The 141,708-nt window shown below is 39.6% G+C and overlaps 7 protein-coding genes across 28 annotated transcripts in view; 2 read left to right on the forward strand and 5 right to left on the reverse strand.

Annotated features, from left to right (window-relative positions):
• The window catches only part of cntn1b (contactin 1b), a 13,883-nt gene extending 5,478 nt beyond the window's left edge, over nt 1–8,405 (reverse strand). The window contains exons 1-8 of the mRNA XM_026147829.2: nt 8,247–8,405; nt 3,419–3,551; nt 3,272–3,307; nt 3,047–3,173; nt 2,781–2,962; nt 1,593–1,688; nt 1,260–1,472; nt 1,077–1,176 (exon numbers count right to left, since the gene is read on the reverse strand). Coding sequence (XP_026003614.1) covers nt 1,077–1,176; nt 1,260–1,472; nt 1,593–1,688; nt 2,781–2,962; nt 3,047–3,173; nt 3,272–3,307; nt 3,419–3,473 — 809 coding nt within the window. The 5' untranslated portion in view covers nt 3,474–3,551; nt 8,247–8,405. The remainder of the gene's footprint in view (nt 1–1,076; nt 1,177–1,259; nt 1,473–1,592; nt 1,689–2,780; nt 2,963–3,046; nt 3,174–3,271; nt 3,308–3,418; nt 3,552–8,246) is intronic.
• A 3,693-nt stretch (nt 8,406–12,098) lies between these two features.
• Nucleotides 12,099–77,420, reverse strand: nrcama (neuronal cell adhesion molecule a). 19 transcript variants are annotated; one of them, XM_080291490.1, is made up of 33 exons: nt 76,213–77,411; nt 49,022–49,071; nt 33,462–33,642; nt 32,981–32,998; nt 32,598–32,703; nt 32,262–32,455; nt 32,008–32,130; nt 31,652–31,822; nt 30,822–30,878; nt 29,943–30,054; nt 29,627–29,811; nt 29,240–29,371; nt 28,963–29,106; nt 28,728–28,839; nt 28,469–28,635; nt 28,213–28,360; nt 28,008–28,132; nt 25,981–26,010; nt 24,485–24,586; nt 24,138–24,335; nt 23,981–24,051; nt 23,659–23,884; nt 23,248–23,363; nt 21,908–22,115; nt 21,423–21,545; nt 21,122–21,298; nt 20,899–20,931; nt 20,308–20,373; nt 18,964–19,086; nt 18,668–18,823; nt 16,994–17,125; nt 16,824–16,902; nt 12,099–15,469 (listed from the first exon to the last, which is right to left on the reverse strand). In XM_080291490.1, exons 3-33 carry the CDS (start codon nt 33,553–33,555, stop codon nt 15,235–15,237), a joined length of 3,963 nt encoding a protein of 1,320 aa, XP_080147616.1. In that variant the 5' UTR covers nt 33,556–33,642; nt 49,022–49,071; nt 76,213–77,411; the 3' UTR covers nt 12,099–15,234. The 19 variants fall into 19 exon arrangements, with proteins under 19 accessions (XP_080147616.1, XP_026002186.1, XP_080147618.1 ...); XM_026146401.2 differs by having other exon boundaries at nt 33,462–33,647; XM_080291498.1 differs by lacking the exon at nt 12,099–15,469 and adding an exon at nt 15,477–16,321 and having other exon boundaries at nt 33,462–33,647; nt 76,213–77,420.
• A 5,650-nt stretch (nt 77,421–83,070) lies between these two features.
• On the reverse strand, nt 83,071–92,835 carry pnpla8 (patatin-like phospholipase domain containing 8). Of its 2 annotated transcripts, none has more exons than XM_026146939.2 (10): nt 92,717–92,835; nt 90,360–91,383; nt 89,181–89,330; nt 88,932–89,083; nt 88,656–88,750; nt 88,371–88,542; nt 88,135–88,192; nt 87,770–87,964; nt 84,446–84,641; nt 83,071–84,309 (listed from the first exon to the last, which is right to left on the reverse strand). In XM_026146939.2, exons 2-10 carry the CDS (start codon nt 91,239–91,241, stop codon nt 84,035–84,037), a joined length of 2,175 nt encoding a protein of 724 aa, XP_026002724.2. In that variant the 5' UTR covers nt 91,242–91,383; nt 92,717–92,835; the 3' UTR covers nt 83,071–84,034. The 2 variants fall into 2 exon arrangements, with proteins under 2 accessions (XP_026002724.2, XP_080147537.1); XM_080291411.1 differs by having other exon boundaries at nt 90,360–91,379; nt 92,665–92,805.
• Nucleotides 92,836–97,649: 4,814 nt separating this feature from the next.
• LOC113008961 (THAP domain-containing protein 5) lies at nt 97,650–99,422 on the reverse strand. The gene is made up of 3 exons (XM_026146942.2): nt 99,198–99,422; nt 98,806–98,992; nt 97,650–98,457 (listed from the first exon to the last, which is right to left on the reverse strand). The coding sequence occupies exons 1-3, from the start codon at nt 99,281–99,283 to the stop codon at nt 97,753–97,755; spliced, it is 978 nt and encodes a 325-aa protein (XP_026002727.1). The 5' UTR covers nt 99,284–99,422; the 3' UTR covers nt 97,650–97,752.
• Nucleotides 99,423–99,913: 491 nt separating this feature from the next.
• On the forward strand, nt 99,914–102,420 carry LOC113008962 (dnaJ homolog subfamily B member 9). Of its 2 annotated transcripts, none has more exons than XM_026146943.2 (3): nt 99,914–100,054; nt 100,344–100,585; nt 100,876–102,420. In XM_026146943.2, exons 2-3 carry the CDS (start codon nt 100,369–100,371, stop codon nt 101,343–101,345), a joined length of 687 nt encoding a protein of 228 aa, XP_026002728.1. In that variant the 5' UTR covers nt 99,914–100,054; nt 100,344–100,368; the 3' UTR covers nt 101,346–102,420. The 2 variants fall into 2 exon arrangements, with proteins under 2 accessions (XP_026002728.1, XP_026002729.1); XM_026146944.2 differs by lacking the exon at nt 99,914–100,054 and adding an exon at nt 100,129–100,254.
• A 6,112-nt stretch (nt 102,421–108,532) lies between these two features.
• Nucleotides 108,533–112,626, forward strand: akr1b1.1 (aldo-keto reductase family 1, member B1 (aldose reductase), tandem duplicate 1). Its single transcript, XM_026147091.2, has 10 exons — nt 108,533–108,689; nt 109,159–109,326; nt 109,738–109,854; nt 110,852–110,929; nt 111,030–111,152; nt 111,268–111,374; nt 111,488–111,569; nt 111,948–112,031; nt 112,298–112,380; nt 112,500–112,626. Exons 1-10 carry the CDS (start codon nt 108,624–108,626, stop codon nt 112,540–112,542), a joined length of 951 nt encoding a protein of 316 aa, XP_026002876.1. The 5' UTR covers nt 108,533–108,623; the 3' UTR covers nt 112,543–112,626.
• A 1,840-nt stretch (nt 112,627–114,466) lies between these two features.
• LOC113009224 (aldo-keto reductase family 1 member B1-like) lies at nt 114,467–120,015 on the reverse strand. Of its 2 annotated transcripts, XM_026147418.2 has the most exons (10): nt 119,846–120,014; nt 118,680–118,847; nt 118,452–118,568; nt 118,282–118,359; nt 117,293–117,415; nt 116,467–116,573; nt 116,076–116,157; nt 115,824–115,907; nt 115,648–115,730; nt 114,467–115,539 (listed from the first exon to the last, which is right to left on the reverse strand). In XM_026147418.2, the coding sequence occupies exons 1-10, from the start codon at nt 119,909–119,911 to the stop codon at nt 115,497–115,499; spliced, it is 951 nt and encodes a 316-aa protein (XP_026003203.2). In that variant the 5' UTR covers nt 119,912–120,014; the 3' UTR covers nt 114,467–115,496. The 2 variants fall into 2 exon arrangements, with proteins under 2 accessions (XP_026003203.2, XP_080147631.1); XM_080291505.1 differs by lacking the exon at nt 118,680–118,847 and having other exon boundaries at nt 119,846–120,015.
• Nucleotides 120,016–141,708: the final 21,693 nt, after the last annotated feature.

Consider the following 141,708-nt stretch of genomic DNA (forward strand, 5'->3'; position numbering starts at 1 on the left):
TTAATCTGCATTCGTTTTACTTAAATCGCTTTGGAAAACACTATCTAATGTCTAAAGTCCTGGTTATGGTTAGGTTTAAGGTAGTGCTGTCAGCATTAATCTTGTTAAAATGACGTTAACACCATAACCGCATTAATGCAACAAATCTCCTTTAGTGAGTTAACGCGGATCTCCCCGCGTGTGGAGCTGGACTGCGCTAACGCATTAATGAGCTAACCGCGCTGATGCATCGACGCCGTGCTGACAGCACTAGTTTAGGAATAAAGTTAGGGTTAGGGCTGGAATACATGGCTGGGACGTGTATTACCCTGGGAGAGTCATTCTACTGGATTTTATCCATAACCCAGGCGTAGCATAAGAACGCAGAAGGAACACCTCAGGACTTGACAAAATCATCACTGTATTACACCTCGGGAGTGAGAACAGGCTGAATTTGAACATAAGAATGTGAATTGAGTTTGTAATTTGCCAATACAGTTTTTAGTTTTACACAGGTTTTTGACAGATCACTCGAATAGTTTTATTTTCTTGTTTTTATGACAGTTAGTCGAATAAATTGGTTAGGCACTGTACATGAATGCAAACTTAAGAATAATTTAAACGATATAACACAAGATATTCAAAAGATATAACGTTCCTATTTGGAACACGTAAGTATACAACCCCTTTAGTTACAGACTGTTTCCAGGTTTTCTTGAGTTTGAAACAGGACTATGGTTTTTAAATATGGATTTTGACTCAGTCATTTAACAATCCAAACATTTTTTTCTTTTTGAGCCATTCTTCTTTGCATTTTTCTGCATGTGATTGTATTTCTATTGAAAGTCCAGTTTCTGTAAATGACTTACAAATGACTGCAAAAAGTTGTTTTTACGTGGCATCTGCTCGCATTTATACCAATTAATTATCAGTAAAAGGGAATCAAATGTGTGCTCTTGTTACCTTGCCTAGTTTTTTAAAAAAAAGTCAACTATTTCCATTATTGTTTCCACATAAACTCTTTCCTATGGTATTTGAATGCATCAGTGTTATGCAATGCTTGCATGTGTACATGAATTATACTAAGAAAAACTTACTTTCCAAGAGCAAAGCATTCTAATGTAATATTAGAGGCCAGCATGGCAGTCGTATCTGGGAACTTCACCCTGATGTCTGCTGGGTATTTTCTCTCCTCACCTAAGAGAAAAGGCTTCATTATATATACAATAATAAAGCATGCAAAAATCCTTTTCCGGTATCGTTGCAGCACGGTGACTAACCATCGTCAGGGGGTAAGGGGATGAGAGGGATGAATTTGGAGAAAACACTCTTTCCTAAGACGGGACTAGAAACAAAGCAAGAGTAGTTTCCCGCATCCTGAGCTTCCACCTTGGCAATGTAGAGGTTCCCAGTCTTCTGGGAGACAAACCTACGACGGTCTGTGTTCAGGAACACTGGGAACTCATTGTAGATCCAGCGGTAGGTAACCTCCTCTGAAAGGGAACAGAAAGAGGGAGAGATGCATAGGCCACGTTTTCTTGTTTGCACCTCTGAAATCTACACACTGTTTGAATGATGAATTTTAGGTGTAATTCTTGAAGACATGTACATACGTGGCCAGGCTTTTGGAGGTACACACAACAGAACTGCTCCCTGTCCTTCTTTGACATAAACTGGCTCTCTCTCTTCATCAGGAAACTCACCCAGAACTACACAGAAAGTACACGGGGGTCAAAGTTCAGCCACTGCAAAACTGCTCAAAGGTGTGAATAAGCTTTAGTCATTAAGGAGCTCAATGAGTCAACACAGTGTTTGATAAGTATTATGATTCAAAGAGCATTCCCTCAAAGATGAAAACTTGCTGTGTTGCTTTCTAGATTTTAGTCTGTGTTGTCCTCTCTTCTGTAAATGGTACTTACATAGTGCCTTTCTACGTAGTTAAACGTTCAATTTGCTTTTCCTACAAGACTCTATCACGCAATCACACACACATTTGTACCGCTCTTGTACTGGTAGATTTACTGGTAGCTTTTATTTGTTCGATTGGTAGAAGACCCGTTCTACCACCTGAGCCTCAGCCTTAGTGATTTGGAACTGCCATACCTGGCTTAGGTTTTTTCCATTTGATCTCCACTTAGTCTTTATCTGTATGCCAGTCTGAGGACGTTACAGTTGAAATTAATACATAAATATCAACACTAAAATAATCTGGACCAGTCAAGGAACTCAATCGTCACAACCTTAATGAGTTGGAGATAATGTGAGCAGACACGCTGTCGAACCTGAAGCTAAAGCCAAGAACATATTCAGCTCAAGATGTCAACACTGAACTTAAGCAGGAATGCCGTGCTTGGTGGTATTCACTTTCAAATACATTTTTAACTTTATTTCTTTGACTTTTTGCTTTTAATTTAGTTCAGTTTCAGTTTAGTTTAAAAAGCAACTTTGGTCTTTATTAGTTTTTATTGTATGGAAGGCATACGTCAGAGGCAAGACTTAGGAAAGTCAATACAGTTAATAGAATAAAAACACACAACTTGACTCACATTCTTGTAGGCATCCAAAATGTCAATAAATATGACCATCAAAGCCTTAAAAGACAAGTTTTAATAACAACTCTTTACTAAATTAACAAACACAAAAACTAAGAATCTTTCCTGTATATTTTTTGAGTTAGTTTTATTTCGCTTTTTCAAATGTCTAGTTTAAAGTTTTATTTGAGTGACCTAAAATGTTTTGGTTTTTTTTACATATAATTTTAGTTTTTAGTTCAGTTTTAACTATATTAACATTATACTCACATCCAAACTTGACTCTGGCCTCTTTGCTGATAACGGTGCCGTAAATATTCCTGGCCACACAGACGTACGTCCCAGCATGTTTCTTCTGGATTGGATTGGTGATTACCAAATTCCCCCCCACCAGGCTGTAGTGTTCATCCGGCTGCTCCTTGAGCTTGATTTCCCAGTTATCCCGACGCCACCTAGCAGCAATTCAAATGTGACATCCTGTAATGTAATTTAATGTATTTCTTATTTAGGAAAACTATCATGCACCGGCTTGTAACCTGTATGTAGCTGGGGGGTTAGCACGTGCTCTGCAGTTCATGGAGATTCTCCCATCAGGTGAGTCTTCGATGTAAACCACATCCACAGGCTCCTCTTCAAATATGGGGCCGTAACCAGTAGCATCCTCTGATACAGAACAAATTAGTTAGTTCATACATATTAGATCAAAAATAATCCTGAATTAGCTCTTTTAGAGTCCTTTTATTATGACAAAACCAACTCACCACCATATATTCTGGGCTCACCAAACAAAACTGCCACTAGAAGAGTAGAAACATTAAACATTAAAGGCTGCACAATAATATCTTTTTTCCCCTCAACATCATTTTGAGAGAGCATGTGTTATTTTTAGGCATCATTAGTTTTCTTACCTGTGAGCGAAGGGAAGGAGGAGAGAGCCAGCAGCAATAAAGCAGTGGAAGCCATGGCAGTCAGCAGACTGACTCAGAGGGATGGAGGTGGATGGAGAGAAAAGTCGATGGACAGGACATGAACCGGGGAGGGCTGAAAGAGAGAGAGGAAGGAGAGCTTTTCCTTTAGGATCTATGTCATCATTTGTTTCATTATTCAGTGCAATTTATTTTATTTCTTCAAAACACTTATGTCACTCAAAACAGGCTAATGACACTACATGCTATTTACTGGACTTTGCAGACCAGAAGCAGTCAGTGCAGAGCAAGCTGGAATCCTCCCTGTGAATATAAATGATTCAGGATGTCAGTGACTCAGCAGTACAATGCAGTGTGAGCTGGGTGGGTGCACAACCACAAGAAAGTGCACCTGCACAAACACACATACCTGCACTGTCTGAGTGCATGCTCAAACACTGAAACCCCACAACTGCCTGCATATGAACAAAACACATTGTAGCTCAGCATTACTTAAGGGCTCCCGCAGTGCCATGAAACATGCTTACGCATCACTCCTACAGGATGAAATGACAGTACTGCTGCTGTGTGTTGGTGTGTGTGTTTGCAACAGCAGAAAACTATGTCAAACATGACAGTGTGAAAAACAGAAGGAATGACTCACAGAGGCATGGATATGTTAAGTATGACCTTGGATTGGTTAACAGGATGGGTTAAGCTGGAAATTGGATATCTCTGTGTAAAGTTTTAAAATCTCTTGTGGAGAACACATTTTATATCATTATCTCATAAAGAAATTGAGGAATCCCTTTATGATTGTCTGTTTTTCCCCTGTCTTGGCAGTGTTTGCTACTTTGCAGCTGTGCTGGGGACCAAGTGGCAACCAGTAAATGCAGTTCCAGGACTGGCCACTTGAGGCTGACTCCAAGAGCCAATTAGTTACCATAACCAGGGGTGCACATAAGTGGTCCGCAGGTGCACATTCGCACCAGATAAGAAGTTGCAACGCACGTTTGCGTACATATAAAAGGCACTGTTTTTGTCCGCTAGAGTGGGATTTTCACGGCATATTCTGCACCACATCTCTGTGCATTCATCATTTGTTTGAAGCCAGCTCACCTCCTGCAACCACTTTTCCGAGAATACGCGCTTCTTTTGCGGTTCGGACTCCTTCGGACATTTCTTTGGAAGTGGAGGAACACCAGAGTAATTGCTTAAAGTAGCTTATTTCTTCAACATCTTTAAGAGTTCTAAACAAATGTCTGTCCTCTTCCAGAAAATCTTATGTACGCAAATGTGCGTTGCAGCTTCTTATCTGGTGCGCGTCTTTTATTTTGACAGCGAATGTGCACCTGCGGACCACTTATGTGCACTCCTGACCATAACTCCCATTTTAAAATACTGTTATTTACAACAGAAATACACAGGTTTACAGCCCTGTGCAGATAGGTTCTTTTTTAGTATTAATGGGTAATTTATCTCTTCATAACAACTGTAGGGGTAGAGATTAATATAACCCATTTAAGGTTTACAGCTTTGCACATGCTAGCTATCTATTTGATCTCACCATCGCTAATTAGGGTCACTGAATTTCTATCAGTTATCTAAAAGATAATATATTCTGTTTTGTTCTTCCAATAAGTCTATTTTTTGTCATCAACTTTACCATTTTATTTGTGTGTTATTTAGCATTATTGTAGCACCCATTCAGTCTATGGATGCTCCTAGCTAAATAAGCTTACTCGCCCTCAATTGTTACCTTTAACTACGATCAATTCATGCTCCAAAAAAGCAAGATGGCAACAACAGTAAGTTAAAGTTAAGGTTTTAAATCAGCAAAGCCACATCTACAACCTAGTATATAGATAGAATTTGGTTTTAATAAGCAAACAAGCCATCTCAGAGGTCATTTTAGTTATACTGTTTTATGGAAGGCTGCTTTAGTTAGCACCCTTTGTGTAAGCCCACTGATAGCTAACTAAAGGCTTCTTCCCCTTTGTGATTTCAGTTTACTGTAAATATAGATGGAAATATGGAAAAAAATTTGCATAAGAATGACAACTAAAATCTTTAGTTGTATTTTAAGCAACTCTGTTATAAACTGTAAGCTGACCTTGTTGTTGCTTATATGACATTTACATTTCAGGTTTCAATATTTAACCTCCTAGGACCTTTCGTCCACATATGTGGACATCACATTTTGGGTTATTTAGACCAAAATACTCAATTCTGCTCTACAAGGGCCTGATATCCACTTACAAGGACATTATACTGCTACTGTTCTATCGAAATTTTAAATGAATATACTCATATGTGGCTCTCATTTTTCTTAAAAACCAAAATGAGATTAAAAAAAAAATCTGCTAATTGGTAAATGGCCTGTATTTATATAGCGCTTTTACTAGTCCCTAAGGACCCCAAAGCGCTTTACATATCCAGTCATCCACCCATTCACACACTGGTGATGGCAAGCTACATTGTAGCCACAGCCACCCTGGGGCACACTGACAGAGGCGAGGCTGCCGGACACTGGCGCCACCGGGCCCTCTGACCACCACCAGTAGGCAACGGGTGAAGTGTCTTGCCCAAGGACACAACGACTGAGACTGTCCAAGCCGGGGCTCGAACCGGCAACCTTCCGATTACAAGGCGAACGCCCAACTCTTGAGCCACGATCGCCCCCCGATCTTTGTTTTTACATTCATCAGGTCCCAATATGCCCAAATATGAAAGAGAAATTGAAAATGCATGCTGTGGAAGAGTTCGGGTCTCAGGAGGTTAAAAAAGGAATGAAGGAAAAGCCTGACTCTGTAATTGTGACGAATCTTGTGGGATTAGTGGGTGTAAATGCTACATTTTGGCAGCTTCTCATTTTTGTATTAGTGTTGCAAAGTGCACTGGTTCGGCACAGAATAGACAACTACTACAGCTATGTATGCAAGTTACTTCACTTTACATAGCCAAATACTATTTATAAATTTCCTTGAAGTCTCTGCTGACTTGTTGAGGATACAAGAGCTGCAGATTTCTCTTTTGTGTCTGCTGCTGGTTCAAAATGCATCGGAAATCTTTCAATTTGCTCTAAACCATCATCAACTCAGGCTTACAATGGATAATCTTCATACACTGTCACATGGAATGAGGCCGTATTAAACTGAACATATTAAACATTACATTTATATAGTTAAAGGCATATACTGTATGCACGAAAACTAAAATTAACATGCACTTCACTTTAGTAATGCAAACTTTAAAAGGCAAATTGAAGCTGAATGGTAAAAAAAATGTGGCAAAAAATAGACCTAGAAAGGGCCAAACAGCCATCATTCTCAGTTAGCAGCATCTGTCTCAAACAAGCAGAAAGAGGGAGTGAGAGAGCAGAGGCATACACCCAGTAGCTTATCCACATGCAGAGACTGCAGCAGTGACTTCTCAAAGGCCCTCATGATGACTCAGCACTAATGTCACCATAGCTGCACAGCTATGTGTCTGTGCATCTTGTCCTAAGATGAAAGTACACCTCTTGCATCTAGATATGGGTACACAGATCTGTACACAGGCTACATTGAAAGTGTGCAAACACATTCAGAAATCACTTTTATATATAGCACTTTCATACAGCTTTGCAGATTAAAGTTGCAATCTGTCATAATGGAAATTCTGATCAATTCATCTGAGTTTGTTTTCATGCGATTCCCAGCTGGCAATAATCCTACCACCATCCTCTTTGGACAGACCAGAAAAAAATTTAGGTCAGCACACGTATTAAGCCTCAAGTCTCTCTCGGGGGCTGACTGGATAACCATGTTTGCATGTGGCTTTTGTGGCTGCCAGAAATCACATTCATAGTAATGTTAGAATTCAGCAACAGGGCACTCGAGTAATGCTGCTTTAATCTTGAGTTTGCTGGGTTACTTATGCACGGGCATTTGGATCACAAGTGATGTAAATGACAGAATAAAGACACACGAGGCTGAATAAGGAATAATCTGAATCTTGCAGCCAAATCCATTTGGTGAAGGACTTTTCAGCATCTGAAAGGAGGCGTTACACTCGTCACATCTTTTACAATCTGTTAAATCCCAGCAGACAAGGGGAAAAGAGAGAAAGTGTAGGGGAGGGACACAATCCTGCGATGTGAGCAAACACATTTGAAGTTACCTTGGTTATACTGACTCCTACAGCTACTTCCATTTCTTTCACACTATGCAACAAATACACTGAACACTACAGTGCAGGCCGTTTGCGGCACTAATCTGGCTGACTGTTAAGTTCATATTCAAAGGGTATGCAGGATGTGGCTCTATAGCAATACACATTTAATTTAACAATAATTCAGAATTAATGTTTTAAGAGGATAGATGTTCCAGCGCATATATACAGCAGTTTGGGCCAATAAGGGAGTAGCCCTGTCTAATACTTTCCCAAGCAGATGCCATAATGGATCCACTGCACTCTGCGCCCTTGACGCATCCAGTATGAGACACTTTCACCTTGAGTCTCCTCCCTGCATCCACTGATGCACTTTTTTAAAAAGCATGTGCTGCAGTCGATTCACTCTGAACTAAACCTGCAGAGTGAAATGCAAAGCCAGACAGCGCTGACTTTGTCGCAGTCTTCAGTCTTTTAAAGTAACTGCGCAGTTCCTTACATCACTTCACCCCTATGACGATTGAGAGGCACCGGTAATTCACTGCTCTGCATTGCGGTACTCCAGAGCCGGTCCATTTCCACACTCCAGCTCTCAAAGCACCCCCGGTTTATTCTCACATCTCCGGACACGAAGAGACAATTGTGTCATGCACGCGCTCGTCTGCGGTGTCGTTCTTACCTTTTGAGGCGGAATGAGAAATTTCAGCGCACTGTCTTCATGGCACACCTGGACCCGAACCGCAACGTGCCACAGAGCCCACCCCGCCGGAGCGTCCCGTTCAGATGAACTTTTCTATTGGATGAGAGAGGCTGAGTGGCAGGTCATGGTTAGCGGGGAGGAGGCGGCTGCGATTGGCTTTCGAGAGAGGGAGGATGAGGATGGGAGGGATGCGAGCATCATGCTTGTGCGCATCCCAGACGAGGGAAATAAAGTCACAGTGGGGAAAAAAGATAATTGGTTAAGTCATAATAAGTATTAAAAATAAATCAATAAAATTAAAGGAGGAAATATATTAAGGCGAGTTATTGAATTGCTGTCATCTGATTGAAAATAAAGTACAAGTACAAGGGCAGGCTATAACTTGGCACTCCAACGCACTAAAGATTTCGCAGGAATCTGGAAATTTATTATAATACAAAGGGATTTGGGAAATTTGAAAAAAGACATAAAGGAAAGCTTCCTATAGCTGATGCGGCCATGTGCTGTGCATCTTAAATGACCTGCAGATTAATTATTAATGGTGGATTGCAGACCAGGCGAGGTACAAGGATTCCTTACAATACAATAAAATAAGTTGTGGTTCCAGGGTGGGGGCAAGATTTTATTTTATTTTATTTTTTTGCGGGGGGGTCATCCTAAACTTAGTAAACATAATTAATCCTACAGTTTTAGGTTTTGTTTTTTTACCTATCCTACAAGTTTTGTACTTTTTTTAAGTAAAAGTGCAAAACTATTAAAGTAAACTACTTAAAGTATCTCAAGTAAGTTCTTACTCTATGACTAGCTAATTTTACAATGAAAAGAAGTGATTTAGTTACACATTTTTGTTGATAATCTGTCTTTAATACAAATGTAGAAGTAGAAAGGAGCACAACAGAAAAACTGAAGTATATCAGATGTTTGTATCAGTACTGCAGTTACTGCACTTTTACACACTGAGGGTCCTCCAGACAGTCCTCCTCACAGGATTTACAGGATGAGACTTATGGGAGAAAATGATTTGACACTTAGAGTCCCCCGAGAGCAGCAGTGCCCAGCCTTCTACCGTTCTACCTTTAAAACCCGCCTTCCAGCCAAATGGCTGGTAGGCTTTTAGCTAGGCTTTAGCTTCAGCCAAGTGGAAGCTAAATTGGCTAGTCATTCATATGTAAATTAGGTTGTTACCTGAGAATTCTGGAGGGGAGTGGGGGTGTGTGAATGAGGGGGTGGGGGAGCTGCTAAAAGCTGTGAACTTCCTTTTGTGTTCGTCTTAATGCATTCTCAATCATCCAGGGAAATAAATCTCCAAAAGTCACCAACTTGGAGTGGTTAGTTTCCTGAGCCACAAGGAAACTTGGAGTGTTTCAGTTTGCCATCTTAGGGAGAAATCAACACACATGGGTGTAGGTCCTTTGTTGCTGAGATTTATTGATAAAAACAGTACAAAAACCCAACCATTTGTACACATATTTACAAATAATAATAAAAAGTGAGTGAGTACATTTCAACATTTTCAGCAATCACTCACAATCCTGGCACTGCCATGGTATCTGTAGTCTGCATTTACCACATGTGTATCTGTAGCAGTGAACACATCGCACAGTGGCATGATTGTTCTTGCATTTGTGTTTGACCTGACACATGGCTCTTTTTCCAGGGCTAGGTGTGGAGGGTTGTGTCCAAAGCAACTGTTCTTTTCTTGCCTTCTTGCCTTCTTGCCTTCTTCCCAGCTTCCCAACACTACCAAAAGGAAGCCAAACACTGTCACCCTTTACAACAAAACAAAGTGTGGCGTGGATGTGATGGACCAGATGGTTCGGGAGTACACTGTCTGCAGAGGAACACGGCGCTGGCCAGTTGCCGTGTTTTACAACATGATTGACTGCTACAGATACACATGTGGTAAATGCAGACTACAGATACCATGGCAGTGCCAGGATTGTGAGTGATTGCTGAAAATGTTGAAATGTACTCACTCACTTTTTATTATTATTTGTAAATATGTGTACAAATGGTTGGTTTTTTGTACTGTTTTATATTATATATATATATATATATATATATATATATATATATATATATATATATATATATATATATATATATATATATATATATATATATAATACACACACACACACACACACACACACACACACACACACACATATATATATAAATACAGAGACAATATAAATAAAATATACGAAGGGGATAAATAGAATAAATAGGAATAAAAATAAAAATACAAGTGAATTGCACATTTCAAGTATTGAGTCTATTGCACTGTTGACTATTTACAAAAGTATTGCACAAAAGGTATTGCACAGTGAGGTGAAGAGGCACTACAGCTTAGTTGTTCCCCCCTCCTTTGTCCTCCTGTTTCCCCTCCCTCTCCCCTCCAGGGAGGAGTTAAACAGTCTGATGGCGTGTGGGACAAAGGAGTTTTTAAGTCTGTTAGTTCTTGTCTTTGGGAGAAGCAACCTGTCACTGAACAGACTCTTCTGGTTGTTAATGGCCGTGTGCAGAGGATGTCTGGCATTGTTCATAATGTCCATCAGTTTCTTTAATGTCCTTTTCTCTGCCACTGTCACCAGAGTGTCCAGCTTCATGCCGACCACAGAGCTAGCCCTCCTGATCAGTTTCTCCAGCCTGGATGAGTCCTTCTTTGCTGTGCTGCTCTCCCAATGTGTGTTGATTTCTCCCTAAGATGGCAAACTGAAACACTCCAAGTTTCCTTGTGGCTCAGGAAACTAACCACTCCAAGTTGGTGACTTTTGGAGATTTATTTCCCTGGATGATTGAGAATGCATTAAGACGAACACAAAAGGAAGTTCACAGCTTTTAGCAGCTCTCCCACCCCCTCATTCACACCCCCCCACTCCCCTCCAGAATTCTCAGGTAACAACCTAATTTACATATGAATGACTAGCCAATTTAGCTTCCACTTGGCTGAAGCTAAAGCCTAGCTAAACACCTACCAGCCATTTGGCTGGAAGGCGAGTTTTAAAGGTAGAAAAGCCAAATGGCTGCTCTCGGGGGACTCTAAGTGTTGATCCACAGTGTGATTAAAGAATAACTAACACATTAGCCTAAATATAAATATGTTGTCTAGTCCACTGCATGCACTTACAGTGTTTAACAAATTTATCAGACCACCTGTCTTAAAAGCAAGAAAACACAAATATTTTTGATTACAAGTACAAGTGAATAACTGTAGTTTGGCATCATAATCAAACAATAATATAGTGTTTTACATTTTTTTTTTAAAATAAATAAAAGAGCACATTTGAAAAGCCATGGGTGATGACAATAATTATATTTTAGCATTAAAAATATAATTCAGATTAAAGCGCTTGCACATACTGGTGAATCAAAAATTATTCTGGTGATTAATAATACTGTCAATTTAGGCTGTGGGATAAACCTTACACTGGATGAAGGTCTAATAAAATTGTTAATGTGTGTTGTCATCATTTGTATACATTTTTTCAAATTTGGATTTCCAGTCTTTTTTGCCTTAATACTGTGTATGCCTATATGCTGGGTTTTGAATTTTGTAGTCATCTTCTCTGATAGCTGTCATATTTACACGGATTTCCTTTTCAATGGAAACCAGTGTTACAGAGGAATTTGAATAAAGCACACACACACACCACACATGCGGTGCCCCAGATGTATGTTAATCTTGTGAGGATTAACTTTCAGTTGTTAATCTCTGCTGGTCATTAGCTGGAGAAAAGACAAATCATGCACTAGGTGGCGCCACACACACGCACATACACACTTTATGTTTTACCCCTTGTACAAAGTCAAAGAAAAACATACGAGTTGTGGAATCCTGAAACCAACATTTATTTCATTTTTTTAAACTTCATTTAAAATACAAAATATTTTGCAATATTATATCGTAGAGTAAACCATTTTGACAGCCTTTCATGCTTCCCGTGTAGCGTTAACATTAACCAGAATGTCATATCATATACTGTGTAGCCTACTGTATGTTAACCAGTAACTAGAACATCATTTCTGGTGTATTCACACTCCAATTTGCCAGTTCGGTTATAAATCCATGCTGACCATATTTCCATATGCTCCCAATTAATATTAATTGTGGGGTTTTTTGTCTTCTTTTTGGATGCACACGCTTTAAAAGGATATCATTTTTAACTGATGTCTAGTTTAGGACAATAGTTCTTGTGCAAGCTACATCCACCCACACGGTATTGTCCCAAAATAGATGCATGTGTTTATTTTAAATGATATAGCCTATTTAACTGTGTGCCTTTTTTTTTTAAATTTATTTGTAAAAAATACAGAAAATGTGCATGAACTGTCTAAAACAGAAACAATACAGGTGTCACAAGAGCTCAGTCACAAGTTAAATAATCTCCTTTGATACCTGATCGGCTAAACATTTGCAAAGTCACCTGACGGGTTAAAATATAAAATAACTTCACACCAAATGAAAAAGAATGATAACTGTAAATAGTCCCATCTCACACTGAACTGACTGAGGTCTAGCTCTCACCTTCGACCTCAACGTGCTCAATTCAAAGTATTATTTACAAAAATGCAACAGAAATATCTACACGTGGAAAGCTGACACGTTGCAACCTAAAAACTTGATGCAAGTTATGATAAACCCAACACATGGAAATGTTCTCTGAAAAAGAAAAGGAAAGGAAAGAAAGTTTTGCATGTCCTGTTGAGAGTGGGAGCAGACTGCTTGACGCACATTGGAATTATAGACTGGTACCAATGGAAACAGAAAGCAACGGCATACATTGGGCACGCTGTAACGCGGTAGCATGCATGTGGTGCACACGCTCACTCTCGTGCACCCGGACATTCACACTTAAGCTTCATTCATTTTACAGTAATATAAAACTCACTGCGCTCAGACTGAGACGACATACAGCATAAGGGTTGAATGCATAAACCGAAGTCACCAGTGTGTTTTACCATTTGGAGTGAAACAAGCAATATTTTCACATGAACAGATACACCTGTTTTCACATTCAGTATCATTTTTATGACCGCGTCGTTTCTAAGCGCTACCAGCAAATGTAAGTCTATTCCAGATGTTGAGTCTGGTTCCCACTGGCGGTTACCTGGTGAGAAGGTTGGCAGTTGTTTAGTGCTCCCAACAGGTTGGGAGAAGTTTGAAATGTACACATGACACATTTTTCCCATTTTATTATCGAGTGTTCATAGCTGGATGGTATGATTATATGATGCGTATACACTGTGAGCTGATGGTAGCTGGATAATATGATTGTCAACAAGGGCATAGCAATCTATAGGTGGAAGCGATCCCTCACAACAAACGCCACTGTGTAACATCAAAATTGTTCAAATCAAGTCACGTTTATAGCACTGTGTAGGAACCCTGGACTCCAAAATGAAAGAGGCTATTTTTTTAAATAACTAGCCCACATACAATATTTAGTGGCATTACAGCTGATAAAATGGTCTTAGTTTTAATGTTCCCCTATGAACAACTTTATTATCAGCGAAATCCTGAAGCGCATTTTTTTGCGGTGTTGAACACTCGCGTAGCTTTTAAAGCTGTTATTAAGGTAAGGTCGGGTGGTATTCTGAATGCATCGCAGCTGTAGACTTCTTGAACTGCTCTGAGCTCTGGTCTGTCTCATGTATGTAACTATGAATCAGGTTGCCGTTCACTACAAAGGCACTAGAAACCGTGCTGAGAGCTTCTCAATCATTAACATCCAAACATCCAGACACCGCTGCACCATCTCTCAGTGAACCTTTCTCTAAATGCGACATATTTGCAGCACAGTACGCACAGCACATATGCAAGAAGGAATGCTATTGGAAGCAGTGCTGGGGTAGCGGTTAGCTCTGTCCACGTAAAACAGAGGCCTGCGCAGGGGCCACAACTCGAGGTGGAAGCACCTGGCAATGACACTGGATCAATCACCACTTAAGAGATCAGTGAGAAGAAGCGCAGGCTTGGGAAAAACACAAAAGACTGCAAAAAAGAAAAGAATGGGAGGCCGACTGCAGTTAAGTGTGGGAGGTCTGGCTAGCTGGCTGGTGTGATAAGTGGCTGAAAGCTGAGCTTATCTAATGTCTAGCCAGGTTTTTAATGACCGCAAATAGACATACCTGTCCTTAAAATATAGCTTTCTTCTTCTTCTACCACATATGTACAAAAAAGGTCAAAAACCTATGCTAGCTTCTACTTGGAGTCACACATTTCACAGCAGTCTCTGCAAAGACACTGCTGTCTTTTTTTCCCTCTATATATCATACGTGATTTGACACTTTCTGACTGATAAAAAAAAGGAAACAATAAAAGACATACCCAGCTGCTTGTAGGCGTGCATGGTATACAGTTTCAACACGCAGCTTACCTCTGCAACAACTGACACGAGTGTGGTAAAACGCTTATTAGGATCACAATTTACTCCATGCACATGTTTATGAATGGGATTGGATGCATTTTTTTTTGCCTGCCTTCTGGTTATGTACTGTAGCTTGATAAAATATATCTTTTTTGATATTTCATATCTTGTATATTTTGCAAAGGATATCAAATGGCACTAACACACTTAAAAGATTCGTGCTCAGTCTGAGTGGTAAAAACCCCTTCGGGTACATTCCTTTTGCTTTTCTGTATTGTTTGCTCTCTCCTTCCCTCATTTCACACCTTCTTTCAATGGTTATGGGTGATGTGGAGCCGGTCTTTGCCATGTTGAGTGCGTCTTGATGAGTGGAGGTCACAGTGTGACCGGGGCTGGCAGGTGTGGGGATGAGGTCGTGTCAGCAGTCTTGGTGACAGTTAGCCATGGCCACCGGAGTGAGAACCACCAAGGGGTTAAGGTAGGTGTCCACAACAACTGTCACCTTAGCAGCTGTCACCACAGAGATGGTCACATTTGCCAGGGTGACAAGGGAGTGGCTGAAGCAAGCGTTGCAGCCAGGCTGTGGCCCTTTGTTAGACAAATGAATTCATGGCGTTGACAGGCGACGGGGCCTCCGAGCTCTCGTTGCCTTCATGCGTGTCTTTTTCTTTCTTGCCGCTGTACTGGCCGATGAAGGAGCCGTCCTCGTTGAACTGCCCGTCCCCACCTTCACCATAATCCACCAGACTGTCGTCGCTCTCGTCACGCCGCACCGTCCCATTGGACGGCGTCCGGCTACCCTTCAGCGGCTTGTGGTCCTCAGTGTCACTGTAAGGAGTAGGAAGATGGCTGAGAAAGAACTCGTGCAGCTTGCAGAACGTCTTCTGCACTTCTCATAACCTTTTAGAAAGAAAACAGGCTCTTCAAGCACATAAGCAGTCTGGCTTTTCCACTGCACAAGCATAGCTTACCACAGTGACAATATCACTGCAACTTTATGCCATCTTTGGTACACATTTTGATGAAGCTCACTTCAAGTGTGCAAATACATCCACAAGTGATTACTTTTTTAAACTAAAAACTTAAAATGAGCAAAATCATGGGGTAAGTGATACATTACACGTTGTGGTACTGTTATTGTACAGTGGAGCAGCTCAGTTAAATATCATTTAGGGTGTTAGTGCTGTGGTGGTTCAAGTCCGGGTGCAGCGCTGCAAGAGGAGTTTGCAAATACGTGCCGTTCAAGTCCTTTGCAATGTACCTGCATCCGAATGCAATTTCTGAAACGCTTTCAGTCAATATGCTTTCGCTTTACATGCAGGAATCCAAAATGCAAACAGCATCATTTAAACCATTTTGTCACGCTCCACCTGTATTAACACATTGAGTTTTATTCAATACTATGGCAGCTACAGTGAGGATCATACAAGTACTTTAGCACTTAATGGAGATATTAAAGACATTATCATTATTAAAACAATAAAATGAAGGGAGCTAGAAGCAGTTAAAGCAGTAATATTAAATGGTAAATCTGGAGTGTTAATGCTGGTACTATAATGAGCATCATGACACAGTAGTCTCTGCCTTCATTTTCTCTTTAATCAGAAACTCAAGGAGGTTTTATAGGTTGCTTGAATTGCATGCTGCTTTTATCGCATCTTGTCTTACCTCTCCATCGACCTAAACCCCTCCCCCCGAAAAACAAAACAGAAAGATAAAAGTGGAAGGACACATGAAAAGCAATTCATGAGCCACGGTGAGTGTCTATTTTTTGTGAGCTTTTTTTGGAAACAGACAGCGCTTTCAGCTCTCCTAGTCGAAGCATGCAAGATCTCATTTGTTTTAAGAGCAGTTAGTATACAATTTAAGAGGTCAGAGATGAAACAACTTGTTAAAATTTACATATTGTATAATATGAAAAAGCTTCTTTTATATTAGATGGGCAATGTGCAGGTGAGTTGGTAAATGTAAGAGTCAAAGCAGAGTAGTTTGGATATCGCCTTGCCTCTGTGGAGTGTTTGGTAATCGAGTCTGGAGTGGGGAGTGTTTCTGCAGCCTGGTAAAATGTTCTACATATACAAACAGCCCAGTCAGGACACAATGGACCAACACAAAGAGAACGCTCATACACTGCTCTGGTCCTATTTTAACCATGCTTCTCTGACTGAAGAACGTCTCTCACCTGTACTCTCCAAATGTCCCATCATCCTCCTTCATGGGTTGGATCTCTGGGTCTTGGTGAGCGTCTTCTTTTTCTTTCACTGTCAGTTTCAACAGCAATTAATTTAAATTTCTGCGCATTCCCGACTACAGGCTTGGACTCATAATGCACACAGATAATGTGTGGTTTACCTGGATATTTGCCACCCTTGTTTCTCTTGATGAAACACACTATTAGAAGCACCAAGATGAGGAGAGCGATGGCACACATCAGTCCAATAAACCAGCCCTGGGTAGCGATGTCTACCTGCCGGCTGGCTACAGCTGGAGAAAGAAAGAAAGAGGAAAGAAAGAAAGAAAAACGGGTGGGGAGAAGTTCACAGAAATAAGATAAACATTAAGTGTCAGCTCAAAATGTACTTCTAGGCTCCTATAACAGTGAAACTGTCCTCTTCATGCTGAGCAACACTGAGATTAACAGAAGCTGTAAACACAGGATGGAACTGTGAAATGGGTTAATATGACGATTTATATGGAGGACCAAAACAGCCAAAATTTTAAAAAAAAGAATTGGGGAATAAATAAATGACTTTAAATAAATTATTATGACGCTTATGGTGATGTTCAATAAGGAAGATCTGTAATCACTACTGCTGTCAGTGCTCAAACTGCTAGCCTATTCTTTATATCACTTCCACTTTCCTACGGTGTCAAACTGACAACGCTGACATCATTACTCTAGTCCAATCATTTTCTTTCCCCACCCCACAGAACAGAGCCAATTGGCCTCTATTTTGCATACTTAAAATCTCAGCACTTTTCTTTCAATCTGCTTTCGTGCAATCCGTCTCATCCAAGCCTTCATCTTCATCTTCATCACCACCAGCATTTACACTACGGTGGGTCTTGTCCTAATTCTTATCACCGCTGAGATTCTGTCCTGCTATGACAGGTTATCAGAGTCTAATCACCAAGTAGCTTAATTGAATTCTGTATCTCAGTAAATCACATTCAGTTCTTCCAAATGATCTCTCCTTATCAAAATTGTCTTTAATGCATGAAAAAGAATGCAAAACAAAAATGCACACAATATTAATGCATTGATACATGCTCTTGCAACAATATTGTTTGGTCTGTGATGTTTTTTTCTGTTGCTGGGTGGTTGTCAGACAGCGTGACCATATAATCCACAAGCAGAGACCTTGTGGATCACAGTAAGATGTGTTTACTTCTGTATGTATTTACTTTTCTATAAATTTCCTGCTTCTGTCTACTTTCAATTGTATTAATTTCATATATACTTACCTTTCCATTTTCCTATTTATTTAGCCAGACTAAATTATTTCTGTTTTTCGATTACATTGTTGTTTTAGTATTGAAACTAGGTTGCTGTCGTTGTGTGCAAAGTGTGCACCGTAGAAGTCTAATTTTTTATGTTTCCAGATTACTGGAAAAATGAGGTGTTCAGTTAAACTGGATAAGTCGAAGAAGCTAAAAGTGCCTGAAAAAGGGCAAAGAAATATGGGTGTGGGGGGTATTATTTTGTTTTACAGAGTCACGTGTTTCTGTCTTTGTTAATTTTTTATTTCAGCAGTTCTGATCCTCAATGCATGTAGGCACTAACACAACAAAATTAAAAGAGTAATAATGGTAATAATGGGTAATAATGGGCATTGCGGTGGCGACTTTAAATGACATGCATTAGACCAGAGGCTACTGATGGCAACTTCTGACATGCTTGTACGCTAACTAACTACCGTACATTCATGTCTGAGTGTAACAAACTAAATCTGATGATGAAGGAAAAAAAAAGATGAAGCAGGCACTGAAAACAAAAACCATCTATGTCGAGGCATGCTGCCTCACCTGGCACCGTAACCAACATTTCGTCTGTGCTGTGGACTGTCGGGTCGGCTGCATCTTTAGCTATCACTTTCACCCTATAGGAAGTTCCCGGCTTTAAACCTTTTATTGTATGTGAGTGTGAACCGTTTGCAAACTCCTTTTTCCACTCCTCTTTACCTGGAATCGAGGCAGTGGAAAGGAATTAGATTCAGGAATCTGATACTGGGATAAATGCTAATTTTGAAAAATCAGATCTAGTCAGTTGTAAGCAAGTCAAGACATGCACTGATGCTTTGAAATACAAGAGAAAGCCTTACTGTTCTCAACAATATACTCCACATATACATTCTTATGGTGTCCAAAGTATTCCCAACTGATCACTGCACTGTCCTCTGATACAGAAGTGTTAACTGTGCCAAAAGCACGACCCACAGGAGGCGCTGGGCACCGAAGAGAGAGAGAAAATGTGTTTTTTGCTAATATAAAACATAAAAAGTACACATTTTTTGAAGACACCTACATTTTCAACTTACTAAATTACATTAATCTAGAATAAATCCAGTAAAACAAGTAAAATTATATCAATGTTTACATCTATGAACATCTCCAGAACAATTTGCCAGCGTGTATTAAACAGCTGGTGTCTTTGGTAGTTTTTTCCACCACATGTGGTAAAGTGGACCACAGGCAAGCTTTTAAAAAGGCCATTGTTGTTATGTTTTGGCTCAATATATAAAGTGAACATTTATCTTTGGAAACTTAAAGTTAAGTCTACAAAGTACTGTAGCTTTAACGTTACAAAATAAAATCAAGAAAAGAATTACAAAATAAGTAACAACGCTGTGCAATTCTAAGCTCCTGTTACATTATTAAAAACAGGTCAGGTTAGCTGCTACAAAAATGTCCATCTCAATAAAACACCAATCAGGTGGTTAATATTACTAGCAATATTTTCTGAGCTTTTTTTTAAATTACTTTTTTGTGACCTTGTGGCAGTTTTGCCTCTGTACACCACCACAGTGGATATTAAACCAATCATTCAAGATATGATTAAAGTTCAGAATTTCAATATTGTATTAACTGTTTAGGAATTACAGCTGTTTTCTGAGACGCAATTGACTCATAAGCAGTTTCATTGCCATGTGAGACCTGTTTTGCTCATTATTCTATGAGAAATTTAGCTAATGAAAAATCTGGACTTAGGTGCCAAAGTGCTGAACTTGCATTTGATATCTCTTCACTGGAGGTCTCAGTATGCGGACTGTCGATGCAAATAAAGGAGGCCATCAGTAGTCTGAAAAGCCAGTAAAACATTTCACTGAAGCTGAAGACTTTCTCAGAGGCAAGAAATCGATGACTAAGTCAGTCTGTATAAAAATTGCAGTTATTCCTAAACAGTAATTACAATACTTTTGTTAAACCCCATAAATTAAAACTGCATTTCAATAACATCTTGATTGTTTGATTTAAAATCCACTGTAGTGGTGCACAGAGGCAAAATGACAAAAATTGTATCAGTGATAAGCTAGTTCATTACCATCACGAAATCACATTTGAGTAAAGTCGCTAAGCTAAAATTACTAAGATGGATCATTTCTGCAGGACTGAGTTCATGGGGAGATAGTGGGGGAGGGAGTAAGGGACACAGGGAGTGCTTGTACCCTTGTGAAACGGGGAATGCAGAGACTGAGTGATGGGGGAAGTTGGGTGAGGGGGCTCTGTGGGGCCTGAAAGAACACGGAAAAGAGTGAGACAAAATACATAAGCATCACAACAAAGAGCATACAGTACTGACACGGAGAGTTAAAACGTGGCAACGCTTCTTAATACTGAAAGCTAAAATGAAGCACCTGATCCAGCTCTGTATCTACACAAAGAAAAATGAGCAACTCTGCAGCAAATAAATTTCTACTTTGTTTATAAAAACAGTCAGTTTATAGCATAAATGTTAGCGCTGGAATTCAAACCATCATGCAAAAGGAATCTGCTCATTTAAAGAAGAGACATACTAAAAGATGAAAGAAAATATCATTTTACAACATAGAAATCCTATATTTCACACCGTGTGACTGTGTAAAAACGACCTATTCTTACAGAACAGGACACAAGCATGGTTTCTCACAATTGTTGGATTACCTTAACATGCAGGGAAAAGTGCAATAAACATGACATCTATGCTAGGGCTGTTTTCGTTTCTAATATCTATTAATGTAATTAGCATGCAGATACTTCCAGTGGCAAACTTGGGTTACCTTTGCCTGCCTCTACAGTGGGCCGAGTACGAGCTTCAAGGAAGAGAGAAAGAGAAAGAGACAGAACCTCCTCAGGGTTGTCATTTTTACAGAATTCCTGACATCTGTCACTGCACTGTGGCTATGGTTAGGCTGCTTTAAAACGTTTTCTTCCTATTGAGCTTTTATTTGGTTCACCTTAAGTTAAATGCTTAAACTTCAAGTTCTTGGACACAGGACTCACTTGTATGCATGACTGTGAAAGCCTCCTCTGTGATGATGGGGCCAGAGCCCTCGTTTGTCTTTGCGCTTAAGTAAAACTTGTAGAGCATGCTGGAGTTCAGGTTACTCAGAGTAATGGTGGTCTCGTTGGCTAGAAAGGTCATGACCTGGACTGGTCCCAGTTCGCTGGTATTGTTGACTGCAGACACGGCAAGAAACAGCCAACAATTGGAAAATGCAAAGATGAAAGTTGAAAGGAAAAAGCAAAAATGCTGCATAATACTGTGGCGATACTTAAAGTTGAAGGGGACTGCAAATCCTACCTGGTTGGTATTTCAGAATGTATCCAGTGAGACGTCCATTGTTGTTAATTGGTGGGCCCCATTCCAGAGTGAGAGAGTCCAAACCAGGGTTGATTACACTGAGAAAAGAAGGAGGCCCTGGGACTGAAAACAAAACCAGAATTAACTCTGAGTCTGTTGGCTACATGAGCATTTGTAGGATACAAATATTTTATATTTGAAGGTCATATAATAGTGGCTAAGGAGTACATGAACCTGTATGACTGTTAAGGCTTTAATTGGATGTTGGTTCTGTGTGCCCTTGTATTTGGTAGGCTGTCTTACTAGTACAAACAGTGCTACTAGCAGCAGGTAAAATATATATTTTGTATTAATATGTACATTTAAGATATTGTAGTATAGCAACATTCAAAGTGTGGTGATCCATTTAAAATTTGGAGGAACTTGGCATCCTATTACAGTACAAGTTTTTTTTTATTCTTCTTTGGACCGAAAGACATACACACCTCCCTCAGGTGTCTCAAATGTCTTGCTTTGGCTAGAAGGCCCTTCTCCTTTGTTATTAAGGACTCTGATAGAGAGACTATAGACACTGTAAGGCTGGAGGCCTGGCAATCGTCCCTCACTTCGGTTTCCACTGAAAGTCAAAACTTGCATTTCCTGATCAGTCTCCTCTTCTGTCTCATGCAAACCATGCTTTCGCCTGTAGTATACCTGGAGAAAAACACACCAAGAGTTAAATGAATCATTGTGATGTTGTAACCAGGTTCCCCAACACAAAACAGGAGAATTAAAGTGATGCTCAGTAAAAAAAAAAAACAGAGAAAAGCTTTTTGGCTCTCCTTCAAAGCTCAAAGTAACTTTTTTCTTTCTTTTTCCTTACTTCCTATACTACACTCATTCAGACATACACTCACCAGTCACTTTGTTAGATACACCTTTTCAACTGCTTGTTAATGCAAATATCTAAGCAGCCAATCACATGCCAGCACCTTCGTAGGGTTAGCCATGTAGACATGGTCAAGATGACCTGCTGAAGTTCAAACCTAGCATCAGAATGGATGTTGGTGCCAGATGCTGCTAATCTGCTGGGATCAACTACTTCTTAGAATATACAAAAAATGATTTAAAAAAAAAAAAATCATATAGCAATAAAAGGAAAACAAGAAAATATCCAGTAAGCGGCAGTTCTCGGGGAAAAATGCCTGTTGATTCTAGAGGTCAAAGAAGAATAGCCAGACTGTTTTGGTTTTGCTTTGGTGGGAGAGCAACAAGAACTTAAAAATAACCACTTGTTACAACCAAGGTTTGCAGAAGACCATTTCTGAAAGCACAGCAGCAGAAGACCACAATTGGTGCCAGTCCTCTCAGCTAAAACAGAACCCTGAAGCTACAATTCACATGGTCTGACTAAAGTTGAACAACAGAAGATCGGAAAAATGTTGCCTGCCCTGATGAATCTTGTTTTCTGCTGAAACATTGAAATGTTGAGGTCAAAATTTGGTGTGAACAACATGAAAGCATGACTCCATCTTGGCTTGTATAAAAGGTTCAGGCTGTTAGAGGTGGTGTAGTGTTGTAGGGAAAATGTTCTTGGCATACTTTGAGCTGGTTGTGCAGCTGAAAAATGGGCAGCAGACGAATGTTTCCAGCACCTTGTTGAATCTATGCCACAAAAAAATTAAGGTACTTCTCAAGGGAAACTGGGACCCAACTACTCAAGAAGGACTATTTTCATAGTATCTATAGAGTTGGTTGTATTTATAAGTGACATTAATGTCATAAGATTGGGACATCTACTTTGACATCTCTGTGATGGAGGGGGAAATGTGGCATAAGACAATACCTTGTATCCCTGTAGTTTTCCTCTGACAGAGGGCGGTGATATGGGCTCCCAGTGTACTTCTGCCAGTGTGCTGTTATGAACCATGACCTGCACACTCTCTGGAGCAGACAAAGGCACTGCAAAACAGAGAATATGAAATATTAAGTTGAACCAGTTTGAAAACACTGTGGTGATGGATCGTGGTCTTGTAATAGTAAACACAGTAAGGTTTTATAGTATGTCACATAACTAGACTTATTTATGACTTGACCAATACTATAAAACAAAATGACAAGGGTTACAGCGCCTGTTATTGAAACCTTAAACAACAGATGCTCATTCTCAAACTTCCCAGTCTGCTTTATCTTTTTCTATCTTCCATAGTTCTGATCTAATACCGAAAAGAAACGTATTTCCACAGAATTCACTTACAGTCTTCTCCAGAGTATCCAAACGCCACTTCAGGTTCAGGCCCAACACCATAATCGTTGAAAGCTTGAACTTTGATTTCATAGGGCACATATGTTGGAGTTCCAGACACAACCCACTGGGATACATTGGCCACATTCTGTGCTGACCACTCCTTCTCAACATCCTTCTGTCTCCACTGCACTTTATATTCCAGACCGGGCCCATTGGACTGGAGTCCTGTGAGTGGCTACACAGAGAGTAATGTTAATTAGTACTTGCATATTTCATCTATACAATACATTTAGGCTCAAATCAATCTGAAATATAATTAAAACCATCTCACTGTCCAGGAGATGACCAAGTTGCCTGGCTCGGTTCCTACTCCCTGAACACCTGATGGGTTTTCATCAGGAGCTGAGAAAACCAAAGAATCCTGGTTCGGTCTGAACTTATTTTTGTGTTAAGATGATTAACATATTTCTATTTTCAGTGACTTTTACCTGCAGGGTTGGTCCTATATTGACGTGAGGACTGGCTCGGCTCACTATAGCCGACACGATTTTTAGCCAGCGCTCTGAAGGAGTAGTAAACGTATGGAGAGAGGTGCAGCTGTGCTGTGGTGCTAGTACCAGGAACCTCTGTCAGGTTTGTCCAAACTCCTGGCTGGTGGAGAAGATCCTCATACTGGATCAGAAATTCTGGAGAAGATAAAAGATTCAGATGTCACGAATGTTTTTAACAGCAGAAACTTTGTTTTCATTTGTACAGGTCATAATTACTGTAGGTTAAATCATGTCTGCCGATAGTACAATCTGAGCAAACTGCTCCAGCACTGAGAATTTCATACTCTCTATAGGACTGTTGTTTTCATCTCCTGGGGTCCAGGTGAGCTGGACACTCCTCTCTGTTTGGTCTGTCAGCTCCAGGTCAGTCGGAGGGTCAGGTTTCTCTGTGAATGCAATAAGAAATTTAGTACCTTGCTTCTGTTTCCATATAAAATTTGGCACCAATACAACACCTTTCCACAATTAAAAACATAACAGCAGTAAATGAAATGTACAGCAGGTATTTTGATGGGTAGCTAGTGAGGTTAACACCAACATTTGTTAGCCGGATTACATCATTAACTGTGTTTTTCTTATTTAAAAAACATGAATGTCAGTCAACAGTTTGTATGCACTCACACAGTCCTGAGGAGAGGTCCAAATATTGAAAACGTGGGTGCAAATGTACCCATCATTAACAGTGACGAAAAACTTTTAAAACGCTCACATGCATTCTATGCAAGTATGGTGGGATTTAAAGTTTATGGCAAGTTTTAAGACAAAATTGACCAGAAATAATCAGACTGCAGGGTCAAAAGGTTAATGGGTCAATCACAGTCAAATAGCCGAACGCTGCACATTATTGGCAAAAGTTAGGACTGTTATATCCAATTTTTTGTGACAGTTTTTGCAACTTTATCATTTTTTATGACAGGCACTTTTAAAATAATGCATTTTTATATAATTGAGTAAAACATGTCAAAATGTGTCTCATTTATGCAAATATGTATGTTGCATATAAGCTCTGTGAAAACAGCTTTTAATTAATGATCTTGACCAAAACCTGTGTGATCTTCATCACCAGGACTAGCTTTATATCATCAACACCAGCTCATCAAAAGTTACTAGCAAAAGCCTGCCCTATGGGTGGTTCTGTACACGGGCAACATATGCTGAATAAAATAAATAAATAAATAAAAATAATCAAGAACTGGGATTTTTAATAAATCTTTAAAAAACAAAAAAACAAACCAAATAGATGTTAAGCAGCGCTGTATGTGTGACAAAAGTTTTTGCAAAGTTTTGTTCAGACTGGCCCACCCGTTAAGCTATGATTGTTACAGTTTAATTACTTAATTAACTTGAAAATAGTATTATTTTGTAGAATTTTGTACAGTTTTAGCAGTTGACTGTGACCAACCTGACAACACTGATGATGATACTACTGCTAGTTAGCGAACAGCACCAGATTTGTTCAGGTGTTGCAGGTAAAACCTCACATTACATACGATGTGTCATCAGAATTTAGTGTTCGTGTGTGTTAAAATGATGTCTTCCATATTGTTAAACGCACTACACTTTGCAAAAGTACATAAAATGCAGTAGCTAGCATGACAGCAGCAGGTGAAACACTGCAAAGGCAACTTTAATTACTTGTGTGTTTGATTTGAGACAGCAGACTGCCAAAATTCAAGTAGTATAAAAGTAATGTACACCATGAAAGGAAGTAGCCAAAGGACACACACAATGAGTTAAGCTAATGGAAGCTACAAATTGCGACAATGTGGACATTGTTTACCGTAGACAATTGCAGGAGTAGGAGTCGCCTCTGACAGCGAAAAGCAGGAGCAAAGTGCAAGAAGAGGGTTAGAAGTTAGGGACAGACATTTAAGAAACAGCAGAAAGATCTCAATGGTAATGTTATTTTAGGAATGTAACTAAAGCTTGAGGAGTACAAACTAATGTTTCAGTGCAGTTATTCTGCAAAACAGAATAACTGCTACGATGCCTTCCAGTCAGGTTTTAGACAGAACCACAGCACTGAAACCGCTCTGACAAAAGTGTTTAATGACATATGTCTTAACACAGACAGTGGAAAAATGTCAGTCTTAGTTTTACTGGATCTCAGTGCAGCATTTGATACAGTTGACCACAACATATTACTCAAACGACTGGAGAACTGGGCAGGTCTTTCAGGAACTGTACTAAACTGGTTCAAAACATACTTAGAAAACAGGAAATACTTTGTATCAATAGGTAACTTCACATCTGAGCAGACTAGTATCACATGTGGAGTTCCCCAAGGTTCCATCTTGGGACCCCCTCTGTTTAACATTTACATGCTCCCACTGGCACAGATTATAAAGAACAACAAAATAAACTACCACAGCTATGCAGATGACACACAAATATATATCACAATGTCACCAAGAGACCGAGGCCCTGTACAGGCTCTTGGTAAATGCATTGAGGAAATTAATGACTGGTTGTGCCACAATTTTCTCCAACTAAACAAAAACAAAACTGAAGTAATAGTCTTTGGCGCCAAAGAAAAACGATTACAGGTCACCAGAGAACTTCAATCTATACATCTAAAAACCACAAACCAGGCGAGAAATCTGGGTGTAGTGATGGATGCAGACCTAAACTTAGAGAAACACATTAAGACAATAACAAAATCAGCTTACTATCACCTCAAAAATATTTCTAGGATAAAAGATCTGATGTCTCAACAGGACCTGGAAAAACTAGTCCATGCATTCATCTTTAGTAGGCTTGATTACTGTAACAGCATCTTTACAGGTCTACCTAAAAAATCAGTCAGACAACTACAGCTCATTCAGAACTCTGCTGCTCGAGTCCTCACTAAGACCAAAAAAGTGGACCACATCAGTCCAGCTCTGAGGTCTTTACACTGGCTGCCTGTCCGTCAGAGGATAGACTTTAAAGTTCTGATGCTGGTCTATAAAGCTCTGAATGGTTTAGGACCAAAATACATCAGTGACCTCCTGACCCAGTATGAACCTTCCAGATCCCTCAGGTCATCTGGATCCGGTCTTTTATCAGTTCCCAGAGTCAGAACCAGACACGGAGAAGCTGCATTCAGCTTTTATGCTCCTTATATCTGGAACAAACTCCCAGAAAGCCTCAGATCAGCTGAAACACTCAGTTTATTTAAATCCAGGTTGAAGACTCACCTATTCTCAGCTGCATTTGAATAAAGCACCAAATCCACACTTTTAAGCTTAAATTTCAAAACTTACATTAACTACTGATTTTATCTACTGTTCTGATTTTATCTGTTTTGATTTTACATACTGTTTTGTTTGTTTGTTTGTTTGTTTGTTTGTTTGTTTGTTTGTTTGTTTGTTAAGTGGGTTAGAGCTCTGGGTAGCTCCCCAGCTGGGTCTAGACTGGGTCTAGAGAGTATTTTAAATTCAGGGAATTTAAAATAGAAAGTAGCTCGTCCACAGAAGGACTGGTAGCTCCCCTTACGATAAGGGTTCAGATCGCGCGAACAGGTGTGAAATGTGTGTGTTTAGTTAGTTTGTTTGTTTGCTTGTTTTAATCAATTTTAAATCATACTTTTTATTTGTTTTTGTTTCTAATGTCTCTGTAAAGCACTTTGAATCACCTTGTTGTTGAATTGTGCTATACAAATAAATTTGCCTTGCCTTGCCTTGCAATTAAGGAACCAAAAGGGGTTATAATTGGGGGGGGGGGGGGGGGGGAAATCAAACAATAGAAGCAGGAAAGCAAAAAAGCCTCTGGATCTGTGTTAGAGCTAAATGATAACTACGTTAATAAATTAAGGTGAGAACGTACCGACAACAGTCAGCATGGCACTGGCTGAGTCCTGATCGAGGGTGGTGTTCATGATGCAAGTATAAGTCCCCTTATCATCATCAGTCACGTCTCTGATGGTCAGACTATCAGTGTCCACCTCGAACCTGAAAGTATTAACGAGAAATAACATCAGGTATTTCTACAGAGTCAACAGAATAAGTGCAGTCTCAATGGTTGGGCGTACCTCTCATCATCAGGCAACTCTCCTCTGTCTTTGAGCCAGGTCATGGTGGGGATTAGGGAAGGGTCATGCTTGACTTTACACTCAAAGACAGCGCTCATTCCTCTCTGCACCACCTTGTACTCTGGCTGCTTCAGGATACGAGTGGGCTCTGCAAAATGGATAACCATTATGTCACCGCTGATAACCTAATACCCACTGACAAAGAAGAATTGAACCACCAATGTCACTGTCTGAGTTCTGATTAGACTATACTGACCTTTAACCTCCAAAAAGACATGGTTCTCCTTGATCCCAAGGTTGTTTGTGGCAATGCAGGTGTACTTTCCGCTATTTAGCGGCTGGGCTACATTTATTTCCAGAGTACCATTCTCATGGATTACATATGGGTCAGTATTCTTAATGCTGATCTGACTGTCTTTGAACCTGCATAGAAATGGCAACCAAGGCAGCTCAAGTACAGTACAGTGCATCTTAGCTTTGAAATCTAATAATATTTCAAATGAGCTGACAGTTACCATGTGATGGTTGGAATAGGCGAGCCAAAGGAAGCACAGTGTAGTAATGCAGGGCTGTTGGTGATGACCTGGTACACTTGGTTAGGTGGAGTGAGGACCCTTGGTGGTTCAGCTTTAAAGGAAAAAAAGAGAAGATGCTTGGTAAAACTCATTAATATGGCCATTTTCCAAATCGTTTCTAACTAAAGATTTGTATGGGGCAGTTCTAATATGAAATAAATATGTTTTAACTCACCAAGAACACTGACAAAAGCATTCGCCAGGAGGTAGCCGAATTCATTGGAAGCATTACACTGGTAGACAGAGCTGGACCCTGACTGCACGTTGCTGAGAATCACAGTGTCGTCTTCCACCTTGCGGCTGGGGTCCTCAGGAGTGTCTAGCACAGGGCAAGATGATCTCTACATCATCATCTTTAATTGAAAATGAGCTGGAACTGAGAATTCAGTCCCCAGCTAATCAAGTTTACTATTTTGTCTGCTTTAAATTAGAAGTGATCTAATTTTTCTTACTCTCTATGGGAATTCCATTGACAAACCAGTCTATCCTTGGTTTGGGTTCTCCATTGACTCGACAAGTCAACACGCCAGTTTCATTAGGGGCGAGGATCAGGTTCCTGGGAATGCTGACCCAGAAAGGAGCCGCTGGGGATAATGAACAAGACTGAAAATGCTCAGTGAAATTCTTGACAAGCTATCACTATAAATCTTTCTTTAGCTTTCAACGTAATATAGGAGAGAAGACACTGGTTGTTTCTATAAATGGAAGATTCAAATGTGTATTTATCTGCTTGCATTAGAATGCATTTATGAATAAAAATTGGGGTTCAGAATAAAATATGGTAATACTGTAAAACAAATTTAAGGGCATCAGTAACATGACTGAGCTGATCTGCCTACCTTTGACAGTGACCTTGATGGTATGGTGTACAGTGCCCAAGTTATTTGTGGCTACGCAGCGGAAGTTGCCAGCATCATTTTCATTCACATCAGAAATCTTCAGTGTTTTCTTGAAGTTCTGGTAGGACACTCTGTTGCTTGGTAGCTCTCCTCCTTCTTTCTGCCACGAGATATCTGGAGTCGGCCTATCACAGAAGAAAAGAGATTACAGCAAACAACTCTTCCAGTCAGTTAGTTTTTCTTCTCTTTCAGACACTGCGGCACTAATTTGAGTAAACATAAACCCTTAGAGTAGTTACTGCATATGCCAACTTACAAGCCCTCAGCGATGCATTCTAGCTCCAGAGTCTGCCCTCTCAGAACCATCTTGGTGCTGGTGGTGCCGAGAGGCAGCATAAAACCAGGACGACGCTCGCCCTCTGGGCTGCCTGAACAGGTCAGAGCACAAGACCATATCAGCAACAGACCAAAACATTATACTTTAACACTGCTCTTCTTATAAAACAGAGCAGAAACCTCAGGGATGATTTACATTTTCAAAGGGCAAAGGAAGAGGAAAATGTAGTGTTGATGAAAAACTAATTGTGGATAGGAGAGATGGTTCAGTAGAATGTAAAAGAAAGTCTTTATTTACAGCATAAAGACAATACCAGAGCAAAGGGGATGTCTTTGAAAGACCTGAGCATTTGTTTAAGTAAACAACCCATGCATATAAATGCACAGCTGGACTGACTCCAGCCTTGGTCAAGAGAACAGTGCCAGCATGTTTTGATACAGGGTTCAAATACCAAAGGACCAGAATTTGCAGGAAAGGTCAGAAAATGGCAAATTATCCATATCAAGTTTCACAAGGTGGAGATGAACAATGTTACATAAAAAATAATGTTAACATAATAATGTTCTTTCATTTGTGACTATAGATAATTACTTAAAGGCCACAAACTGTCAGTAACAATTAATTGATAGAGTTGCATTTTACCTCGTATCACACTTTGTATCTTGTTTGTACTGATTAACGTTTAATTTGAATGAAGTAGGAGAAACCTGAGGAAGGGCAAGTGTTACTTACAGAGGAGGGGATTGAGGCCAAGTTAAAGGTGAGTGAGTGTGTAAGTCAGATATGGTTATGCAGGGCAGTAAAAACAGGGCCGGGTTCACACTGAAGGGGGCTGAATGGGTATAAACCAGCACTCACCACTATAGAAATCAGTGATATTGTATAAAGCAGCCAGAGTCTCATTCATTGTTTCCACTGTAATATAACAGAGAATCATAAGCATGCAAAACTAGGAAATGCAATGCATTTCCTAGTTTACATTGTAAAGCAAAGTATGTGTGTCACCCAAAGCCATAATTGAAAAAAACAACAACAACAACAAATAAATAAAATAAAATAAAAATAATTACACAATTATTATTAGTGAGACTGAGATAAGGACATTATAAAATCAAAGCCCTTACAGAGCTCAGGGGAGACAAACTTAAACTAACATTTATCTACAACAGTTTTGCAAGAGTGAAGTAAGGAAGTTGTAAAGTAAAAGGGTGTCTGACAAAGGAGAAAATACTAATATTCAGTTTACAATAAAAACTGAAAGTTTTCAAATGTGAAATGCTGGAAATGACTTGTGCAAGCTTAGACCAGACCTTTTTAGCTCCATAGTTATTTCTAGCTGCACAGCTTCATAGTTTAGGATTCCATTTGAGATGCTTTGCATGGTTTTAAAAACCCTTCAGTTCCTCTTCTATTTGAAACAAGTCGTTTTAGTTCCTTCCTATTAAAAAGCCTACGTTTTTCTGATTGGATGCCCCTAATCTGGCTTCCACAAACAGAAAGTGCTTGTAAACTTTGCCTTTTCATGTGAGATGACCATATAAGGAAATCTATGCTGAGCTGACTTAAGCTTGGCTCAGTAGAAAATATTGTGAGAAATTCAGAAAAAGGTACTTTTTTAATTTAAGTAATTGAGTTTTTGGCTTCTTTAAGGAGAAATCCATTGCTTATTTAAACCAGTTTTGACTTACTGTCCAGGACAGTGACTGAAATCGGCTGTTTCTGCTGGATGGTTTGTGTATGAGGAAAGCGAGCGTAACAAATGTAGTCACTCCTGGTGTCTTCTGGGAGAACATTGGAAAAGTACAAGTCTCCATTCAGGGCCTGGGACACTCGTTTATCCAGTGGTAGCTTCTGAAAGTCTGGGAGGGTGAGAGACAAGCAACTTAACAATGCAAAAAGCTTCCATTAGCTCACAAGATTGTTTTATCAACTACATTCAGAAATGAGATGGGTCAGAAAGGATTGACCCAATCTTTTGTTGGTGAAGGTGAAATTCTTTAGTCATTGCACCTTATATGTCTGCAAATATGTACACACGACTCACTATTATCCATCCAGAAGATGACAGGAGGGGGCAGCCCAGCAGGGGGTCGACATTGCAGCACAAGGGAGACCCCCTTCTGCACCATGATGGCCTCATTTCTCTCCTTTGACCATAAGGGGGACCCTGTGAGTCACAAACATCAACACCAAGAGGTTAATGCAGAGTGGATAATATTTATTTGTACTCAACTAGTCGTCACTTTTAAAGCCCAAGCTTTTAGAGCTTATGCATTTAAATACAAAGAGAAGACTTACTGGACTGCCTGATGACAATGCTGTCAGATACGGCAGTGCCATGCTCATTGTTAGCTATGCATTGGTAAGTTCCCTCATAAGCTTCAGCCCTTTCGCTGCTGATATCAATGACCAGAGTTCCTGAACCGGGCTTCATTAAAACTTTGGAGTCTTTCTCCACATCAAAGTGAGTCCCATTTCTTGTCCAGGAGAAGCTAGAACCAAGAAGTATAGAGCCATGAAGGAAACACATGGAGCAGAAGAAGATGTTATGGCACATTTATTCATGTGTCAGGCAAATTTGAATTACTAATTTGACACTAAATCATTCATTAGGCATTGCAGGGACTCTCTCACCTGGGATGAGGCTTCCCCTTGGCTTCACAGTGGATGACAATGTTCTCGCGTGGATCAAAGATGTAATCCTTTGGGGACTGTAATATTATAGTAGGGGGCTGTGGCACTGAAGAAACCCCAAAAGAAGCGTAGTTTAGATACACAGCACAACAAAACCCGAATGTGCTGAATAATGCTGAATGTGTTCAAACAGAGTTATGTACAAGCAGCATGCAACAAGCAGCGACAATCAAGACATTTATAGATGAAACACTCCATGCAGCTTACCATCACATCTACAAAGCACCACTTTTTACAGTTTTGAAATAAGTGCATGCACATCATTCGCCAAAATATTAAAAAACTCCACACCAGAAACCACACCAGTGTTTGGGGAAACTTACATCCTTCCAGTACTTTAGCTTTTTGTCCACCATGACATGCCACACCACAGTAATAGAATATTGAGGAAAGGTGTTAGTTTTTGCAAGGACTAAACAACAGGTTCAGGTGAAATAGATTCAGGTACTTTTAAGCATTTGACTGAGCCTGCACACTTTTTGAGGGGAGGATGTTTAGAAAGGCAGGTGCAATAAATGCTAGAAAAGTAGATGAAGACGTTCAACGGTTCAAACAGATTGTGTGATATCAAGATAAACAGAAATCCTTAAAATCTCATTGCAAAACACCATGCTGAAACATGCAAAGTTGAAATAGAATAGATAGAATAGAAATAGATTATTGCTACATTTTCATGAGGTAAAATATCTTCACTTTATCCCACAATATGAAAGTATTTCACTGAAATTCCATTAGTTTGAAAAGAATTATGCAAGCGTAACATCAAGTCTTACAATCACAGAGCATGTAAAGGGCAACGCTTACGATCAAGAGGCACTTCAAGTGCTGAAGTCATGTGACTTAGGAGTGTCAGCAGCACAGCTCCGAAGCCTGGCACCCACTTCCTATTCCTGTCCATGCTCAGGTGTGTCAGTGGCACGGTGCAAACCTTTTCCCCTAGGTCCAACAGAGGTGAAGGTTGTAGACAGCGTGAAGAAGTCTGAATCTGCACTACACAGAGGAATAAAAAATACTAAGAAAAACTTACTGAGATTTGTCTCAGCAATTTTAATGGCAAAAAAAGATTTCAGAATCAAAAAACAAGTGCACACGCACTATCCTCAGATGTATACAAATATGGTTAAATAATGTGAGTCCATCCATTCAAATGAACTACAGGTAAATAGAGCTGAATATTTACTCTGTACTACAATGGAAAGTTTACTTTAGTTTTTCTGTGAGGTTATTTCCAAAGTTGGGTATCTAGAGTCATGCTTGGCAAGTGACTCATAGTCATGCATAGGCTATCATTCGTTCAATGTAAAGACACTGGCAGGAGAAGTCCAAACAAACCGGATTCCCATCCTTGCAACTTAAACAACTTTAGCAGTGTGCATGCATCTGTCCTTCTTCATTTCGTTTACTTTCTCTTCTGATGAAAATGCCAGCGAGACAGACTGGCCCGGCACAATGAGCTTCCGAGTGTAGGTGCTGTCAGAATTAATCATCTGGGTGTTATATTCCAAAAAGCAGACACAGACTAATATGCTTGGGCAGTTTGTGTTGACTTATTTGGCGCTAGCTGCAGTCACATCTTATTGACCTCCAGACAAAATAGCCACTCAAACATAGCATGCGCACTGCTGAGATGTCCCTCCTACCACGTGCGTGCCTGTAAACATATGGCATGTGAGTGCACTGGGCTGGAACGATCGCAGCTCTGCTGCAGATATAGCCTCACACAGATTGGCACATGCATGCAAATACATATCACATTAGAAGCACCATCGTTGCCAGTGTGTCATATATATCAAGTTACACATGAAACATGAGCCTCGGCTACTGTTGCGTAGTTCTAAACAAATAGATGCAGATTGATGAGCCGTCACAAACACACAGAATTGTGTTGAAATTAATGGGCTGCTCTAAACTGGGCCATGGGGAACAGGACATTATGCAAAAACAAACATTTTTCCCCTTCATGTCCTATGCAGTGTGCATGAACTGAAATCATGATCCTGTTTTTCTTTCATGGAAAATTCCTTCGTGCTTTACTTTGAGTTCCATGTGGGGAATTGCGAGGTAGTCCAGAATAGATATGGCTATATGGAGCTGGAGCATAAAGGTTCTATTTAATTGAGTTCCGGATTTAACAGGTTTGTAGTCATGGCGTGAGAAAGCTTTGCAGAACTTTTAAAACCTTCTTATACCCCACACAATAATGTTTTGACTCCTGGCAAACAAATATCACCATTGGGATCATATGATTTCCCCCAAAAGGTTTCATGTGATAAAACAGTTGTGATCACAAAGACAAGTATATGGAATTCCAGAGTCACTTATATGGCTAATTCTTAACCAGATTAAAATGAGAAGAACACATGAGTTATATGTAATAAGGGATCCATGTCTCGTGCATCCTGACATGTTGATTATTCTTAACCAGCACATGCATCTCTGTATACACACTATTCTATGAGCAGTGCGCACAAACACATCAGTATATTATTTTGACAGAAGGGGGTTAAGGTCCTCAGAGGCATTTGAAGGTGAAATTTTCAGGCTCATTGCTTCAGGCTATCTCTACTCTGCGGGACAGGAAGCATGTCTGATGATATGAAAAAGTATGGTAATGACTCTGACACAAGTGTTGTGCACTATTGTGACAGGGCAGAGAGTGTGAGCTAATACAACCTCAGGACACAGCTAATTACGCTGACACGTCCTATTGGATATTCCTCTCACAAATTAGTCGAGAGGAGAGACACCAGGGAGAAAGAAGCACACAACAAAACCTTTGAAACTCATTGTGGAGAGAGGCAATATGATCATGCAAATGTAATGGGCTATCTTCAGATTAATTACGATCATAGTCCATGCAGCTATAACAGTAATGGCCTCCCACACAGTGTCACTAGCCATGCTGAGCTGTGCTGGACCTTGGAGCATTTTCCCACAGAGACACATTGAGCCTGAGTTCATTCAAAAGTGATTGAAGCTTTTAAGAAGTAGTTTGGTCTAAAAGGTAATGATTAAAAAAGAGAAAGGATGGCGCTGGAACGGCTGGCAGCCTTAACCCAATTTCCCTCGAGATGAATAAAGTATTATCAATCAATCAATCAATCACCAAGAATGAAGAGAATGTTCAACGTGGGTTTGAAATTAAGATACCTATAGCATGAGTGAAGACTGAAATACGCTAAATCATCCATTTTACCATCCTATTCCTCTCCTTTAATATGGAGAGACAAATTTTAAGAAACATTTTAAGCATAGCAGATTTAATTCACTAGGCATTCAATAGCACGCTCTTTAGATCTGTCATTAAGCTAGGCTACGGATTACGCTAGGCTACTGTTTTCTATGCTGAAGAATTGAAAGAGAATTCTTTAGCATAGAACAAAAAATAGCCTTAAACAATGACCCTTAAACCATGTAACCATTTGAGAAATGTGAGGAAACAAGATTCAGTTGCTTGCTAAATTGGTAAAAATGTATTTAACAAAAGTACCTTAGCTTACCGTAGCTTAATTAAGCTAACAACACAACACAACTAAATCAGCAAATGAAGCTCTGCAGTATACATGTAGTGTATAATTAAATATCAGCTGCCTTCAAATAAATTCTCAGTTTATTAATATGTTTTCTCACTTGATATTACCTAAAAAACAAATGAAACATCAGTTAATCAGTTTGTGCATTTGATTAGAATATTTAAAACAGTACTTTTTTATGGGAAAGCCCAGTTTGCATTGGCTCTAAGATTATTACACTTTAACTCTTCTACATATATAAGATGACAAAAGAGCATGTTAGTTAATAAATGAGTGTTACAAGCTTTACAACTGATTTTTACATGTGTAGAAAAATCAGCTTTTATATCTGACCTAAGTCACATCTCCAGAGTGAAGATTGCCTGCAGGGTAAAAAAAAAAAAGGTAGACAACACAGATGACATAGTGAAGCATAGACACAAACACACAGATGCGTAAAATTAGCTGCATGTACAAATGTCAGCATCTGCATATTTCTACTGCTAGAACTCACTTGGGTCTAACTGGCACAGTGCTTAGACATTGTAAATACAGAAACTTTAACTTGCGTGATCATGTACAACAAAACTGAACTCTCAATCTTTGCATGACAAGGACAAAAAGTCCTTCAAACCTATTTGTTGCACAGTCAACACCGAATGTGTTTATGACTCCTGTTGATTGAATTTGTCATAATTAAAGCCACGAGGCTGTACTGTGCAGCGTGGCGGAAGATATTTCTCTGGCAGGAGACTCATCCACACAAAGATGCTTATAAAAGTGTAATTACACACATACATGTAGAGAGCTGGACATTCTTCCTGAAACTAGATGGGAAAAAAATAGTTTCTCGTTGCTCATTTTTTCAGAGGCTCCAAACAAAAAAGCCAAAGATGATGAAAACAAAGAGGACTCAATGGAGGATGAGTGGGATGACTGGCTAGTAGGCAAGTCATCTCTCATCCTTCTTTTTTTCTCTTCTTACTGACTCAAAGGTCGAAGTCCACAGGTCAAAAAAGTCACCCTAAGGCTCTGCCTTTTCCTTCTTGGTCACTCTATCCTTTCCTCTTTTCTTTCAGCCTGATCGTCACTGTGTTCTCCAATTCTTTCTTAAACCAAGCCCACGAGCAAGATATAGTTTCACTATCTCATCGGTTTAGTTTTACTGTAGAATACTCGATATTTGAAGCATTTCAAGCAAAAGGTACTCCTTTTTTTCTTCAGAGTGAATGAAAAGAGTGTTCCGTGTATATAATAAAACAAAACACAGATCCTTGTATCCATGTACACAAAACACTGACCGTTAGCAACCTGAAAATAGTTTGATTTTGACAACTTTTTGCTTGCCTTCTTGCCAGAGTCAAGAGGACTGAAAGTGCTCTCACTATGAGCACACAGCTTCTTATCTCTGTGCTTTGGTAAACTACCCAGCTTTGAGAGTTAGCGTATTATTTAGCATAGAATTGAGAGCGAACCAGGGCGTGTCATGTGGTGCCTCTAACCAAAACTAAAGGGAATGTTACCAGTAGTGAGAACACACCTGATTCAGAGAACAAAAAACAAAAAAAAGATGATTCTGGACTTGGGAGAATCAAATAGTGGCCAAGCTAACTTATGAGGTATATTATATGATATCAAGTTCACTCCTTCAAGTTTACCCATTTGTACTGATTAGTGACATTCTCCCACTGAAAAACCACACTATAAGTATTTTATGTGGATTGTTATTTTAACTGTTAGGACAAATGACAAAGGATGTTGCATATGGAGCTGCTGGGCAGAAGGAAAAGAGGAAGACCACAGAAATGATTTATGAATGTGGTGAAGAAGGACATGCAGAGGTTTAGTGTGACAGAAGAAGTGTGATGGAACCACTGTGGCAACTCATAAAGGAGAAGAAGAAGATCCTCCGGGTGTAGTGATGTAAGAGTAAATATGCATTGGTGTTGTAATTATAATTTATAATAGTAATGGTAATTCTAAATTCCCCATAGGTGTGAATGTGAGTGCGAATGGTTGTTTGTCTCCATGTGTTATCTCTGCGACAGACAAGGATAAGTGGAAGAGACTGGATGGATGGATGGATGGATGGATGGAATGGTATCCGAAGGTAAATAAGTGTTTAACTAAGCAATTATTATATGTAAATCTAATAAAACAAGTAAAAATGGGAGAAAGTATAACCTACAAATGATCTCAAATGAAAGTTCAGTCTCCAGGTTGAGGGTTTGGTGTCACTCCTCTACCCCAACGGAAGTAGCAACAAATGACCTATATGAATACTTGCAACATACAGTTGGAGGACTTGCTGATTGATACTGAACTCCTGGTTACTTTCACTCAAATTACCCTCGACAAAAGAAGTCATCATAGCCAGAGTCAACATTTCATGATGTGAGGGCAGCTGACAGAAACCCAACAGTCTTCTTAGTTCGTAAACCCTGAAGCAACTTGCTAAGTTGGTCACTACGCAGCCCTCAGTCACACTGAGAGACACTGAGAGATGACAGCCCGACTAGAGAGATGAGCGAGGCAGAAAAGGGAAGCGGGAAGAGAATTAGAGGGAGGGACAGAAAACACAATCATCTGTAGTCGCATCAAATCATAGTGACAGAGATATTTGTGAACAATAGACTGAGTCAGACTGCTTTCAGCTAGACTGGACTAGACTGGATGCTCTCTCATCTGTACTGTAGCTCAGCACTCAGATAGTTCACTCTTTTTACATAGCTGACATCACAATAACATACGTTCAGTTTGTAGAGTAAAAGCCGCAGTTCACCATGTAATCAGAATGGACATCAGATACATTTTCTTTGATTTCTGCGTTTCTTCCAGTCAGTGAAAGCAGAGTTTATACTGTCATTTCAATGTGGGTACCCAGATGTACAATAATTATATGAGTGAAATCCTTTAGAAACATCAATGAACGTATAAAAAAATGATACTGAAATAATACCAGCAGCTGAAATATATTACTCCAAGTTCCAGAAAAGAAAAAGGAAGACAGAGACAGCTTCCTGTAACTAAATACAAAAACAGTGCAGGCTGATACCAAACAACTGCTTTTATGCTACCAGTGCCTGAGGATAGAACTTTACCTCAGTGGTTTGCAGTAGCTTCACAACTGATGCTGCATTCATTGATGAAAAGCAAGTGCTGGTGTCAGTCTATCAGGGAATAGTATCTTTTTAATTTATAATATAGGAAACATAATCCAGTGATACTGTTAGACTTTAACAACCTTTTTTTGTAACCTTTTAGCTACTAAAACATAAACAGCCTGTGAACCCAAATTTTTAGACCAAACAGTGACAAACAATAGAGGCTCTTCTGTCCCTGAGGTAAATGATACCATCTTAAAGAAAAAGATCAATGATCATTATCCTTGTAGCTCAGCTTTGGTCTCCATCAGCTCCTTCAGATAGATAAATCCTACAGACTATTCTACACTAACGCCAGAGGAAAGTTACGGTATTGGAAATAAGCCAGAGATGTAATGATACACCATGAAAGAGACACTTACCTATTAAGTCTTCTGAGTAAAGGGCTCGTGTTGAAAACACCAACCTACTCCTAGTGCTGTATCTGTCACTTTCATAATCTTATTGGCTGACTGCTCGACTCATGTTCTCTATTTCTCTCTCTCTCTAGCCGATCTATGACAATGAACTGCCTGTTCTTTGGGGCAAGGCCTCGACTGTGAGTGGAAGAAAAATAACTGGTAGCACTGCCTTACTAATCAGCTTTGATAGATGAGGTGCTATTCATGCACGCTCTCATATCTTTTTACAGAACCTAGAATTATTTACTTTACTTATCTATGCTTCACTGTAGTTCTCTTTGCTTGGACTGTAAGGTGAAGCAGTACTCGGTACTCGGTCCCGGTCATAATCCCATCCCATCACAAATGGGAAGCTATGCAATGCAATTGCAGGTTTTAATGAAGAAAAGCACAAAAATTCAAACTGGTACGGATTTGATGAAATACCTATGAGATAGGGGTGCAACGATACTCGTATCGATTTTGAACTGTTCGATACAGTGCTTTCGGTTTGGTAAGCATATGTATCGAACAATACAAAATTTTAAATTTATTTTATCAACTTTTCTTCTGACGATGCTGTCTGTGTTGAGAGCTCAGTGGATCTGCGTTCGACTACTCCACCTAGGCTGCACTGTCGAGTGCAGATCCACTGAGCGCAGTGGAGATTTGCTGTGTTGTGGCGTTAACGTCATTTCAGATAAACGCTGACAGCACTAGTGGGAACACAATGAATATGAGTGCACATTTACACCGACAGCATCCTAGTGCAAAGACAAGTGGAAGCAGACAAAAACAACAAGCACGCATGCTACAAATGATACAAACTTTACCCGAGTCATTTAGACAGCCGTTAGCACATGATTCTCCTTATGGGGACCTGATATGTTTAATATGCTGCTGAGAATATAGCCCAGAAGAAGCGTATAGTATAGCTTTTATTTTGGAAAGAGCCATTACTCTGTAATAAACTCTCTTTTCCAAAGATGAGTGATTTCTCAATCAGATAGATTTATTATTTTATCCCTTTGTTGTTTCAGCAACATTAAATTTAAAAACTGTACGTTTGAGTTAAAAAATATATTTATAATTTTAATAAATGACAAATTAAAAAAGCATGAACATTGTTTTGTATCGAAAAAATATCGAACCGTGACACCAAAGTATCGAACAGAACCAAACCGTGAATTTTGTGTATCGTTGCACCCCTACTATGAGATATTATTGATGTGTGTGTGCGTGTAAATTTTTTATAGGAAAGAAATCAGGAGGCTTGTTGTGGTGCGGAGAATCTGAGAGGGAGCAGTTTCCATCCAGGGGCAGTAGTTGCACAGGGATGAACCACTGGCATGGCCAATTTGACCTCAATCCTTTGTGCTGTGGTTGACCTCTTGCCAACCTAGGGCCTTATCCATTCTGCAAGCAGTGCAGGCCCATGCACTCTGAACCACATCTTGACTGCCTATTCCAAAGCACTGGAAGAAGGAAGCTAAAAGAAATGGCCAAATGGACATCCATAAAGTCAAAGCTAATAAATACCACCCCAACCTACCCACTCAAAGTTATTAGATCACAAAAGGAAGGAAACAGTTCCCAAGAAACTCTCCTGTTTTCTTCATGAGATCATCTTAAAACCAAAATGGCAGATGTGCAAGTGAAGAGGTACTATTCCTCATCTTCAGGTGAGGCGTACAGGTTAAGGGGTGAAATGCTGTTGACACTGCTGAAGGTTACCAACCAAGACTATCTTGAGTAGGCCACATCAGTGATTTCCTCACCTCACCTTGCGTAACATGCACTATTTTTAAGATGCACACAGTCGTATACTTGGAAGATAGGGAGTATACGTAAGTATACATATACATACATATATATAATTTTTATACTTTTAAGCAGTGAGCAGTTTGTCTGTTGCCAAAGAGCATTTCAGCAGGATTTACCCAGCTTTGTTTACCCTGATTTCACCATCAAAGCCTCATCATTTAACTGCTGACTATCTATGAGTCTATCTGCTATTTGGAAGTTGATGTAGAGGGAGCTTTCATTACACTAACACCACTTCTTTACAGTCAAAATACAGACCTGGCAGGCCCATTGTCCTCAATAGCCCCCAAACCGGATCACACGCAGATAACTAATCAAAGCAAACTATCTAATGCTCTTTTGCATGCGGACACACATACACACAGTGTGGGTCTTCCCTTTTAGGATCAGTTATTCTAGCACCATCCGCAGAATGCCCCAGCGCCTGCTTTTCTCTGAGGCTTTGTGAAGTGCTGATGGTCAGCATGCGCCACGCCATGTCCATTGTGCTTCCTGTTGTTTACTAAAGGGATAATGCTGAAATGGCAGGGGACAAGGTCACACCTCCAGAAATAAAAGATGTAGCCACAGTGCCACCCAGTATTGTTGTGATGACAGAAACTAATACACGTCGGTACAAGTAGACCTGGTTTTGATACTCAATATTAATTTGGAAATGGATTTATAATCAATTTTGCTTGGTCCAAGAAATGACGCAATTTATAAGGGATGGTGTCATCTGCATAACCATAAATGATACATATGCAGGCTGTGTGACTGTATGATCATTATATGGTCACATAGACACAGTTGTGTTTCCTTAAACCAAACACACATTTTGAAATATTTTCACTGAGTTTAATAATAATAATAATAGATTGCATTTATATAGCGACGCTCAAAGCGCTTTACAGTTCCACTATTCATTCACACACTGGTGGAGACAAGCTACAGTTGTAGCCAAAGCTGCCCCGGGGCAGACTGACAGCAGCGAAGCTGCCATATCGCACCATCGGCCCCTCTGGCCAACACCAGTAGGCGGTAGGTGAAGTGTCTTGTACAAAGACACAACAACCGAGACAGACAGAATAGGGGATCGAACTGGCAACCTTCCGGTCAGAAGATGAGCTTCCCAACCCCCTGAACCATGGTTGCCCCTGCAAGCTAAAGTCAAATAAAAGAAAAGGTAACACTCGAGTTACAAAACTAGTTGTATGTTTTTAGTCATAAACACGCACAACTAGATTTTTCCTTATTTGCCTCTGAGGTATCTGAATATTCATGTCATTGAAAGGCATGGCACACTGACTGATGGTCTTGGCTTTCTTTTTTTAGCTTTGTGCTGTTTAAAATTGTGATTTTTGTGCTAGTGTGCAGGAGCACGCAGGTGACATGAAGTGATCGAACTCATAGCAGCTATATATCTGAATGGGTTGGTGAGTGTCACCTGAGCCCCCCCGTATTTCATACTGGGATTATCACTGGTTGGTCGCTGTTTGCCTGAGGATTAAAACATCGTGCCTTACAAGCCTTTAAAGCTGTCGACAACAGGTCTATTTATGAATGAGCAGTCAAAGTGAAACTAGGCTTATGTAATGTCATTCTGTGCTGTTTTACTGGCCAGTTTGTACATCTGTCTTGCATAAAAGGGGACATAAGCTGTAAATCTGCTTGACCCCCCCACCCTGTAACCACTTTCAAATTCAACCCTGTTGAAGTAAATTCCCATGCATATCCAACCCCTCATAATCCCATGATATAAAAGCTTGACTGTAACAAAGCAAAAGAGTATCTTATTGTCTTTCCTTTTTTTTCCTATTGAGGGAAAGAGAAGAGCCCTGCCTTTGCAAGACGTGAATGCTAACAGCTTTGCTCCCGGCATATTTGTGTAAAAGAGTGAGAAAATAGCTAGGGAGGACTTTGAAGGTATCATTCACACTGCCTAACAAAGGAAACAAACTGCAACGTTCATTTTGTGACAAAAAGATTAATGGCACTAAGAATGGGATTGTTTTTAGATCGAAACATGAAAAAAAAACCCCCACATCAGACGATATTAGTTGTACCATCAAACCAAGTTTATATACTTAAACTATACAGGCTTTGTAAATGATAATTGCCTTAAAACAAGGACGGGGGGTTCTCATCCGTGCATAACTCATCAGAAGCTATTAACGATGGCTGTCATTAAAATTCGCTTCATCTGATGTCACATTTTACGGCTGTGATATCTGGAATATTGTGTGCATAGGGACATACTTGCTGCTGGCTGCCGGCAGCCTGGTTGGGTCTGTGCAGGCATCAGTTGCGAGTGTCTCGCCTGTCTAAGGTCATCTCGTCAAAAGCCATGGGCTCAGTCAGAGCCGGGGGCCGTGCTGGCTCAATCCATAAGTGATTTTTTTTGTGTTTGTGTGGGTGACAGGTGGTGTGAGGAAAACTCGATAACCCTGAAAAATATGTTGATATCAGGTAACAAAAGATTTTACAGCCTGTATAGCCATATTATTTTACTCGTTCATTCACTGCAATAAATGTCAGTTTGAGCTGCAATAATTTACAGAAAGATCTGCATGAAATGCAATGAATGCCTCATTTAATTGCTTTATTTTTAGTAATGAATATCCATCTTTTTTGCAGTTAATCCAAAACATTTCATCTAATCACTGTATTCTTATTCTAAAATGATCTTTCACAAAGCATTTACTATAATTGCCAAGGTCTTTGCCATCAATGATTAAGTTTGTAAAATGGGAAAGAAATCATCTGCACCATCTCTCAGCTATGAAATGAAAAGCAATGTTTTATTTAGCAAAATGAAGAGTAAACAGTGGTTCCGACTACACAGAAAACCATTAAAATCATGTATCTTAAAGTGTTTTAAAATAAAGATAAGTTGACACCAATTAAGGCACTGCACTACAGAGGCTTCTGCTTCAAGGTGGGGCTGTATAAAGTGTGAAAAAGTGTGTTTACTGAAAAGCAAAGACTAGACATTAAAAAAACAGACCCTAAAATCAATGGGTAGTCTCATTCTAATACAGTGCTACAATGTGACAGGGCATGAACCCAGCTGGGCTTGTAACCGAGCCAAGATTCATTGGTATTCCTCTGGGGTTACTGCTAGGTAAAAGATATCAATAGATGCACATGGCCTTGGTACGTGACTCTGACATGACTTACTGTGTGGGGTCCTATAATTTATTTTGTTTCCAGCATGTGGCTGTTTTTATCCTTTGGGGCAAGACTGTTACACCTTTAACTTATTCCCACATATGGCTCTTGCAGTGGTGACATAACAAAAATAGTCACATTGTCAAACCGATGGCAGGCTAACTGACAGTCCGATCGGGGCAGGAGGGGAGAATGAAATGATTAGGGAGAAAGAAGAAAGTGGGAAATTTTTAAGGCGGAACGGGCTGAAATGTTGACAGGATGGGACGGGGGAGGGGACTGATTGACAGTGTTATAGCTGCACAACAAGCTGGCATGCCCCTTTTTTTTCTCCTCCACCCATCTGTTCGCAAGGATTACTCATAGAGACGGGTGGACAGGAGGAGAGAGGAAGCTGGAGGAAGAGGGCAGGGAGGAGAGGAGATCCATCATCGCAACCTGCGATAACTGAATTCAAACCACTTTTCCATGACTTCTTTTCAGTTAAATAAACTGCTGCGATAATGACTCACTGTTAAAATTATGGCTCACTGCAATATAGTAGAGGGCTCTCATGGGACTATTGAGGTAACAATGATAGTGCCAGAAGGTGGAAACACTGTAGTGATGTGTTATGTAATTGCTGAGTGTGCTCTACTTACTAAGACTATTGCTCCCCAGAATGCTGTATAGCAGTGGCCTGTTGGCTGTGCCACTCACAAGCCATTATATTTGCTGCTCAGTATTTATTTATTTATTTTGTATTTATTTATTTTTTTCGTGTCTTGCAATGCAGATTTACGTTCCTAAGTGGACCTCAGTATTTGCTCAGTATTACAAAAGCAATCACATTCTTTCCAGCCTTCTAACATTTATACATTACTACTTGAGAATGACTGTAAAACTCCCTGCACTGTTAATCTGAATGTGTTAATTCGCATCAATGCACCACGCTCCTGTCTGTTTGTGTGTCCTCTGCATGTGCACTGGAGTGTGCTGATTATCAGGTGAGCAGCAGATGATGCCAGGACATGTGGCTGCTATTTATCCAGTCATAAACAATCCCCTGTGTTCAAACAGTTGCTGAGTAATTACACTAACCCGTGCTGGCCTTTTAGGCTGTGGATTTATGGGGACTTTGGCTGTTTTTATTATGTGACCTTAAGGATTTTCCATGTTTACACTTGAATCTGTTCCCAAAAAACCTTTTATAGCACGTGTCTGACCTGTGAATGTCTCAGATAACCATACTACTCTAAACAAAATCAAACTTAAATGATCTGTTATAATAATTTTCATGTCTTGCACTCGAGTAGCTTTACATGATTCACAGTTTCACAGTTCAAAACAATTGTCGAAAATAGGGCACTTCAGCTACTTTCACACTCCTTTTAAACCAGCTGTCTTCTGATTGGCTTCCCCATTGTAAACAAAAGGGTTGACCAGGGTTATGGGTGGTGCTGTGTCCCAGAGATAACCATATTAGGGATATCTACTCTTACTGACAGCATACAGAGCCAAGAGTAGAAAAAACAGTCTAAAACTGAGCGTTTCGAGCTTGAGCTTTTGGCCCATAGAGTTTACTCGCACATAGGCTAATGGGGTTGTCGTAGCTATTCAGAGGTTACAGCATCCACAAGGTTTATTCTAGTGTTCTAGGTTTTCTTACTTGTACTTGCTGAGTGTACAGGGAGTGCAGAATTATTAGGCAAATGAGTATTTTGTCCACATCATCCTCTTCATGCATGTTGTCTCACTCCAAGCTGTATAGGCTCGAAAGCCTACTACCAATTAAGCATATTAGGTGATGTGCATCGCTGTAATGAGAAGGGGTGTGGTCTAATGACATCAACACCCTATATCAGGTGTGCATAATTATTAGGCAATGTCCTTTCCTTTGGCAAAATGGGTCAAAAGAAGGACTTGACAGGCTCAGAAAAGTCAAAAATAGTGAGATATCTTGCAGAGGGATGCAGCAGTCTCAAAATTGAAAAGCTTCTGAAGCGTGATCATCGAACAATCAAGCGTTTCATTCAAAAAAGTCAACAGGGTCGCAAGAAGCGTGTGGAAAAACCAAGGCGCAAAATAACTGCCCATGAACTGAGAAAAGTCAAGCGTGCAGCTGCCAAGATGCCACTTGCCACCAGTTTGGCCATATTTCAGAGCTGCAACATCACTGGAGTGCCCAAAAGCACAAGGTGTGCAATACTCAGAGACATGGCCAAGGTAAGAAAGGCTGAAAGACGACCACCACTGAACAAGGCACACAAGCTGAAACGTCAAGACTGGGCCAAGAAATATCTCAAGACTGGTTTTTCTAAGGTTTTATGGACTGATGAAATGAGAGTGAGTCTTGATGGGCCAGATGGATGGGCCCGTGGCTGGATTGGTAAAGGGCAGAGAGCTCCAGTCCGACTCAGATGCCAGCAAGGTGGAGGTGGAGTACTGGTTTGGGCTGGTATCATCAAAGATGAGCTTGTGGGGCCTTTTCAGGTTGAGGATGGAGTCAAGCTCAACTCCCAGTCCTACTGCCAGTTTCTGGAAGACACCTTCTTCAAGCAGTGGTACAGGAAGAAGTCTGCATCCTTCAAGAAAAACATGATTTTCATGCAGGACAATGCTCCATCACACGCGTCCAAGTACTCCACAGCGTGGCTGGCAAGAAAGGGTATAAAAGAAGAAAAACTAATGACATGGCCTCCTTGTTCACCTGATCTGAACCCCATTGAGAACCTGTGGTCCATCATCAAATGTGAGATTTACAAGGAGGGAAAACAGTACACCTCTCTGAACAGTGTCTGGGAGGCTGTGGTTGCTGCTGCACGCAATGTTGATGGTGAACAGATCAAAACACTGACAGAATCCATGGATGGCAGGCTTTTGAGTGTCCTTGCAAAGAAAGGTGGCTATATTGGTCGCTGATTTGTTTTTGTTTTGTTTTTGAATGTCAGAAATGTATATTTGTGAATGTGGAGATGTTATATTGGTTTCACTGGTAAAAATAAATAATTGAAATGGGTATATATTTGTTTTTTGTTAAGTTGCCTAATAATTATGCACAGTAATAGTCACCTGCACACACAGATATCCCCCTAAAATAGCTAAAACTAAAAACAAACTAAAAACTACTTCCAAAAACATTCAGCTTTGATATTAATGAGTTTTTTGGGTTCATTGAGAACATGGTTGTTGTTCAATAATAAAATTATTTCTCAAAAATACAACTTGCCTAATAATTCTGCACTCCCTGTATACACTGCAGATACAAACAGGGCAGAGCCAAGACTGCAAAGGGTATCAGTCACTGCCAGCTGTGAGTCATGCTCAACACTCAGCACTTTTCATCTATGCTAACTGACCTTTTTATTTGAAGTACAGCCAGGGATTGAGCCGCTTATAAAGTTCATAAAATGATCTGTCATGTGTATGTACAAATTATATTTGTAGGTCTGTTAGAGTCATACATTCGAGTAATATATACGTCTGTCAGAAAGGAAAAAAATATGTATTTAGCGTATAATTGCAACCAAGTGGAGTTTATGGCTTTGCAAAAACTGCAGTAGCTCCTTGAAGTGATACTAACCGTAACACAATGGGAGCATATTACTAAGACGAAAATATAAAAAGAAATGCCAACTGAAAAAAAGCACTAGAACAGACATGCCATCAGCAAAAACTGGGGCTGGGGTATTCGAAGAAGAAGCTGGCTGACACATTCAGTAACATCATTGTGCACACGTAGCATGTAGCTGCAGTAGCATTACAAGTGAATAAGAGCAAAGCATAAGCACGTTTTATAGTCACTGAACCTGGGTGACTCTTCTTCTACTCTATAGGTAGAAGCATTATTCTCTCAGTTATACACATAGACAATTAGAATAACTGAGGAAATTTAAAATCAACATTTCAAAAGATGTTTCACAATTGTTAAGAAAATGATGTGAACAAGCAGCCACTTGCTCAACCTGTTCTCAGAGAAGAGTAACACAAACAGATTTTTGAATCACATTTACAGAAGAAGAATGGGTCAGCATCCCGAGAATGTCACATGTCACTCACATTGGAATAACCGGAACCAACCATCATTCAGACTCACAATTTCATCATATATATAGAACTCGTTCAGACTGCTGTCTCCTCTCATGCTGCCATATCATCAACTACATAATGACATAATCTTAGCTACCCATTAATGGCTTAAACCTCTCCCTATATAATGATTTTTTTACATCTCTATGCTACTTTTAAATTCAATAATATATCACTCATTAAAGAGAGAACAATGTAAATTGGCACATCGTGGAGAAAATGTAGTCAAGCAGTCAAAATATACTCAGAAGCAATCTCTGACTCACCTCCGAGGATTTATTCTCAGCTGCTGTTTGTCTTCAACGGATATTTCAACCTGAAAAAACAAGACGAAAATGACTATAAATAAGGAGTTTACCTCAGATTAGAAATACTATAAATAATTAACGTCTAAGCATTCATGGGGAATGACGCTGACTCCTTTGACATTATGTAGCAAGGGTGCTTTTACTGCATAATATTTGGCAAAGAAATTATAAGTCTATTTAAAGTCTATCACAGCTTCCATTTATGCCAACTCAGACCAGAAACCTAATCAGCATCATGTTAGAGGGAAGGATTTGGAGTTAAAAGACGTGTTCACTGCTCTCAAAAAAGACCTTGGATTTCAAAAAGACTCAGAAGCTTCAATTAACTAAATACACTTGGCAAACGCTTATTTAGACCTCTTTGATTCATTCATTGCACAAGGCCAGTGTTACCCACCAGCACTACATAAATACGTGGGCACCTCCACTTATCTCTCCAGGGAAAACCCAGTAAATGACTGCATATTGCTGAACACAAGGACCTCAATCAATAACCAAAATCTCTCCTGTCATTTTTATTACTTTTATCTCCAGTAGGGACACACGCACAATGAAAGGTTACCCACCACCATACACGCACTTGCACGCAGCGACCTCTGCTTCCCCCAAACGGGCGTCCCTTCGTGACCGTGAATGCATTATCATAATCTCCTGAGAGATACTCCATTCATCTCATATTAGCAAAACAAATGTGACAGACAAAGGACGGTGGCACATTTGGACGTGAAGCCATTAAAAGCTCAGATGGGAAAGATGGTGAGTCATGCAATAAAGCGAGGTTGAGCTGTTTGAATTTACTAGATGATGTAAAAAGATGAGAAAGGGTTCTTGATCTATTACTTAGATGCTATCACTTAGAGGAAGAACCTGGATGTTCCAGCCTAAGCCCAAAATGTGATCTGAAGGAAGTCAACAATAAAAAAAGGAAGGCAGTTTGTTGTTGTATAACCTCACCTTATAATTAAACAAACCCTGCATCGATTTCATCTTAATGAAGACGACTGAAAGTGCATTGATTTAAATGTGTCAGGATAAGCTGAATGAATTTTTCATTGTGAACTGATCTGATCCGATTTGAACTGAGCTGCATTGATCTTATCTCAGCTGAGTTGAAACAAATTGAACTGAGACAAAAGGGGGCACAGATCAGGGAAAGAGGAAGAAACAGTGTGAGATGTTAATGAATGGAGGCAGGAATGTAGCAAGACTTATAAAAAAAAGGCAGAGCGAGGACGATGAGGGGGAAAGAGTGCTTTAAGAGAAAGAGAAGAAGAACAAACATTAAAAAATGAAGAGAGAGCGGGAATCAGAAGCATCCATTTTTAATCGGCAAATCTAAAAGCGCTTCATCATCTTAGCGCAAGGAGGGGGATGGAGAGAGATACACATATAGTATAAAAGGAGAGGAGAGGAGAGCTGGGAGGTGCTACAAGAGCAAAGCTAGCAGAGCTGACCCCATGCTCTAGCAGGTTGCCATGGAGACAAAAAAGAGACATGCAGAGAAGAATAAAGAATACAGTTTCCCTTTCAAGAAAACACTTAAACATATGGGGATCAAACCAAACTATAGTAAAACTTTGGGGGTGCATGTAGGTTTGTGTTCAAACAGTCAACTTAGCATAAAGTAAATCTGGTTTCAATAGCTTCATAAATTGGGTGTAAAAATAATGATTATTTGTGAGACCTGGGTTAAGGAGATGGATGGATAGATGGATGGCTCCTTTCAGTGTGGAGCCAGCTGACATACATAGCCAAAACATAAGATCAACTTGGCTCAAACAGAAACACGATTGCTTGTAAAGGTAAAAAAAACAAACAAAAGAAAGAAAAAAATAGAAATAGAAAATTCAATAGAACATTAAATAAATCAGAATCTGTAATTTAGAATAATTTGTTAAAAGAGGTTTCAATATCACCTGTCAACAAGAAAAGAAAACCCCCCAAAAAGCAGAAACTAGAAGATCCTTGTCAGAGCAGCAGATGTACTAGTTAGAAATATTTGAACAGAATTAAGACAAAAAAGTTAAATTAACATCTCAATACATAAAACAGGGATTTCTAAATTTTCAAATGTTTAACCAGCTGCTTGCAGTCTTCCTTTTCCATCGTTTCCACCAAAATCCATAGCCAAAGAATATATAACCGCATCAGTAATTTCAATGCACCATTTGCTTTTCCTTTCACATGAATGAGCGATCCCACGATGCTGGGTTGAGTTTTTTGTTTTCTTAAACACATCACCAGCTGCTAACATCTCATCCTCGCATACCTTTGTAGCCTGGTTTTACTCAACAGAGTGATTTTACCTCAAGTGGTGTAACAAGTTTGTTGTTTCCACCTTTAGCAGTTTTCTTGAACATTTTGAAATGTACTGTGCTTTGTTTGAGGTTATTGACCAAATTCCCTTTTCCTTACTCCTGTAAGAAAAATCTGTATTTTTCACATTCACATTGTTGTTTATCTTTTAATTTCTGTGATTTGCCAAAATTTGTTTTCTCCAGGTGCTTCACTGACTTCATTTTAAACAAATGGGAATTATTTTAAAACCCAGGACAAGAGACAAGTTACCTCACACACAGAACAAAGTCTTAAGTAAACATTTTCACTTCACCTTGAGAAGAATTCATGAAGTAGAAACAGATCTGATCTCAAAGAAACTAAAATAACTCTGTGACAACAGTATGTATGTGAACTGTAAGCTCCGATGATGAAGGCCACTGTTTCTCTACGTATGTGCTTACACCAACTAAACTGTGATCACCATTCTGGATTATTAAAGTCATATATGTGCCAAGGCCTGGTGAAATACCGCTTTGATTTATTATCTAGCTCCTGTTTCAATTAGCCTTCTGAGTTTATGAATCCACCGGGAGCCAGTAAACTGGAAGCATCTAAATGTATCGGTGTGTGGATTTTTCATCCTGTGATAGAATAACTGACCCCAGGCATGAATAGAAATTGTGAGTGTGGGCTGTAATCCTTTAGGCCAAGAGGGCCAGAGCAATCAGCGATGGTGGCAGCTGCCTGAAAAGCACACTTAACACATGCCCTGACTGCCTGGCCTCTTCACTCCCTACCTTTAAAGTAGTGAAATATTGTGTCCAGACAAGTGTGTCATCAAGTCTTACTCGCTTGCATTTGATCTCCACACACCATCTGACTTGAAGCCAGAGTGGGAGCAGCAAATACAGGCTTTCGGTCCCACAACAACAATAAGAAAGAGTTGCAGGTATTTGCGACCATGTTTTGGTTTCATTGTGAAATGAGAAGAAAAAAAACACAACAAAAAACGAGTGCTTCCATTGGATGTAGCACCCGAACAGTGACAAATGTCTATCTATAGATGCTTTTTTTGTGCACTTTTTCAGACATACCATCTGTGCGTAATGACATTTTGCTGTGATTGTTTACTACCGTGATTGTGTCCATGCACATCAGTCTACATGTTCCTTTAGAGACAGAAAATGACAAATGACCTTATTAAGATGCTAGCCTGGTTGGGTTCAGTGGACCGATTCATAGTGTTGTATAGATGTATAGCTCCCTTGGGCAAAGAGAAATTAAAACTGTATTAGATTTTTTTTTTTTAAGCAAATCCCACCATTAATACAAGTACTGCAGTTTAAATGTTGAAGATACCACCAGTTCCTGTCAGGCTGAACCTCTTTCAGTTTACAGCTTATGCAGTCCAGACAGATGGAAATTATATAATGGTATTTCTTATGATCCGGCTACATTAAAAAAGGTCACAAGTCAGTGTCCGTTTGACCTTTCAGACTGCTTTTGAAGCCTCCCCCACAACAATTTAAACCCATACATTCCCTTGTAATGGTTGTGTGTGTGCTAGAGACACAGACTGAAAGGGAGGGTTGGTTACCATGACTGTTCTAAGGGGTTTTTAATTTTAACAGTCTGTGAGCATCCTTCAGATGACAGACAGCACACATAGTCCAGTCCCACACAGAAAAGGGCCGCCAAAGAGGAGCTGGTTTTAATCAGAGAGATTTATAACCTCCCGCAAGTTTATTTCTTCCTTCAGAGGTTAAAGAGGCAGTTCTCCAATCTGTGCTTTTCCCACTCGACACCGCACAGCGCACTCAATGGAGTCATCAAGAATGTCAAACATACACACAGAGACGGAGGAGAAAGAAAGATAAATCAAGATTAAAGAACAGCAGGAAGCAGCTTTTTAGTTTCATTGGCTGATTCTCTACTGAGCTTTCTGCAGCTGGGTGATGCATACTGTAAAAAAAGAAATCCAGGTATGAGCTCTCTGGGGATTGATCCAATCAACAAACTCATCTCAAAGTCCCAGCAGAAGGATGAAAGCACGAGTGAAGCAGGGAGGGAGTAGAAACGTGTTTGGAGCAGCAGAAGAAGAAACAGGCCGACTGTAGGGAAAGAAATGATGTGCAAGATGAGCCAATGAGCCAAAACTGGTGTAGATGAAATACTCTGACTCTGATTTAACAGTCAAGTCACAGTAAGAGGGTTGTGAGTGTCTGGATTCCTGCAGGCTTTATATGGAAATGCTCATTTGGGCTGTAAAACTTAATTTAACATAAACATGCACTCCTACCCCTAAAGCTTTAACATTTTACTTCCTTCACAGGCCACAGATCTATGCAATTAAGCACCTTGTTTGAGTTTACTATTCAGTGACACTCCACAAGAGATAACAGCTGCTCTATCAATCTGACAAGAATCTTATGATGTCCTAAATTAACTATTATTACAGATTTCAATAACAAACTTAGAACATGAAAGCAAAGACCACACTGCAAAAATCTTTATCTACAGGAGTTTTTAGACTGCAGGACTTTTTTCATAATCCATGTTATTGCTGAGGGATTTGCCTTTTTTGGTGTGAAACTGAAGAACTACATTTGTTGTGGTCTTTTATGGTCTAGCAGGCTAAGTGCTCTCCCAGCACGGTCGACACTTAAGTGCTTACACTAAGTGTTCTAACCAAGCGGCAACATCGGGGCTGAATGAAACCAACATGGTGGTTTGTTTATTTGTCACTTAAAACTGACTTCACATAAACTAATCTTTTCTGTTAAAAGGCCCAAACATAGCATAGATCAGAATATTTATGAAAAATAAATGTGGTTATAGCGTTGTACAAAATATAGTTTTCATCTCTCAATCGAAATTTCCTTTCATAACAACTTTTTATTTTTCAGCTACATATGTCTTATATAAGTTATGCATTATTTTTGATGGGCATGTCTGTGCTGACCACTGTTTGTCTACTACAGTAGGTGTCCATTCAACCAAACTGATCTGTCAATGAGCCGTAGGTTTGAGTACCAACTTAAATGGTAAATGGGCTGGTACTTATATAACACCTTTGTTCTCAAATTGAGACCAAAAAAGCACTTCCTAATAAAAGTCTCATTTGCACAGACTCACACATGGATGCATCGGGCTCAATTGAACATTCAGTAAGAATACTTCAACATGTAGATGGAAGAAGTCGATGGATCAATCTACCAACCTTGGTAGATGATCCACTGCCATTCCTAAAGTACCGTTTCACACTAAATCAGCTGGTTCCAAACCTCAGAGCACACCGGGGTTAGAGGAATAAAGACAGCGAGGGGATGTGTGGTCACTCCTGTGACATGTTGAAACCAAACAAACACGTGGGTCAATGGTGGCGGTGGCAAACCAAAAACTGATATGTCAGGTGTGGTTACACTTTTCAAAACTCAGTGCAGAAAATGCTTTCTTTAACATCTTTATTGCAGAATGTAAAGCTGGGTATGGCAACGCATCCAACCTGAAGAAAACCCTGGTAAAACCCAAAATACAACTAAAAGCTGAGTGTACTGGATTTGAAGCTAAATTCATTGACACGCATGCTAACTTCAGTCTACCTGTTCTCTAGCATAGATCAAGCTGAGCCCCTATCATAAACAAACATGTTATGTCAGATAGTATGTCTGAAACCTTAACATTTAACTCTAATCGGTAATCAAATACCATGTAAAATTATAACATATTATCACTGTAAGAGTCATGTCAACATCACAGACCTTTTTCAGGCAGTTTCCTTTGAAAGTACTAGTACCGGATTTTGTTACTTTTATATTTAAAACAAATTCCACACCAAATCCTTTTGTGCTGTTACTTTCTGGAGCATTTTGGATCTGCTGTTTCATTCATTGTATCAAAAATACTATTTAAGAAGTCAGTGCTCCGCTTTCTGGTCAGTAAAATTTTTGTATTATTTTATCCACGTCTGCACTAATTAGCAAGTATCTTTATCTGCGCATCTTGCTAACCAAGTTGGTTATATCCACTCCAAATACGGTTAGTTCACACTCAACAAATTGCAATATTAGAGCTTCAAAACAGCACTCCACACCCATCTTTTATATCTTTTACAGTATATGGGTCACACACATGTATAAATAACCTTAAACCACCATTTAAAAAAACTTGTGTAAACGTTAACAAAAGGCTGAAAATTTGAACAACAGCTCTTAATGTAGGGCTTAAAAAACACACAAACACAAGAGTACTGGGTTGACAGTGAAGTTGGGGCTATTAAGCCTGCATGCAACTAAAGAAATAGAACACCATTTTCACTGGCATACCAACAAATGACCAGCTTTAATCAATTCAGCATACATTAGAGCTAATATATAATGATATATTGAAGGTTATATAGTTCTTGGGGTAGGCCCCACTACACAAACACAGCCTTCATCACAAGTAAAGCAGCGCAGTAAAAGAGCTGCACATTTGTATTGAAAGAGACCTTTTAGTCACCCTTTCTGGTGAATGAGGCACAGGTCTAAACCAGTATTGGACATTGTGAGAACAATTTGGTTTCAAAATATCTTGAATATGCATTACAGTATGACTGCTATAAAAAACTAGGCCGCACAGAGCTTTAACTAGTGTCGCCATAGAGAGTGTCAAACAGAGTAGCATATGAAAACTTAACAGAGTAGGATGCAACACGTCAGAAACATGCTGAAAAAAGTCCATACAGCCAGAACCCCGGAGACCCTCTTAACGAAAGCAACAACACAAAAGGGATGTAAGGAAAAGCAAAGATGGAGACAGATGTAGAACTAAGCAATGAGAGTGAAAACGAGTGGAGGACACTGAGAAACAGAACGGTGGAAATGAGAGTGTGAGGAACAAAAGGCTTGTTTAAAAAAGGGTGAGCAAACAGCAGAGGTATATGGCCCTATAGGACGCCTTGGAGACATCTAATATTGACTGCACGTCTTCCACCTCACACAGAAAAAGGCAGAAGAAGAACAGATGAGGATTGAGGCCTCCTAATATTAGTAACAGAAGTGGAGAGGGATTTCTCTAAGTGATCTCATTAATTTAGAACTCCTCAAATACAAAAAAAAAAGTTCTCAGGCTTAAAGCTGTGATGAGGAAGTGAGAAGCTCATACAAAGGCTTTCTGTGTCAGCGAAGTGCAGATCTGCCTGGCAGTGTGCTGTAACCAAGAGATTAAAGCAAATGGGATATCACTTTTTCCCTTTGGTTTAAGACAGGCACCGCATGAAGACTGATGCTTGATTGTAGCTTTATCAGACTAAGAAGCACATTTCTCCCTCTCCTGTCAGTCTTACTCCAGACAAACGAACACCTTGGAGGAACAGCCATCCTGCACAGGAGACTCTAGCTCCTGTTTATTAGTGTGTTTATTAGGATGTGCTTACTGAAAGCACAGCAGGTGTGGTATTCATACATGTGCCCTAGCATTATGTTATGAATGATTTTTCTAGTTAAAAATAAAAATATTAAGCACCTATTTTTTAACCTATTCTTTTCCATTTATGTTACATAGTCAGTGTAATGAGGCAATGTTAAAAAGGATTATGTTCAGGGACTAAATACCCGTGGCTAAGTGCTTTAAAAGGCCACTTCAGGGATCTGAACAGTGACTAAATAAGATTTGAAAACACTCAATCAAGCTGTGGCTTAGCTATTAATTAATTGTTTATTTAAGATATCAGCCCAGCCTATATCTTATTGGAACGATAATGTCCTTTAAAAAGTCGATATGCCAGCCAGGCCTCATGAACGTTTGTGAAATACTCACAAAGAGAATTCTATGCGGATTTTTTTTGCATGTTTGTTTACAATTTTTACATTTTTTAATGCAATATAGAACATATTTTATGTTAGGTACATTTAAAAAGTATGTGACAGGCATTTTATTTTAAATGAACCTTCAATATTTTTGTAAAGGTAATCAACTCATATGTGGAGTTCCTCAGGGCTCCGTGCTGGAACCTATTCTGTTTTTAATATATATTTTTCCTTTAAGATAATACAGCAGTTTCCTGATGTAAAAAGATTTATCTTATCATCTTTTTGCTGACAACATTCAGCTAAACCATTCATTTAAGCCTTCTGAAGTTAATAAGCTCTCCGCTCTGATTGACTGTTTAACCAACATTAAACAATGGTTGAACAACAATTGCTTACAGCTAAACCCAGACAAAACAGAAACTTTGATTATTGCACCAGACAGCGCAATACCTGATATTAAACAGTGACTGGGTGATTTAGGTTCCTCACAGAAGCATAACCTTAGAAATCTAGGTGTTATTTTTGATGAAGCTTTTTCTTTGGAGGAACATTTAAATCAGATATTAAGAACCTGTTTTTCTCAATTGAGGAACATTTCAAAACTTAGATCCATCGTGTCAACAAGTGAACTTGAGATGATAATCCATGCTTTTATCTCTACAAGACTCGACTACTGTAACAGTCTGTTCACTTGTCTAAACAAGAAAGGGCTAGCTCATCTAAAGGTTGTTCAAAAGTCTGCAGTGAGGCTACTGACCCGTTTGAACAAGAGAGCTCACATGACCCCTGTTTTAAAGTCGCTACACTGGCTACCAATCAGATTTAGGTTTGTCTTTCTGTGAACCCCTCTTTCCGGGGAAAGCTCTAAAATGTGTACTTGAGCTCCATATCACTCTCACTGAACAAGAACAAAGCAGGGGGATATCTAAGCAGCAGCAGAGCTTTGCCATAAATGCATTAACATGTTTGTCTGTTTTTCTTCTGCATTTCGAAGTGCTATATTTGTTTATTGGCCATGGGGTCAAATAAATCTCAGTTGCCGCTCGCAAGGCTTTCAGTTCTGTGGCTCTCGGCTTTGTTAATGTGACAACGTTGTCTGGGATAACAAAGGAAGGCTAATGTGCAAATTTGCCTGACGCCTTCCTATTATCTGACAGCCATGAGTCATGCCCTCACCTGTGCAGAAAATTATGACGCTTGGTATAACTTATTTGGATGCTTTCATGGTTCAGTGATACAGTGATGCTGTTGTTTCCTTGCTGCAGTGTGCAGGACCACTGTTGCATGAACTGGACACAGATGATTCCATACAGTGCATACACTTGGCTCACACACACCGCAAACCTTCTTTATTTGGTTCCTACCTTTGCCTTGATTTTGATTAAACAAATTCTTAATCAAACAACATTGATCTAAAGTCAAATTCTAGCACACAAAATAAACCAGACAGCAAACATCAGTCTGAGACCTACAAACCTATCAAAGATTGGCAGGTTTGAAACAGGCTAATATCACACTTCTGCCATCATTTGGATAAAGCTGTTAAGGTATTTTGATACATTTGTGACACTGTAGATAATAGACTGTGTCTGTGTCCCAGTAGCCTCATTCTTTGACACCAATCTCAGTACTATTGGGGACTTGCTATATCTATCTTTTAACACCTTTCCATGGCTTATGGAGGAGATTTAAAGATTTCATGTGTTGTTTCTTTCACTTCTCCAAACCTCTTATCATTCCTCATAAGACTAGCAAAAACCTCGTTTTGGGCCAGGTCTACAAATCTGTCCATTCCAGCAAATCATCAGCACTGTGACTATAAAAGGCAGCTGTGCTGCTAAAAAAAGCAAATGGTCCAGTAAAATGGAAACATGGGCATAGCAGGAGTAATGACAAGTCACAAGCACGATTAACACCATTGTTGAACTGTGTCGAGCTAGGCATGGTTTAATAATATTCATGACTTGTATTCTCAGTATTCTATAGTGTAGTTTGTTTTTGTATTTCACCATGGCCACACATCACGGCTGACTGGTTAGGGTGACATTTTAGGGCTGTTAAATTAAGTAACTTCAGACTGAATACTATGCCACAAAAAAGTAGTTATATCAATAAAGTAGCAAATGGTTTACTGACATTTATGTAAAGATGCCAGTTTTTACATAGTGATGAATCCACGCAAGCAAAGTGCACTTAGTCTGTTAAGCATTTTAGCATCTTTGAGCACACTGCTTTGGATTTACATTGGAAAATTTGTGTGAAACAGTTGATGAAAACTTTAAAAAGTATTAGTACTATTTGAGCACAATTACTTAAATAATACTGCCACACTGCAGTAATTCAAATAACCCCTCATTACAACCAAGGTATGCAGAATACTATAATTTTATTGTAACAGTTTGGGCCTGTTAGTACCAACTGAACATCTTTTAAATATCATACTTTGCCAATAGACAGAATAAAACATGGACCTAGCTTCCTTGTCGGAAGAAAAGGAGCTATAGAAGTCTGTGTTGTCCTGTGAAAACACTTTCCTGATGAGTTTATGGGCTTAGTCACTTGTTTGGCCGAGATCAATAACACCAGGGAAAACTAGGACTACTGGACTTAGCAAAGTAGCAGACCCCAGCAGCATGCTGTCAGCACATCTCACATAACACACACACAAAGAAGCAGAGATTATTCAGTTCTGCCCACGGGGCTTCACTGCCTTGTTGGAGAGTGGAGCTGAGCCCATGGTAGGCGAGACAGCATGGACCCAGCTGTAAAAGAGAGGCTGTAGCTATCTCTATAGAATGACCCTAGTCAGCAGTTTAGTACTACTAAAAACAGATGCTGTCAGAACTAATGAGTGTAGCTCGCAGCATTGCAGCTCAGGGTTTACATTGGGACAGTCCACAACAGAATGCCTTCTATTAACTAGTTGTTTGTAATCCTGATATAATACTTTGTTCAAAAGAGAAATAACTAAAACAGTGTGTTGTGCAGGAAAGTCCTGCTTTCTCTTGCTCATTGCAATATGGTTGACAATGATAATAACAGCAGGAAAGATTTGGGCAATCAAAGACACACTGAGTTAACCCACTCTACTCAATGCAGTGTTAATGAGGTTGTGAAGGAAACATGGGGCAAAGTGTTCAGCTGCACTGATGCACTCCTGGTCCCTAACCCTAATCCCAGAATCAATACTCTTCATGTCTAGATGTGATTTGAATGCATCCGCAACTAGATGTCCTGATACTTATGGATTTGTGATGCCAGGTCCACATCATCAAACAGAAGGGTGTTAATGAAAATGTCTACATACTAGTATGTGATTATATTTTGAAGTATTAAAAACTAAAAACAAAACAAACATATTCTCAGACAGAGAATAGCAGAACCACTACCCTAATGTGAGCCTGTATCCAGCTACCATTTCACAGAGAGGCAAACAACAGTATATCGCCACCACTTCAAAATGTGCCTCTATAACATGGACGATTGCAAGTGCAAGTGACAAGAGGGGAAAAGCACTCAATAATTCATTATTCAGTTCAGTGTCTTTTAGCCTGGCTTTGATTCACCAAGAAGCAATGCTCCTAAGCAAGGAGATAAGATACATATTTGCATGTTTTTGCATTTCCTGGATGCTACAGTCATAGCTCCTAGGCTGTCTGCAGCATAAACCCCTATGTTGAAGTCAGGAACATTACAGGCTACATCATCATAAACCTGAGCCTACTAAAAACGCATGGCATGAGCTACTGCCTCTTCTCCTCAGAAGCTGCTCTCTGAGGCACAAAATAATTTTTATTTAGATATAACTGGAAATTGCACTTATGAAAATTCATGTCAAATGTGCACAGGAGGATCTGGTGACAGCCTCCAGGGATGGCAGAGGGCAGCCAATGGTTTTTTTGGGCTGTGTTAATTACCCTCTGCGCAGCCTTCCTGTTCTCAGTAGTGGGCCCTGAGTACCAACCACCCCTGAGCATGCTCTCCACTGAGGAGCGGTAGAAGGCCAGCAACAGCTTCTGATCCAGGTTATTCTTCCTCAGGACACAGAGGAAGTAGACCGTCTCTGATGTGCTGAGACACTATCCACTCAAAACACTTCATGACTACAGACATGAGGGCTATAGGTCTCATCAAGGCTGTCGTTTTGGTGATGGGAATGATAGTGGAGGCATTCATATAGGTGGAAACGGTGGAATAGCCTGGTGAGGATCCCTGCCAGTTGGTCTGCGCAGGCTTTAACCACAGCCCCAGCCTCTCACCATCCTCCTGACCTCATGTTTCTAGAAGAACCCTCTTTACTCAGGTTGAGTAAAGAGGGTGTTTAACTGCTCTGCGTTTGAGGCTGCTGTCAGGGGTTGGGGGGGCTCTGGCATTTGTAGTTGATTTGTAGTAGATGAGGGCCTGGTTGGCTCTCCTCACAGGGGTTGTTGTCTGTGAAGAAGCCTCTATCCTCGTCCTGATGACCTCCATGGCCTGTTTGATGCCCAGCCTCATGTTGGCTCTGGCAGTGCTGTACAGAGAACTGTCCCTCCGCCTGAAGGCTGCGTTACGAGTTCTAATCAGAGCCTGTACATCACTCTTCATCCAAGGATTTCGGTTAGGAAAAGCCCAGATGGTTTTGGTCACTGTCATATTATCTACACAGCACTAACTGTAGAAAAGTACAGACTGAGTGAAGGTCTCCAGTCTGTCAGATCAAAACAGTCCTGTAGCTGGAGGAGAGCATCATCTGGTCACGTTTTAATGACCTGGGTACTTGGAGGGGTTTGTTTCCTGAGGGGGGTGTAGGCAGGGATGAGGACCAGAGAGTGGTGTTCAGATTGTCCTAGGGCGGGAGCCATGTTGCTCTGTAGACCTGCTCGTTGTTACTGTACACATGGCCCAGTGTCCTGTAAAACATACCTTGTCCCCAGCAACAATATGAACATCCTCCGGGTGTGTGGTTGAGTGCTGAGTTAACGTTAGCATTGGGGGGGGGGGGGGGGGGGGGGGGGGGAATGTAAATAATGATAACTATGGCTACTGTCAGCTTGCGAGGTAGATAGAAGGGCCTGCATTGAATGACCAGGCCTTTAGGTCTGGTGAGCAGTGACTGTCTATAATTCTACTGTCATGGCACCAGTCCTGAAGCACATAAGCACAGAGCCAACAACCTCTTCCCTTACACGAGTCTTTGATGCAGCCCTGGCTGTGTAGGGTCCAGCACGGTAACTCCACTGAGCCATTGGGGATGTTTGGATGGAGCCATGATGGTGGTTTCTGTTGTTATCTTCACAGCTGGACGCGATAGCCAGCTCTGCATCCCTGCTTTTGGTCCCTCTCCCCCGCGCCATGTATATCAATTGCAGGTCCCAACAATAACCCACGGAGTGCCTGGTGGTCTTGCAATCGCAGGTGGGATCCTGTCCATCTCTAAGTGCTCTGTTTCAGAATTTTTTCCAACCTATCCCCTGTATGATATCATAGATAAGGGGCCTACCTATTTGAAGCCCCATCCACCTGCCGTTCAAATCTTTGGTTTGTGAAAGGCAGCCAATGAAAAGAAAGTTGGCTGAAAGGAAGCGGGAAAGGGGGGCTTGTTTCAGACAGATGAACTGAGGAGTTCCATAAAGACTCAGTATGAAATCAGTATGGGTTATTTTAATGGCTATATATATATATATATATATATATATATATATATATATATATATATATATATATATATATATATATATATGGTGTAGTGTATTTTTTTATATACACTATGTAAAAGACATTTCTCTCACTTTTTATGCCCAGAGGCAAAGACAAAGGTAAAGATGGAGGAGCACAGGCAATGCTGCAATATTTATGAAACACAGGATCCACAATGGTAGGAGCGTGATGTCACAAAGAGTGTTGTATCCTGTCTTTTAATCATAATGACCTACATCTTAATGTAAGGTACACACTCTTTTAGTCATGCCTTCTTTCAAATAACCAGCTTTGAAAGAAATTATAAACACTGGCAAATGGATAAGGGAATATAACAAAATCCATGAGTATGGTATTAAGGCCATAATAACACCACTGATATGGCACTAGTGGCTGCTATCATTGTTGACCGAAAAAGTGACGGTTAATGTGATCCAACCCTGACAGGACACTCCCTTGTCACCTGATAGCTTGTGTTACCTGCCTATATGAATGTGAACCCAGAGGAGCTTACCATGGGAAAAGTACATGATACCGGCTTTAGAAATGTAGCTGGTCTTCCACTTATTGAGGGTCCTTTTGTGGATTGACTATCTTGCAGCTGGTATATCACATAGCTGTAACGGATGCCTGGCTTGAAATAATATATAACAAAGCAACAGTGGTTTCCTGTGCCTTTGCATTTATCAGAACCTGGGGTCTTTTATGCTGTCATTTAATAGCTTAAAGGGGAAGAAGGTCTTTATGGTTAAATGCCCCACATGATATACAGCACACACACTTGGACTCTGCCAAAAGCCACATTCTACAACATTTCCATAAAAACTAGAAGCAAAGAAACAAACAAGTAAAAAAAAAAAAAACAGCCTGCAGCCAGTGAATAAAGGTTAAATAGGCTTTGTGAGTCACAGATCACAGCTGAAAGTGGAGGAGAGATGGAGTGGGTTGTGGGTCAATACCAGCAGTGTGCATACGGTGGGAAAACGCTTGGAAGGACACAAGGGGGAAAAGAATGCTCGGCAAACTGAGAAGTGCAGAGATGTATGCAGTCCCTCCAGTCATGGAAGTAGTTATAGTTTAAATAATGTGGATGCATTCAAATCCCATAATTCATAACGTTACTTTTCTTCTGTTGAGAGAATTACCAAAGGAAGATATGTAACAATATATGACGTATATCAGCTGTAGGAAAAAAGCTTTACATAACTTAAATTAAAATTATTATTTTTTCAACTTAAAAAATTCTGGTACATAGAGATGCACTGACAGACCGAGCAGAGAACGCAATCGGATGATTTCCAGTGTTCTTAGCCCAGACTGGTGATGATGTCGTAAGGCTTGTACAATGATACAACTAGCAGAGTGCACAGTCACAGAGAAATGTCGTTACCATGGAAGCTCCTCACTGTGAGAGAAGACACAGAGTTTGTAACAGCAAACCTAATCACCTTCACCCAGCTGAAAAGCAAAATTTTAAAGAAGTTAAGAGACACAAAGTGGCTAAGGCTAAAGCTACCCAGGGTTCACAGCCAGCCACAAGCCAGCAGCCTCGGTATTAGCAAACGATCAAAGCAGTTTCAAGGAAAATTATGGGAGTGATTGGAAAAGAGTAAAGGATTGATGTCCTGTTATCTGATGAAGTAAAAATTATACTGGAATATGGTGCAAGTCACTAACATGTTTAATATACAAATTTAATTTATATTGATATAAATCTGTTGCACCTTCTTTTATTTGGTATAATATGTCAGGTAAAGGTGGATGTACAGCAGCTCATTTTCATTTAATTTTTGTAGCTCTTTCCAGTACCACCAACACTATTATTTTGTTATAGGACAGGAAGTTTGCTTATAGATATATACTATAGTATATATAGTTAGCATATCATACAGTTTGCTTACGTGGAGGTAGCTTGTCTGATCTCAATCTTCCTGTGAGTATCTGCAGACTATATCTGCAGCAGAGGCCTCATGGTTATCTCTTTCCCACAGAAGAGAGATACAAAAGATCAAAAGACTGCAGAAGATCTAGTAGCTCACTTAGTAGGAAACTGCCTGATTGTAATCTGTTTAATCCTTTGATCAGTATCAGCCACTGAGATTCACAAAATTGCTTCTTGCTGAACAGATGAGCATTATCAGAAGCAACTAAGGCAGAATAAAGCAAAATATAAAATCAATACATTAGAGACATATTCTATTAAAGTGTTCTTCTCTTCTGTCTGTGAAGCTCCAATAAGATAAAGTGCTATGACAATAGCCAATGATGCATTTGTCAGCCAAGGTGAGTAACACAACCTGGCACTGAAAGGACAGTACAGAGTAACTGGCAGTCCCAAAACACACCAGCTCAGCAGCTATGAAGGTGAAGGAGACAGAGAGGTCAGAGCAGCTAGAGTCACAGTCTGCAGCCTTCTCGCTGATGGGAAATGCTACTGACGTATAAATGCAGTCACACAAATGCATAAAAATAATGCTGAGTAAGAAAAAAGGGACAAGACTTCTTCTTTTCCGGCAAGTCAGACTCTGCAGCCTGGTTTTCATCAAGTCAGCTAACAAAAAAAATATGCTGGAAGTACATTTAAATGGATTGGTGCACAAAAAAGCATTATCATAAAAGCATATTTTTAGGTAAAATTGTATATTTGTTGTAATTTTTCTAGCAATTGTAATAGAGTATGTAATTTTGCATTAGCAGATTAAATGCAACTTGGTACCTTATATGTGTTATTGTGGTGACAATGGAAGATCTGTGTTGGTTCAAACAGCATGGGGATTTCCAGTCTCTCCATAGTGCAGTTTAAGCATCTGAGCATATAACTCATCCGGTTCAAACAAATTTAAAGTTTGAATAAACAAGTATTAAAAGATATATATATATATATATATATATATATATATATATATATATATATATATATATATATATATATATATATATATATATATATATATATATATATATATATATATATATATATATTAACATGACAGATGCCTTTCTTTTTATCTCTTATCATCAAGGCCGACAAACTTGAGGGTCTTTAATAGGTTTATCAGTCTGCTGATGGATAGCTTTTCCACCCTGAGAACCGCTTGTCTTCTCGATCCTGCTCATCTGCTCACTGCACAGTTTATTTTTCTCCACAAAGCCATTCTTTGAGTGCAAGCCGAGGACTCTTACTGAGGGAGTGCTCAGAAGAGACTTTCTCCGAGGTCAGACAAGCAAGGTTGAGGACATATGCGGGCTCCATTGAACCGAAGCACTTCTACCACTCCTATACTGACGATTAGCAGACGCTCATTTCAGAGTAACTCCCACGAGCAACTGGGACCGGGCTCACTTTCTCCTGAGGAAACGACTCCAGTCTTCCATGCAGGTGTAGGCTACTCGGGCTGGTGTAGGTGTGGTAAGAGCACTGTCTGATTCAGGTCAGTGAACGGGCTTAAAAAGCAATGCATAATTACACACTCTGCAAATCAAGTATGAAAACTTTAGGATAAAATTCCTCCACTCCTACAGTGGGGCAAAAAAGTATTTAGTCAGCCACCGATTGTGCAAGTTCCCCCACCTAAAATGATGACAGAGGTCAGTAATTTGCACCAGAGGTACACTTCAACTGTGAGAGACAGAATGTGAAAAAAAAAATCCATGAATCCACATGGTAGGATTTGTAAAGAATTTATTCGTAAATCAGGGTGGAAAATAAGTATTTGGTCAATAACAAAAATACAACTCAATACTTTGTAACATAACCTTTGTTGGCAATAACAGAGGTCAAACGTTTACTATAGGTCTTTACCAGGTTTGCACACACAGTAGCTGGTATTTTGGCCCATTCCTCCATGCAGATCTTCTCGAGAGCAGCGATGTTTTGGGGCTGTCGCCGAGCAACACGGACTTTCAACTCCCGCCACAGATTTTCTATGGGGTTGAGGTCTGGAGACTGGCTAGGCCACTCCAGGACTTTCAAATGCTTCTTACGGAGCCACTCCTTTGTTGCCCGGGCGGTGTGTTTTGGATCATTGTCATGTTGGAAGACCCAGCCTCGTTTCATCTTCAAAGTTCTCACTGATGGAAGGAGGTTTTGGCTCAAAATCTCACGATACATGGTCCCATTCATTCTGTCCTTAACACGGATCAGTCGTCCTGTCCCCTTGGCAGAAAAACAGCCCCATAGCATGATGTTTCCACCCCCATGCTTCACAGTAGGTATGGTGTTCTTGGGATGCAACTCAGTATTCTTCTTCCTCCAAACACGACGAGTTGAGTTTATACCAAAAAGTTCTACTTTGGTTTCATCTGACCACATGACATTCTCCCAATCCTCTGCTGTATCAGCCATGTGCTCTCTGGCAAACTTCAGACGGGCCTGGACATGCACTGGCTTCAGCAGCAGAACACGTCTGGCACTGCGGGATTTGATTCCCTGCCGTTGTAGTGTGTTACTGATGGTGACCTTTGTTACTTTGGTCCCAGCTCTCTGCAGGTCATTCACCAGGTCCCCCCGTGTGGTTCTGGGATCTTTGCTCACCGTTCTCATGATCATTTTGACCCCACGGGATGAGATCTTGCGTGGAGCCCCAGATCGAGGGAGATTATCAGTGGTCTTGTATGTATTCCATTTTCTGATGATTGCTCCCACAGTTGATTTTTTCACACCAAGCTGCTTGCCTATTGTAGATTCACTCTTCCCAGTCTGGTGCAGGTCTACAATACTTTTCCTGGTGTCCTTCGAAAGCTCTTTGGTCTTGGCCATGGCGGAGTTTGGAGTCTGACTGTTTGATGCTGTGGACAGGTGTCTTTTATACAGATGATGAGTTCAAACAGGTGCCATTCATACAGGTAACGAGTGGGGGACAGAAAAGCTTCTTACAGAAGACGTTACAGGTCTGTGAGAGCCAGAGATTTTCCTTGTTTGAGGTGACCAAATACTTATTTTCCACCCTGATTTACGAATAAATTCTTTACAAATCCTACCATGTGGATTCATGGATTTTTTTTTCACATTCTGTCTCTCACAGTTGAAGTGTACCTCTGGTGCAAATTACTGACCTCTGTCATCATTTTAAGTGGGGGAACTTGCACAATCGGTGGCTGACTAAATACTTTTTGCCCCACTGTATATAAAGTGATGATGCAGTTATTTGCAGCTGCATATGTAGTGAAAAGCTGCCAGATTCAATTATACCCTATAAATACAGCCTTAATAGTCATTGTTAAGGCTGGTTGGTTCACAATTGTCATGTGATGCTGGTGCCTTGAACCAATTGGATGTCTGGTGCGATAAAAGAGGTTCTTTAATGGCTTCTTTGACTTAAATCCTTACTAATCATTTTAGAGCTGTGACAAAGATTCGGCTGCCTGGGGGTAATTTTATTTTTAAGCTGCCTATACAATGAATTAAGCTCACACCACCGGGATTTGAGCATGCTTCCTTTGTTTCCTTAACAGTATATTTTAAAAACTTCAGGGATAAGAGGAACTGGAAGAATTTGCAGTTTGTCAGAAGTGGAAATCTATGTGGTTTTAAGAGATCTGGAGACATCTGCTATGTTGTGAAGATAATCATATCTAAACAAACTGTGCATATGTCTCAGTATATGAAATCAAATCAGCCCTTCAGAAAAACATGTTGGACTTTTTTTTTTTTTTTTACACTCAGCAAGTGACATCTACCACCAGTCTGGCAACTCATCTGCTCTCACCCACTCTACCATCTGTTGCCCACCTGATCCCCACAAGCAACTCACCTGCAGTCTACAAGCAGGGTCACACTTACTGATTGCTTTCTATTCAAAAGGGCCTGAAATAATATTGAGGGGCAGATAGTTACAGTCATTATTGATTATCATTTAGCCTTGATTGTTGTGTTACTATATTAGTGGACACATGCAGGATTCAATATGTGTGTATACATGTGAGCCAGGAGTTCAAGATTGCTATGCCATGCATCCTTTTATTAATCTTAGTCTTGTTGTGTTCCTTCACTCTATTCTCCAGCATTGTGCCTTCCCATTTCTCTTTCCTTACCTTTCATTTCCTTTCATAATTCAATTAATAAATATTTTTAACTTTTTTTTTTTCAAATTCCACAAAAGGATTTCTAAGCTCTCTGCAATGTAGCTGTGGTTTTTTTTGCAGAGCGATATCAATTTAGGTTTTTTATGAACGATACCAATACTGATAATTGGTGATGTAAAAAATCTGATATATATAGAGATAGAGATATATGCTTTGCCTGACTCTGCTTGGATTTACTGGTTGTTGTCTTTGTGACATTCCAAACATGTATTGTCTTGTGGACAAAGTATGCAACATCCACCCTTATAACATGGTTGAATGGTGTTTCTCCTTGCTCTTCTTTACATTAAATTATTTACATTAAAAAACACCAACAAATTGGCAAATATTTAATATTAGCCAATAATATCAGCCTGCCCATAAATCAGTTAGGACAATATTGTTTTCTGTGTGTAACTCAGTACACAGTCCCTGCCACTTGGTTTGGATGTTGTCAGCCCAGTGAATAGACGTTATCTAGTATTATCAGTCTCATAGTGCCAGTAGGTGGCTGTCTCTGCATAATAAGACCTGGTTTCATTCTCTCAGGTAATCAAAAGTTAGCCATTGTTTTTCTATGGCAACAAAGTTCATAAAATTAGACTGCATATGTGGAAAAGGAGTAAATTAACCAACTCTCAAAGCTGTACATAAGTTCAAGACTTGTCTTTTGGACTTTAGTATTTTGTATTTTGATCTAACTCGCTGTTAGATCGTCGTTTTTTTCTGAATTAAAACCACTTGATTAAAGTTGGAAAAATATCACAGTTTGGTTTAAAATACAATTTTTGTACAACATAAAGAACATGCTTCAAACCTGCATGAGCAGCTTATCCATGGCATTCAACACTGGAGATTTAGAAGTTCTTTAAGAAAACCATGAGATGTCTCCTTCATAACCTGAATGTTTATCACTGAATGCAGTCTGCTGAGCAGTTAAAAATGCATTAAGCCTCTTGAGATATAACATTTCATTTTCAAAGGGGTCAAGTAGGTTTAGGAGGGGGGTGCCTACTGGTAGCTGCAAATAGACACCATTTTCATATGTCTAGCTTGAAGGACTGACTTGTTTAAATGAAAATCTGGTTCTAGCTCACTGTCTACCCTACGACAGTTGGAACGATGCAACTTATTGAGTTGATCACAAAACAAGACACAATCGAAGATATCAAGGCGAATCGAGATATCGCCCTGCCTTAGCTGGAGATTCAGTTTTTAATTTAAGCTCTAGCTTGGTGTTTATGTTAGCAAAGACATCAAATACTTGAATTTAGTCTTGCAGAAAATCAGATCTGCTTGACACAATACAGCTTATTTGCTGTAGTCCTCAAAGCCCCTCACTGAGCAAAACTGGGTCTCTTCCATCTTCCCGAAACAACATCATATTCCAAAAATGGAAAACACACACACACACACACACACTCAATTACAAAACCATCTGTCTTGTATAAAAAAAGGAGAGGAGAACACTAGCATCTGCTCTATCAGAGACCTTCCAGCAGAAGCTACGTGTCACCCTCCCGCCCTGGCTTTAACTTGTCCCCATTCTCTAATTCATCAATCTTCAACCACTGATGCTAATTTTCATGTGTTCCAATTCGTTAATGAAAACAGCCACCCAGACACATTCAGCCATGAGCCAAGCGGTACAGCAAAGATGAGGGGTGATGTTTATGTTCCCCCACCCCACCATCGCCGCAGGGTGCTATTAACCCACAGAGTACCGAAGGATCTATGATGTACTATGATGCTAATTGTGTTCATTCGGCTGCAGCTTCCACAGCACGAATGAGTAAATCTGGTATGAAGACAAAACCCCAAGATGCTCCTGTTGTGACTTCATTAGTATGTGCACCTGAATACTTTATTGTTCTTATATAGTACTGGCAAGAAAAAAAACAATCTCTGTAGACGAATTTAACAAAAGAAGCAATGTTTCCTTGTTGTTTCCAATTTCAATATATTAAACACCAATTCTGAAAGAAAAATGACATATCAAATACATACTGGAGGTAATAATGTACAAGCTCTCCTATGGGAGCCTCATAATAGTTAAAGTAGGATACTTGTATGTTTTTCCAGTTGAATTTAACAACTAATCAACAGAGAAGTTTATTTTTCAAAGTTTATGATTATAAAATGTAATTTTTACAATGTGTTTCTTTATTTTTACATGGAATAATTTGATCTGTTAGAACAAGAACAGGAATTCAAAGACATTTGAAATTAGGACACGGTAAATGTAATTGTTTTCAATGGGATTCTATTAAGTTTATGAAAAAAATTGCAAATGTATTAATAATGCTAACATATTATTTTGTCACTAATTAAATCACATTAACCTAAAAAATGGCAAAGTAAAAAAAAAATTAAATTAAATGTACTATATTAATTCATCATTACTATTAGTTGCACTTTGCTTTACAGGTTGGATCTCGTTTGCCTTCAATATTAATTCTTAATTGCACAAATTCAACAAGGTGCTGGAAACATTCCTCACACATTTTGGTCCATACTGACATGACAACATCCCACAGGCGCAGCAGATTTGTTGGCTGCACATCCACAGTATGCATCTCCTCCATCTCTCCAAAGGTGCTCTATTGGATTCATATCTGGTGAGTGTTGAGGCCATTTGAGTGCAGTGAGTTGATTTCGTTTTCAGGGCACCATTTTGCGATGATTTGAGCTTTGTGACATGGTGTGCTATCCTGCTGGAAGTCGCCATCAGAAGATGGTTGAAGGCTTCAGATAGAATGAACATGGTCAGCAACAACACTCGGGTAGGCTGTGTGTGTGAGGCTGTGCAAACCATGGCCTCAGATTCAGCTTCTTAGCTGACTTGAGTGGTACTAGTTGTGGTCTTCTGCTGCTATAGCCCACCTGCTTCAAGGTTTAACATGAGGTGCATTCATGCATTTTTTTCTCTTTTTCTGACCATTCTTTGTAAACCATAGAGTTGACTGTGTGGGGGAAATCGCAGTAAATAAGCAGTTTCTGCAATACTCAGAACAGCCAGTCTGCCACCAACACCTATGCTACTGTCAAAGTAAATTAAGTGACCTTTCTTCCCCATTCTGAATCCCAATTTGAACTTCAACAGGTCACATTTATCATGTCTACATACCTAAATATACTAAGCTGCCGCTGTGTGATTTCCTGTTTGGATAATTTAGTTAATGAGCAGTTGAACAGGTGTATCTAACAAAGTGGCCATTCGCTTCATGCGCATATATTCTTTCTTCATTAATTTTTCTGGTTTTAAAAGTTGACCTAATTATGCTTGTAATTCTTCCTTGAGGTTATTTTCCACTGTAATAACCTCAAGCTCTAATCACAGCTATACTATGGAAAAGAAAACCTTTTCAGAGAATGAAACTAATTTAAATCCTTGGTGTTATATAAGGAAGCTGACCTGAACCCTGATCCCCAATCAGTCTGAAAACAACATCATACCTGTCTCTGGTTTATAGATCGTTCGATCATTTAAGTCGACAGCGGTTAGAATGAGAATACACCGAAACCAAAACTTCGAGCTCCATCGCCTGACTTCTCGTCTAATGGGCTGTGGATAAATGGGAGAGCAGGAGAGTGATGGTGACAGTGCATCTGCCATGAGTAATGGCTCAGTGCTGGCACTGCTCTGACAGGCCGGGGAGTTTTCACAGGAGACTGGAGGTATGTCGTCTGATGTCTCATGGGGGAAAAGCTCACCAACAGCAGTCATGCCCACAGTGCCAACATGCAACACCTGCCATGCCATGGGATAACAATTATAGTACTACCGGTACTATTATAACACTATTTACAGCTGCAAGAACATTTAAACAAACCCGGTGTTCGCTACTTTTAAATAAGAAGATTATTTTAGGTAACATTTTTAAATAAAGAGAAAAGGACCTGAAGGAATTGTTGACTCGTCATATAAAAGCTGAGGTGATATGTAATAGCGGTACTGTTATATTCAAGTGTCTTGATGTAGTTCAGACTTTTCATTTCATTTTTCAAACCTGTGCTTTTCCTTGCTGTGACTTGTCAAAATGTTTTGAGTGAAAAGCTTTAATATAATTCGGTACCTGTCAGTTACAACTGTGTACAATCTTTTTTTTTTTCTCTATTAATTCTCACCTGTGTATTTTTTTCAGTGGCCTAACATGGGCTGGCTTTGGCAGGAGATCGTATAACTGCAGAGAGCTTCGTCACGTACGTTTTAGAAGAAATTAAAACCTTAAAGGCAGTTAAAGTTAGATATGTTTTCTTGCAGTCTTAGCTCTCGCTGTGTTTTCCTGGAGATTATAAAAGAACAGAGAGTTAAATGCTGACTGGAGCTTTCGAAATGTAGGTTAGCAGGTTGATATTAGCATTCTGGTGCCGCCTCGCACAGCACAATTATAGGCTTCCTGTTCACTGCAACAATTATTAAACCTGCAAATATTTTCTGTGCTCTAAAGTACTTTCCTATGCAGGGTCAATTTTTTCAGAATTTTTTCATAGGGGTGACCATATGGAGGCTACAAAAATATTGGGGTGGCACACCAAAAACAGAAGATCGTGAGGGATGTACAAAGTGACACAATACGAATGACAAAAACTGCATATGTAGTAATAAATAACAAGTTAATGTTTCAACTCATTGTAGGCTGTCTTCCTCTCGCTTGTGCTCATGTTTACTAAAATTATTACCATCTTTGGATAGTCATGCCAGGGGGCGCTAGCAAATTTTGGGTGTGGCCAGTGCCCCCCTTGGCCCCCCCTTGGTGGTGCCCCTGGGTCAGAGTGGGCGCACGGCATCAAGTCATATTGAATCACGCTGTAAATGTTAGTACCCCAAGGAAAACCCCCCACAAAACTCACACTTTAAATTCTGCAGTGACACACAGTGCCATTCTTATTGCCTCCAAAAAGATTCTACCCACTCATGGACTGTTTTGCAGCCAGGCGTGGAAGTCACTGGTGACTTTCTGCAGCATATAGAACAAGCATGTATGCATTTAATTAAACACTACGCAAAGAGCAGTGCTTGTTTGTTTGTTTTTCACTGCATAACAGGGACACTGGGCTCAGTTCCTTGAAATCACAATGAATAAGCAAATCAGGGTTGCAGTCATTTACATTACATTGCATTTACATTTGAGTCTATATTATGTAGCGGTGGAAATCCCACAACAGAACACTATCACAATAGTTCATTCATGATATGATATTTTATTTAATAAAATATCAACATTTGGTGATATCTGATATCAATCAGATATCAGTCTGCAATCGAATGGGATCACGTTAGCAATTTCATGCAATTTCTTCCTGATAATACAACAATTAACTGTGATAAATTGTCAAAAAATCCCATATTTTCTATCTACATATATTTCTTATCTACATTTCTGTCTATCATATCTACATAGACAGATATTCACATTTAACTGTTACAATTATGTCAAACTGCATCTGTTTGCAGAAATGTTGCCTCCTATCAAGCAACCTGTGCAATTACAACCAAAACTGGTACTTGTGACTGAACTATTAGCTTGCTCTGAATTAGGAGGCAGCAGTGGGACGGTTTTTCGGCTGAGCAGATTTAAAGTAAATTTGCTCAACTAACATTATCCCAGGATAGCGGTGCATGAGATGAGCCCTCTTGTTCATAATATTCACAGAGAAATCAAATTTATTTAAAAAAATACTGCTATTTGGTGTTCCTGTATCGATACACCGTCATGCAAAATACTGCGATACTATGCTATATCAACTTTTCTCCCACACTTGTGCTGTTATAGCAAATACGTTCTGTTTATTCAGCTCCACCTTCATCTCATCCACAGACACAGACCACACTGTAGCTTCAGAACAGTTTCCAGCACATTCACATCTGCAATCCCACACTGTAAGCAACTTGTCTGTTAAATTACAGTCAGAACTAGTAGAATTTAAACAATTATTTACTTTTCATCCTGCCTACATCTATATAACAGAAGAAATGTTCTGTATTGATTCTACGCTTTAATGTATAATACTGACAGCTGTTTGGATGCATTATACTATTTTTTTAGTATGCCCACCATAATCCCCACAGTAAAATCACACGTCGTCCCCAGTGTGCCCTAAACTCAGTTTCTTGTCTTTCTTGGACTGCGGCAGGACATCAGCTTTGTCACAACTCCCTGCTGTATTGCACATTTCCTTCCATGCAGATGATCACTACAGCATCTACACCATCATGGCCCATCGCTAATTAACCCTTAACACTGCATCACACCATTCTAACAAAGTGCAAACACACAAAGCACTCACATAACCATTGTAATACGTCTAGATGAATGGCAGAAACGCTCACATTCCTACTGATGTTGGAGTGCTGTCTAATCCTTCGGTGACTGCAGTATTCTTTATTTCTAAATGCACATTTTGCAGTATTCAGGTGCACTCACTGAGAATCATAGATTTCTACATTTTACAGCATTTTGTCTTAAACTGTCTACACTTTAACAAACTTCCAACTCACAAGTTCATTAGAACATGGCCAACATTTGCTCAGTAATATTCACTAATCATTAATGACAAAGGACTGCTAAATGCTACTATTACAATTATATGGCAAGGTGAACAACATTTTTTTAGCTGATGTAGTAATAATAATAAGATTGGGTTTAATATGACTGCTGATGTATATTTCAAGCAAATCTTGAAAAATATTAAAGGCTGTCCTCGTCTCTGTGCCTTTGTCCTCCAAACTCATGTATAATGGTTTCGTTTTATCGACTATAATCAGTCGAGCTCTTACCCTACATCTCAAAATCTCTGATATGAAATCAAGGGCGGCTTAAGCTTCCCTTTAAGTCAAAACACTTGAAATGACACCGGGAGGATGGAGGGGGGAGCTGAGCTACAGCTGGCAGCATCACCAGCAGACATCAAGTAATCCGCTCAGCGCTTTCACGGGCCTGCCCGCACCGGCCGGCAGCACCGACCCTGCTGCACCAGCAGCTTCATTCAACGCCAGGGCCCACCGACAAACCGCTTTCCCTCCCCTCCTGTGGCTTTGATGCTACTGCTCCTCAAGATGCAGTGCGGCTAGTGCACGCACTGCAACGTCTGCCTCATACTCGGCGGCATCCAAAATAATACCGGGCGTCCATATTGCTGTGTTACCGCAAACCTGGGCATCCTGGACCAGCCAGCATCACAGGGACATCGCGGCAGATGACAAGACTTGACACACTCGCTGCACCATTACCCTAACCCTTATGTCGTGGGGGGGATGAAAGAATAAAGACACCCCCCTCCTTCACACACCCCCACTCCATCTTTAAAGAACCAAAAGAGATGAGAAACACTCACCGTTTTCTACAACCCGACTGTTGTTTCCTCCACCCCGTCAGTGAAATGTGTGTTGATGCTGCTGAAAAGGCTGAGAGAGGCGCGCGTGTGTGCTGTGGGTAGGTGTGTGTGTTTCAGAGTCTGTGTCCGGCTGGTGCGTGTCCGCCCCCCCCCCCTCTCAGCCGCTGCTACAGCAAGCTGTGGTCCACACGGGTCCTCCGCTCTCCCCAGCAGCTCCCCTACCGCTGTCAAAACCAGCAGCGACAGAGATCGTCTACGCTCAGAGAGGATGACGCACTCCTCTCACAAAAAAGGGACCAAGCTTTAGCCCAACATTTGACTTTGTGCTTTAAACATTGTATAAACAAGGCCTACATGCCATGAAAACTTTTATGCCATTTACCCCAGCAGGAAAAGAAGCTCATCAGCATGTTTTCATCGTAATGGAGAAACAACAGTAAAAGCTAAGATTTCTGTCAAATAAGGTAACACAGACTCCCTATATGATTATATTTCTAAGGCAGGTAAATACTCTGTCAGGTACTTAATTAATATTATTAATCTATTGATTTTAGTCTAATATAAACTAGTAGTAATCTAAAACCTCACAAAAAGAAGACTATTTTCTTTTAAACCAGAGTGAGACTCCTTTGCTTTAATGTTTTCAGTCGTTACCAATGTGACGCAGATTAAAAAAAACAAAAACAACAACAAAAACAACAACAACAAAAAAAACACCCAACTACAGCGACCCCTCTTTAATGAGCGCAGCAGAGGGGCCTGCGGGCGAAGGTGCGTGAAACAAACAGTCCTGCCGGGATGTAAAGGCTTTATTTCTAAAACGTTGAAACCATTACTTTAGTAAATCATCATTAAGCTTTGTTTGCTTTATAGTTTTGGCTCTTGTTTTTAAAGACCTTACATTTGCAAGATTTAGATGTTGAGACATTGAGCAGTTTAGTCATTGGCACTTACGTTGGCTTTGCTGCCAGTGTTTTTCACTGGCACCTTCAAAAGTCTCCATTCAGTATAAAATTAACACAGTGTGCTGCTAATAGATGTTTCCCAATGTCACGTGCCTGGACTGGACAGATGGCCTATACAGATATGAACAAGGCCTTGCTGGTGTCAAACACTCCACTGCACATTACATTTTCATTACTGGCCCGCCATCCCACTACATATTTTAAACTGCAGATCCTTCTTCTCACATGACAGCTGTATGCGTGAACACTCCTCACCTATCCCACATAACTCAGGTCGTGTCATGTCAGGGACACAGGAAGTATGTCTTCTATAGACTGCAGCCATCAACACCAGTAATCTACAGACTCACTATCTCTCTCTCACTCACCATCACTACATACACTACTAAAAAAAAGGAACACTTTTCAATCAGAGTAAGCAGTTAAACTTATGGTATAATGAAGTGAACAGTTAAGTAGCAGGGGGGTGCTAATCAGTTTCAGTTGCTTTGCTGTTACTGAAAAAGGAGCAACAATGACACAACTCCTATAACAGAAATAGCTTTAGGCTACAGGTGGATGCCACTTTTATTTTTTTCACCAGCTTTGCATTTGTCTAGAGTAGGGGTGGGCAACTCCAGGCCTCAAGGCCCGGTGTCCTGCAGGTTTTAGATATATCCTTGATCAAACACAGCTGATTTAAATGGCTAAATTACCTCCTCAGCATATCTTGAAGTTCTCCAGAGGCCTGGTAATGAACTAATCATTTGATTCAGGTGGGTTGACCCAGGGTGAGATCTAAAACCTGCAGGACACCGGCCCTTGAGGCCTGGAGTTGTCCACCCCTGGTCTAGAGTCAGTGTCAGAATCAAAAACAGACTTCCTGAGGGTGGCTTGGGGGCCCGACGTCCTCTAGGACAGCAGCCCCCAACCTTTTTGCGCCACAGACCGGTTTATGTCCAACGATATTTTCAAGGCCTTTAAGGTGTCGCGGATAAATACAACAAAATAAAAGCTGTACCAGTACCAAAAAAGAAGATTTATTCATAACAAATGGGAAAAGACCCAGGGAAACCCATTTAACAATAAAAACTATTTTTTTAAAAAAAGATAAAAACCCTGAAAACTATACATTTCACACCTGAGCCTCAACTCGGGGACCGCTACTCTAGGACGCTGTGCTCACTACCCAGCACCGTGTGTTTTGCCATAGAATACCAGAATTAGCATGTCCAGACATGAAAGAGTCTGGAGAAGCCGTGGCAATAGTATGCACCTCAATCTGACCAGAAACTCAGTGATGCCCTGGTTCATATCTGGGATCGGGGATTCCTTGGGACACCATCTATTGCCAAACAAACTACTGAATACCATTTTGAGTTGCTGCAATGCAACTTTGCAATTTGATGGTTGGAGTCTCTTTTAATTAAGCCCTCTATACGTTGATCATTTTAATTTCTATCAAATGTTGTAGCATCCTTTTTGTTCCCAACACATTATCCAGTCCATATCAGTATAATATCCAGCATGAGGTTTTTCTCCCATAAAGATCTGATGTTTTTAGAGTGTTCCTTTAATTATTCTGAGAAGTGTATTTTCACCATTATATGTCAGCAAAAAGAAAAACAGTGAGCTTGGAGTTTGCAGCTGTGGCTTAATCATATGTAGCTTCCCACAGGGCAGGCTCAGATCATCAACACTGTTTAGGGGGAAAAAGGATATACGTACAGTTTGTCCACGATATGTGCATGAAGTAACACTCATCTGGGCCGAGGGACATTAGCCTTCACCACTGTGCAGAGTGCTGTAACGTGCAGTAATGGTGACAAGGCCTGAGGGAAGGCCACCACCAAAACAAACACAACTTAATGTGAGATGAAAAATATGCTGCTGTGTCTGTACATGTACGTTCAAACCTCAGAGAGAATGTTGTGCACCAGCTCATGGGTGTGACTGATATTATCCTTTTAAAGACGTGCAGACGTTGAAACGGTGGGCACAGACACTGATGTCTGACATTTCCACAGGGCAAGTAGGATGTTTGTGTGTGTGTGTGCGCAGGTGTGTCTCCATATTAACTGGCTGACAGAGACCTGCAGAGAGCAATGGCACTGTGCAAACTCAGTTTTCGCTCAGTGAAAGACATGGCGAGACAAGATTATTTATTTATTTAATTTTTTTAAGAGTGCGACATTACTGGCAGACACACCACTAAGTGGAAAAACACTCCTGCAGCAGTACTTTAACATATTTTCATGCATCAGAGGCTTTCTCTGTGTCCTGGAAAGCCATCGTATTCCTATCACCAAGCATCTTTTAAGGCCAAAATATGTCGGACTTGGAGTGGGGTCTACACCAGAGCTTCTCTGTGCCACTGTATGATTTAAAAACAGTTTATACAGGACAGGATATATTATGGCAAGACAGTGTATGTTTAACATTCACCAGATATATATTTCCACACTGTTAATGTTTACACTGAAGAGAAGCAGCTAGAGTCTTCTTCTCACTCATCAGTATGAGCTAGAGGTGGGCAAATATTGATAGTATCGATACTAATGCTGGTATTGGTATTGGATCGATACTTTGTTTCTTTCCTTTAGGTTCAGTATGTAGCCCACTGAATTGTGTTGCATAAATTATTTCTTTGGAAATGAAAAAATATACCTTTAATAACAGAAATTGATCTAAAGTGGTTTGGAGACAGGCTTCTTTACATTCCAGGCACATTTATATGATACTCTGAAAAACCCAGTTTTGAAATACATGTTTGTTTGTTTTGTTGTGTTAACTCATTATAGTGGAAAGTAAAAAAAATATCACAGTGATATAGTGGCCATTAAAATGTGTTCAGAATGTGAAAATTGGTGATTATTCATCTCATAAGTATTTTTCAGACTGCTCAGCCCTGCATAAGTTAAACATATCAGTGCTGGTATTGGTATCTGCAATACTGGGCCTGTATTAGCAAGATCCCAAGCACTACTGGCTGAAATGCAGCCCCAAACCATGATAGAGCCTCCACAGTGCTTTACAAATAGCTGCATATACTCACTATTGTACTTCTTTCCTTACCTCTCCCATATATACTGACAAAGATTTAAATAATATTTCATATTGGATTTTTCAGTTCAGTTCAGATGTAATTTGGGATAGCATGAATATGAACTTGTTCAGAGTACTCGGACTGCGTCAACCCAGGGAATCGTGAGAAGGAAATACACTTAAAAAAACTGAGTGAGTGCTGGGCCATTTTTTTTCTCCTTTCTTCCTTATTCATATTCATATGAGGGAATTCGAAACCTGTAACCCCTTTTCCCGTGGGTGCACTCACACAATTGGAACTACTTTAGACTGAGAGATTGCAATCTCGCATTTAGGGGGTGGCGGCTGTGAATCTCAATACAGAGTAGAGCCACGATAAAAGAGAAGTCAGTCACCTTGTAACAACATCTGGTCACATGCTACACTTTTGTTTGTATAAGAAGATGGCAGATCCTGGCAGACGTTGATCTGATAATCACATAAGCCAAGAGCGTGAACTTGAAAACAAGAGGAGAAACTTGGCACATGCTTCAAACACTGAGCAAAAAACAAAGAGACACATTTATTAAGTTCCAAATGACTTTCTATAGCAGTGAAATAAAGCAGGTCTGCTGTGTAACACATTTTTGCCAAAATCTGAGGCAATTTTAAGCAAACGTGGGCACACATACGTTGAGAATATTGTCAATGGGAACCAAAGCAGTTGCTAGGGAACACCAGGAACAGGAGGCGTAGAGACAGACAGCTCTTGCTATAGTGCGGTGGTATGAACTATTTATATAGACGCTTCATGTAAACAGTGCTTGGCGGACTTCACTCTACCCTGGCATTTTGGCCTTTAACACCGAAGAGAACAGAATGAAAATTGCGTGTGAGTGTTAATGTCACATTCACCTCATTTGTCTCTCTTGACCACCCTTGTCAAAGACACCCAAGTCTCTATATCTCCATCTCTATCTCCCCATCTATCTATCTGTAAATAAACATATGTAAGAACAACAAAGAGCAACAGCAATTATTTCAACATTTTTAATTTGCTACATAAACAGAAAACGTAGAAATGCAGCCAACCCTGACCCACTCTCTGTCTTAAAGCTTGAGATATAAATTGCAGCACCTTCAGCATGAAAGTTTTACTTCTTATACAAACTCACTGGCCAGTTTACCAGGAACTCATTGGACCCTTATTTGCCTTCAAAAGCGCCTTAATTATACAAACTGGGGCTGGAAATATTCCTCTGAGATTGTGGTGCATATTGACATGACAGCATCACACAGTTGCTGCAGATTTCCTGCACACAGTGCTGCTGTACAAAGGTGCTCTACTGGATTCAGACCAGGTAACTGTGGAGTTCATTTGAGTACAGTAAACTCATTTTCCTGTTGAAGAAACCGGTTTGAGATGATTTGAGATTTGTCACAAGGTGTGTTATCCTCCTGGAAGCAGCCATCAGAAGATTGATTACACTGTAGTCATTAAGGGGTGGACACGGTTAGAAAATACACAGGTAGGCTGTGGTGTTTAAATAATGCCAGTTGGTACTAAGGGGTAAATGCTCAGTTCAAACATTTTAGCATGCAACCTAACTGTACTGAGATCCTGCCATGTGATTGGCTGTTAGTTATTTGTGTTAGCAAGCTGTTGAACCGGTATGCCAAACAAAGTGGGCTGTGAGTGTATTCCACAGTAGTGAAGAGTGAATTCTCTGCCATCTATCAAGTTTTGGACAAATAACATAAAAACAAAAAGTCAGCGCTCTATCAATCATGTTAATATATCGAAAAGGGTGGAACTTTTACTTTGAAACAGTCAGGGAATTCCTGACTCGAAGAGTATTTTGAGCCATGTTTATCACAGACACTTTCAGCCACACTGGTAGCTGTACACACCCCTGCAGGATCTCTCACCCCGTTATCAGTGTTCACTTAATGAAAAAAATCACTCTAGAGCAAGGACGAGAGTAGGCAGCACGATCGTAAATCAGGATCTGACGTTTGGCTGAGGCCACGGTCAATCTCAAGCTGGTACTGAAGAGAGAAAAAAAATAAAAGGTCCATCAATCCGCACGTCAAACTGTGATGTTGACACACTGAATGCAGGAGTGAGACATCAATGCAGGGAAATACTTGCACTACTCTGATATCTGTAGCTTTTGAGTGTTTGCAGGTGCAGCTTTTAGTGGCATGCCGTTTATGTTGATGGGGTAACGGCAGCATGACTGGGAGGAATGATCCCGTGGAATTTCAAGTGACAATCAATGAGATCAAAACAACAAAGCAAAAACCCAATGCGCGCAACTGGAAAAAGAAAAGCAATTCATCATAAGACGACACTTGGCATTCTTCATTGACATGTCTTTTGTGTGGCGCGTTGTGATTTGTGTGTGTCCTTATTTTAAATGACACTGAGGCAGCAGAAACTGAACGCAGATATACATCACACACGCACACACAAACACAAAGAGAAACAAAATCACTTCTATTTGCTCTTTAGGTGTTTAGGAACTAAGGAGAGACATTTCTGCAGTTTTGAAAACAAAATGATTTTCCATTCTTGGATGGTATAGGATTTCAACGCAATCCTCAATACACTGGGTGTTCCTTTGTCTGTTGGTTTGTTTCCTAACACCCCAAATGTTATAAATGAGTGACAGGTAAAGATGCTAAAATAATACAGAAAATCAAAACTATCAGATGAGCCCACAGTGGCAACAGTGGGAAGGAAAAACTCCCCTCTAAACAACAAGAAACTTCTGGCAGAACCAGGGTCAGGTTTAATAATAACTAAGGATTAAATTCAAAGTAGTGTGTAAACACACAAAGACTGAGTGAGTGAAGAACACTTTGTGCAAGAAGGAAGAAGGAAGAGTGGTTTGACAGTATAATTTTATTATATCATTACATTTTGTTCATTTTTGGCATTCCACTAAGTAATGAAGGAAGGGGTCGGGGCAGGAAGGATTCTCACAATGTCAAGTCTATTTAGTTTATAAATTGTGCAGAAACAGAAATCAGGCTTGATTGAGGTTCAAGGTAAAAGCTTTATATTAACCATGGGGCCACAACTAGCTGCTTAAAGCGGGATAGACATGCTTTTTACCAGATTACAACATTTTCTTTTACTTTAGTATCAGTCTTCAAAGTAGCGGTATGTGCACACTTTTTTAAATTGTTAAATTCTAACACTTCATAATTACTTATGTCATAATTACCACAAAATGTATTTACATCATTCTCAACAGAGAGGCTAAGAATTACCCTTTAAAAAGTGCGTGAGGTGTTAACTTGTGTACAGTGTTACAGATAGGTAGTCACGCTCATGTTCTCACGGTGCAATCATGTATTAATTACATCTTTATGTATTCAAGTTACTGAAAAAGAAAACAAAGCTCACTTCCTTTACCCAATAACCATAGGTAAACTGTTGTGTATAACAGGTATCACATGCCCATCTTTGTGCGTCCCAAAAACCAGTAAACCAGCATTTTCTTACATTTTCCTCCTCCCTCAGTCATGTAAAGGTTTCCGCTGTAATGTCAAAACCTGCTCAGTTCTAATAGAACATTCCATCTCCACTATAGACACATCCTTCCCCACCAACAGCAAATTCTATTACACTTGTTAATTATTAAACATCAATATGACCAAAGGATCTTTTCTTTTAGTGTTAGGTAGCTGCGGTAAAACAGTGTAAACATTTGTAATTTAACTTCAAACTGTCTCCTAGTATGCATCTTTTCCACAACATTGATTCCATTGGGGGTCTATTTGCCTCCCTCTCTGTGTCTTTGTACCTTAAAAAAACAAACCCCTAGGGTCACACTGCTACCAGGCTAGAGCTTGGAGACGAAGGGGAAACCTTCGTACATGTCGGCCTTGAGCTTGGCCCACTCGGCCAGTCGCTGCATGGCGCTCTTCTCCTGGCCCAGGATGCTAGCCGCCTTCCTCAGCTTGGCCTCGTTGCGCTCGAGGTAGCGCTCGCCCTCGCTCTTGAGGAAGTTCAGCTTCTCTACACGGTTCTCATTCAACTGGATGTCCTCGCTCATGTAGGCGTTGAAACGGAAGTAGGTGTCCGAGGGCAGGAGAGCATCCAGCATGGTGTGTACTTCTGAAATAAGGATGGAGGGACATGTTTTTTGTTTTGTCCAATACTGGTTTTCATCACACCACCTCTAACCTTTCGTTTAGAAATAACTGCTTGTGGGATGTCAAACACTGATAAACAACATTTTGTGTGGTCCTACCCTCTGTATCTGTGGCACTGCTGATGACGTGAGCCAGTTTGGTCTTGAGGCTTGTGTAGGTTGTGCTATTCTTGCCCGCTGTCTCGTATCGCCCGGTGCCCAGAGACAGCACGCACTGCAGGGGTGTGTTTGGCCACAGACACTTACACTCATGAATGGCCAGAGCTGTGGGGTTGTTGATTAGGAGTCCTCCATCCTAGAGAGGAAGAAAGGCTGCCATGTTTTTATTGTGCAGAGAAAGATTTTTTGGTATGTGTCCTTTAGCTTAAATATATCTGTTGTGACAGCATGTTGAGGACAAATGAGGTGAAGTGGACAGGCTGTCCTGGAGCTACACAGCTTTGGGCGAGAGATGTGCTGTGCTGGAAAACGAAGTAAACAAGCCCGGAAAACAGTGGTTTTATCTGCCCTCAAAAATAAGTTGCATTTGGATCATTTGGACAGAAACTACCTACAGTACAAATGTAGCTTCACTGGTAAATCACAGTGCGTTTCAGGATTTTAATCTTACAACTTTCTTGTATTATCCCATTGCTTTTGCACTACCCATTTGGTGTGCATTTTTACTAAATAGTGTTAACAGATTCTTGACAGAATCATGAACAGAGAAAAAAAAAAGAAAAGAAAAAAGAATAATCCAGCTCAATGGCTGTCTGAACCGTTTTGCTGCTTCTGCTCTTTGTCAGCCTTTCACCAAGTTCAGTTCTGAATTTAATCCAAGCACTGAAGTTCTTTTGGCTGAGATTAAATAGTGTGAGAGTGTGGCACTCCATCTTGCCCCACAGAGAAGTGGGAAAAGGTTATTTCCACTCTTCTACAGGTGGTGGGGCAACAGAAAAGCAATGAAACTAATGCAGTAGTTTAGTTTGTAAGGATACAGAACCAGCATAAAAGACTTAGAAATCATTTTAGGATGCACATTTATATCAGACTCAAAGTGTCATCTGATGAGAGTTCCCTGTTTCACTCTTCAGAGTGACCGTAGGCTGTAACGGGTCAGTAGCACCAGGACAACAAACAAAAGCAGAAAGCTCCTGGTAACAAAAATCTTTTCTTCTGCTCTTCACTTATCCCACATTACATTAGACCACAGTAAATGTTGATCTTAATGGGTCTGCTCTGCTCTCAAGGCGTTCTTATGGTACAATAAAACATTAAAAGTGTCATTTTAAGCCTGATTGTGTGACTGTTAAGACAAAGGTGTAAGCAATTCATATATATTCGTATACTATAAGCTGCACTGCTGAGACAAACCACACAGATTCCTCTTGACTCTGACACTAAATGACATTCAGAACCCCTCTGATCTCAGTGACTGCAAGAAACTCCTTAGTAATGCTGTATGATGAAAACAATGGACTTGAATGTGTTCGTGTGTTTTTTTTAATCCCTTGCAGTGGCAGAACTCTCCTGAGAAATACCGCTGCAAGTGCTGAAAACTAGAGTAGGAGTGAGATCAGTGGGTGGCGAGGGTAGCTCAAAATGTTGATGAAACACTATTTGGCTCCAAGAGGAATTTGGAGAACAACGCACATAACTCTCTCAGTCTCTGTCTTTCCATCCCTGCTGTCAGCCCAGTGCATGGGAAACAGATACTTTTTGCAGAGGTGTAAGTGAGGAGAGAAATGTGCAAACAGAAACACACACACACACACACACACACACACACACACACACACACACACACACACACGCACGCACGCACACGCACACACACGCACACACACGCACACGCACACACACACACGTTATACATGCAAACAGAAATGTAACTGTAATTGTGCTGGATAGAAAGGGAGATTACAGCCATGTCATATTTGCCTTGTTAATAAATGGAGAGAAAGCAGCAGACAGCTTAGCTTTTGTTAACTAAAGATTAGAGCACTTTTCCTGGGATAGTGCCACAAAAGAAGCTCTCCGGGCAAAGAATGAGCAGGCCTTTGGTTCTAAACCAATAACGTCTACAAGTATCAAGGCTTATGTAGACCAGAGGTGTAGATTATGACCTGTTATTGGCAAAAAAAAAAAAAGGAAACACAAAAGGGGGGGTCTACAAGGACTACTGTATTAGAAAATGGCAGGGGAGAGAAGAAGGGACAAGGCTAATTTTGCTTAAGTAGGTTATCAAAATGAAGCTAAGCCTTGAGGAGAATTGCTGCCTGTAAGATCATCTAAAGATATCCTGCCCTAATAATACCACTTCAAAATAACACTTTAATATTAGTCTTTCTGGGCAACTTCCAGATTTATTAGAGTACAGCAAAATACCAGTGTGTTTTCTTAAATTGCAGCACATTTGAACTCTCAGGGCCACCGTCTAAGCCCCACCTAATACATTAAAAGCAATCAGTTTTTAAAATGAGAAAAAAAAAACAATACATCTGACAAGAATCCAAACTAGAACCTAAATGACATATTGGGCAATATTACGGGCTGACTGATGATCTCTGTAGAGTCTGCATGTTCTCACTTTGCTCGTATGGGTTCGCCTCCCACATGCTTGTCGGGTTGTCCCGGGTGTTACCCTTCCTTTCGCTCTGTGACAACTGGAATAGGCTCCACACAGACACGGTTCCTTTAAAATATTCTCTTTCATAGGGAATCAGAAACTTTTGCAATTTCCCTCGAGGAAGGCCTCTCGGGGTGTAAAAAGGAGGATACCATTGATGTTTAAGGTCACAGACCAGGTCTGAGGACTCTCTCTCTCTGTACCGCCACCCCATTCTGTTGACTTTCCCCTCTGTCCTTCAGGCTCTTGACAGCCAGAAAAGAGGAAGAGCCAATTATGGGGCTGTTCCAAGGTTGTGAGTTTGAAATAGTGGAACAAATCTGCACATATATCCTTGATGCACAAACACACACGATGCACTGCAGCTTAGTTTATGTGTAATAAAATGCTCTATATAAATAAAACTGCCACTGCTGTTGCACGCAGTGCCTGTGTCCTTGGCACTGGTCCCTTAAAAAAGCAGCATCGTGGCAGAAGCGCATTGGTAGATTTCCTGGAAAGCAAACCTCTTAGAGACGTGCACTTTCACATGCCAATCTCAATCCCTGTTACTTCCATAACACTGGCTTAATTCTAGGCTTAATTTGTGACAGATAATTATTTTTATGGTTTTGAAAATGTGAAGGTCAACTGAAACCAAGACACAATAACTAAATTAATATATTGCGATTTAGTTAGTGAAGTGGATAAGTAGTTAGCAGCATGAGTGGATGGACAGATGAGTTCAGTTCAGACTTAAATTTAAGTTAAAAATAAATAAACTGAATAAACTGAACAGTCAAACATCTCCCAGTTGTCTCACATTCATGTTGTACCTGATGAAGGTCTTTTCCCAGAACAAATTCCTGAAAGTAGCCCGGAGCGGCAGACGAGGCCCTGATAGCCTGCCACATCTTGTGTTTGCAGTCTCCAAGGTAGTGAGATCTCACTCCTGGCATGAGTCGATAGTTCCTGAACACATATGCCTTCAGAGGAAGACCTCTATTCACAATAGTGCTCACTGCTGACACCTAGTGGGCATGAAAAGAACTTTTTAATTTTGAAATCAGTTTCATGAAACCCTTCAAGTCCTAAGTCCTCTGCAGTATAAACAATGAGAAAAGAAAATGAAACTAAACAGGCACATTAGAAATATTAAGATGTTAAACAAAATCCCATGGGTGTGCACTCAAACACTTACTTTTGGGCAGTGGGGATCCCTGGCACTCTCGATCATACGTCCATCACCCATCCGTTCTCTAAAGAAAACACAAAATTACATACAAATACTCTAGACTATCCTGGTGTCTTTGAAGCTGAGGACTGAAGAGAGGAAAGAAAGAATGCAAAAAGTGTACAAAAAAAGAAGAAAAAGAAAGAAAAAACAGACCTTTTTTTTTTTTTTAAATAAGCAATGAAAGAGTGTTGCAGACTAACTTGAGGATGTTCTCCCACATTTCACTGTCATAGAAAGCATGACTCCAGCCCATCTTCATTGTTCCAACGATCACATTCTGTTTGAACACATCCGAGCCCAGCTCCCGGTACATCTTCTCGCACTCTTCCAGGGGGACCTGGAAAATCCCCAGCATGAAAGCCAGAATGGCACCTAATGGAAAGGAACAAGTGAGGACAGCTGACACCTAAAATCCTTTAATCGATTAGATAAATGATGGATTAAGCTTATAACAGACCGACAAGAGAGAGGTGGCAACACCATACCTGTGCTGACCCCGCAGATGTAATCAAAGAGCTGGTGGACTGGTTTCCCTGTGAGGTCCTGCAACTTATGGAGAGTCTGCAGGGCCAGCAATCCCCTGGAACAGTTTAACAATATATTTCAGTCTGTGTCCGCAACACTTTTACTTTAGACAGACTGATGTCTGCTGATCACCGTGTTTAAAAAGTTTGTTTCATTTACATTCATGTGCAGTAGATTTGTACTCTGTACTAGTTTAATATAATCTGGGTGTCTGTCTTTTTTTCCAAAAGCCGCACCTTGTTCCCCCTCCATCTATGGACAGGACTCTAATTCCTCTGCCTTTGACTGGTTCAGTGTAGCCAGTCAGGGCCAACGCTTCTCTCACAGCAGCCTGAAGAGGAAGATCTCTGGCCTGGCTCAGTCGTAGAAGGCAGGGCAGCACTTTCTCCTATCAGTCACAATAGTAAACACAGAAAATGAATGACTTTAATGACCATGTAACCCACATGTTACAAGAACAAGTTGAAATTACAAACAGCACTAACCTTGATGGCCACAACTCGAGTCTCTGGGAATTCCAGGAGATGGCTGCTAAGCTCCTCCACTCGAGCAGTGAGGAGTTTGACGTCGGTGACGGCCTGCAGCCCTTTCACCAGAGCTCTGGTCCTGTTGTCTACGCTCACCCTGGCTATTATCTAGGTGACAAACGCAGACAAAATAAAGCAAAGGTCAAAAATAATGTGGAAACTGTTTGGATATGTGTTAAATGACAATGACAAATAGTAGAGCTCATCATTTATAACATTTTTGGGGGATTATCAACCATCCCTTCCATGCCCAAAGACACGCTGCGCTACGTCATACATTTTTATATATCTGGGAGCTGAAGCAATAATTATGGGTAGTTCGACATGTGGAGGGGCAGCCTTTGTGGGTTTGAAATAAAAGGTTATTACATGCAGGAAAGGATGAGTTCATTCTACTCCCTTCACACAACGAGGTGATCTAATTGTAACCGGTATGAAAGGAGAACAGGAGGAGGAGAAGAGGAAGATCCAGTCACGTGACTATGAGAGATCTCTAGTTTGAGAAACAGTTGCCTCACGTGTCCTTAACTGCCAGCTTCATTAGACAGTAAAGGGAGCAGTACACACCGATGCATATTTCCCACATGGTGTAATCTTCATTTCTTAGAACTAGTGTTAATATAGATTTAGTTTTAGTCATAATCTTTTAGTCATAGTCTAAAAGGTCATAGCTTAGTCATTGGGATTCTTTTAGATTTAGTCTAATTTTAGTTCATACACAGTTCATAAAGCATTTTAATTTCCCTTGACATAAAATTAGAAATGTGACCATATACCTGCTCTTCTCTTCCTCACAAGTGTTGATGTTTTGTCCTGTTCTCAAAAAAAAAATTACGATGGACAAATCAAATGTGCACAAAGGAAAGTAAGAAGATTCCTTCTGATTGGATCACTTCCAAACTTAATTTTTCTACGTGACTTATTTAGTTCTGACAGGATCTCGTCTCTCCAGAATAATTCCATCTTATTTTAATTTACTGAAGAAAGTGTAAATACATTTCATCTATGTTTTTGGCATTAGCTTTTATTTAAATTTTTCATTGTACTGCTTCTCCTCTCCTGTTCTGTTTTGCTTGTGAATGCGAATCAAAGCTCTGAAGCATGGATCGGTCATTAGCATCACATTTAACACCTCACCTTTTCCCTTTGAGTTAGCAGCTCTTGCTTTGCTTTGTCGGCTTTCTCTTCCTCACTCTCCGTCTTTACTTCTTCCTTCTCTGGAGTGGCATCATCCACGGCAACATCTGAAGACGTGTCTGCCATTTTTTTGGAATCGCTTCTAAATTTGGGGACCAGTGGTGCGATGTAGCTGCCGACAAAAGCCTGAACACTGGGCCGAGGGTAGGACAGATAATGAGTGAAGCCTTTTCTAGGGGAGGCCGTCGCCACAGCTTTGCTTTCGGCAGAAGGAGCCTCTACTGGAGGACTAGGCGAAGAGGAAGAGGCAGGAATTTTAGCTGGCGCCTCAACACTTTTTCCTACTGGGGACAAAACAGGAATGTGGTCCCCCTTCTTCTGAGAGGAAAACTGAGGAACTGGTCCAGCAACATGATCGCCCCCTTCTATGTGCTGCTGCTGCCTGCTCTCTCCTTCTGTGCTGGGTCCGAAATAAGCGTCAATGTGGTTGGCCAGCGTTTTGTAGGTCTCATCCATGTTGGTAGACAGAGCTGCTGGCTGGAGCAGCTGCATAGTTTGTTTTGCCACATTAGAGGACGGGGCAGAAACACTTGCTGCTGAATCCAAAGTGGACATGGACTTCTTTGTGGAAACAAAGGGCTTCTCTGTAATCTGCTGCTGCTCCTTATCTGTCTCCTCACCTTCATCTTCTACTTTCATTGTAGTTTCAGGTAGTGAAGCCTTTGAGGCTACTGTCTCGGCTTTTACCCGAGACTTTTCTGCGTGGGTGCTCTCAGCTGTGCCACCGCCGCCCCCCGCCTTGAGCCGGGAGAACTTGGAGATGAAGTCTGTGCCACCTACTGCCTTGGTAACACTGTCAAGTGTGATCCTAATCCGTGACATACGTCTCCTGTTTCACTGGGGATGGCAGGAGAGAAATACTTTCCTCAAGCAAACAGATGAGGCGATAACTTCTGGCAAATTCAGCAGCATTCTGGGAGGCTTTCTGCCATGAGTTTATTGTTCGCTGCTTGCAACACACTACCTGTAAAGATAAAAACAGAGATAAAAAGGAAATTATATAAAGAGGAACACTTGTATATCAGCCGGAAACCCAGTGTCCTCATATGGAAACCTTAAATTTGGGCTTTTTTGCACTTAATAAAGTGTTTTAAACACTGTAAATCAGTGACTTTGTTTTATGCTAAAATATACCTTATAGGATGGATATGAGGAAATACTTTAAAAAAATGTTCTCAGTTCAAATATAGTGCTTTTCTTTTATTTATCAGTTCAAACTAATTCCGAACAGCTAGGTGAAATCAGAAAACAAACAAAAACATCCCAAACAGAAGCTCAGGGCGATATTGGTTAACTTGCTTGCCATTGTAAATTTGGCCAACAGAGGCCGCCGTCTGACCGGTAACTATAGAAACAGTCCAACAAACAATACAAATGACCGCAACTTTCATCAAGATACTGTTAAAAAGGGGGACAACAATGAACCTAACAACAGAGTCAGCTCAGCTTGTAAAAACCCTGCTGGACCGACACCACCGCACTGAGAAGGCTGAGATGGATGATATCCCATGGGCTGCCTGCAAGGACTTCACAGTGAATGTCGGGGAAAAGCAGATTGGGGCTTACATTAAAACGTGGGAGCTCCCCTCTTGCTGGTTGTACAGTGTGGACTTTGTCTGCTCAACCGAGGAGGAGCACCGGACCTTCCACCACTACCGGGCCCGATTCAGCACCCCAACACCGAGGAAGCCAATTCGGGGGACAGCTAGCGTCTACTTCGTCGTGGATGTATCGAAGGTTAAACCTCAAACTCTACCAGTGGAAGTCAGCTTCATAGTGGAGTCAAACAAACTGGTGCACACACCGGGGAGGACCAGGTTTAGAGAGAAGTGGCTGGTGGACGTTATAGAGAACAAGACTTTGCTCCAACGAATGGTAGACCTTTAAACCCAGCAGATAAAAATATCGCTCCTTAAGTTCCTGGGTGTTAGCTCTGAACTGTGAGGGTGCTTTTAAACTTCATTAGCACCCCACCACACATACTTCGAAACACAAAAAAGGCTAAATAACGACCATTATCTGTTCTCTGGGTCCGCTTTGTACAGTTTGTTTTGGCGCTAGGCGTTAGCAGAACCAATTCAAACGTATTAGTGACTAGAAAGCTTCTTATTTTATATAACACGCTTATGTGAAGGAATAAGCACCTGACCCATGATTTCTGAAAGCTAGCTTACTAAACAGACGTCTAAACGTAAACATGTGACCTCGCTGGTACCTGACAGCAATACTAGTGAACATAAAACACCTACCTTTCTAACACTATTGGTGATAGCAACATGAGCAGATCGTCTCCTCACCTTCTGGAACCCAGAGCTCCTGGAGTGTTTCATTAGTATGAGGATGGTACCTTAGAAAAAAATAAACAGGAAGAGGAGAGGAAGTTACGCATGTGGGCATAGTTCAGCGGACCGTTTCCCCTGCAGTGGTTTAGGTGTGCCACTAGAGGTCAGTAAAAACACATTAGGAATAAGGAGATAAGAGGAGCGTTGCAACATCAGTTAAAATCTTGAAATCCTTTGAGAGCCACAGGTTTTCATTTCTAAAATGACAACAAAGAGTAAGGGGGAAGTTCCTTTTCAACAAAACCCTCTTTACTGTGCTATGGTGGCAAAACACAACAAGAGTCATCTCTTTATATTGTAAGGTAAAGGCCCTGCAGTATTAGAGAAAAAAATCCAATAATCAAGCACTTTGCGAATGTGGAGGGAAGAACTCCATTTTAACAAGAAGAGACGTCTTCCTGACAGAATCAGGCTCAGGTAGGGTCTGTCATGCACAATTGGGAAGTGGGGGAAAGAGAAAAGAAGAAAGAAAAGAGGAAAGAAAAAGAGAGCACAGGGAAACAGGTTTGGGATCATTGTCTTGTTGAAAAAAGTCAGATACTTTCCAGGTGGTATTGCACGGTGGATCAAAATCTTTTGATGATCTTTACTTTTCTGTGTCCATTATTTCATTCATTTTGGTAAAACTAATGGAACACCCGTGTGTCTCTAAACTATGACATAGCCTCCACCATCTCTTCTGTACATACAGACAAAGATTTGAACCAAAAATGTCACATTTGTTGGGTTTTTATGTGTAGGATAGTGGATCAATAGCCTAGTAGTTAACAAATATATTTAACACATGACATATAACACTTTGGTACAAGACTGAGCACAATGTCAGGGTGGACTGCATCATTAAAGACACCTGGTATAAAAATCTATGGATCCATCTGCTGTGGCAACCCCATATGAAGCTTCTTGTGTAATTTGGCATACATCAGCCTTATGTCTCTGTTTCCCTTCATTAAGAATGGCTTCTTGACAGCCCCCCTGCCCTTTGACTGAGATATAAGTGATGTCTCTTTAAATGTCTCACAAGAAATTTCAAATAAACGGTTTTTTGTGTTCTTTAACAATTAATTCTTTTTCTACAGTTAATTTTTTTTTCACTTAATATGTTTGGTTCAGTCAATGTGATGAATCTCTGTTAAGTCATTAAGGTTGTGTTATCTCATGCTCTTATTAATGCTTGGTTTAAATTATCTTTCCAAATTGAGGTAATGTTACTGATCTGGTCACGACATGGCACTATTGCTCATTCCAATATGGATGGTTTCACAGTAAACACTTTTAGACTTATAACTTTTAGACTGAAGAACCCCTTCTGTTAAAACATAAGCAGGAAAAAAACTCTGTTCGCAGGATTTTTTGGGGGGTCTATTTGACAATAAGGCATCTATATTCATTAATTTTGGGGCAATAATCTACTGCTATTCTTATTCAATCTCACTTTTCTATTATCCTCAGTCTATATGTCAGCTGTTTTTTGATTATACCAGGGAAACTACCACCAAGCCATATGCATGACTACTTCAGTAGCTCTTAGTACAAGTCACTGCATCAAAACCTAACCTTTTTAAGACAAAGATACGTGGTATTTAGTACTTTTTTTCAGTAGCTTGAAGGTCATTTTGGCATACAGTAAACGGTTGTTTTAAGCAACAACAAATTTACAAGATGCCGTTTGAGTAGCAGGACAGCCAAAAAGCAATAGCTTATCCTATTTGTCTAGTTGTTGCTCATCTAAATCACAAATGCAAAAAGCCTGGACCTATGAGAGACGCTTATCTGTACGCTGAGTTTCCAAGGTCTGCGAAGGATATGGGCACAACCTTTAAAATCTCCCTAGTCATAGCAGATATTACAAGGTCAAACACAAAACAATCGACCTGCACATTTTAAAGAGACTCTGACATTTTTAAATGATTATTTTCATCTTAAAACAGAAGTTTTAAGAACTTCACACACAGGTTCGCTGACACTTAAAAAGTCAGTGTTCAAATAAACTTAGATATAAGTTTTAGATATATCTTTTATAATCTTTTATCATTTTAATCTCAAAAGAACAGCGTGGACAGAGTTCACTTGTCATGATGCTGTGGATAATCCTGATGTTTAAAAAAAGAATATTGATAACATATATAATATCTCAAAAGATGTGTAACTGTTGTGTTTGCACAGCTTTTGTAGAGTTATAGACAACTCTCTCTGTCTGCCTTTGTTTCTTTTTGAGTGTTTTTCGTTTTTCAAAAAAAGAGAAAGCCCACGAGTGTTGGAAATGTGCTTCCTCCAAAGGGTGTCTGGAGTCTCACTTAAAGACAGCATGAGGAGCTTGGTCACCTGGGACGGGCTCAGAGTAGAGCCGCCACTCCTCCATATAGAAAGGAGACAGCTTAGGTGATTCAGGCATCTGACTAGAATGCCTCCTGGACGACTCCTAGGTGAGGAATTTCTGGCTTGGTAACACCTAGCTGTCTATAGACTGGACTGGAAACACCTGGGTGTCTCTAAACTGACTTGGAAACGCCTAAATGTCTCTAAACTGACTTGGGAATGCGTCAGTGTCTCTAGACTGACCTGGGAATGCCTGGGTGGTAATGTCTTTGCTTAGACTGCTGCCCGTGGTACCTGAATCTGGATAGGTATTAAAATAATGGATTGATGGATGGCTGGATGAAAGTAAAACACCTGGCTTGAAGTACCTCTTCAGACTTTTACTAGTTTAGGCTAAAGCAGGCTGTAAGAATGACTTAAAACACTTTTTACTGTGATCCACCAAAGAAGAAGAAAGCTGAGATATCTCTGAGATATATAGCAGTATCCCAATACTGAAAATGCACAGCAGCATTATTTCAATTCCAGTTTGAGAGGCATAAAGGCAACAACAGCAATTTGTGCTTAAATAGGTGCCAGCTATTGTGTAAAGCATCGTGTAAAGACAGCGATGATGATTTTCTTTCTCCAGCAGGTGGAGCTGAAGCACAAAGAGATATACTTAAGCTGGATCACCATCATTTTCAAAACATGAGGAGAAAAACAAATGAACACATTGTCAGTAGTCTTCAGCTCAATTTCAAACCCAGAAAATCTAGACTTGTGGTCACCTGACCCTTGTCACTTGAATCTACACTGCACAAAAAATGCCCCTGCATGAAAACTGAATCATATGCTTAGTTTGCCATCATCACAATACACCTGCATCAATGTTCACTCAATACTCTTTTTGCAGACTAAATGTTTGAAGAAAAAAAAATGAATGAATGCACTGATACAACAGAGTTAAAATGGAGAGAATTTACCAGCAGCACATCAAGGTATCACAGTTTGTCCAGTTCTATTTATATTAATTCAGTCTTAAAACAAAACACAATTAAATGACTAATTGTATAACATGTAGCACTTAAGCAGCACACCAGTACATTAAATGTAAACCACTTAAATCTTGTTAAAAGAAAACATATGAAATGCATAAGTGATAACAGTGACATCGTGCAGCAAACAAACTGAGTATAACAAAGGAAGCTGCCGACAGACCACACAGTGAAATGCAACAACGCTGCACAGGGCAGCAGTCAAATAACCATTAATAAGTTAGGAAGTTAAAACTGATCACAAGATAGAGTAGAAAATTACTGTGCACAAGTCTTAGGCACTAAACATTCTCGCAAATAATAGTTTTTATTTAGTAAACTTATATAAAGTGCAGTAATGCATTTTTGGCGTGGCCAACTTTGAAACAGCAAGAACAGGAAAACTTTCACAGTTTTTCAAGCTTCTCAGCAGAAAGGCCGTTCCAAGCATCTCAGAGAAGTTGCCCCAGCTCTTTTGCAGCACCTCAGATGCATCTGCTGCAGGGCTCTTGTTCTTTATGTCTCTGGATTGCAGTCATGTTGCAGAATTTGCGTCCGTTCAGATACCACATCTAAGGTTCCTAAAACTTCTGCACTGCATCCCGTAATAATAATAATAATAATTATGCACTGTAACAAAGCACTGAGAAGCTGTAATCCAGCTCCAGCAGGTGGAACCTTAAAGATGATCTGATACACGTGTGTAATAACAGAAGCAGGGAACCGTTTTGTGGAACACTGAGCTGGATAAAATGAGGCACAATGGCCTTCTTTCATTCATTCAATCAAACATGGACACCAGCCAGTTTTCCTCATCACTATACTGATAATAACCCAACAGGCATGTGCCACATTGTTCCACCCCACATTTCTCTATATAGGAATGCGTGGAGAGACGGTGATGTGTATGGTGGAGAAAGCTGTGAGCTTACTGAACATGAATTCTGTGTTTGCACAGCAGTCGTAATGGTTAAAAAAGAGGAGAAAAAACCCACATCATATAAGCTTCTGTTCAGACAGAAGTACAAAGGTTTGATGTTAAAGACGCAATAAATGGACCAATGATGAAAGCACATCAATGCCATGCTTATTTACTATTATTATTATTATTATTATTATTATTATTATTATTGTTATCTGTCCCCCATTTTAACCACTTAAAGCTGGGATATGATCACAGGTGTGATAAGGTATCCCCATTTTTGTGTTATGTAAAACATATTTTGTGTTTTCTTCATTAGAATGCATTACACTTATTTCTGTGTTATAGTTTTATACATTTTTAAAACTGTAAATGAATACATGAATATATATTACATTGTTATTATTGTCATTTCTTTTTTTTTAGGTATTTGCTATATTATTTTGTTAGAAATTGTGTTTAAATTGTCTAAAACAGCCATGGCTTCATCCTTTGAGGATATGCATGGTCTGAGGCTGGTCTGACTTTATTATGTGTGTACGCATAAATTCAGGTCAGCATTAAGGAATCCAGCAGACATATGACTGAAGCGCAGCGTCTTCTGGTGTGCTTTGTGTAAGGTTTGTATGAAAGCATTTGCAACATTTCTACAAAAGCAAATTAACTGTAAGAATATATTAACATCTCGTTCCATCTTGTAAAAATTCAGACCAGCACAGATGATATACACTCTTTTAAACTTTCTGCTTCTCTTTAAAAACAGCACCATCCCTCTTCAGGAGGGCTACCTCGTTCTCCAGGGCACGGATCTTAGCCACCGTGCTCTCCTCCCTGCGATCCAGTTCTAAGATCTTTGCGTGCAAACTCAAGATCTTCCTCCAGAGCTCATCTTTGTCAGTATCCGGTCTGCAGTACGAATGCTCAAAAACAGAAACCTTCTCTTCATCAGTGAGTCCACTCTCTGCTAAAAAACAGCCTGTGGTTTTGTCCTTGACCAGTTCCATGGGGACAAAGCTAAAAGCCTGACCCAGCACTGCCTGGAATGCATCTCCATCCATGTTTGCCCCTGCATCAGAGAATGAACCTGGCTCACAGCACAATACAGTCACAGTGGACTCGGCCTGCTCTTCAGAACAGAGTTCCCTGCTTGGAGACTGTGCTGCCGTTTCACCATCAAGTGGTTTCTCACAAGCACCAGTCTGTATCTCAGAACGTTCTAAATGAGAGTCCAACACTGCAGGTTCAAATACCATCTCTGTGCGTTCCCCAGACATATTGTTTATCACTGCTGACTGGGACTTTCTGCCTGTTTTGCTCAAAATGAGTGGCCTTTTTTTACTGGCAGGAGAGTCGAATGTTGCAAGCTCAGGATCACCGAGTGAAATGTTGGTTTTAGCCTTGAGGCTTCTTTTCAGGTTTGTCGTTTTCTTCTCATCGTCCTGGAATAAAAGATAAAAGGTCTTCATTAATGGGAATTAACAGAAAATCAACAAGTTTTGGCGCAACAAACGCGTGGTAAGAAACTGCTTAAATCCTTGCCTGCACTCTCTTCGTCACCACTCTTGTACCCTGTCTCTTGTTTTGATTGGTTGACCCCAGGTATTTAAACTCACCTGCCTTCACTACCTCTTTTCCTTGCAGTCACTGTTATAACATAGTACTAATATATACAAATATATATATAAATACAGGCTTAACTCCACAAGACTACGCTTTATACTCAAAGTTTAAGAAGTTAGTAAGAAGCTAAAATTGTATTCTGAGCTTGATGTTTTCTAGATACATACATCTTCACTAGAAGGAAAAATGGTGGGGATGGCTGTATTCTTCAGGTACCGGATTCCCCATCGAATATCGAAGCAGTCCGCTGTAAAGTGCTCACTGCACAGATACTGATGTCGACTAGGGGTCCACTGCTCCCTCTTCATGTTGCTCACCCATTTCTGAAGCCTGGACTTGTCTTGCAAAGGAAACCTTTGAGAGATAGACCGATAATAGAGAGCTTTAACTCTAAGCACTGGAGTGTGATTTGGATCAGCCCAACACTACCCTCGTGTCATTACAAGCAAGCACTATGATATACTTAGATGACATCCTTTTTGCACCTCCTGCAAGTGACATCTTTCACCAATTAAGCCAAGCAACACGTTACAGATTAACTAAAACAACAAAAACATACGGGTAGAAGCTGATTCTCTTGCTGTCTTGTCTTGATGCAGTCCCCCCACGGTTTCTGCAAACTCTCACAGCGCAGTAGCGTGGCATATCTGTAGACAGACTACATGAAAACACATCGGCGAGACCCGTTCGAGGATACAATTAGAAAAAAAGAAAAAAAACCCCACAAACCAGCTCGTAGATGATTATATCCGGTTTGTGGCCCTCGTAACGGAAGTGACGTGTACAGCATTTATTTTCTTTTTTACTGGCTCTTTCACGTCATCACTTATTAGACATATTTGCATCGAAATTAAGATTCCCTATGAGGATATAACTTTTTTAAATAAAATTATTATTTTCATTATTTGTATTAAATAAAAACCTACAAAATAATAACGCACGCGCTAAATAAAAAATGTACCGATGGCAAAACCTGTATAGGTCTTACGGCATTTGTCTATAAAGTACAATCGACGTTTTAATCTTTGAAATCTTTCATTTAAATTTACTATTGACTTTCAATGCTTCCGTTTTCCCCAACCCTCGGATTATTTAAGTATTCTAATTCTGCTAAATCGATTACGTCAAAATTGAATAGAAAAGCAAAGGCGGAAAAGATAAGCAGATTATTTTCTTGCGTTACCTATACCTACGTTCCGCCCTGGCCTTAAATCTTCCACGTGCGCATATTTTCCACCAATCACAACGGTCTGAATCACTGTGTTCGGAAACCCACCAATGGCGTTGCGAGTCGTGGTGTTACGGCTCAGGAATGCAGCTAGACAACAACTGTTAGCTTTCGTTTCACATCAGCTGAGCTGGAACCTCCGGCGATTAACACCAGTATCCCCAGGCTGTTTGTTACCTTGTATACATGTAAGCTCTCAGTTTTAACTTAGCTACTTTAACTTAGCTGCCGCCGGTGGCTCTTTATAGGGTATAATTTACAAGCTTTTAAAAGGTCAAACTAGTTACTCCTCTTTTCCAGTAAAAGTCGTCATTTTTCTTGTTTGCGACGCCTTCTGCCTTCAGACTCGCTCGAAAGTTAATAACTGCTTGTATCATTTGACAAAACGGTAACAATTTTATCCTTTTAAGGCTTCAGAAGTGTTTCAGAATTGTGTGAAACGTTTTTAACACAGTTGTCTAAATGCTGTTCTCACAGACGGAAAGGTGTCTAAACCACCAGTATGGCCACAGCGCAGTCGACGTTGCTGCTAGCAGTGCATATTCTGCTCATCTCAGAGTTCATTCTGGCCAAAAGGGACTACTACGACATACTAGGGGTGCCGAGAGATGCTACCGAGCGGCAGATCAAGAAGGCCTTCCACAAGCTGGCCCTGAAGTACCATCCTGACCGAAACAAGGGGCCAGACGCTGAAGCCAAGTTCAGAGAAATAGCAGAGGGTAAGTTACACATTATGTCAGTCTGTATTGTTGGGAAAGAGTCCTCATACAGTTGATCTAGAGACCTAAAAGCAAAATAGTTGCTACTTAAAAGTTTTTTTTTTTTAAGGATTCTGATGTTAGAGTGGACTTAAAGGGGAGGATCTGCCCCAGCAGTCGCACCTTTCCTTGTTTTTGTTGACGTAATTGCACACTATGGTAACGGCTAAAGGGTTACACGCCCCATTCTGTGCTTTTTGTAACTTATTTCCTAATGAATTTAATCTTATATATATATTTGTGTCCTCCAGCATATGAAACCTTATCGGATGATAAGAAGAGGCAAGAGTATGACCAGTTTGGACATAGTGCTTCATCAGGGGAGGGCCAGAGAGGAGGAGACTACGACTTTAACCAGCACTTCAAGTCATTCAACTTTGATGACATTTTCAAAGACTTTGACTCTTTTGGTCAACATCAACAACAACAACACCACCAACACCACTTTCACTCCCACTCTAATTCCCACCACAAGAGACACTTTGACAGCCACTTCCAGGCTCATCGAGAGGCCATGAATGGGCACAGGAGGCAGTTTCAGCAGGGCAGCTTTGGCGGAGGACTATTTGATGATATGTTTGAGGACTTGGAGAAGATGTTTTCCTTTCACACGCACAGCTCCAGGACTGAGAACAGATTTCAGGGCTCAGGGAAGCAACACTGCAGGACAGTGACGCAGCGTAGGGGGAACATGGTGACCACCTTCACTGACTGCTCTTAAGACAGGCTGGATAGTGGGGGGGGGGGTTCTTTGTGGTTTTTGAAATTGAAAGCTAATTTATCACTTGGTGAAACAGAGTGGCTTTGTGTGGCTTTTTGTAATTGCATGTAATTTCCTGTATGAACAAATATCTAAGCTAGCCTGAAAAATGGCTGCTTCCAAGCAATAACTCATTCATATTATTATTATAGCATAGTAATAAGTCTTAAGATCAGTCAGATACCTCCCTATCACCTCGCTTTCCAGGTTCGTTATGTTTACAATCTGATTCTCAGGCATGGCCTATGCTTAGTTTAAAAAGAGTACTTTTCTCTTGAGCAGTGAAGCAATTAGATGCGTTAGAATTCACATTTGTGAAAATGGGAAACCATAACTCTGCAGCTATATAGGCCATATTTTATTTTATCTCATCAATAGAAACCTTTTTCTCATCCAAAACCAAGACTTGCAGGTTTTGCACATTTGGTTTCCTGACAACCCCCTTTTTTTTTTCTTTATTTTGGTGAAAGGATACATTAACAATCAATTCTTCTAACTGCATTTGTGGATGCACTACATTCACCTGGAATGTGTACAGTTTGGCCATTATCAACTGTTACCTCGTTTAGGTTTTTTTTTTTGGTTGTTGTTGTTTTTTTTCCTCTTCCAACAGAGTGGCATCTACCTTTTACTCAGTCAGGGTTGGAAATTAACATCAGTCCTATGACAAAAACTGGCAGACTTGGCCACAGGCAAAGTCGGCGGAGGTGTTTGCATGCGTGATTGCTTGGCTGTTTGTTTGTTTGTTTTTTGTTTGTTTGTTGTTTTGTTTTTTCATTTGGACCAGCTATCACAAAAACCACCCAGGCTCATCTGCCAGTCAAACTGAGTGGTCTGACAAGTTAAGATTCCCTAAACTGATCATAACGTGCAATATTTAGCACCTTTGCTCTTCATGTTGCCTATCTTCTATAGACCGTGCTGTGTAAATGTCATTGTCTAATGTCTGCACTTTGAATGCGTGCGTGAGTGTCTTGAATATCAATTGGTTGCAAAATGTTTGGAGAATGAATAAAAAAATATATATTAGAGGAAAGTTTGTGCTTGTGTTTAACTGAATTGGGAAAGGAGGGAGGCAGTAATGCACTTGTGTAATTGGTCTTTGTTATTAATGTGCTTTATTGTTTATGATTGTATTCTGATTATAAAATATGAATTATATTTGCATGTGAAGCACACACCAATGCAAATGTAGAATAAGTTCCGTGTCATGTGGTCTCATGAGATGAGATGCAACTAAAAGGAGAAGCTGCTTGATGTGTGAAGCCACAAAGTGCAAGTTGCTGCACTGGCTTCTGCACACTGTTTTACATGCATACGTGTTATACAGTCTCAGATAAACAGACTGTATCAGTTTTGTACAGTAAGTGAGAGATCCACTCAAGGATATTTACATAACACAACACAACTGCACATTGGATGATTCTTATGTGAAACTTAATAGTTGATTTGACTGAAAGACAGTTTTTCACGCTCTTTTTAAGGGTTCAAATGCATGGATCATAACCCACCCCCCAATTTTACTTATTTGGGTCACCCAGTTACCAAAATACACAAGTAACCCACTTTCAGTTTTGCCAGCATTTTACCTGATAAGCAATTCTTGCCTACTTCCAGTAGAGGTCATACTTTCTTAAAGCAGGAAAAGTGTTTTGAGCGCAATCTGCAACATTCATTGGCTTATCAGGTGACACAGAGGCAACCTTGACAAAAATAACAACATGGTGGGTTAGAAACCTAGGTAATGCTTTTTATTAAAATTCGGGCTATAATGCATTACAAGAAGGGTGAACCGTTCCTTTGATCGTATACTCATAGGGGTCTTTTGAAACACTCTTTGTCTGCTCCCTCACCCAGTTCTAATTTTCCATGGGAGACCCTACCAGGGTGCAAAATCTCTCTGACAGCATAGCTCCTGGGATCTCTGGGACACACAAACGCCTCCACCACGATAAGGCAGCGATTCACAGAGGGGTATCTGTAACACCTATACACTCAATACAATACTTTTATTAAACACTTTTAAATAAAGTCAAAGTTTGAATTTCTCTCATAATCCACTGAGAGACTATATTTTCAAAAAAATCTGCTGTTGTCAAAATACTTATGACTCTAACTGCATCTCCTCTCCTTAAATCCCCTCCCTGTTTTATCTTTCAATCTTGAAATCTAAAGTTGGCTTAATTACATATTTTTACCCACTGTTTATCCAGCACAGCAATAAATAACATAATTATTTCATTTCATGAAATGGCAAACCATTTTCCTACAATTTCTCTATGTCATTTAGTGGGTTTTCCTCAAGTACAAAGCAAAAGCTTAACTTAATTGCTGTACCTGAGAAACAAACATAGCAGGAGGGTTAAAGCATTAAAACCGAATGCTCATGAGATCCAACCACAAGATAATAAAATAAAATATTAAAAACAACAAGAGAGAAAGTAGAAGAAAAAAGACTGTGGCATAGCAATCCCCTTAACGTCTCCATTTGAAAAAAAAAAAATGAAGTGAGCATGTGTATTAGCAGAGAGCTCTGTGGTGATAAGGTTGGCTAATAAGTAATAAACACTGGTTAACAAGTAATCCTGATGGCCATCATATTTTTCATAAATTTGAATAAGGTTAGAGATCCAGTACACCATGGTCTTGCAAATCTGCAGCGTCACAGAGCTAGCATGACACTGCAGATTTCTTTATAAAGCTCTAATAAAGCATTTGTTATCTTGTCTTTTATGACAACACACATATAACACTGTGATACAAATGAGGTAACTGATTTGGTTAAATTGTAGGGCAGGCTCTGCTAGTTGGGCATGAAGCCATCTCACATTAAATACATATTATTTTTTTATGCAAAATACTCAAGCGTTTAATATCTATTTCAGAGATGGTATTTCCCTTTCGATGTAAGTGGCCTCCTTGACTCCTACAAATACTTCCTTACTATACTTAGGTACAAATTTCCGGTAAAGGTAGTTGTTTTTCCTGACCACTTTTACTCCCTACATGTTTTAACAAATATCTGTGCTTTCTTCTCCTTACATTTTCAAAACAGACTCATTACTTTAGCTTTAATGCATTTGAGGGAAGTTTTGTCATTGCCAGCTTTCAGGCATCAAAGCGATTTGAGACTAAACTGTAACATGAAAGGCAGTCCTGTTCGTGTATTAATCTTCTTTCTTTCTTTCTTTCTTTCTTTCTTTCTTTCTTTCTTTCTTTCTTTCTTTCTTTCTTTCTTTCTTTCTTTCTTTCTTTCTTTCTTTCTTTCTTTCTTTCTTTCTTTCTTTCTTTCTTTCTTTCTTTCCTTCTTTCTTGCTTGCTTGACACAACACCAGAATGACTGCAGGTGTCTATAAGTTGCGGTACTTCAGGATCTAGCTAGCCTTACTGAAGAGGAGCAAACATAAAGGGAGTGGCTTAAAAAAAGTGGCAGGTAGTTTCAAATGCAAGGTATCTATCAGCCTAACAAACATCAGCAAACACAAACTGTTTGTGGGCAGTTTGTCACACAGTGTGTTGCTAGCTAAAGGTCCAGTTGCTGTATTTCACAGGAGAGAAAAGAAAGAGGGCTAACTTTACTCAGAGATGGAGAAAGATAAGAAAGACATGAGAGAAAGAAGAGAGATTGGATTTAAATGTAAGGACTGTTTAGTGGTATTTGATAAACTGTAAATGTAAAGCTTACATGTAATTCCTCATGTTTTTAAATCAGATATTCGGTCTGTACATTCAACATTATGTTTTTTTCATATTGTGAAATGTGCTGTAAAACAAATCGAGGTAGACTAACTGCTATTTAAAAGCTGCATGAAAATAAACAGGTTAGTGCAGGATAAACAGGTTAATTCGCTGTACTGTGATGGTTCTAAAGTAAAGAACAATGTGTGACTGGTGCCCAGTGACTGTCGTTCATGGTCAGAGTAAGGTTGCATCAAGTGTAGCAGACATTCATATGAACCTCAGCTGATGATGCTTAGATTCATTGACTGAATTGCACCTTCATACCAAATTTATACCATCTAGAAAAAAGGCAGCAGAAACAATGCTTGCTGTCAGTGGAGGATGGAATCAGCAGGACAACTCATGAAATATCTGCTGACATCTGGTTTAATTACGTTGTGTAAATCCACAAAGAGCAGCAGGTCAGCTGATCACAGCCTGTACACTAGTCTGAAAGTCTCCTGAAGTTCTCAATAGAAATTATTGTCAGTTATGATTTTTTTCCCCCTCCACACTCAGCGATTACAACCAATTTTAGGGTTCCCCCACCTGCTGAATCCCACTTTACTGTACACATTTTCCTGTTTTGAGGCAAAGTCATCCTTTACAATGTAGGCAACAGAAAATAGATATATTTTCCTTTTTTTCCCTTCAGATTCAAGCTGAGTATAATTAGAATTTTAAAAAAGTTAGACTGAACGTTTGTATTCCCATCTATTAATATTATTTTATCATTATGTTAATATAACACAATAATATAACACAAGGTTCATATAGCTTTGCACACAAATAGAAACATCCTCCAAAGAGCTACTTTTTACTTTCTTACTTTGAGTGCATTTCAGAGCTTGTACAGTTCTATTTTTACTTAAGTAAAGAATTTGACTCAGTACTTCAACTTTTACTGGAGTAGTTTTTAACAGTAGTATCTGTACTTCTACATAAGCACAGAATATCTGTAGTTTTGCCAACTCGGCTTGTTCATGGAAATCAAAACCACCTTTTTTGAAATCCGGCAACGGGAGAAAAACCCCACCAAACTCCGTGCTCCCAGCGTCTGACGAAAAGCCACAGACTGAGCAGCAGGTATATTCTTGCCTCACCGTCCGTCCGTGGTGAGTCAATTCAAGTAGGTACTAATGCAAAGGGTCACTGAGCAGTGACAAAATTTTCTCACAATAATCTTTCTGGTTTAGCAAAACTGTGCACTTACCCTTGTCTGCTGGACGGATGGTATTGCTGTTCTCATTATTAAGCGATGTGAATGCTTTCTTCTCCTCCTCCTGCATTGCTGTATCATCACCGCAACCTTTGCATTGCTGGGACAGGCCGAAACCTTCATCTGTAGTTGCTCTGCTTCCACATCTGCAATGTTGTTATTTTGAATTGCTGTTTCTGTCACTGTGATCAGTTCCACTAGCGGGATTTGTCTTGGTGTCACAGCAAAGTTCAACCCTTTTGCTTTGCTTGGGTGAGTTGTCTGTCAGATAAAATTTTCACCCACTTGCTCACATCTTCGGTGTGGCCGCTGAGGACACACACATATTTTTCTGGTATTCTTTATGGCATCAATTTCAGCAATGTCCTGAAAACATTCCTCAGAAATTTTGGTCCATATTGACATGATATCATCGCACAATTGCTGCAGATTTGTCTGTGCGATTTGTCTTGTTCCACCACATTCAAAAGGTAATCGAGTAGATTTTGATCTGGTGCTTTGGAAAGAAAACCTTGGGCCTAACTTTTATCTCCTTGAAGGAAGTTTGGTGTAAAAGAGAAGTCATAATCAAAATCAGTTTGAAAACAAAAAATTGTGAAAATATATATACATAGATTGTGTCTACATTTTTAACACAACTGATAAAAACATACATATTATCAGGATAATAATGGATTGCATTTATATATATCCTTCCACTATTCATTCACTCTCACACACTGCTGGAGGCAGCTACAGTTGTAGCCACAGCTGCCCTGGAGCAGACTGACAGAAGCGAGGCTGCCATATCGTGCCATCGGCGCTTCTGGCCATCACCAGTAGGCGGTAGGTGAAGTGTCTTGCCCAAGGACACAACGACCAGAACAAAGAGCCCAGGGATCGAACCGGTGACCTTCCGGTTACATAACATAGTTATTCTTTTGGAATTCAGCTAAACAGGGTCAAGCACCCATAAGAACAAACTGTTCCTGACAAAGAGGAGGACTGTATATCTATATTAACTCTAATGAGCAGAGAAAAGTTTTTAAAGTTTTTATCATTAACGTTGTGATCTTTGTGAGAACATCTGCATTTAGACATATTTCCACTTTGACATGTCACGTTTAACATATCATTGAATCTGCAGCTGTAGTTTTCAGTGTGTTGCTGAAGTAATATTCACTGCATGATTCAGCATTTTGTTCTGAGAACAGAGTGCTGAATCACATGTTATCTTTTGCCTTCTGAAGATAACATGCACCAACATCTCAATAAACGCACGTATATTTACAACGTCTTCACCTTGACAGAACAGGCCTTTAGTCAACAAAAAGTTACTGCTTCACTATCCTACTGCTGTAAACCCAACTCAGTCAGAAAAAGAAAATTTTTCTTTTGTGTGTGTTTCCCACTAGTTTATAGTAAGTGAGTTCTGACAGATTTTTGGTCTTGGGAGCATATATTTTGAAAGGCTTTCCTAACCTTGGTTTGCTGAATAAACCCTGCAGCAATCTTCCGCTGAAGCTTTTTAATTAACACACGTTGCTGTCTCTTCTCCTCCGCGTCCTGTGTTCAAAGATTATTTTTGAGGGGGGATTAATTCATTCAGACTGACCTAAAATCGCAAGCCGTGCTAATAGAAACTTTATCAAATTGCATAATCTTATTTACAATACTTTGCGTTCCTGTGATGGTTGTATACTAACTTTTCACTTTCCTGTAAACTCTTGACACAACTGAGACTGCTTACTGCCTCGATTCTGACAAGTTTACAGCACTGTATATGGTTGTGAACGTTATAGTGACTATACACTAATTGATGTCACAGACATGTTTTTTGTAAACTCTAGAGGAGTCATCTATTGCTGCATCGTTGTAAGAGGTATCAATGGTAAGTGTCAATTAAAAAATTTCATTTTACTTTGTCTGCGGATTTATGTTTACACATATAAGAGGTTACCAATTTAAAGTGAGATGCAGTCAAATGTCAGTTTCAGTAACACAATAATTTTGTTTGCAGCTTTTCAGAATTATGCTCAGACTGAATAAAGACATTACTTTCAAATTTTCCACATTATCCAAATTGTGGAAATTTTAGAACTACCCGTTAAAAAATTTTATGTACACCTAACAGAATATTTCTGCACTGTGTGTAAGAAAAGCGGGGCCCATTGAAAGCCTTCCTATTTCACTGATATTATGATTATGTAAGAGACGGTCTCCTCCTACTATTAGAGAGAGTATATAGTAGCATGAGTCAGTACATTCAAACAGTGAGTGTTCCGACTATAGGTTGAGAACGTTACTTCAAAGCTACTAAGATGATACCTGCTGTTACACTTAACAATGGAGCAAAGATGCCAATAGTGGGTCTGGGCACCTGGAGGGTAAGTCTTAGATTTTTTTGTTTTAAACTAGCTCTGTGGGAGACTGCTAATCTGTCCATGCTCACCCTACTTTTCAATGAATATTTCTGCTACTCTCATTATTTTTCACTGGTTTCACTCGTCTATGTTATCTGTACTATTTATATTTAATTTGTTTTTATATAACAAATTCCCTATCTTGCTGATAGAGTCTGGTTACAAAAGAAACCAAAGTAACATGTTATTTACATAGTGCAACTAAAGTAAAATAAACTGGATTGTAGAGGCTAATCCTACGTGACGCGATGTCACTGGTATGCATGAATGAATTAAACAGTCCAATAACTCCAGCAGTACTTATCTTGTCCTTTTTGGTCTTTATTCCAACATCATTTTACCATAACAACGCAGCGGTCACAAACTGCTTGCCTTCTTGTGATTCACACTTGCTTTATTCATTCCATGTTTTTCTATCACCTTACCTGTGCAGTCAGAACCAGGAAAAGTGACTGAGGCCGTGAAAGTCGCCATAAGTTGTGGCTACAGACACATAGATGGCGCTTATGTGTATCAGAATGAAGAAGAAGTTGGAGCTGGAATCCATGCAATGATTGATCAAGGAGTGGTAAAGAGGGAAGACCTATTCATTGTGAGCAAGGTGAGCTTTAGAGAGAGCCAATAAAAATGAGTATAAACCATTTTATTATCTCAGGTTGTCTTCCAAAGCAGTGGCTTTGGAAGACAACCTGAGGCATGTGGCTTTCCACACCATGGTGATCCCTTTACATGAAAGATCCCCAGCTGAGATGGGATAAAGACACAAGCTAGTGAATTCCTAGTGCTGGTTCCAAGGGTCGGTGGAAGGGTTGTGTCAGGAAGGGTATCTAAGCTGAATCAAAAGCAACCACTCTGGAAATAAAGGAGCAGCTAAGCAGCAGTACCTTTATAGTAGTTATGTTGTTAGTTGCATAAGGAAATAATGAGGGTACAATGGTCATACTATAACATGTTTACAGCGTTGGGGGAAATGAGACACCTTGTTTGTAAAACTCCTGCTTATTTTTCCTAGTTATGGTGCACCTTTCACCTTCCATCTCTGGTGAGAACAGCTTGTGAGAAGACTCTCAAGGACCTGAAGCTGGACTACCTGGATCTTTACCTCATGCATTTCCCAATGGGGACCAAGGTCTGGAAACTTCTGTCCAGTCCTTACAATACAGTTAACTTTCTCTAAAATCTCTGTGATATAATAGTGTTTATAATGAACTGCAATTCATTATTATCAGGATGTCCAAAACACTCGCTGAAAAGCCTTCAGCTAATCCAAAATGCTGCAGCAAGAGTCCTGACAGTGACTAGAACGAGAGAGCATATTTCTCCTGTTTTGGCTTCCCTTCATTGGCTTCCTGTTAAATCCAGAATTGAATTCAAAATCCTGCTCCTCACATACAAGGTCTTAAATAATCAGGCCCCATCTTATCTTAATGACCTTGTAGTACCATATCACCCTATTAGAGCACTTTGCTCTCGCTCTGCAGAACTACTTGTTGTTCCTAGAGTATTTAAAAGTAGAATGGGAGGCAGAGCCTTCAGTTTTCAGGCCCCTCTTCTGTGGAACCAGCTTCCAGACAGACACTATCTCTACTTTCAAGATTAGGCTTAAAACTTTCCTTTTTGCTAAAGCATATAGTTAGGGCTGGACCAGGTGACCCTGAATCCTCCCTTAGTTATGCTGCAATAGACGTAGGCTGCCGGGGATTCCCATGATGCATTGAGTTTTTCCTTTCCAGTCACCTTTCTCACTCACTATGTGTTAATAGACCTCTCTGCATTGAATCATATCTGTTGTTAACCTCTGTCTCTCTTCCACAGCATGTCTTTTATCCTGTTTTCCTTCTCTCACCCCAACCGGTCGCAGCAGATGGCCGCCCCTCCCTGAGCCTGGTTCTGCCGGAGGTTTCTTCCTGTTAAAAGGGAGTTTTTCCTTCCCACTGTCGCCAAAGTGCTTGCTCATAGGGGGTCATATGATTGTTGGGTTTTTCTCTGTATCTATGAAGCGCCTTGAGGCGACTTTTGTTGTGATTTGGCGCTATATAAATAAAATAAAATTGAATTGTATTATCAGACTGAACTATGCAGTCTAAATTTAATACTGTCTTGAACACATCTTTTGGCCACTGCAGCCAGGAGATGATCTTTTTCCTGTGGATGAGAATGGGCAGGTTATTTCTGACAACAGCAACTTCTTGGACACTTGGGAGGTAATATAAATGACTTATTGCACAGTGATAATCCCGTGGACTTGCTGACAACCAAATTAAAATATGCTGTGCTAAAACCAGTTTATGATTTATCTTAAAGGCCATGGAAAAGCTGGTGGATGCTGGTTTGGTCAAAGCTATCGGCATTTCCAACTTCAACAAAGACCAGATTGAAGCCATACTTAACAAGCCTGGCCTCAAGCACAAGCCTGCCAACCACCAGGTAGATTTTGCAAAATTGTTTTTTATTTATTTTGAATTCTGGAGGCATGCACTGTTAAAAGATGAAATGAAAATAAAAATAAAACAAAGTCCCCGAAATGTGGTTGTTTTCTTAGATTGAGTGCCACCCATATCTGACTCAAGAGAAGATGATCAACTACTGCCACTCAAAAGGCATCACAGTGACAGCATACAGTCCTCTAGGCTCCCCTGACAGACCCTGGTAAGAGGATGTACAATCTATTGTAAACAAAGCTAATGTAGGAGTATAATCAGCTTTACTTCTCGAGGATATTAACAGTGTCACATTGTTTTTCTTGTCCTCTTCTACTAAAGGGCTTCATCTGATGAACCCTCGCTGCTGGAGGAACCTAAGATCAAGGCCATTGCTCAAAAGTACAAGAAAACTCCAGCACAGGTACTGAGGAATTACACAAGTCAGGAATTTTGAAATTTGAATTTCTAAATGAGACATCTCATGTTGGGTAAAAGGTCAGATATCAGACAGTAGGATCACGAGTGTGCAGCACAACCAGAGAACAACGAGATGCAGTATTTAACTAATATTGAATATCTTAGTTATTGGCTGCATGTTGTCTCCCATGGAAAACCAAAACCTGTGTGCTTACAGTTATGCAATGCAACATTTCAAAAGTTAAATTACTGACGTCAGCAAGAAGAAAATCAATACTGTCATGTGGTGGATTAGAAGGCTTATTAAAAAAATATTTAAATCATGGGAAAGTTAAATAATACTGAACTGAATGACCACTGCTCGTTTGAACCATATCCCCAGGTTCTGATTAGGTTCCACATCGAAAGAAATGTGGTTGTCATTCCAAAGTCAGTAACACCCCATCGTGTCAAGGAGAACTTCCAGGTACAGTAATCATAAATATTCATGAGCAGATTTTGTTTTTAGTCTTTTTTAGCTAATATAGTGTATTCACACTGAGCAGTTATCATATTTAGATTTATTTGTGTAGAAATCTGCATTGTTGGGGGGAATTTAGGTCATGGACTTATGCAAAAATTTGTGTTTTTCTATGTTCTCATTTGGATTTTCATTATACGTGTTGGGTTCCATAGAGCAGCTCATATAGTTTGTGCAGGTTATAAGTTATTTTTCGGTTCTTTCTTTTTCAGCTGTTTGACTTCAAGTTGAGCAAAGATGACATGAAGGACATCCTCAGCTTGAATAAGGACTGGAGAGGCTTCACATTACAGTGGTGAGTAAAAATAAAGGAAGATTAAGGGTAAAGGGGATACAGAAAAAATAAAGACGTGGCATTATTCTAAAATAAACTGTGCTATCAATTAATGGCTATTTCTTGTCTTCTCTTTCCAGGGCTTCAAAACACAAAGACTTTCCCCTTAATGCAGAATACTAAGTTAATATGGTTCACCATGCCTTGTTTATATCAGTTTTGCATGAATGTTTCCTCCAGAATTTAAAAATAAATCAATAAAATGAACAATGCAACTTGTGTGGCTTTGTTAAAAATCCTGTTAGGACATTTGTGTTTGCATTGGATGAATGTGAGTTCAGCTGCTTTTTAAGCCACAGTGAGGGTTTTGGAATGAGAGAGGCATTTCAGTGAAAATGTCAAATAGTTCTGCCAGAACTAATTTACAGTTTGTAAATCCATCATGTTGTAAACCATGTAATTAAAATTATGGATGAAAAGGCACAAAATAAGCCAGTAATTAAACTGTAGATCTACCAGTACAAAAAACCCAGCATCTTCTTGTTGACATGATTAAAAAAAAACAACAACAAACATTTGTCCTTTCATACCTATATGGTATAAATTTTTTTTTCTTAGGAGAAAGGGGGAAAAAAGCACCTTACTTTTGGGAGCTTGGGGGACTTTGTTGGTAAATCAATCATCATCATCTCTTATTGTGTCAGACACTACTACCTTATGTAGGACTTTGGGAGGAAACCACTGGCAGGTGTGGCTTTTACATGTGGGTACCTTAATAAGATCTAAAAGCACATATCACATTGGATGCCTGACCCCTGACCTAATCCTGGGGTGCACTCATCCTCACTGCCAGAAAGGATGATCATAACTGTCCAATCAGTCTTTTCTCCCATTAAAATATATAGTGTCCATTTTCTGTAAGTTAGTACAAGTTCATTGTGGTGCATAGTTTGACTACGTGTATATCCCATAACTCAGTCATCTCGAAACATTAGAGGCACTAATGATTAAATGATCAGCTGGCATTAAATGCTGAAGTTGCCTGATAATAAGATGAAAATTTAAATCACGTGCCCTAAGAAGAGAATCCTAACTGTATATCGTTGCTCTGAGGGAATAAATAAACTTGTTTTAATTTTACCAGTTGCTGGTGCTTTGGTTCCTGAAAGGATTGCTTCACCCTTGGGTGAAAGGTCAAATCCCCTTCTATTCCTTATTTTATCAGACATTGATGTCTTTTGTGTTACTGCATTTTAAAATAAATACATAATTTAAAAAAAATGAAAAGACAGTGTAATAAGAAAATATGCAGTTTGCTGCCCAAGAGCAACAAATGACAGCACCCTGCTGACATGACAGAAACCTCTACAACTATATGCCCTGAATGTTAAACATGTTGCCTGTGGGCCAAGAGTGTTTAATTCATAAATCATTCATAAGACAAACTATTTTTTAAAAGACCAAAAAGGTACTGCTACTTCTGTGTGGTGATGCAATGCTAGCATCACTTTATGGGAGTGAACAGATTCACGAAATACAATAGTGTAGCCAACTTTCATAAACTCTTTTATGAAGTTTTTATTCTTTTTGTAGCTCCAATTTGAGCTGTACATTTTACAGTTCCTCATTGTGCTTCTTTTTATTTATACTAGTGCTGCCAGCGTTAATCTCACTAACATGACGTTAACGCCATAACCGCATTAACACGGCAAATCTCCGTTAACGTTAAATAAACCTGAATTGAATACAATAAATCTCTGCTTGGGCTGGTCCTTCCTTCTTATTTTTAAATATAATTATTTTATTCTCTTCCACGGGACTTTATTAAACTAGCAACAACTGAAGCAGGATTTCTAGTCCCACAAATGTACCTATCCGTGTACAATTTTCAGTCACACAGGGGGAGAAGAGCTCTAACAAGCGTGCTGCAGGGTAGTCTTCGAAGATCCTGACTGTATGTCGCTGGAAGTGGATGACTTATGTGACTGGCTATTGACAGCTGGTTGACAAGTGTGCCGGAATACGGAACACAGGGGTTCATGGGAAACGGAGAACAGTAAATAAACTTCAAAGATCATAAAACAAAGCATGAAAAGCACAGACAATGGCAGGAGTAAGACTTTTAATTGTTTTTAAACACTCAGTTTAACGTCAGCTCTTTGTATCCTACAACTTCGCTCTTTTCTACGGCCGGCTCGCAGAACAGCAACAACACAAGAAAGAGTGGCCTACAGACCGGTTGTAGCACATAACTTGTACACTGCCTCCATCTGACAATAGATTTCACTGCAGATAGATGGGCAGACCCTAGTGTGGAGTGAACGCGCTCGCTTTGCTCGACAATAAAACGAGCATGAGAAGCAAAAGCCACACCATTATAACACAGTAATACACAGTAATACAAAGCACCAAATACTGTATGGCATGACTCTAAGGCAACATGTGCGTCACAGAGATAAGTTTATAAATTCGCCATTTTTTTGCCTCTGTCAGGGACTGCAGGTTTCACGTTTAATGCAAATTAAATCAAATTTTCTATATAAATGAAATACATTTTTAAAAATTGTTGGACATGAAAGCTTAAAGGTAGTTAAGATTGCTCTTGCATGTGACACTACTAGACATGAAAAACTACAAACTAAATGACATTGTAAAGTCTATGTTTTATTCTCTTCAGTAACTTAACAAATACATTTACTTCACCCCAAGGCTCAATGCCAATATGCCACTACAGGAGTGCAAAATCCAAAACACAATTATATGTTATAATAACCCAAAGATCAAATTAAGCATCAAGTTGTCTTTGGAGTGTGTGTATAAACTTTAGTGGTAACACAGGAAGCAGGTGTTCTTTTACCTGAGAAATGTAAGAGGAGTCAAAGCTACAGCAGGGTCATTCCATGAAAAAAATAAAATAAAAAAATAAAAATAAAAATCAGTGTTTCCACCTAACCCCTCATGTCAACTGACTTCTTTTGTACAATAACTTTCACGTGCTTGAGTGTGAAGTGGGAACTTTTTTCCAGATTTGATTGATTTTATATGCAATAACCCAACAGCATAAACACATAAAGAAGAGGAAAGTAAGCAATAACAAAGACCCAGCGTTAACATGTGGAAACTTTCCAGTTTTCCTCTCAGAATTCAGCGTTGAATGGAAAGTCCTTGTGCTTTGTGGCCCTACAAAGAGAGAGAGGGAGAAAAGAAAAAAATGAAATTCAAGTCATGACTCCCTGTTATCCAACTCACAACTCTTTGTTTAAAGCGCACACAATTATCCTGTCTCACCATTGCATTGGACAGACTCTCCAGTTCCTATTAAATCCCAGTATAGTCTTCATTTCCTCCTCAGTTAATTCAAAGTCAAACACCTGCAAATGTGTATAAAATATAAGAATAATGACCCAATCAAAAGAAGTTTAAGTAACAAAATGGAAGGATAATCAATCTCCCCAGCTAAAGACCTGGAAATTCTCTTGAATGCGCTGCGGTGTGATTGACTTAGGGATCACAATCACATTTCTCTGGACGTGGAAGCGGATCAGGACCTGGAAATAAAAGAATTCAGGCTATTAACATGATAAGGTGATTACGCTCAATATAATGTTCCAGAGTACAACAGGCAGATTGATTTTACTTTTTTCTCTTGGATAGAAGTTACTCAAAATAAAATAGAATATATCAGTGGCATGTTCTGCCCAGAAGGACAGCTGTACCTGAGCAGGTGTCTTCTTGTGTTTCTCAGCAATGACTTTAATGTTGGGATCCTCCAGGAGTGAGGGATCTTCTGGTTTAGCCCTGCATTTTCAATACATGTTCAATAAGATTTTCTCTGTGTACAAAATAGTGTATTCTGTAAAAAAATAAATAAATGAGACCCTGGTCTCATTGGCTTGTTACTTAATATCAAACTCGTGACAACATATGCCACAGAGAGAAAGAGGAACAAGAGTCATGAGTTGAAACTCGCTAAAGGGATATAATACGCTGAACAGTATTGATAAATATTATAAAGGGAATCAACCAATGTGAGTGTGGAGTATTTGGTCACTTTTCAAGGCCTGTTGAAGTCATTTTGAGGCAAACATATTTGCCATGCCTACTGACCATGGTCTGTCAGGGGATCCCAGGGGGCTGTAAGCTGTCACAGAGATACCCTGGGAGTGGCAGTAGTTGATCAGCTTGTCCTGGGTCAAGTATGGGTGGCACTCCACCTAGTGGGAAAAATGAGAAGCAAATAAGAGTGATAAATCTATGCATGTATCATTTCACTGAACCCCTTCATTATTATATATTATATTATTATTATTATTATTTATTATTATTACCACTTTAGTATTTCCATTAAATGACTGAAGAAAAGAGAAGGAAAAACAGCTTCACTTAAAAATTCTGCATTGAATGTCTTGTCAAAGGACTAATATTTGTATATAAAGACTCTTAGCATGGTTAAATGAAGTATTTTAGTACTGGCTTAGAAGAAGATACAAGACCATAAGCCTTCAGAGTCTGCTGGATCCATTTGGCATCATTTTCAGTGATAAATTTCCTGATAAGCAGCTATAGCACTGCTGTGCTCTGATGACAAAAAGGAAAAGAATTGTGCTTTTAATCTAATATAAGACACAACGTGACGTTGATGGTAAACCATGATTCTGAGAACAAACAAAAATATAAGGTCACCTCAACTAATTGGCCCAGCCTGAGGGGAAACTGCTGCGGCCCATCATGAACTAACAAGACATTTATTTCTCAGGCCTCACAGGAGGAGACAGATAATGCTATTACGGCCTCTTGCCCTTTAAGAACAGCAAGCATGAAACATTAATGTTTTCTTGTTCCTTCATAGCCCTGAGTATTTAACTTTCACAACAGCTAACTCCAACAACAAACAGAAACGGTTATTTTATACAATACAAATCATTTAGCATACCTGGTTGTTGGCAGGCTTGTATTTGAGGCCCGGCTTGTTGAGAATGGCTTCAATCTGCTCCTTTTTGAAATTGGAGATCCCAATAGCTTTGACCAAACCAGCATCTACCAGCTCTTCCATTCCCTGAGAACATTTGGGATAAAAAAATAAACACAAGGACTTTGGTGCACAAGGACTTTTGGTGTGAGCACGCATGATATGCAATGATATAAAACCCTTTTTTCCTTCAAGATGATGATTTTGTCTTAAAAATTAAAAACAGATTAAAAAAATAAATAAAAGTAACTAATCAGAATTACAGACAAGTAACCACTGAAGCAGAAAAGATATTTTCATTAATAATGAAATTATTAATGGCTACAGAAAAAAAAGAAAGTTGGAAGTAGTGGAGGCCTATTTCTTGTAATTACCTCAGTATATCTGCAGAATTGTTTTTTTTCTCTCTTCCCATATTTTTTCACTGTTTGATAACTGTGGTGGTTTCCTCGGCCATAACTTTGTCCTCAATGAAAATCCCACAAGTTCTCAGTTGGGTTCATTTCAGGACTCTGGACTAGTCATTTCATTATTTCATTTTTGTCAACGTCAAGGAAGTGGTTTACCCATTGTGCAGCGTGACAAGGAGAACTGTCTTGCATAAAAAATGCTGACTGATTGGAAGCAGATGGGACTGAGGAAATAATGTGCCAATGAAGACATTTCTGATAAATGTTAGTGCCGTGTATCTGTATAACATGACCATCTTTTCCCTTAAACCACGATCCTTCCTGATCCAAAATGACTGACCCTGTCACACATTCTCGGTGCAGTTTTTCCTGGTTTGACACGCAACGCAATTTCTTACCTCCACAAAACAAAATGAAGTCTGCCATTGTCACTAAAGTGATATACTTTGACCTCTGTAATCCTCACACCATACACAAAATTATTAGCACAGCACTATAAGTATGGCAAAGTGTAATCTATCCCACACAGTCTTATTAACTTACCTCCCATGTCTCCAGGAAGCTGGTGTTATCACTGATGCTTTGTCCTGTACTGTCCAAAGGAAAAAGCTCATCACCTGCCTGTAACATGACAAAGGATTATATGCCACTAAACAAGATGAGGGCAGCAAAGAGTTAAAATATTTTTATGTTTAAAACAAAAGTGGTCCTACCTTAAAACCCATGGGCCAGTGCACTAAATAGAGATCTAGGTAGTCCAGTTTAAGATCACTGAGAGTCTTCTCACAACCCTTCCGAACCAAGGACTTTTCATGAAAAGTACACCACAGCTGGGAAATGAAAGCACACATAAGCACTGCTCATCAATTTAGTATAAAATCTTAAAAACAAACAAACAAACAAACAAACAAAAAAAGGTACTTTTTGCACCAATAGCTCACCTTGCTTACAATAAAAAGATCCTCTCTTTTGACCACACCATCCTTGATTATAGTGTGGATACCTTCACCCACCTCTACCTCATTCTGGTAGACGTAGGCACCATCGATGTGCCTGTAACCTGCAGAAATGGCTGCTTTCACTGCCTCGGCAACTTTGCCAGGTGGAGACTAACAAACAAGAGATGGTTAGCTGTTGTGGTACTTCACCCTGGCAGTTAAAAGAATCATTTAGACTGCTGTACCAAAACATCATGGTAGACTTATACATGGACCTGTTGTCTCTATGCAGATAACATTTTGCACACTTCACAAAATGTAACTTAGAAAACACGAGTTCCAGTTCCTGATTTTGTCTTGTTGGGAAAGGACCACTAAATAGGTTACATCTACACTGCCCTTGTCTCGTGTCCTCTTCACATATACCTTTCGTCCAGTGATGCTATAGTCTAACTGTTTTCCTAATGTTAATTGCTACTTTTTCCATTATACCCACTTAGCTAAAAGCAACATCTGGGGGACAAATTCAATTTCCATCCTTTATTTAAGAAGGAAAGGTCAATACATTTAATATTCATTAAATGTACCCCGCCTTTCGCCCTATGACAGCTGGGATAGGCTCCAGCGCCCCCCGCGACCCTGAAAAGGAGAAGCGGTAGCGAATGGATGGATGGATGGATGGATATATATATCTAAAAGGAGAATACAGCGATCTCAGCTTTCAAGTACACTAAACTTGCTGCCCTTACTGTTTACACAAGCAGGGTAAATGTATCAGCTGTGTTTCAGCAGCAGTTACGTAGCACGACTTGTAACAAATCCTTAAACTACTCTTGATTCTGCGCACTGAATAACAGTGAAGCAAACGTGGGGCATTAGAGGACTGCCCCAGCTTCGCACAGACTTTGTCATGGTTCTAGAAACTCGGCCAAGGTTGGCTCCACTCCCAAAGGTGGGGTCCTAAAGTGAAAATAATGTCGAGCAGTAATTTCTGTAGACGGTATATGCAATTTACCTCGAAATGTCGAAAGATAATACGATAGAAACTTGTTTTAAACGGCCATTATTCGTCCTCCAACCATATTTTCTGTTGGCATGTTAGCCTACATAAAAGGCTAACTACAAACTTGTGCAAAGTCGGACGGCATAATAAATGAAAGCAGACGCACCTTCCACGTCCCCAGTCCCAAAATGGGCATTTGTGCACCGGTGTTGAGTTTCACTGAAGTTGCCATTTCTGTAGTGAACGAGCAGAACCTGAATGTGGTTGAAAGCAGACGACGAGCGAGAGCAAATGCCAAGTGCACCGCAGAGAGCTAGTAGATCGCTAGCATCGTCGATCGATCGATTAATGATGTCTTTTAATTCTTTTCTGCAGGATGTGCTACAGGCGGCAGTCGCACGCACCTTCCAGTGTATTTACTGATAAGCAGCATCATTTTACATTGATTGACATTTTTTTAAAGGGAAGCTCAAGTACCTTTACAATCGTAAGTAACTTAGAAATAAATATTAATAAAATACTGAAGGACTATGGATAATGCTCCAGAAAATACTGACCTAAAAACAAACAAACAATAAAACATGTAGTACAGTGCAAAAATCTCATACTACCCCTCATTTCTTTATATTTTGCTAGGAAAATGGGAACAAGCATAGATGAAAATGAAACAAAAAGACAGTTTGTACAATTCTAACAGTCAGTATGTGGTATCACCACCTTTATTTTTTTTAATGCAGACTGAACTTTTTCAAGCAAGCGTTTCTGGTAGTTTTTTTAAGTAGTCTTCAGAAATTATTTCAGTTAGTCTCCAATAGCCGGAGAATTTAGTTTTTAGGCCTGCAACTTGTGCTCAATAAAGGACACACTGCACACCACACCAAGATATGTAGAGTTTTTGGGTAACACGAATCACCTTGTTTCTGCAGAAATACATTTTAAGATGACCTTTATTAGTCCCACAGGTGGGACTAATAAAACAAATTTTTGGGGTATTTTTTAATAGATTTAACTAAAGAATCTGCAACAAAGTTTTTGACAGGCTGCCAATAACAAATAGCATAAAAACACAACATTTAGCTAGGTTTTTTGTTTGTTTGTTTTTTTGCCAAGTTGACTGTTATGTGCAGGAACAATACTGGTTCATCTCTTGAGTTAGGTGCCTTTTTTATGCTTGAATAATTATTATGATGAGGTAAAAGGACATGTCTGACAAATAAGTGAAAAGGGAGCCAAAATCCAAAGAAATAATATGGAACAGTTCAGAAAAATCTGGAGAACTATTGTCCAAGGCCACCTAAAAAATACAACCGAGTGTGACTCATTGGAAGAAAAATATAAAGACATTGAGGGACAGGTCAAGACCTTTCCATAGTACGATACCTGCACAGTTTTGTTTTCTGTCTTGCAGTGTGGCATTTATATGATTTCACCTAACCAAACTCCAGAACTAACTGGCAAAATAAAACCTCTTTGCTTTTATCTTCAATTTTGTTCGAGTCTACCATTGCACCACTAGAGGGCACCGTTACGCTTTACAAATCTGTGAAACAGTCTCCTCAAATCACCCAACTGAGGCTCAATGGAAATAAAGTTCCATAATTTTAGACATTTGTCAGTGTACGCAGTAATTACAGTAAATGAAATGATTGATATTTTAACTTGAGGCTCCCAAAAACTCATGCTCACATTTACATTTTAATTTCAATTTACAATAATTATTCTAAGCACACTGACTGGACATAGGATGTGATATTTAAAGACTTTTGTTTTATGTTTCTAGGATTATTTTTTTTAGGAGATCTTCATTATATTCTTACACTAAATTCTTAAAGAGGATGTGTAGCATTGTTCAGCACACACCGGCCTTAAACCTTCAGAGACAGTTGAAAGAGGGAACAAATACAAGGTGACTTGTTTTGGCGAAATCAGATAAAACCTCGCAGACCTTTAACTGAGCCATTCAACTTCTGCGACGAAGATAAGAGAGGGAGAAGATAGCCATATGAAAAAAAGAAAAACACACACACACAAAGAGAAAAGTTACGGGAGCCAGCAGCTACTGTGTACCTCACAATGGCTCTCGCTAAAGTTTGTGTCTCTTCTGATCTTCTCCCAGCTGGACGCCTGCTTTTCAGGCCCTCTCTCCTCTGATCTAACTTCAGACACTGGAGGGCCTTTTGCCAGCCTGCAAACTGTCAAAGTACCCCAGGAATCAAACGCAGTCGCACACTGTCAGGATCAAAGACCCGCAGGTAAACCAGACGAAGATACAGCCACATACAATTGCCACCTAAAAGGGAGGTTTTCATTTCAGAGCTTCTTATTTTGTGTCTGCAGGCAGACACCGTTTCACTTTGCCAAGTGCATCGATTAGAATAAAAGAAAAGAAAAACGAGCGGGCATTTGAAGAGACAACAGAGGCTTCGAGTTAAACCGAGTGTCTCTCAAGGAAACTTTTGGACAAAGAGGGTAGGTTTGTGTTGGAGGAGTATATTCTCAAAGAATCTGCAGAGAACAGATAGATTTTTATAGGATGGTGAAGTGGAACGGGCAGAGAGGGGCGTCACAAATAAATACATAGATTCCAATGTATTTCTCCTCTTCCAGTACGTGTGGCTGTAATGAATGCCTTGTGCAGCTGGAGGTGCTTTCAGTGGTTCTACATCAGATCAGACACTCCACGGGTAAGACCTGGCCTGTCCTGGAGAGATCAAACACCTCATTTCATTTCTTGGCATTTGCTCCGTTCTCCCTGCCTTTTCTCTCCTCCTCTCGTCTGTACCATTGGCCTTGGCTTTGCTGTCTTTTTCTCTGTTTCTGCCAGAGCGCCCTGGGTCATAATCTTCACCCATAAATCTAATGTCGAGTGTCGGCTCTCGCTGAGTTCACTCACACACTGGCATTCCGCACATTCCGCCTGTTGAACAATAACAAGATCAGGGAGAGAAATCCCTACGTCATAAGTAAATCATGGTCATTTGTCAGGTGCATTACATGTTCTTGGAGGCACGGGAGATAATTTGGGCTGATTCGAGCCCTGCAGACATCAAGGAAGAATAAACTTAGAATAATCCAGCTGATATTTAAATTCAGCAGACAGTCTAAATAGATTTAGATCTAAAGCTTTTACTTAATCGGCTGATTAGTTGATTGGCGATTGCTGGTAATTTTTAATCAACTACAAAAATAAATACTGTTTATTAGCTTTTATCCGTATTATAAAGCAGCAAGTTGAACATATTTTGGCACTTAGTCTACAGGATGTTGCTGGATAGTTTCTACTGACTAATGCAGGGGCATGTCTTGTGATATACAGTATGTATAAAATTACCATATTAATGTGAGCGTGCACTTCACGCACGCAGTCACAGATTCACGACTGTTTTTTCTATCATATTTTACAGAGATATGTAAAAACGAATCGAACGCTTTTATGGTACTAAATCAGTTAAGACAGTTTGAAGGGGAACATCAGTGCTCAAGTTCCATCCTGAGATATCGTGTTAATGCTTCTAACTTCAGACAACAGAGGACTTGTGCCCTCTCTGTTGGTGTGTGAAGGCTCACATAGCCTTAAAATTGTGTTAAGACCCTGATTAAGCGAGAAAGAGAAGAATCTATCTCTACCAGAATAGTTCAGACTCTTTTTTTTTCTTAAATAATGTTAGGGAATGTGTGTGTGTGAAAAGGACTATGTACTAACATAACCCGACAGCATCTCTGACGTTTTGACTGAATTCCCTTTGGATTCATTACAGTATTTGTTTGTTTTTCTGTCATACAGTACATGTCATAGAAATAATCCAACTTACTCATTCTAAGAGTAGAAGAGTTGTACACTGTAACAAATTGCTTTAAAAATGTAAAATAAATAAAAATACAGTAATAATAAAGTAATCTACCATTTTTTGTGTGTTTTGAATACAGTTGAATACTGTAAATGCTGATGTTGATGAGAAAACCACTGTCTTATGGTATAATTCAGCATCTTTTTCCTTCTAATTAATAATCAGTGTGTTGACTTTAATTGTGGTGAATGTGCTATGTGCGTTCCATTATAATGGGCCATTATCACAACACGCTTACAGTTTTTAATTTGATAGGGACAATGTAGTTTAAGATGATGTGTTGCGTTAAGACTTTGTAGGTTTTTAATAGTTTCCTAATGTCCATACACCCTCCTCCATATGTGATTAATCATATTTAGTGATTAATCACTTCATCTTTGGGGGTTTTTGTTGGAAAATTTACCACAGCAACATTCCTGTAACCTATGGGAGTTGCGAAAAAGCTAACATCATGTGCTAGTTCGAGGAAGACAAGATACTTACTGCATGGTACATGGGCAAGAACATTAAACTGTTCATAGGGAGAACAGTAGGAACACTGAAATAACCATAGAATGACAAGCTGACAGTATTAGAAAGCTTGTACTCTCGACAGAGACTTATTAAAAACAAATACAGTTATTGTTGATATAATACAAAATAACAGTTAAATGCTGGTAAATCTAGATGCCAGTACTTTTCCCGTAATTCTAACAAGGAAATTACCCACAGAGTATCAAAATCAAAAACAAGTCACGGATATCTCATAATAATTATTTTTGAGTGTTATCCTTTTCTTATGAGTTTCTAAAAACACATAGTTGTGTATTTTCACATGTGCTGACATACTCACAGCTTTGGCCTTGTCTGCGAGCAGAGGTGCCTCCTCTCTGGCCCCTCAGACGAGGTTTGGTTTTTGGCTTGATTAACCACTTAGTTCAGTCTCTCAGACACAAGATTGCAGGGAAAAAGCAAGTAATGAAGTGCTTTTGAATTTGCATTCCTGAGAGCTTTCACAGACGCCTTGATTTCAGTCTGCCTTTGCTGTTTGTTCTTTGTCAAGAGATGTCTGCTATTTTAACGGTAACGCGTAACAAGTGTCCATCCAGCCTCCTCCATATTGCTCCCTCATCAACCTAACTGCCATGAATAAACACAATCAACATGCATCTGAAGGGGAATTTGAAGGCTTTTTCTCTTAAATCGTCCCTGATGGGTTGTTCATCATTGTTATCATGCAGATTACAGTGTGACCGTGAATGCAGTGTTGAAGCCCTTTCCATCTGGAACCAAATGCCACAATTTCATAAAGCTGACCGAAAACACTTGTGTGTTTTGTTCTTATATTTCAAGTAGTCCTGATCAGTTATGAACAAACTGTCTCAAGAATATGAAATTAACAGTATTCTGTCTACACTTGAAAGTCAAGCCTTTATTTTTAGTGTCGACCTTGACAACAATATCAAAGTGAGGCAGCATGCTGCATTATCAGCTGGAGTGTAATTTACCTGGTAAGTACTGTGGTTTTGTTGAGAATTTCCAGTAAAAAACCCCTCAAAGTCAGGTATAAAGTAAGTTCTGTTCACCACTTTACACTTTTCACATAAAACTTTAAGACGCTAAGATTAAAGTAACCATCATTATGTCACACAATGACTTGCAAGAATCTGTGATTTTTTTTTTCCTGTTAGAGTGGCAGAGGGGCAGTTGACGTAAAAGCTTCCCTTTGCACCCCGCTTGAAAAGAGGAAATAGAATTTGGTTTAAATCTGGGGCCCTTTCACTGGCTCGGGCTTCCATGTGTCACACGTCAACAAGCACTTTGACTTGGATAAACTGAAGCTGCACTTGGATATAGAAAAGCTACATAAAATATACCAACGAGACTTTCAACAAAGAGTCCAAACAAACAGGTAAATGAGAATGTTTTCTTTGACAGACACACTAGAATGCAATTAATATTGTGCAGGCTATAATTTTACTTCTATATGTATAATGCGTATCACCTGTTCTTGCTGTCATGTGTGATGAAGAGGAAGAATTGTCCTTCACTTCTCCACAAGTAACATCCTGTTTAACAGGAAGTTTGATACTTCCCGGTAGGCAGGTATGTTTTATTGGGTTCTTAAATAAATAGATTTTGTGCTCACGTGTGAGCATAGTGCTGAGAAATGTAAGCAATTTGGATAGACATTATTGAGATATAAACATGTTGGTCATATTTTAAGATTATTGAGTGGTGTCAGCATAATCATTTTACGATAACTCGAATGCTCAACTTTTTCTTACGCAAGGCTCACATTTCTCATATTTCTGAGACGGGACATCTCAGAGATGGTTATGTAACACAATGAGGATATTTTAGTTTGCTGCTATACACTAAAATAATTTGATTCTTCATTATATTCATTTTTATATTCATATTTTAAAAGTAAAGTTAATATTTGGACAAGATAACCATGCTGCATCAAGCCCCACTGCATCCTTTGTTTCCAGTTGCAACCTAACAACAAGTTATTATCGCGTGGGCATGTGGTCTGTTTGTGTATGTTTGTCTGGGTGCCGCTTTTAGAAATCAGAATGACACAGCGGGAAAAGTTCCTCATGGGGGACTTCCTCGTTTTCAGTCATCTGATATTATTTACAATATTTTAAGAAAAACTTCTCTAATCTTGCATCACGGGAATGTTGTTTTTGGAGTGCGTGTGCAGCGTGGGGGCTTGGGGAAGAGAAAAAAAAGCGTGGAGAGACTGAGCGGTGTGGCAAAGAGTGGGGATGTGTGTAAAAGACTAATGGGACAGTGAGTCACAATGAAGATCAGTGGTAGAGCAGTATGATGAACAGAAATGATCATAAAAGGTATAATTACGAGATTGCATCCAGTTATGTTTGGGGGCTTTTAGCTGTTATTAAAAGGTCAATGACAGAATTCAGTATGGCTTTTAATCAAAAATATGAGAAGGTGAAAGAAATTGTGTCAGTGGTGTGTGCAGGGGTGCAGTGTGCAGCACCACAGATGTGTGCAGCGCTGCAATTCCAGTCTATCTTCAAAGGGTGGAGTGCAAATATGGAGTAGCGTGCAGCTTTGTGGAAGTGGTACTTTGACATGACTGACTGCACTCATTGCCCTCCATATGTTTTGCAATTTTGAGAAATCATTCTTCTCTGAGTCATGACTTGTCAGTAATGACATTTGAAAACTGACACTCATTCTGCCTTTCAAATATTCTAGGATTTGTTTCTTCTGTTTGTGGGGGCAAAACAGTTTCAAGAAGGAAATAAAAGTTGGGGTTTTTTGTTCTTTCTTTTTAAAGCTTCTGAAGTGAGTAAGTGAGAGCACCACAGCACCACCTTGTGGATAATATGAAAATGACAATTTGGTCTGTTTCACCTCCTCAGAATCACATATTTGTTTACACATGGTTGTTAAGACTTTGTGAAAAAATATAATCTCGGCTTTGAGAAACAACAAAAATAAGAATAAGAAACCTGGAAGACCAAGCCCAGTATCATGTGGCTTCAAGTAGTAGGTTCTAGGTGCCATTTCTGCAGGCGGTAGACAGATGTATGTAAGAAATGATGGGCTAATGGGGTAATGTGCTGGAAGAATGTAAACATTGTCTGCTCTGAGGACTGACTTCAAAGTGAGCCTGTGGCAACCTCCTCTCAGCTGTGGCCCTTGACCGATGAAAAGGGAAGGTGAATGCTCATCCACTCTCAACAGCTTCTTCCTGAATCCGCTCTTTGATGTCACTAAATGGATCTGATTGACACATACAGAACCTCTCTGTTTCCCATCTCTGGAGAGGGGTTGTTTTCGGCAATGCACGAGCATGCTTTAGCATGTGTTTCATCCCCTTTTCTGTTGTTGTTCCTTCATCAGAATTATCATTTTCATCTTTTAGCATTCAGTTTAGCAAGCGTTAGAGAAGAGAAAGTGCTTTAGTTTTAAAAATGTATACTTTTAACTGGAGATCTCATAATTAACGCACATCCTGGCAGTTATTTTGCAGACACATAACAACCACAGGGATGAGTTTGCACAAGTATCAACTTCATGATTCTGTGGTTAAGGGTTAGCCCCAGGTGAGTGTTGTTTTGGTTTATTTATGTGACAAAAATTCCCAGCAGTTTCATATTTGTTAGACAATAAAAGCCGATTCCCCTTTTTCTTTTTCACAAAACCTAATCTGTTTCATAACTATTATTAAATGTACCCACAGAACAACCGTCAAGTCTCTCCGTTGACCTTGCATTGACCCCTCTGGTTTTAAGTTTATTTTAGTTAAATTGATTTCGCTATCATCATTTTTGAGCTTCTATATGTCACGTTGTCAGCTAGTGGGACTAATACAGACAAGCATATCTGGGGCTTCTTAACATGTGGCAAACAGTTTTCAGTCACAATTTTGTTTAGGCCTCAAAGATCATATTATATGAGATTAGCTAAATGTAATGTTATTATCATCATCTGAGAGACATGCTGTGAGGTTTAATGAATTCTCGGAGCTTAATGTTTTATAGGTGGACCTCATCACCCAGTGCAGCTTATTAATTTTTTTTCTTTAATGGAATGAAAACAGAATCATAATAAAGTGACATTGGAATAAATATTGTTGCATGGATCTCAAAACCCTATTTAAGTGACTGCAATCTAACCCAAAATTTGATGACCAGTTAAAACGCACAGGTTTGTAATACCTCGGCTCTTCAGACAAACTGAAAGCCCTCTGTAATAATGACCTCCTACGAGCGGTGTGTGTTTGCTGGCACGATCGGTGATAGAGGCTTGATCTGCAGTGTGTCTGAGCTCTTCATCATTATCTTGGTTCAGTGATTCATGTCTTGGGCACAGAGAACAAAACTCTTGTGGAGGCCTTGTTCCTGACGCAGTGGGATGCTGGGAGTGACAATAAGAGAGAATTAGGGGTGGAAAAAGCAAGTAAATAGGTTCCTAAATACATGGCAGCCCAGTGACAAAGCCCACTGTGGATAAGACGGCGAGCGAGAGAGAGGCAGAAGGTGGGGAGAGAAGCCTTGATGAAAATAAGTAGCGAAGCTCAAAGGGAGGCAAGGCTTGAGCGGATTGGAGGTGATGATGAGTGAAGAGCTGCACAAAGTAGTACATCTATGGGATAGGTTTTAATGAGGCAGACGTCCGTGTGTGTGTGTATGTGTGTGTATGTTTTCTCATCTGTGACACAGACACTCAGAAAATCCTCAGCAATGATACTCCTAACTTCCTGCCTCAACATGGGTGGGTAAAGGTTTGTGTGTGCAACATGGACACAGAGACAGTTATGATTTAAAATAGATTATTTGATTATCGGGGTCATGATCAAAGTAGTCAATTAATAACGTAGACTGAATATAAAAGATGGACAAGGGTTTCAACTTTTAGAACAGTTCCTACCTGAGCATCTTCAAGTTGTATCATTTTTTATGGTACAAAGTTTGAACATATAATGAGTGCTGTCATATTTTAGCTTGGAAACAATCTGATATTAGCTTCAAATATCAGATTGTCTTCAGGAAAAACATCTTAAAACTATTAAAGATAAAAGCCAGAAGCTTTCACTGGTCTTTCTTACCATTAATCGGGATCTAACATTTGAGACCGAGCCATCAATGTAATGTCAGATTACTGGCTTGTTAAAATATGAAAAAAAAAAGTCCCCCATTCCTTCAAAGTCCCGTATTTGATCACACATTAATGAAAAACGTCAAATTGCAAAAGACAACTAGTGACGATATCTGAATGGGATGTAGTTGAATTACACAATGCTGAAAAATGTAGGATGTAGAATACTTTTTAACGGAAATTCTTAGTCACAAAAATGAAGAAAATGCTATTTGCATGTAATTCTCATGCTTAGATAGGATTGTGCAAATATCAGAAGCCGTACCAGAAAAACGAAAATATCAGAACATAGTCTATCCCAAATAGAAGAACATTATGGAATCTTTATTTTTTAAGACCTACTCTACCTACCTATAATCTTGAGACCAACTGCCCCGAGAAAGTCTGATAAATCAGAGTAAAATATACTGAGAGGACAAAAAAAATTATATATTTAACAAAATTATCTTCTCAGTTATAACTAGAATAGTTAACACAGTGTGTGGAAAAAGGCCTTAAAGTGGGCAGACTGACCCTTTCCCCCAAAATGTATGTGATATATGAAGGAAAAATTTCACAACAACCATTATGAAAGTTTTCTAACATAAAATTTTTTATGTAAATTGGAGATGGTTGAGCTTGGTTTGGTTGATAGATGGAATGACTGTAGAAAAAGGTCATGCATTAAATATGCATTCTTTATAATTTCCCCTGCGTAAAAAACAAGTCCACTTTCAGTATATCAAATTCTCTGTGGAAACTACCTCGCTCATAGACTAGAAGCTTTCTCCAATACAGTGTGATGTATGTTTTGTAAATTTAGGAAAAAAAAGATTGTAAAGGAGTGCTTAACTGGACACACTGCGAATGGTAAGACAGTGCCGTTAATGGGAAGGAGGATCTGTATGTAGGAAATGAAACACTGTTGAACCATGTGTGAAATAAATAAAGAAATGAAATGAAATGAAAGAATGTCGAGTGTACTTGGTTTCTCTCCTCACTCTGAGGGTGAGTCCACAAACTAATGATAGCATCACAATGGCTATGGCCATCTTTTATATACAGACTGTGTTTGATTACTAAAACTCTGATGCAGTTCAATTCAGTTCAAGTTAGTTTTTCAAACGGTGCAGTTCACATCAACAGTCAAGGTGCTTTATACTACAAATCCCTTCAATATTGGAGGGAAAACCCCAACAATTCAGCAATTCCCTATGAGCAAGGCCTTGGCTAAAGTGGTAAGGATAAAACTCCCTTTTGACAGGAAGCAACCACAGACACAGCCCAGGTTCAGGAAGTGGCAGCCATCTGTGGATGGACTGGAAGGGCATAGCAGGAGAGCACAAAAACATAACTAAATTTGTCAAGATCAAGATAAAAACTAGTCACTCATGACAGATAAAAAGGTCATCTATCATCTACAGAGAATGGCACCAGGCCTGTAACCTAATGAAAAGAGATGTAACCCCTGTAGTGCTGCTGCTTGTTGTTTTTCAGTGACCCCCGTGGCTTAGTTTAACTGTAGTCGGTGTCTTCAGAGCAGCAGGAGACCTTTAATACTGGTGTTAGTTCTCAGTTGCAACAAAAGCAAATCAAAAGGCTCAATTAGGGGTAACACTTGTTAAACAAGCAAGGGGTCATAAGATGGTGGTCTCATGAGATCAGGACATCACAGTCACACTGTTTAGAGTGTTGCATGGTCATTCAACGTGTAACTTTTAATGAGCCATGTTAACTAGGGTAACGTAATTAAAGAGACTGAGCGAACACAGGATGCTATGTGGTTGCGTTTTGTCTTAGAAATCTCAGATTAAGGTAAATGAATAAAAAGGAAAATGAATGAATAAGGTAAATTCATTCAAATAATCCATGTTGGTCTATAATAGTGCAAGAATGAGACGCAACCTGGATTCAAAGGAAGGAAGACAAAAAACACATTCAGGCTGTGCTTTTAAAATATACATTTTTAAAAGAAATCAATTAAATAATTATCGTCCCTTTCTCCAACTGATTCATTCTATTGTAATGTAAGGGGAATATTAGAGTAAATGATAAAATGGTTATTACAGGCACAAACTGTACCCCTGTTGATATGACATGCATCTAGCCACATATGACTGTAGTAACTGTATGGCAATTTAAAGGCAGCTGCAGTTTCTCACACACAGTGCTTTCACACATTTGGGAAAAAGTTGGGCTGTTGTGTAAAATATAAATAAAAACAAGATTGCAAATCTCATATACCCAGATTTTATTCACAATATAACATAGAAAAACTGTTTAAACTGAGAAAATGTATCACTTAAAGAAAAACATGTTGAATTTGATTGCAGAATCACATTTTTAAAAATTTGACACAGCTTTTTGGAGATTGTTTTTTCAAGAAATAGTAATATTTCACAGTATAAACATTTGATACATGTTCTGTTGCAAATTATGGATTTATGAGATTTGCAGATGTTGCATTTTTTGAATCTACATTTTACACAGCATTCCAATATTTTGGGATTTGGTTTTATAATGTCTTGAAACTGTGAAAACTGGCATTAAACATTCACTTAAGAAGACAGGCAGTGATACTGTGTTTCACTTCCAGCCATCCATTTGATCTAAATGTGCACTTTATGAATTAGTAATGGAGTAGGGATAACTGGGTGACAAAAGGTTTGTTGAGTGGCATTGCCATCCCCACAAAACACTTAGTTAATTGTTAATTAAGAAAGATGCCTTGCTCATGGCCTAACAGAGAGGCCCACAAACCACAGACAAAGACTCACACTAAACCCACACAAACAAACCACTTGTTCCAGATGACCATTTTTGCAGGAATGCAGCTAGGTGGACAAAACCCTTTCTCTACATTTACAAAAACCTGTTTTCTCATGGCAGGCCTACGTCATCTACACGGTTTTACACGGTGCATAGAAGTGCCTGGCAGATTCTGCGATGTTGGCTTCAGAATAAAAGGCAATTAAGCACTGTTTGCACTGTGCTTAGACAGCCATATGCCTAGCTAATTAACCTCCCACATAATAAGGAGGGAAGGAAGAAGACACTGCAAGATTATAATCGCGCACATCCTTCGAGTCTCTAACCCTTCCCCCCCTTTGTGTTCAATCAGTTCTGCTTGCTGTTCTGCTGTGATAAATGCTCTCTTATTTTGCATGTATTCTGTGTTACTACTCCTCTATGACAGCTAATTTGCACTCAGATATTGTAATTTTGATATGAAGTGCTTACTTACCTCCACATTTGCACCCTTGCTTGGCTCCCCCTCAGGATCATCGGCTATTGTCGACTTCTCCCCATCTAACCTACTTCTGGGCTCGTCTCCCCAGTCTGTTTCCGCGAGGACCAATCACCTTTATTTTAGAGTGGAACATTTTAATTCCTTTCATGTCACCAGTGATTCTCCATGTTAGACATCTTCTTGAATCTTTTGAAGGCAAAAAATAAAAATAACTCCAAGAAAGTGAGATTTCTTTTCCCAACCAGTTAAAACATAGTTTCAGACTTTTTAAGCACAGCACTCTGTAAAAGTCTTGAATAACCCCTCTTTTATCTATATTTTACTTTCTAGGAGTCAGACTTTCTTATAATAATTTTAAAGTGGTTTTGAGAAATAGTTCATTTCCAGTCTGACCATTTTTAGGGGAATGGTCAAGCCACTTAGCACTGTCCCGTGAATCATTCAAGCATAAAAAGGCCGCTCACTCAAGTGATGAGCCAGTGTTGTGTCAACACAAAACAGACAACTTAGCAAAGAACTGTATCACACTGTATCTTTATTCATTTTGTTACCAGCAGCCTGTCTCAAAAACACATAATTTCTTCCAATTTCTTTAGTTGAAATGCCAAGGATTACACAGTTGACAGGCATAAAACAGCATTTTTGCACCAACAAGGTAATTCACAAACAGCTATTAGCTGAGAACTTGGCATATCTCAGCATGGTGGGAAATGTGTCTTTAAAAAATCTGAGGAAATTGAACAAGTGGAGGACAAAAGATGAAGTGTCAGTCCCATAAAACAACTGACAGCTGATGAACTAAATCTGAAAGTCATGTCTTTAAGAAATTGGGGGGAAAAAAATCCAATAAAGACCTGACACAGGTCCCAAGAGATGCATCTGGCTTTCTGTTTGTCCAACTATTGTTAACTGAAGCTTCATTAGAAGTGGTCCCTGTGGAAAGGTGGCTGTGAAGAAGACATTCTTAAGGAGAAAATTCTTAGGTTTTCCAAATTAAACAAGAACTGCACTGGACACTTGTGGCAAGAGGGCTATCTGTAAAACACACTGGAGACTCTCTCATGGTTTGGGACTGCATTTCAGCCTGCAGCATTGGAGATCTTGTCAAAACTGATGGAATCACGAACTCATCAGCATTAGATTTTGATCCACAGTGCAATACAGTCTGGAAAGGATTTGATAGGCAAAAACTTCATTTTTCAGCATTTTTTTTTACTGCCAATCCAGTAAAAGCATACCTGGATAGAAATTGACTATCAGTCGTGGATTGGCCTCCCTAAAACCCAGACCTCAGCATTATTGAAGCTGTGTGTGGAACTTCTTAGCAGCGAAGAGACCAAAAGGTAAGAAGGTCTTTAAATGTCCTTCAAGAAGCCTGGAGAAGCATTCCTGAACACTCCGTAAAGAAATGAGAAGAAAGTTAAAGTGCCTAAGAGAGTTCAGGCTGTGTTGAAGAATAAATGTGGTCACAGCAAATATTGACGTGTAAAACTGTTTTTGTCTTGTATACTGTATTTGCATATACGTTTGCGTGTTTTGATAAACTGCTACATGTGTTTCCATCTTCCTAGCAAAATATAAAGAAATGAAGAGGTGCACAGTAATGTATTAAGTGATAAATAGAGTTAAGTTAGAAAAATCAAATGTGTTTGCCCCTGTCTGGCACTGCTAATAGATCTTTAATGTCTTGGTTTCCAGCAAGTAAAATAATAAATATAATAATAAAAGAAAATACAATAGGCCTGCTATTTGCCTAATAGGCCCCTTGCCATTTCAATGGCTGATAATATTAACAATTAAATATAAAAGGCTGGTTGACATAAATGTTTTATTCCAATCAAACTTGCTTTTGATTTTATACATCAACTGATTCTGCTTAGGCCACAGCCTCAGAGATGCTTTCATCTGGGGCATGCTGCTTGTTGTTATTTCAGTCGTACAAGTAATCACGTTTGCTCGTCTATTCACTCGTTAATGGAAATACTAAACGTTTTATGGAATTAAACCTTTAGTAAATCAAATGTGGAGCCATTTAGTCATTTCACAAATAAACTCAAGTAAGTTACTATTGTTCCTGAACTCAATACATTTGAGGGAATCCTGTAAGTGGATGCAATCAAGTTCTCAAATCTGATGGGAGACAGCAAGGCTCCCAGACAGAAACAAACAAAAAAAGACACTAAGGAAGTAGTAGTATTAGCAGTTGTAGTAGTAAAGTTAGTGACCTTTTTGCATAACCACTTATGTGAATGAGGCAAGTGAATTGTGAAGGACAGCTGTTCTGCTAAATGCCTAAAGTCTCCTACAAGTTGTTTCCACGTGATAGATACATCCCACTGTGACTGATGTGTGCTAATGTAGTTGGAAATTATTCCTCTAATGTCTTTAGGGAAAACGCCCTACTTTCAAGATTAACAGCATGTTAGACTTTGGTAACTAATCAGCTGGAGTCTATAGCTGTCTAAAAAAACCCTGCTGATTTAGTAACGAATATAAACTCATGCAAACACAGGCCCCAAATCCAACAGTGCAGCCACTTTCTGCCCTCTTGCTTCCCTTTCTTTAACAAGATATTTGCTGAGAAATTCAAGTATAAATCATGATTTAATAAGGATAATGTAACAATTTCATTACAAGAATTGGTTAATTTGCTGACTAATTGTTATTTCCTTTTTTTCCTTAGATCCAGTTTTGGGTTGTTCGAAAATGTTCCAGTCGCGCTCCAGTCCAGACAACCAGTGCATGATTAGTGGACAGGGTTTATATGATTCTGAGCCACATCCACATTGGCCTCAGTTCTGCCCCCCTCATCCCAGTGGCGCCATCCGTAATGCTCGCTCCCAGTGTCCCTATGGCGAAGTCTACACCAGGCCACCAGCTCCATTTTGGAGGCAGTCCAAAAACATGTGGAAGGTAGGTTATGAGTTATGAGGTTATGAGATCATCAAATACCACTGAAACATTATTAAATATGATAAATACAACTGACTGAAAGAAGAGATTTGTGGCGCTTTGCTGAACAGATATCAAGGACTGTCAATAAAATACAGAGAATTATTTGAAAAAGGTGATGTGGCAGAGTTTAATTAATTTCAACTCAGTGCTGTGCCACTGAAACGACTTGCTAATGAGAGTGAATGTTATTGATTGTAATATGGCGGAGGTTTACCTTCATGACCAGAACCTACAATGTACACTAGCAACCAATGATAGGCATGATCGGTATCTGTTAGCAATCAGAATCCCGTTATATGGGATTTAGGTACAGATATCAGAAGGAAATACAAAAATACAAATGAGTACAATCAATGAAAAAAAATCACAATTATATTCACAATAGAACATTAATCTCAAATGTTTAAACTTAGGAATGTCCCATAAAAATTTATTTTGAATTTGATGTCAAAAATCATCTCTAAAAAAAGTCGGGATGGAGTAAATAAACAGTTAGAAAAGCCAAAAGAACATTTTGGAACTCATTAGGTTGATGCGAGCGTCTTAGTAGGTTCACTAATTTGTAAAAAACTGTGTCTACAATTTGTCGAATAATTTAAGATGAATTTTCTTAACTTAGAATTTAAAGACTTTGATGATCTCATCATATAACATACCTAATATTGTCAAAAGATTCTGAGAATCTGGAGAAATCTCTGTGTGCAGACAATTGGTAAATAAAATCAAAATAAGATGCTTCATGATCTTTGGGCCCTCAAGCAGCACTTCATTAAAAACAGGCATGATTCTATCACGGAAATCACTGCGTGAACTCAGTTCCCCGTGACATCCAGAAATAAAGGTTAAAGCTTTACCATGCAGAGAAGACGTATGACAGAGTTTTAGTGGCGTTTCTGTGCCCACTGAAATGCATTAGCGGCATTCCTTATCTTCTCTGGGCCAAAGCTCATTTCAAATGGATGGAGGTAAATGGCTTAAATGCTTTGTGTTCAGACAAATCAGTTTTTGGAATTTGTTTTTGGAAATCATGGCTACCATGTCCTCTGGACTCAAGAGGCCCTGTCCCAACTTTTAAAGATGTGATGCTGCCATCAAATTCAAAATTAATTAAATTAATTAAACTTATCTATCTATCTATGGTATCTGCCATATCCTTGTTTGTTTTGGGGTTTTTTGGTGCATTCCTCTCCCTTTGTTTTTCTCTGTCACTTTACATTACATTACACTAATGGTGAGGAAATAAAACTGTGACCTGAGCATAAACAATTAACACCTGTAGCTAAAAAGACTAACAATGTGTGTTTTTTCTTATTCACACACTGTGCTAATAGCCCATATATCACCACAGGTATTTAATTACTGAACTGTCAGGTTAAAAAAAAATGTTGTCACATGTATAATTACGAAGCTCTATGTAATGCATCAACTGACATAAATATAGCATGCAATCAGGTCGTAAACACAGAGGGGACTCTCCTGGTGAACCTCCTCTTGCCTGCCACATGTAAATACCAATGAAACGTTACTCTCTTTTCATCAAAGCTAATTAGAGGCCTTTGAAAAGGTCAACAAAACTGTGTCTCACAGTAAAGGTGACTGTGGAAGAAATGCTCATTTGTTGGATATTTTTTTTTTACTGTTAATAATCTTTTCTTAGTATTTGCTAATAAGATCTAATATATATATATAATATATAATATATACTAGCCTATTTGTGGCTGTTGTTCACACATGGCAAGAACCATTTGAATGATCCAAGTTTTAGGGGTCACTTCCTTGATATTTTGTCTCTGGATATTGTTGCCAGATTGTCCAAGGAACTCCAAAAACCACACACACAATGTGCTGACAGCTCACTGAGCCATAACTGGCTTCTGCAATTACTGTATGCCACTGAAAGTATGCATAATTTGGGTATTCATATCATGTACTGTTGCATATGTGTGTATTTTCTTAGATTGCACAAAGATTGCATGCGTCGTCTAGGACCATTTATTTTCCTGCTTTGCTTTGATGCAAAAAGTAAGGCTGAATTTTGGATGTTTGGGATGTGTTAGGGGGGTATTGTGAAAAGAGTCAAATGACTCCCAGATCGGCTGGAGTCGTCTCTTGGCTTTGGGGAGGTAAGTTCTGCAAGGGATGCATGAATCAGACTTTTAGAGGAGGAGGAACGGAAAACATCAGATGGATGACTAGTAGACTTCAAAGCATTGTTGGAGCATGTTTTTCACTTCAGTGGGAGGCCTTTCATGTGCTAAAGTTTCTCTGATGTGTGATGTGTGTGTTTGTGTACATGCACAAATACTTGCGGGTGTTTGTGAGTTGATGTCTGCCTCAAGGTAAAAGCTAGCCCTTTCACTAGTGGCTAGGTAGAGTCAGGTAACTTCCTTCTCCTAATTAAAAGAACTACTTAGTTGAGTCTATCTATCTATCTATCTATCTATCTATCTATCTATCTATCTATCTATCTATCTATCTATCTATCTATCTATCTATCTATCTATCTATCTATATAAATGTATATTGTTAATTAGGCAAATACCAAACTGAATTAATGTTTTTTACTTACACACTGAATTTCTCTCTACACTAATTATATTGGCATTAAAACTCTATATAATTTCAGTCAAATAGCTAGCCCATATTGTCTACTGCAAGTGAATCTCACTATACAACCAACAACACAAACATTGTTTGTCTAATATTCACAGCAGGGCATTTGAGTCAGTGAGGAAACACAAAAAAACCTTCAGTGTGTTGCTGGGTGTGTAATGATTTAATGCAGCAGTCCCCAACCCCGGGGCCTCGGACCAGTATCGGTCCGTGAGTCGTTTGGTACCGGGCCGCGAGAGTTGAGGCTCGGGTGTGAAATGTATGGTTTTCAGGGTTTTCAGCGTTATTTTGTTATCGTTTTTATCGTTAACTCGGTTTTCCTTGGTCTTTTCACGTGTGTTATGAATAAATCTTCTTTTTTTCGGTACCCGTACTGGTTTTATTTTGTTGTATTTATCCGCGACACCTTAAAGGCCGGTCCGTGAAAATATTGTTGGGCATAAACCGGTCTGTGGCGCAAAAAAGGTTGGGGACCACTGAATTAATGGATAAAATTAAATGAAGACTCCTCAATTTGCAAACGTTGCAGATTTCTAAATCAGATCGATTCCACACTGGAAAAGTATTTCTTGTTCCACCTAGAAGGTCAGCTACAACTCCACTACACCTAGCAGACCATCAGTGATTATGGGCTCTAAATCCCAGTCACACAGGCTGAGAGATTATTTGGTAACCAGAAAATATAATGAAAATATAGGTGAAGTGTAGGTATGGAAAAAGTGTTATTCTTTGACCAGTGGTAAGTGGTTACTGAAGGTTACTGCCAGCTGCTTCAGCCATGTCTAGAAACCGGTCAGTAAACCATTGCTAAAAAAGAGTTAATATGGAAAAATGTGTATCCTCCAACTGGTTGGTGAGTGGTTGCTGGAGGTTGACATACAGCGCTGCAACAAAACCTCCTTGTGATTGCTTTGGTCCCTAGCAGTTGCTCCTAGTTTGTATAAAGGACAAAGACTTATTTGCAAACATTGGCCTAAAACTGGCTTAGCAGTAGTGAAACTGAAATGTGTGACACAAACTGGAAGTAGAGACCCTTTGCCTTCAATGCATAAGTTGCACCTTTTGAAATGTGTTGGTTTTAAGGTAACGTTTCCTTTGAAGGTGAATGTTCTTCATTTCTGGTTTGTGCTGCACTTTTATAAGTTTCACTACCGCTCCATGATTCCTTCGTGAGTATATACAGACAATTCACTTTCTTCCATGCAAAACAAAGGCAGAATGTGGCAATCTGCTTGTGACCGAAGCAATCACAAGGAGGTTTTTAGTGCAACGCTGTCTTTGTGACTGAATGAAATGAAACGAACTAACAAAGCATTTAAGGTAGAAAAGAAATAAGGACTTAGTTAAGATTGAAGTGAGGGCTGAAAGGAGAAGAATCAGAAGAAGAAAGATAGAAAAAATGTATCAGGGCAACAAGGACATTAACAGGCCAAAGCATGAGAGAGCAGCAGTGATGGGTGTAGACCACCCATCTGGACTGGCTCAGCGCCTGGGCTGGCCCGGGTTAGCCCACAGGACTGGATGTATGCATGAGTGAAGAAACAGAGGTCCTATGCAATAATTCAAAGAGATGAATCAAGGCATCGGAAATATTAAACATATAAATGAAAACAGACATATTTCCTGCATTGACTCTGTGAACCTGGAATAACCGAGAGTCCCTTAAACTAGAATTAAACTTCACAACTATGAAATAAAATAATAGTAAGCATGTAGTTGAATCATCTTTCAGTTAGCAGGCATAAAAGAAAGAAAAAATTGTGTATTTTTTGCACTGGGGGAAAGAAAAGTAACAGTTTATTTTACCATTTCTGTCATTTTTGTACACCATAAAATGGTTCATTAAAGAATCATGTACATAATTAGAACACATTTTCTGTTTATGATGTGAGTATAGACTTCGAATTCATCATTTAAAAGTTGTTACGTTGAGTCAAACACAGGCTGAGGGTAAAGACTAAAGTTTTATATGTGCATTTCCTGATTAGATCTGTGCATAAAAATTCTAATTATCAAATATCAACTAATTCAGGCTTTTTTATGGCCAGACCAATTGTGCAGCTTTTTGGCTTCTTCATTATGCTCAACAGAGTCAGATTTACACAGTATACTGTAAATAAAATTAGCTAATCAAATAAAGCCTCGGTTTTAAATCCTGTTTTCTCTAAGACAGTTATCCTCACAGAGACAACAGTTTCCTTGTCTCTCATATTTAAATCAGTCCGTCCAAAGCAGGACTACACACAGGTAAAGTACTGTAATTTTATCTTTTTTTTGTACATTTCATGACCGCAAATACTAAACTGAAATTGGACTTTCTACTCACTAACAAAGCTATGAGTGAAAGGGAGAAGTTCTCCTTACACCCAAACTGAGACACACAGTTTAATGACAATGAAAAAAAACTGTCAACATTTTAAATATGTAACAGTGATGCTATTACAACGCTAGCACAGAGTCAATATTAAAAGTTTCCTTGTAATTACAAACCTGGTTTAATGCATACTCACAGATACAGATGAGCTCAAATTGACATATAATTATTTTTATAAACCAAAATAGAATATAGTTGTTGTTTCTTTCAAATTGCTTATGAGTAAAAGTATTTTTTCTTCTTCTTTTTTCTGCATTATTTAGTGATGAAATTGCTATCTTTGTGATATTTTTCCCACAGAGGTATTTTCCCTGACCCTTTCTGATATAAAAGAGCTCTAAGACACTAATAGGATTAGACAAGAATGACCCTCTAAATGCTTCACATTCATTTCTTCAGTGTTTCACACTGAAAATAACTAACTAACTCCAGCTTGTGCAACACACACACACACACACACACACACACACACACACACACACACACACACACACACACACACCACCACCACCACCACCACCACCGCCACCACCACCACCACCTGTCCAGCTTGCCCCTGATCTCCTCCTGCACCAACTGTTCTTACAACACCACAGATCAAGCCATTCATTAGACTGTCCCAATAATTGACACAAAGAAGAAAGCACAGACCACTTCTGGTTAAAACATATCATAATCCCTCTAGGTGGGGTGGGAGGGGAGTTTTAAGGCCACCAAGAAAGCTATTCATAGCATCCAGAAACATGTAGAGACCTCCGGGAAAGACATTATGAGGTGTTGGTTGAGACTTGGTATGACACCCCTGGGAAGAATGGTGATTAAAAATGAAGAGGATCAACTGCACTCTAAGACTTTTACAACCTGTTATTAGGTGTTAAAATACCGACTAATGTGTTAATGATGCTGCAAGAATACTAGCAAGTACGTGAAGATGTTGCACTTGAGGAGAAATGTCTTGTGCTCCCTGTAAATCTGTGCCAGCAAACCTGTAAGCATTCCAGTGTCGACAACCCAAAGTTCAAAGGGCAGAATGACAAGAGCTTCAAGAAAAATTCAACATTTTTGAAAATTATTTGTTTTGTTCACAACTTTTTTCAATTTTAAAGTTTTAAATTGTGAATTTACTTTAGCAATCTTGATCTTTATCTAGTGGTTTTAGTTTGATTGTAGGTTTTGAAGTGCTGTGAGTTACTCACTAATTTATTTCATTAATCAAACCCATTGAGTCTGCATGCATAATCATATTGATTTACATATCTGTTTCACACAAAGATTAAAAAATATAATTTAATTCAAATTTTTTTCTTTAAGCCTCACATATTTGAACGGTTTGTGTTGAAGTGATTAGGTATTGTGTGAATCAAGCAGTAAAGTGATCAGTGACATGGTAA

This window comes from Astatotilapia calliptera, chromosome 17 (assembly GCF_964374335.1).
Source record: "Astatotilapia calliptera chromosome 17, fAstCal68.1, whole genome shotgun sequence".
Taxonomy (NCBI): Eukaryota; Metazoa; Chordata; class Actinopteri; order Cichliformes; family Cichlidae; genus Astatotilapia; species Astatotilapia calliptera.

Bases quoted from the DNA above. Each gene is read 5' to 3' on its own strand.
- nrcama (XM_080291490.1), bottom strand. From the start codon at position 33,555: ATGGACAGGAATAGGAAGTGGGTGCCAGGCTTCGGAGCTGTGCTGCTG. The intron at 28,636-28,727 runs GTAACTGTCAGC...ATTTCTATGCAG, and splicing joins CCTATTCCAACCATCACATG to GTTCAAAGACAGTCAGATCA. The intron at 17,126-18,667 runs GTGAGGCAGCAT...TTCTTTCTCCAG, and splicing joins AATGTTGGTTACGGTGCCAG to CTGTAGCCAGCCGGCAGGTA.
- pnpla8 (XM_026146939.2), bottom strand. From the start codon at position 91,241: ATGTCACGGATTAGGATCACACTTGACAGTGTTACCAAGGCAGTAGGT. The intron at 88,543-88,655 runs GTATGGTGTTGC...CCTTTCCATTAG, and splicing joins CATCTGCGGGGTCAGCACAG to GTGCCATTCTGGCTTTCATG. The intron at 88,193-88,370 runs GTTAGTCTGCAA...TGTTTTCTTTAG, and splicing joins ATGTGGGAGAACATCCTCAA to AGAACGGATGGGTGATGGAC.
- LOC113008961 (XM_026146942.2), bottom strand. From the start codon at position 99,283: ATGCCACGCTACTGCGCTGTGAGAGTTTGCAGAAACCGTGGGGGGACT. The intron at 98,993-99,197 runs GTATGTTTTTGT...TATCTCTCAAAG, and splicing joins AAGAGAATCAGCTTCTACCC to GTTTCCTTTGCAAGACAAGT. The intron at 98,458-98,805 runs GTATGTATCTAG...CTTTTATTCCAG, and splicing joins TTTTTCCTTCTAGTGAAGAT to GACGATGAGAAGAAAACGAC.
- LOC113008962 (XM_026146943.2), top strand. From the start codon at position 100,369: ATGGCCACAGCGCAGTCGACGTTGCTGCTAGCAGTGCATATTCTGCTC. The intron at 100,586-100,875 runs GTAAGTTACACA...TGTGTCCTCCAG, and splicing joins GTTCAGAGAAATAGCAGAGG to CATATGAAACCTTATCGGAT.
- akr1b1.1 (XM_026147091.2), top strand. From the start codon at position 108,624: ATGATACCTGCTGTTACACTTAACAATGGAGCAAAGATGCCAATAGTG. The intron at 110,930-111,029 runs GTAATATAAATG...TTTATCTTAAAG, and splicing joins ACTTCTTGGACACTTGGGAG to GCCATGGAAAAGCTGGTGGA. The intron at 111,375-111,487 runs GTAAGAGGATGT...CTTCTACTAAAG, and splicing joins GGCTCCCCTGACAGACCCTG to GGCTTCATCTGATGAACCCT.
- LOC113009224 (XM_026147418.2), bottom strand. From the start codon at position 119,911: ATGGCAACTTCAGTGAAACTCAACACCGGTGCACAAATGCCCATTTTG. The intron at 116,574-117,292 runs GTATGCTAAATG...TTTTCCCACTAG, and splicing joins ACAAGCCTGCCAACAACCAG to GTGGAGTGCCACCCATACTT. The intron at 115,908-116,075 runs GTACAGCTGTCC...TTTTATTTCCAG, and splicing joins ACAAGAAGACACCTGCTCAG to GTCCTGATCCGCTTCCACGT.